The sequence below is a fragment of the Colletotrichum gloeosporioides genome, assembly GCF_011800055.1.
Source record: "Colletotrichum gloeosporioides strain Lc1 chromosome Unknown consensus_21, whole genome shotgun sequence".
Taxonomy (NCBI): domain Eukaryota; kingdom Fungi; phylum Ascomycota; class Sordariomycetes; order Glomerellales; family Glomerellaceae; genus Colletotrichum; species Colletotrichum gloeosporioides.
The window spans coordinates 176,129-312,657 of NW_025544666.1; the positions used below are offsets into that span (position 1 = coordinate 176,129).

The 136,529-nt window shown below is 52.6% G+C and overlaps 32 protein-coding genes and 1 pseudogene across 33 annotated transcripts in view; 17 read left to right on the forward strand and 16 right to left on the reverse strand.

Annotated features, from left to right (window-relative positions):
- Positions 1-1,118: 1,118 nt before the first annotated feature.
- On the reverse strand, positions 1,119-6,257 carry GCG54_00013015 (Nodulation protein G; the record flags this gene model as incomplete). The annotated part of the gene is made up of 10 exons (XM_045412878.1): positions 1,119-1,754; positions 1,804-2,361; positions 2,420-2,679; positions 2,738-3,786; positions 5,132-5,254; positions 5,277-5,365; positions 5,426-5,483; positions 5,565-5,959; positions 6,051-6,129; positions 6,187-6,257. The coding sequence occupies 10 exons, from the start codon at positions 6,255-6,257 to the stop codon at positions 1,119-1,121; spliced, it is 3,318 nt and encodes a 1,105-aa protein (XP_045267536.1).
- Positions 6,258-7,344: 1,087 nt separating this feature from the next.
- On the forward strand, positions 7,345-9,191 carry GCG54_00013016 (High-affinity glucose transporter; the record flags this gene model as incomplete). The annotated part of the gene is made up of 8 exons (XM_045412879.1): positions 7,345-7,447; positions 7,512-7,589; positions 7,643-7,879; positions 7,933-8,355; positions 8,406-8,548; positions 8,602-8,777; positions 8,826-8,901; positions 8,955-9,191. The coding sequence occupies 8 exons, from the start codon at positions 7,345-7,347 to the stop codon at positions 9,189-9,191; spliced, it is 1,473 nt and encodes a 490-aa protein (XP_045267537.1).
- Positions 9,192-9,687: 496 nt separating this feature from the next.
- On the forward strand, positions 9,688-10,739 carry GCG54_00013017 (uncharacterized protein; the record flags this gene model as incomplete). The annotated part of the gene is made up of 2 exons (XM_045412880.1): positions 9,688-10,382; positions 10,433-10,739. The coding sequence occupies 2 exons, from the start codon at positions 9,688-9,690 to the stop codon at positions 10,737-10,739; spliced, it is 1,002 nt and encodes a 333-aa protein (XP_045267538.1).
- Positions 10,740-11,287: 548 nt separating this feature from the next.
- Positions 11,288-13,546, forward strand: GCG54_00013018 (uncharacterized protein; the record flags this gene model as incomplete). The annotated part of the gene is made up of 3 exons (XM_045412881.1): positions 11,288-11,874; positions 11,929-12,464; positions 12,534-13,546. The coding sequence occupies 3 exons, from the start codon at positions 11,288-11,290 to the stop codon at positions 13,544-13,546; spliced, it is 2,136 nt and encodes a 711-aa protein (XP_045267539.1).
- Positions 13,547-13,694: 148 nt separating this feature from the next.
- GCG54_00013019 (uncharacterized protein) lies at positions 13,695-14,141 on the reverse strand (the record flags this gene model as incomplete). Its single annotated transcript, XM_045412882.1, has 1 exon — positions 13,695-14,141. One exon carries the CDS (start codon positions 14,139-14,141, stop codon positions 13,695-13,697), a length of 447 nt encoding a protein of 148 aa, XP_045267540.1.
- A 674-nt stretch (positions 14,142-14,815) lies between these two features.
- Positions 14,816-16,042, forward strand: GCG54_00013020 (AB hydrolase superfamily protein B1A11.02; the record flags this gene model as incomplete). Its single annotated transcript, XM_045412883.1, has 4 exons — positions 14,816-14,878; positions 14,929-15,287; positions 15,336-15,396; positions 15,455-16,042. The coding sequence occupies 4 exons, from the start codon at positions 14,816-14,818 to the stop codon at positions 16,040-16,042; spliced, it is 1,071 nt and encodes a 356-aa protein (XP_045267541.1).
- Positions 16,043-16,871: 829 nt separating this feature from the next.
- On the forward strand, positions 16,872-18,179 carry GCG54_00013021 (Alkaline protease 1; the record flags this gene model as incomplete). Its single annotated transcript, XM_045412884.1, has 2 exons — positions 16,872-17,561; positions 17,613-18,179. 2 exons carry the CDS (start codon positions 16,872-16,874, stop codon positions 18,177-18,179), a joined length of 1,257 nt encoding a protein of 418 aa, XP_045267542.1.
- Positions 18,180-19,080: 901 nt separating this feature from the next.
- GCG54_00013022 (uncharacterized protein) lies at positions 19,081-20,721 on the forward strand (the record flags this gene model as incomplete). Its single annotated transcript, XM_045412885.1, has 4 exons — positions 19,081-19,218; positions 19,271-20,236; positions 20,298-20,407; positions 20,466-20,721. The coding sequence occupies 4 exons, from the start codon at positions 19,081-19,083 to the stop codon at positions 20,719-20,721; spliced, it is 1,470 nt and encodes a 489-aa protein (XP_045267543.1).
- A 173-nt stretch (positions 20,722-20,894) lies between these two features.
- Positions 20,895-21,412, reverse strand: GCG54_00013023 (uncharacterized protein; the record flags this gene model as incomplete). Its single annotated transcript, XM_045412886.1, has 2 exons — positions 20,895-21,255; positions 21,315-21,412. 2 exons carry the CDS (start codon positions 21,410-21,412, stop codon positions 20,895-20,897), a joined length of 459 nt encoding a protein of 152 aa, XP_045267544.1.
- A 1,138-nt stretch (positions 21,413-22,550) lies between these two features.
- GCG54_00013024 (uncharacterized protein) lies at positions 22,551-22,880 on the forward strand (the record flags this gene model as incomplete). The annotated part of the gene is made up of 1 exon (XM_045412887.1): positions 22,551-22,880. The coding sequence occupies one exon, from the start codon at positions 22,551-22,553 to the stop codon at positions 22,878-22,880; it is 330 nt and encodes a 109-aa protein (XP_045267545.1).
- A 935-nt stretch (positions 22,881-23,815) lies between these two features.
- Positions 23,816-24,501, forward strand: GCG54_00013025 (uncharacterized protein; the record flags this gene model as incomplete). Its single annotated transcript, XM_045412888.1, has 3 exons — positions 23,816-24,004; positions 24,057-24,304; positions 24,360-24,501. The coding sequence occupies 3 exons, from the start codon at positions 23,816-23,818 to the stop codon at positions 24,499-24,501; spliced, it is 579 nt and encodes a 192-aa protein (XP_045267546.1).
- Positions 24,502-26,553: 2,052 nt separating this feature from the next.
- Positions 26,554-27,461, reverse strand: GCG54_00013026 (uncharacterized protein; the record flags this gene model as incomplete). Its single annotated transcript, XM_045412889.1, has 2 exons — positions 26,554-26,658; positions 26,790-27,461. 2 exons carry the CDS (start codon positions 27,459-27,461, stop codon positions 26,554-26,556), a joined length of 777 nt encoding a protein of 258 aa, XP_045267547.1.
- Positions 27,462-29,999: 2,538 nt separating this feature from the next.
- On the forward strand, positions 30,000-31,418 carry GCG54_00013027 (uncharacterized protein; the record flags this gene model as incomplete). The annotated part of the gene is made up of 1 exon (XM_045412890.1): positions 30,000-31,418. The coding sequence occupies one exon, from the start codon at positions 30,000-30,002 to the stop codon at positions 31,416-31,418; it is 1,419 nt and encodes a 472-aa protein (XP_045267548.1).
- Positions 31,419-33,565: 2,147 nt separating this feature from the next.
- Positions 33,566-35,590, reverse strand: GCG54_00013028 (putative transporter; the record flags this gene model as incomplete). The annotated part of the gene is made up of 7 exons (XM_045412891.1): positions 33,566-33,793; positions 33,846-33,946; positions 33,998-34,397; positions 34,451-34,800; positions 34,851-35,172; positions 35,236-35,485; positions 35,580-35,590. The coding sequence occupies 7 exons, from the start codon at positions 35,588-35,590 to the stop codon at positions 33,566-33,568; spliced, it is 1,662 nt and encodes a 553-aa protein (XP_045267549.1).
- Positions 35,591-36,890: 1,300 nt separating this feature from the next.
- On the reverse strand, positions 36,891-37,953 carry GCG54_00013029 (uncharacterized protein; the record flags this gene model as incomplete). Its single annotated transcript, XM_045412892.1, has 2 exons — positions 36,891-37,234; positions 37,356-37,953. 2 exons carry the CDS (start codon positions 37,951-37,953, stop codon positions 36,891-36,893), a joined length of 942 nt encoding a protein of 313 aa, XP_045267550.1.
- Positions 37,954-40,219: 2,266 nt separating this feature from the next.
- GCG54_00013030 (Tryprostatin B 6-hydroxylase) lies at positions 40,220-41,861 on the reverse strand (the record flags this gene model as incomplete). The annotated part of the gene is made up of 2 exons (XM_045412893.1): positions 40,220-41,694; positions 41,744-41,861. The coding sequence occupies 2 exons, from the start codon at positions 41,859-41,861 to the stop codon at positions 40,220-40,222; spliced, it is 1,593 nt and encodes a 530-aa protein (XP_045267551.1).
- Positions 41,862-43,040: 1,179 nt separating this feature from the next.
- On the forward strand, positions 43,041-45,231 carry GCG54_00013031 (NADPH--cytochrome P450 reductase; the record flags this gene model as incomplete). Its single annotated transcript, XM_045412894.1, has 2 exons — positions 43,041-43,286; positions 43,342-45,231. The coding sequence occupies 2 exons, from the start codon at positions 43,041-43,043 to the stop codon at positions 45,229-45,231; spliced, it is 2,136 nt and encodes a 711-aa protein (XP_045267552.1).
- Positions 45,232-47,535: 2,304 nt separating this feature from the next.
- On the forward strand, positions 47,536-49,374 carry GCG54_00013032 (Myo-inositol transporter 1; the record flags this gene model as incomplete). The annotated part of the gene is made up of 5 exons (XM_045412895.1): positions 47,536-47,743; positions 47,825-48,120; positions 48,176-48,611; positions 48,661-48,851; positions 48,904-49,374. The coding sequence occupies 5 exons, from the start codon at positions 47,536-47,538 to the stop codon at positions 49,372-49,374; spliced, it is 1,602 nt and encodes a 533-aa protein (XP_045267553.1).
- Positions 49,375-49,505: 131 nt separating this feature from the next.
- On the reverse strand, positions 49,506-52,663 carry GCG54_00013033 (uncharacterized protein; the record flags this gene model as incomplete). Its single annotated transcript, XM_045412896.1, has 6 exons — positions 49,506-51,134; positions 51,189-51,254; positions 51,307-51,461; positions 51,520-51,913; positions 51,963-52,173; positions 52,221-52,663. 6 exons carry the CDS (start codon positions 52,661-52,663, stop codon positions 49,506-49,508), a joined length of 2,898 nt encoding a protein of 965 aa, XP_045267554.1.
- A 761-nt stretch (positions 52,664-53,424) lies between these two features.
- GCG54_00013034 (putative transporter) lies at positions 53,425-55,265 on the forward strand (the record flags this gene model as incomplete). The annotated part of the gene is made up of 7 exons (XM_045412897.1): positions 53,425-53,712; positions 53,761-53,814; positions 53,866-54,089; positions 54,142-54,440; positions 54,488-54,567; positions 54,621-55,178; positions 55,236-55,265. 7 exons carry the CDS (start codon positions 53,425-53,427, stop codon positions 55,263-55,265), a joined length of 1,533 nt encoding a protein of 510 aa, XP_045267555.1.
- An 876-nt stretch (positions 55,266-56,141) lies between these two features.
- On the forward strand, positions 56,142-59,767 carry GCG54_00013035 (Alpha-mannosidase; the record flags this gene model as incomplete). Its single annotated transcript, XM_045412898.1, has 7 exons — positions 56,142-56,305; positions 56,363-57,248; positions 57,300-57,628; positions 57,690-57,828; positions 57,893-58,315; positions 58,363-59,099; positions 59,158-59,767. The coding sequence occupies 7 exons, from the start codon at positions 56,142-56,144 to the stop codon at positions 59,765-59,767; spliced, it is 3,288 nt and encodes a 1,095-aa protein (XP_045267556.1).
- A 175-nt stretch (positions 59,768-59,942) lies between these two features.
- GCG54_00013036 (Pantothenate transporter liz1) lies at positions 59,943-63,658 on the reverse strand (the record flags this gene model as incomplete). Its single annotated transcript, XM_045412899.1, has 7 exons — positions 59,943-60,236; positions 60,293-60,681; positions 60,738-60,914; positions 60,970-61,181; positions 61,242-61,453; positions 61,510-61,829; positions 62,602-63,658. The coding sequence occupies 7 exons, from the start codon at positions 63,656-63,658 to the stop codon at positions 59,943-59,945; spliced, it is 2,661 nt and encodes an 886-aa protein (XP_045267557.1).
- Positions 63,659-64,115: 457 nt separating this feature from the next.
- Positions 64,116-66,158, reverse strand: GCG54_00013037 (annotated as a pseudogene). Its single transcript has 9 exons — positions 66,132-66,158; positions 65,649-66,059; positions 65,427-65,480; positions 65,266-65,368; positions 64,937-65,137; positions 64,865-64,887; positions 64,777-64,814; positions 64,593-64,730; positions 64,116-64,539 (listed from the first exon to the last, which is right to left on the reverse strand). Coding segments are annotated over exons 1-9 (1,419 nt in total).
- A 14,627-nt stretch (positions 66,159-80,785) lies between these two features.
- Positions 80,786-81,268, forward strand: GCG54_00013038 (uncharacterized protein; the record flags this gene model as incomplete). The annotated part of the gene is made up of 2 exons (XM_045412900.1): positions 80,786-81,041; positions 81,150-81,268. The coding sequence occupies 2 exons, from the start codon at positions 80,786-80,788 to the stop codon at positions 81,266-81,268; spliced, it is 375 nt and encodes a 124-aa protein (XP_045267558.1).
- Positions 81,269-93,429: 12,161 nt separating this feature from the next.
- GCG54_00013039 (putative DNA primase large subunit) lies at positions 93,430-95,100 on the reverse strand (the record flags this gene model as incomplete). Its single annotated transcript, XM_045412901.1, has 4 exons — positions 93,430-93,592; positions 93,664-94,271; positions 94,319-94,863; positions 94,911-95,100. 4 exons carry the CDS (start codon positions 95,098-95,100, stop codon positions 93,430-93,432), a joined length of 1,506 nt encoding a protein of 501 aa, XP_045267559.1.
- A 927-nt stretch (positions 95,101-96,027) lies between these two features.
- On the forward strand, positions 96,028-99,229 carry GCG54_00013040 (uncharacterized protein; the record flags this gene model as incomplete). Its single annotated transcript, XM_045412902.1, has 5 exons — positions 96,028-96,206; positions 96,480-98,000; positions 98,074-98,591; positions 98,642-98,906; positions 98,965-99,229. 5 exons carry the CDS (start codon positions 96,028-96,030, stop codon positions 99,227-99,229), a joined length of 2,748 nt encoding a protein of 915 aa, XP_045267560.1.
- Positions 99,230-99,891: 662 nt separating this feature from the next.
- On the reverse strand, positions 99,892-100,641 carry GCG54_00013041 (uncharacterized protein; the record flags this gene model as incomplete). The annotated part of the gene is made up of 1 exon (XM_045412903.1): positions 99,892-100,641. One exon carries the CDS (start codon positions 100,639-100,641, stop codon positions 99,892-99,894), a length of 750 nt encoding a protein of 249 aa, XP_045267561.1.
- Positions 100,642-102,033: 1,392 nt separating this feature from the next.
- Positions 102,034-102,958, reverse strand: GCG54_00013042 (uncharacterized protein; the record flags this gene model as incomplete). The annotated part of the gene is made up of 2 exons (XM_045412904.1): positions 102,034-102,054; positions 102,149-102,958. The coding sequence occupies 2 exons, from the start codon at positions 102,956-102,958 to the stop codon at positions 102,034-102,036; spliced, it is 831 nt and encodes a 276-aa protein (XP_045267562.1).
- Positions 102,959-104,186: 1,228 nt separating this feature from the next.
- GCG54_00013043 (uncharacterized protein) lies at positions 104,187-104,624 on the reverse strand (the record flags this gene model as incomplete). Its single annotated transcript, XM_045412905.1, has 1 exon — positions 104,187-104,624. The coding sequence occupies one exon, from the start codon at positions 104,622-104,624 to the stop codon at positions 104,187-104,189; it is 438 nt and encodes a 145-aa protein (XP_045267563.1).
- A 1,589-nt stretch (positions 104,625-106,213) lies between these two features.
- GCG54_00013044 (uncharacterized protein) lies at positions 106,214-107,473 on the forward strand (the record flags this gene model as incomplete). Its single annotated transcript, XM_045412906.1, has 3 exons — positions 106,214-106,263; positions 106,315-106,978; positions 107,063-107,473. 3 exons carry the CDS (start codon positions 106,214-106,216, stop codon positions 107,471-107,473), a joined length of 1,125 nt encoding a protein of 374 aa, XP_045267564.1.
- Positions 107,474-113,755: 6,282 nt separating this feature from the next.
- On the reverse strand, positions 113,756-116,572 carry GCG54_00013045 (uncharacterized protein; the record flags this gene model as incomplete). The annotated part of the gene is made up of 3 exons (XM_045412907.1): positions 113,756-115,028; positions 115,077-115,297; positions 115,346-116,572. The coding sequence occupies 3 exons, from the start codon at positions 116,570-116,572 to the stop codon at positions 113,756-113,758; spliced, it is 2,721 nt and encodes a 906-aa protein (XP_045267565.1).
- Positions 116,573-124,973: 8,401 nt separating this feature from the next.
- On the forward strand, positions 124,974-126,774 carry GCG54_00013046 (putative sterol O-acyltransferase 2; the record flags this gene model as incomplete). The annotated part of the gene is made up of 3 exons (XM_045412908.1): positions 124,974-125,146; positions 125,206-126,694; positions 126,748-126,774. The coding sequence occupies 3 exons, from the start codon at positions 124,974-124,976 to the stop codon at positions 126,772-126,774; spliced, it is 1,689 nt and encodes a 562-aa protein (XP_045267566.1).
- An 8,690-nt stretch (positions 126,775-135,464) lies between these two features.
- The window catches only part of GCG54_00013047 (uncharacterized protein), a gene marked incomplete at both ends in the record, with an annotated part of 1,700 nt that continues 635 nt past the window's right edge, over positions 135,465-136,529 (reverse strand). The window contains one exon of the mRNA XM_045412909.1: positions 135,465-136,529. This exon is cut by the window's right edge and continues 453 nt beyond it. Within this exon, the coding sequence (XP_045267567.1) occupies positions 135,465-136,529 (1,065 nt within the window).

Sequence of the window (136,529 nt, forward strand, 5' to 3'; positions counted from 1 at the left end):
ACGACAGAGAGAAAGTCCCCCTTTCACATCTTTTTTCTTCAGACATAGATTAAGCCCACGACGAAAAACTTAGACCTGGCCAGCGAAGGTGTTGCTATTATTTTTGGAGATGGGATTTGTTTCATTTTTAGTTGTACAGCTATTGGGGCCGTTGGTTTGCCCGTTATATCTTTTCCCATCATGATTGTGTGTCTTCCAAGATACGTCGATCATGGTTATGTTTCGAATACCCAAAACAACCTTTGACTTCTCGGAATTTTGTCTCCGGATGCTGTGTGTCGCTGAGTCTTGTCCCGTTCTGGCGTCGCGTGTCACAGGTCAGTCATCCTTTTTGGCAAATGCTTTTGCGTGGCGCCGTTTGTGAGGTGCCGTCGATCCGGTCCATGCGGCTCATGACCGTGGGTGAGGTACAGGTTTTTGGAGGAGACCGGATCCAGAAGGAGAAACGGGCAAAAAAAGATCAAGAAGGCCAAGTCTGGAATGGGAATGAGAAGGAGAAAGGCAAAGGGGGAAGAAAGCCACATGGGACAGGACGGGTTCCTGGGTTTAGACCGTTTCTGGCGGGGAGGAAACACGCGTTACGTGTAAGTGGCCGTTTCCCCGTTCTTTGTCCGGCCGGTTTAGGGGAATGCTGTTTCTTTCCGTTTTTCTTGGTCGGGGATGTCCGTGAAAGGAGGGGGTCTCTGGGCTGGCTGGAGGGCGAGCGAGCTAGGCGTTTGTGGGGTTGGTTCAGGTCGGGTTTCTATATTTGAATTGCGGCGTTGGCTGTTTCTCTACGGTGAAAGAGGGCGGGGGTCAAAGGATGAGGGTGACGGGGAGAGAGAGTGTGTGTGATGTCCGGCGATGGTCGGGGGATTTGGCCGGCTCGGTGCCCGGGGGGCTCCGGGCCGGGTGCCGGTGGGATTTGTTCATGCATGTTTGATGACGGCATTGGGGGCGGATGGGACGTTCATGTAAGTGGGAGACTTTCAGTTTTCTTGAATTACGATTAAATGGAGGTACATTGCAAGATGTGGATGGACTGTCGGCCGTGTCTTGACGTTTCCCGGCCGAGTGTGTGAACTTTTCCATGCCCCCTTAAACTCCTGACCAACCTTCCCCTTCCTGTCCTTAGAGTACTAGAAAACAACGTCGTTCCCGGGCCAGAGGACATCGTACGCCGCCCCCTCGTCGAGACTGATGTTGCCGACGACGTGTAACCCCGTGGGGTCGGCGAAGGCCATGTCGGCGGGGGGCCCGATGAACTGGCCGAGGTCGTCGAGGTCGCGCCACGAGAAGCCGCGGCAGAGGAGTTCTGTCTGGCTTAGGGGCAGCGAGGTCATGCCCATGCCGCTGGCGCCAGCGTGGTGCATCCCGGAGGCGTGGTCGTGGCCTAGCAGCATGGACGGGTGCGGGTCGTGGTAGGACGGGGAGGGGTTGGAGAGTTCTGTGGAGGGGAGGATGGATGTTGCTGTGTGGTGGTGGGAGGGCGCGGTGTGGGAGGACGGGTGGTGGCCTGGACGCGAGGAGGAGGAGGCGGTTGGTGTTGTCTGGGATGGGTGGTTGCCGGCGGCGGCGGCGGTGGATGTGGTTGCTTTGGGAGACGTGGAGGAGGAGGCTGATTTGGAGCGCCAGAGGAGGGAGAGGAGGGAGGCGTAGCGGTGGCCGAGGGAGTGGGGGGAGATGGAGGAGCGCTGGAGGCAGGTTATTGTCACGGAGATGGAGCGGCGGACGGAGTCGGATGCTTCTGCGCCGAGGGCGCCTGCGAGGCGGGCCTGTTGGGGTTGTCAGTGATGGGTTCATCTTGAGAAAGGGGGGACAGACCTTGAAGAGGAAGACGGCCGCGTAGATGACGTAGAGGTAGTACTTCAGCGGCATGTATCTCAGCCCCGTGACGGGGTCGACGGAGGTGTTGAGGATGTTGAGGAGGGAGTTTGCGGCGTCCATGGACTCGTAGATGAAACGGGCGTCGGGGGTGCTTGCGAGGTCGCCGAAGAGGGGGGTGTTTATCGCCGTTGTCGTGCGTGCGGTCGTTGCGCTGGTGGGCTGTGCTTGTTGCTGTTGTGGTTGTTGTTGTGGTTGCTGCTGAGGCTGTGATGATGATGATGATGCTGATGCTGTTGTCTGGGACTGCTGCTGCAGCTGTTGCTGTTGCTGGCGGGCGCGGGTGATGGCGCGGTTGATTGTCGCCTGGAAGGCGAAGGCGTTGATGTAGAGGCGGAGGAACTCGTATGAGAGGTTGAGGGCGGCTTTGATCAGGGGTGTGACTGGGAAGTTCTTGTTAGTGTGAAGTTTATGAGGTTGAGATTTGAGATTGATGGGATTACAGCTTAGACTTCCCCAGACGAGTTTCCACTTTCTGAGGACCGCGAAGGAGTCGTCCTGGCTTTTTGTTAGGGAGATTTCATATCAAGATGGTGAAGGTAGGTGAGAAGCATACGATATAGCGGACATATTCGCCGCCGAGGTATAGCTGCGCCCGGTGGCCCGCGGACGAGTACAGGATGTCGTGGGCGTTGCTGAAGAGCTGGATGAGCTCGAGCTGGGCCTGGAAGAGCTGGCCGAGGTTATCCGGCCCGGCCTGCTGGACGCGCAGCGACGGAAAATCGGCGGAGCGGGGGATCGTCGACGGGCCCGGGCCGCGGGACCAGAAGCCCTTGCCGACGCGGATGGACACCTCGCGGTCGCTCATGTAGCAGGCTGCATTTGTTAGTTATCTCAGGGAAAATGGGGGCAATGAGACAGTTTGCGGACATACCAGCCCATACAAGCCGTTTCCTGCGGAACTGCTCCGACAGGGCGCTCTGCTTGTCGACGAGGAGTCCCGTCTGCTCGAGGCTCTGGAGGTAGCCGAGGCGGATGGCGACGCCGATCTGCATCCAGGCGCCCTCGTCCTCCTCGCCGCGGCCGACGGTGGGTTTCTCCTGCAGGCGCTGGGGCGCCCACTGGGCCAGGATGAGGAGGGCCTCAACGGCGCCGACGGTCGTTGAGCCCTTGTAGATGAGCTTGGAGATGAGGGTCTCCATGTGCCGCGAGCAGGCCTCGTGGACGGCCGAGAGGGAGGGCTCGTCCTTGGAGACGACGGTGAAGATGGCCGTGACGAGGTGCGGCTCCGAGTCGGTGAGGAAGGGGATCGAGGGGGGCGAGAGGATGCAGTTGTGGGCTACGGGGAAGAAGGGGTGGTAGTGTTCGTAGTACGTTGCGAGCAGGCGGGAGGCAACGGACAGAGAGAGAACACCGTCCGAGATGGGAGGGTAATGATACGTCGCGAGCATCTTCGAGGAGGGGTGGTCGCGGGGGGTCCCGTCTTCGTGCGTGGTGCTTCCGCTCGGCTTGCGGTTCCTCTCCGTCCCGCCGTCGCCGTCCAGATCGGCTACCTGCGCCAACAGGTTCAACGCGTCAGACGGGTTCAGGAGGTCGCTCGACGTGATGTGCCCCTCTATATCCCCCGCGCTCTGGAGGGACCGCCCGCCGGGGCTGTTTGGCTGGGACCCGGACCCGGGCCAGCTTGCGGCGCGGCCCGGTGTTTCTGCTTCCGGGGAGCATGACCATGGACGGGTTGTCTCTGAGGGCTTTTGGTCGGTGCTTGGTGGTTGCTCGCTTGAGGCGGCGCCCTCGGCGGGGACGGAGTCGAAGGTGGATGTGGTGCCCGGGGGAAACGGGGCCGCGCCGGTGGAGTCCGAGTCCGGCAGGCGGACGCATTTGCGGGGACGCCGGCCGCCGCGGCGGGAGGTTGCCAAGACGCACTCCTTCTGCTCGCGGACGCAGCGACGGCAGGGCGGGATGCCCGGGTTCCCGCCGTAGTCTCTGTTGATGGTCAGCGGTCTTTGATTCATGACATGGATCGGCTCGACGGCACCGTGGGGTACGACTGGAACACGCGGTACGGGCGGGGTCGGGGGGTTTGGGGGGCTGGGGGCTGGGGGCTGGGTGTTTGCGCCGCGGCTATGCATGAAGCGAACGGGGTCGGTCGGTCGGGTGACTTACAGGTCGCATCGTGTCTTCCTAAGCCGGCAGGACACGCAGGCCCGCGATACCCGTCTCTCTTTTCCATTTGCCGTGGTACGAGAGACTCGGTGTTGCGAGGATTGGCCGACGAGAGCCGGCGATGGTCGTGGGCCGGCTTCAACAGACATATCGGATTTGGGGGAACGGAACAGGCGGGATACTAATTCGGCCCGAGCTTCTCCTTCTCTTTCGCCTTTTGAAAGCAGAGGGGGACCGACAGGTGACACCGGGCTAAGACGCGGAGCAATCCGACCGATGCCAAGACGAGACAAGCACCGACCTGCAGTGCTTGGGTGCGGATCTACTTCAGCGTTACCGTTGTTTCTTTTGCGGGATTGGGGAGTGGAGAATGAAAGGGGGGAAATGGACGGGGACCGCAGATGGAGGAGAGAGGTAAAGGGGAATTGAATTGGGCGACGCGGAGTGCGAAGAAGCGTCGGCAATTCAGGAGGGCATAGTACAGGGGCGGCAATGTGGCTCTTTGTATCGGCGATAGTTGGGGTTTTAAATGTCTAGTTTCCTTTTCACACTCGTCCTGCCGTACAGACACATGCTGCCGCCGCGCAAAAGACTGTCTGATAGTCTTTCTTGGTTAGTTGGTTGGGCGAGACCGCCAGGAGGTCATGACGCAGTTGAGAGACGGGCAAGGTTTATGAAGGTTTGCGTTGGAGTACTTGAACCACCGTCCATCCTTGCTTGCTGCCCACCCTGCCGAGAGCTTGAACCCTTCCCCTCCCTTTTCTGCCTCCCCCGACACTGAAGATTGGGGACAGATCGTAAGCATTACCGATCGAGAGCTAGCTCTTCGCGGGCAGCAGAATCGCGAGCGGGAGGTTACTGAGATGGCGCAACCCTGCAGGCAAGGTTTGGTGATGCGAGCACGTATACTGACAGCTGCCGTTCATTGGACGGGATCTTGGAAGGATAGATGGATGTAAAAAAACTGTTTTTCTTTTTGTATCTTTTCAATTCATGTTTGCCCTATGCCGGCTCTTGATTCAATTCAATCGGCTGCCGGCAATCATTTCAAACCTCCCGTGAGAAGGATTTCCTGCCCGGTTAGATATCCCGTTTTGGCGAACCTGCATCGGTGATTTAGTCGAGATCTTCGGGCATCTGGCCGCGACGCATGGAAATGACTTACATCGTGACGACGTTGGCTACTTCTTCGGGTGCACCCAAACGGTGGACTGGAACGCTTGCTGCGATCGCGAGGCCGGGGTCGGTGGCTCTCAGAGCCTCAAGGTCGTCTCTGCTGTCCCAGGTTCTGCTTCATGTCAGTTGCCGACATTGGGGCTGGGGAAGGAAGAAGGAGGAGGACTTGCGTTGATTTGGGTGTTGCGATCATGCCTGTTGCGCCGATCATCGCGGGGAGAACCTGTTGCAGGATGAGTTGAGTTGTTCCCTCTCACGAAAGCTGTGTGGCGTCCGGACTTACAATGTTGACTGTGACTCCCTCTGGCGCCAAGAGCGTTGCCAAGTTGAGCCCCATGGAGCTTTGTCTGTGTCAGTCACGCCTTACAGAGCCAAGTGCCTCCGTCAACGACAACTCAAGACTATGAGATCACTCAACTCACCAGAGCGCACCCTTGGTCGCAGCATAATGGCACCCGTTGATACCACCTCCACGGCTCGCAATGCTTCCAACCAGCACAACGCGCCCCCAGCCCTGCGCCCTCATCCCTGGCAGACACGCCTTCGTCACGACAAACTGGCTGCGCGCGTTGACCTCCATCATCTCATCCCAGTCATCCTCGCCAATGTCGGCGGGATCACGGATCCGGCGCCCGAGCCCGGCGTTGGCGACCAGGATCGAAATGGCCTTGTGCTTCTGCGTGAACTCATTGCTGGCGAAGATGCTGGGCACCAGGTTGCGTGTCGACTCCCGCGATGAGAGGTCCGCCTGGAAGGGCACGAAGAGTTGTGAAGGGTACTTTGCGCGCAGTTCCTGGGCCAGTGCCTCGGCTTTACCCTGCGTGAGAGAAAGAGTTGTTGGTTATTTGTGTGCAAGTTGGGAGTTGTGAAGTGAAGGGAGGGGGTCCGTGTTGTGGGTTGTGAATTACTTGACTTGAGGAGTAGTGCAGCGCAACATCGCACCCTTCTGCCGCGAGGGCGTGTGCAACTGATGACCCGATACCACCACTGGAACATGAGTTAGCCAAGGTAGGTATCGTGTCTTGAAAAGTGAATCAGAATCACCTTGCTCCCGTCACCAAGGCCAGGCGACCTTGTGTGCGGTTGTCCGTGTTCTGAATTGTATGCTGAACCATTTTGGAAATCTATCAAACCCCTTGTCTAGAGCTCTTGTTCGTATGCAAGTCGTCGAAAGGAGCACGGGCTATTGTCTTAAAGGGTAGTTAGTCGACTTGCTGCTGTAGTCTACCAAAGCCAGGGTATCTTCACTTGCCGTCTGTTTATGTGAGATGGTCTTCAATGTTGAACATGAGAGCAACGGCTAATGAGGGGTTGGAGGCAGCGCGGGACAAACACCGAGGGCCGAATTGCCGACGGTGCAATTGCCGCCGCTATCGGGGTGGATTTTGATGGAGTACCTCACCTGCAGGAGCTTGAGTCGTCATGCCATAATTACTGGTTGGTTCGTAAAAGTCATAGCTGCACGCGACAGATCCTCAAACTTGCCGGATTCAACCAAAATGAGCGATGAAGAGCGTTGTCTGGTGCCATTGCGGGCGCCTTCGCGAGAATCGTCGGCGTTTGTGGGTTCATTGTGCCCATGGGGACGCATCACTCGTCTCCTGACCTCGCAGACCTTGGAGCTGCAATCAATTGCGGAGGGTCCAAACATGTCACGATTGCTGCATCATCGCGACTGACGTGGAAAACCAATCAAAACCACTGACTCAATTGCCGCAGCCTCTTGTCCTCTTTCAGACTTTCAGTAGCCGAGCCCTGGCAGAGGACGTCCCTCTGTCGGTTATTGCCGCCTCGGGCTCGCCGTCTGATGGTTTGGATAACCTAGTAATTCAATTGCCAGCAGTAACGCGTTTCAATCTATGCCGTCCCCAGGCCAGATCAGTCACCCCAGACCCCGCAGATATGCTTTTGTTGGTGCTGCGAGTGGATTCCCGGGGAAGTGGTTCTGCCGTCTGGCTCGTCGATCCAAGACGATGGCTCTCGGTGCAACAAAATCTGGCATCACTGCTGCGCGTCGCCATATCTTTCCATCCACACACTCACACCTTCCACATATAAGCGTTCGGCTCCAGGCGTTCGGACGAGGGTTTCCGGCAGGTGCCAGAAGCATCAGACATCTGCTCCCCGGAACTGTGAGCGGCGTGCTGGACAACACTGAATCGCGAACGCTTCATCGACACAGACGACTACGACGACAACAACATGGGAGAACTTCGTGGACAGGCGCTGGTTTTGACCGTGAGCGTGTTGACCTCGTTGGGGTTCATGCTCATTGGTTACGACAATGGACTGATGGGAGGACTGGGTGAGGATAGCTGCCCTATGTTGTCTTGTAAAAAGATGTCTTGGCTGACTGGTGATCTGTCTAGTAACGGCTCCGGCCTTCAACAAGACCTTTGACTCTCCTGACCCGACGATGACCGGCCTCATCGTTGCTATCTACGAAAGTATGACGCTCTTCGCGGTTTCCTCGGGCTCATCACACTAACTGCTGCAATAGTTGGCTGCTTCCTCGGTTGTGTTGCCACCGCTTTCTTCGGCGAGAAATTCGGTCGTCGCAGGACGATCGGAGCCGGTGCCGCAGTCATGATCGTCGGTGCCATCGTCCAGGCTGCATCTTACGGTCGCACTCAGATGATTGTCGGAAGAATCGTCTCTGGTATCGGCATGGGCATCGTCAACTCGACCGTCCCAGTGTTGCAAGCCGAGTTCAGTCCAAAGTCTAGTCGCGGAATTTGTAAGTTTTCAAAACCCCATCGCCGGCGACCACTCTAACGAAAAATTGCGCAGACGTCTGCGCTCAGTTGTCAACACTCAACTTCGGTATCTTCCTCATCTACTGGATCGACTACGCCTTCTCCTCTCACGTTGAGAGTTACGCCTGGAGAGTCCCCGTTGCCCTGCAATGCGTCTGCATTCTTCCCATGTTCGCGATTCTCAAGATCATCCCTGAGACGCCCCGCTGGTTGGCTTCCCACGACCGCCCGGATGAGTGCCTCGCTGTTCTGAGACGGCTCAAGTGGGACGAAGACGAAGAGTCGATCAGGGTGCTTCACAACTCGATCATGCAGACGGTGGCGTACGAGCAGTCGGTGAGCGCTGGGTCTTGGAGGGACCTGTTTGTGAACGATCGCATCAAGAGTCAGAGGAGATTCTTGATTGCTTGCGCAATCCAAGGATTCCAGCAGCTTGGTGGAATCAACGCCATCATCTGTAAGTGTTTTGGGTTTCGGGAGTGATCATTGCTAATACTCGGCGGTTAGACTATAGCAGCACCCTCTTCGAGAAGAGCATTGGTTTCGATAACCACATGTCGAGTCTCATGTCTGGATTCCTGCAGACGTGGTTCTTTGTGGCCTCGTTCATTCCCTGGCTGTTGATTGACAGGATCGGTAGAAGACCACTGGTGTGTCATCATCAACGACTCTGATATTGTCCAGTAACTAACGAAGCCCACAGTTGTTGTCCATGATCAGCGTGATGGCTGCGGTGATGGCAGTGCAAGCTGGCCTCATCTACCAGGTTCAGAACGCCACAGCTATTGCGAAGGCGGCAGGTATTGGTGCAGCCGCAATGCTGTTTGTGTTCCAGGGAGCTTTCACCATTGGATTCCAGGCAACCGTCTGGGTTTACCCGTGAGTAATGTGTTGATTTGAAAAGAAAACCTAGCTGACATCTCTCAGATCCGAAATCCTGCCTCTTCGGATTCGCCAACTTGGCTCTTCAGTTTCCAGTGGAGTCAATTGGATCTTCAATTACGTGAGTTGCAGACCTTGTTCAAGGACTAAGCGCAAGCCACTAACAAGTACTAGATGGTCGTCCAAATCACCCCAATTGCAATCTCCAACATTGGTTGGAGAACCTACATCATTTTTGCTGTGCTTAACGCTACTTGGGTTCCGATCATCTATCTGTTCTTCCCAGAAACCAAGGGTTTGGAGCTGGAAGATGTAGACCGCCTCTTCTCAGGAGACAGCTTCGTTGACTTGAACCGTCACGACACTAGCGAGAAGCACGAGGTGTGGGACGTTGAGGAGGTTAGGGCATGAGTAGCCAGCGAGACAGATTGAAGAAGCACGAGTCATGTATCTAAAGCCAGATTGCTGTACGAAAGAAAGAGATAGCGTCCGTAGAGTTTGGCTGCCATTAAAAAGATCTATCCCTTCGTTTCACCTCGGTAGATGCACATCGCACAGATGACTGCGTGATCGATCAGCTTAGACTTTGCATACGTTTCGACGCCCACCAGCAGCAAAAGCCCGAGTCATCCCACACTAAGAAACCCCCTGCTTCTGAGCCATTTGTTTGCTGGCCCGGACCCATAAAGTGTAAACCTGTGACATCGACAGCTGAGGTGGCCACTGGCACGTACATGCCCCGCATTAGCTCCAACCCGGGGCAACGTGCCTTGATATCCGAGCTCCCCTCATTCCTCCTGTTGTCAGGCAGGTCTCCCTTAGTTCGTCCATTCGTTCGTCCTCAATCCTTGGCATACTTTTTCATAGTCTGCTTACTACTCGTTTGACGATTACGCTATCTTGAACCATGACGAACGCGTCCGCTTTTGCCGTCTACGACGACTCCGTGAAGAAGCTGTTCGGCGCGGACCCGACGCTGGAGCTCCTGCACGAAAACCAGGACTATCCCTTCGCGCACGAGGCGGGCGTCTTCATCGAGCGCGACAACACCCTCTTCATCACGAGCAACCAGTTCCCCGACGACAAGGGCGGCAAGAAGATCCAGGTATGTCGCATCACGCTGCCCGCGGACTTCGCGGCTGCCAAGGTCAAGGTAGAGGAGATCGCGCCTGAGGGCGTGTACATGGCGAACGGCGGCGTCAACTACCTCGACGGCGTCATCTTCTGCTCGCAGGGGTCGCTGGACTCGCCGGGCGGGATTGTCTTCATGGAGGCGCAGCCGCCGTATCAGACGCGGTTGCTGGTGAGCTCGTTCCACGGCCGGGAGTTCAACTCGGTCAACGATGTGGTGGTGCACAGTGACGGGTCCATCTGGTTCACCGACCCGATCTATGGGTATGAGCAGGGCATCAGGCCGCGGCCGAAATTGCCCAACCAGGTGTACAGGTTTGACCCGATCAGGGGGTCGATTAGGGCCATGGCCGATGGGTTCGGAAGGCCGAATGGAATTTGCTTCAGCCCTGATGAGAAGACTGTGTATGTGACGGATACCGACTGGATTCATGGAGATGGAACGACGGATCTCACGAGACCTTCGACGATGTGAGCTCATTTGAATCATTGTGAAAGAATGCTGCTGATTGTTGAAATAGCTACGCTTTTGACCTCGTGTCATACTCTGGACAGCCGTTCCTGGCCAACAGACGGTTGTTCGCCATGGCTGACACTGGAATCCCGGATGGCATCAAGTGCGACGTTCACGGAAATGTGTACAGCGGGTGCGGTGATGGTATCAACATTTGGTCGGCAGGCGGTGTCCTGCTAGGCAAAATTCTCATTCAGGGGGGCGCTGCTAATTTCTGCTTCGGGCGAAATGGAGAGGTGTTCATTCTTAATGAGAATAGACTGTGGAGGGCTAAGCTTGCCGATGAAACGAAGGGAGCTCTCCTATGTATTTAAACAATCACCGCAAATGTCGCAGGCTTCAAGCCAAAAGATCAAAAGTACAGCAGCTTTAAGTGTCAGCCTGATCCACGAACGACTGTAACCTACAAGAATGCCAAGGACAGCGTATGTCGGGATGAAATGTAGGATGGGCCTGATGGAAGCTGATGTTCCCAGCACAACCACAAGGATATGTATGACAGGCTGCAGATTAGCTGAAGGCGTGAAGTAACGGTGTCGCCAATCATGTCATTTGAACACACCAAAATAGAACTCCAGTGGGTCATGTCTTCGTCGTAAAATTGAGAACGGGAACTGTGCAAGTGGTTGGGGTAATCACACCAGGCAACAAATGATGATTCAAGCCATCACTGCTGACTGCAGGTGGCGCTCTCAGCGCAGCCGGTGTGTAACCCTACATGATGTGTCAACATCTCAGCCTGATATCTGGTGGATATTTGAAAAATCAATGCCCTAACAATCTGTCCGTTTCCTTTTGTCTATATACACTCAGTGCTTACACCGAACAAAACTGACATAAAATTCAAAGGCACTGGGACACGATGGAAATGTCCGAAATCCCTCGTCGTCCGTCTGATAAGACCGAGCCTTACCACACGCGACCTTCATCGCCAAGCACGACGAATGACGTCGATATCACCGAAATAAGAGACAATTTTGGGTCGCATGAGCGTTTGGTTTCTCCAAAGCAAGATTCGAACCCAGTTTTCATTCAACACGTCTCGCACAGCACAGAGCTTCCGAAGGCCAACTGGTGGGAGAGACTCCTCCTAACCCGCGATCTCTGGAGCCCAACTTGGAACATTTATCTCTTTTGCATCATTGGAATTGGTTTTGCTATCGGCCATCACGTCTTCTACGCGTCGCTTGAAGGCAAGATTGTATATGGCGATGACCAGTTACTCATGCTCCGCTACGGCACGGCTCTTGCGTTCGCCGCAAAAGCTAGTCTTGTGGCTTCAGTCCTGACAGCCTTTCGAGAGCAAATGTGGGCTACTGCCAGATCGAGAATGATATCGATTTCTACCTTGGATGATATGTTCGCAGCACCAGAAACGCCGCTTTCACTTTTGAATTTAGAATTCATTAGCAAGGCCAAAACAGTCGCGGTTTTGGCGTTGTATGAATGGTAAGCACAACATGAATAACAGGCATTGACGAATATTGAGCTGAAAGAGTTTAGGCTGTCTCCATTGATAGTGATTCTAACGACGAACACACTTCTCGCGAAGCCTGCCCTAGAGGTTCAGCAGACCAGTTGCCCTGGCGTTCGAACCCTCAACTTCTCTCGGGAGGCAACAAACGAGTTCCGAGACGGGCTGAAGATCGATGGCTATTATCGGCTTTCAGTCAATCTTTGGAACACCACGAGTGTCAATGTGACCGACCCTTCATTCTTTGATTATTGGGCAGGACCCAGCGACCAAGGCAAGGAGGTGTTCCAGGCAGCGACGACCTTGAAGCGCCCATTCACCAATATAGACGATACTTTTGCGGTCTGTGAAAAGGGGTGGAACTGCACTGCTGAGGTTCAGTTCGCCGGGCCTGCGTACAAGTGTCAAGAGATGGCAAGAGGGGTAGGTGCGACAGTTCGCAGTCTTGAGCAGGAATCAGGCGTAACAAAACCCCCCTTTCCGTTCAAAAGACTTGCGCCCATGGGAAATTATACTTGGCATGTCCATGCAACGCTAGGAGACTATACGAACCCGCAACTCAACGATACCTGGCCAGGAGGGGTGCCCGTAATGGACCCGCCTTTTCCAAAACATCTGGGAACTTTTCGAATGGAGCCTGTAGTATGGGTGGGATATTCGGAATATCTCAATACGTCTCTTTCGAGCAACGACACCTCTAACATCGAGGCGTGGGACCCTGTTTTGATAGCATGCGAGCATTATGAGGCTGCGTATACTGCAGAGCTCAGGTTCATAGACGGAGCACAGGTTCATCGGATCAAGAGCCGTAAACTTCTAGCTCCTCTTATCAACACCACCTTGGTAGAAGGTAAAGATGCTAATGACGGTACAACCGACAACACTACCGCAACCCCAGAGACCAACTATATATTACCAACAGACACGGAAATATACCGCAAAACTGCGGCATATCACACTATCGGCTGTTTCTTTCGTCACCAGGTGAATGGCTCCATTTATCAGCCGTGGACTGTTGTCGATACTCGTGCAATTTACACAAGTTTGATAGACAACAGGTACTATACCGCTGTTCCGAATCTTCGAGAACGTTTGGAAGAATATTATGAGACATTGATCTTGTCACTCTTTGGCGATCCAAGATTTATAGCCGTGGGGTGGGCCGCAAATCCAAGCATGATGGCGACGTCAACAACTGGAACCAACTATACATATCCATGTACGCGTTCGCGACCCGCCATCGCGTATTACTATCGCGCTCGAATACTGGCACTTGTTTATGGTATGGCTGTATTCCTCGCAATCATGGGAGTGGCGGCTGGGACAATTGCGCTGCGGAAGAATGGTGGAGTCTCGAGGAACACGCGGTTCTCCAGCATTATGGCGGCGACCAGGGCAAAATCTTTGAACCATATAGACTGGAATGGGCCACAGAGGGATCGCGGACACATTTCCAACGACGTAATGCGACAGAAGCTTGGATATGGAAAATTGAGAAGCTACATAAGCGACGAAGTACATCGAGATGGCTCTCACGAGTCGAAGACGGCGGAAGCTCATTATGGGTTTGGGTTTGAAGGGGAAGTGGATCAGACACCAGCAGTGAGATCACGACGGGTCTTTCTCACAAATACAGTAGACGGTTAGGCAATCGATGGAATGATGCGATAGTTTTCATTGAATCGTCTCGTCATAAGCCTTTATACTCGGCCTCCTTCGTCCGTTTCCGTCCTTCGCCGTCCTTTATCTCCCTCCTTCTTCCTTCGTCCCTATCATCTGTCTCCTCAGCCAGCTCTCAGAGAATCCTGGTCTGCTGGGGCCAGGGGTACTTCTCTGCGATAGAAGCCGGCAATCTGACGCGGCCACGGGGGTGTATCTTCATTCCATGCTCATCTCTCATCTGGGGCCACGTGATACCCTGGCCGTCTGGGGTGTTGATCTGGTAGACGGAGTTGATGCGGTAGGCGAAGTCGTAGCCATTCCAGTCCGAGTGTCTGTCATTGAATTCTTCATTGCCCAGGCCGTTCTCGGGGATGGGCTGGTCGCCGGGGTTGCGGGTTGCGGCGGGAGACACCTCGCAGACGTGGGTGATGGCGGAGTGAGGGGCGGTTCTGTAGAACCAGATTCTCTTGATGCCTTTCATGTTGTACTTACGGAACTCGTAAGTCTTGGTGCCGTTGATGATTTGCTGCATGTAGGGGTCTTGCATGGCAAGTATCATGTCGGTGTTTGGCGTCGCCATCTTTCGTCGTCGTCAGGGTTGGTCTTTGGGTCTGGTTTGGGTCTGGTTTGGGTTGGATTGTAGTCTGGAAGAGGTAGAAGCTGCTGCTGAGAAATACTTGTGATATATGCTCCTTCCTCACTTTAGGTGTGATATAGCGATCTTTTGGGGGCTGAAGAGATCGGATTGAAACATCATCTAGGGCCGTCCACTAACTGGACTGGTTCATCCTCATCAGCAACCTGTGCAAAAACCCTCCTTGGTCATGTGCCACATTCAGAGTGATTCAGCTACACGCTGAAAAATTACGCTCATCAAGTTGGAGACTCATCCAGGTGCATCGAAACTGAAGCTATCTCCGAATACCCTGCCCAAGCTTTCTGCAACCTACTAAATTAAGATGAACTTGCATATTCGCCCCAAACCGAGTCTCCACTGAACCGGCAGCTCAAGCTTCATTTTCATTTCAATCGTCTAATATCTACATTTACCTGTCTCACGTCAGCTGATCTTGACGTTTGATTTAATGAAGCGCATGTGTGATTAGATAATCGCTACTGGGCAGCTAACGTCATCAGTCGGGAGGAACAAAGACGCCGCTTTCTCCGATCACAACCCCGCACCCCTTGTTGTTCATCCTTCTATGGACAATCTCAATCATATTGCCTGACCAATCAATTCTACTGAATCACAATATGGCGCCCCGAACCCGTGAAGAGTTACTTGCATACGGCGTGCCTGATCCGGACTTTGAGGCTGTAAGCTGCTGCCTTGCATGACCCGTACGGTGCTAACCATACATGATCAGGAGCTCGCGGCACGTCCGGTACGCGGACCACAGCCGAGTGATCCGTACTTTGGCCGAGCAGATTTCTTCGCATTGCGAGAACACAGAGCCACGCATCTGCGGGAGAAGCACCACTTGCGCTACCTTCCTGGCCCCATTCCCGAACAGGTGCGTGAAGAGGATCGCAAGATCAGGGTCAGGGATGACCATGAGATTACGGTTCGCATCTACACGCCGGTGAAGACCCCCGCGGAAGGAAGCCCTCTCATTGTCATGTACCATGAGGGAGGCTGGTCTCAGGGTGACTTGACGGATGAGGAAGTCAACTGTCGCCTATTCAGTCGCGACCTTGGGGCTGTCTGTGTCAACGTTGAATACAGGTAAGCTCTCTGGTAACTTTGGAAGAATCAAAGACTCATGAAACTTAGACTTGCACCCGAGTTTGTGTTTCCCACGGGCATCAACGATTCCTGGGATGCCCTCCAGTGGGTTAGTCAGACCATATCCCTCGTTTCCTTTGCCGCCCATTGACACATGTGGAATGTAGGCCGCGAAGAATGCATCAGAACTCGGAGCAGACCCTTCTCGTGGGTTCATCATCGGTGGAGGCTCCGCTGGCGGCAACATCGCAGCTGTTCTCGCCCATCTGGCTCGCGACAACAAGCTTTCGCCACCCGTAACTGGCCAATACCTTTGCGTCCCAGCAATTATGTGCTTCCTACCACCCGAAGACGTTCCGGAGAAGTATCGCGCCGAGTATCTCAGCCACCCTGCTGTGACACCGAGCAAAGACCCCATCATTGGCGATGCCAAAGACGCGGCCGCCGGCCTCCAACTTGTTCTTAAGCCAGACATGGAGAGTCCCCTTTTCGTCCCCTTTCACAATGGGAAGATTGGTGAAGGCCACAAGGGTTTGCCGCCTGCCTATTTCCAGGTTGCCGGCCTGGACCCCTTGAGAGATGAAGGTCTCATTTATGAGCGGGTGCTGAGGGAAGAGGCTGGTGTGAAGACCAAGCTGGACATCTACACTGGTGTTCCGCACTATTTCTGGACGAATTTTCCGCACCTTGAGAAGAGCAAGCAGTTTGTCGAGGACACGGTCAAGGGCGTGAAGTGGCTGTTGGAGCAAAAATAGGTTTGAAGAATCATTGCCTTGGCTTGTATTTTATCATCCTGCCATGGTCGTATGCGCAGGCTTTGGTCTACATGGATACGGTGATAAAGCCCAGTCCAAACGCACGGTTTGTCAGCAGTTGTCGTGAGCCTTCTCGTGGATCGCAACATCCGGACTCGTTCTCGGTTCCGACCCAGAGTGGTGCGTCAAAAGCATTGACAGGGGTTCATTCGTGGTTCTGTTGCCTCGTATCTTGAATGGAATACGGATGAGAGTCGCCTGATTAAGCTTGATGTCAAGCTATGCATAATGGCAGTCTCGGCAGTGGCCGATTACGCAGGAACCATGAAGCTTGGCGGGGGAGCGCTTTGGAAGAATGGGGAAGGTGGTTCAATGCCAGGGTTCCATCGCGACCCATGCCTCATTTCGGGGCGAGGTCTTGGCTGCCGGGAGGGCTCTGACCTTGGTCGCAATACGAGGTCTTTAGGAGCGTTGCTCGAAATGCTTATCAAAGTTCTCAATAACGAGCTCAGATATCAAGCTGCGGAGTTGATCGGCGACCGGCCTTTCAGTCAATTGGCAATGAACGAGCCTGACGAGGCCGTTCCCGCCGGTGAGAGGAGCCGGCCGGGGGTCGGATCTACCCGCTACAGGCGGCATCGCGAGCTTCCTGAATAGGGCATCGTCCCCGTGTCACGCCATGCAGGCATTCTCTCCTGTCCGATTCAAGAACAGGAGTCTCCGCGACGATGCATGGGTTGACGGCGACGGTTAAAAGCCCGCCCAAGGACCGTCCCATGAGGATGAATGTCATCGTCATCGACGCAGTGCCACCGCCCGACCGATCACCATGAAGGCAACCCTAGTCTCCCTCCTCAGCGCCATCGTGCCCGCTTTGGCGGCGCCGAACGGCATCAATCGCCGCGCCGAACCGGGCCTCATGGCCGGCAAGTACATCATCCAGCTCAAGCCCGGCACCAGCCCCGAGGCCGTCACGGCGCACCACAACGCCGTGCGAAGCCTGCTGCGCCGCCGTGACGGTTCCGCCGGCGAGGTCGAGAAGACGTTCCAGATTGGCGACTTCAACGCGTACAGCGGCTCCTTTGACGACGCGACTCTGGCTTCGATCTCGGAGCTCGACGAGGTTCTGATCGTCGAGCCCGACACGCTCATCTACCTTGAGCCGACCGAGGCCCCCGCGACCTCGAAGCGCGATCTGACCACGCAGACGAGCAGCATCTGGAGTCTCGGCGACCTGTCCCACCTGGAGGCTGATGCGACGGAGTACGTCTACGACGAGAGCGCTGGCGAGGGCACCACAGCCTACGTTTGCGACACCGGCATCCGCTTGTCGCACGAGGAGTTTGAGGGACGCGCCCGCTTCGGCATCAACGGCGTTACTGGCTCTACGGAGCAGACCAGCTCGAACTCGGACACCGACGGCCACGGCACTCATGTGGCCGCCACCATTGTCGGAAAGACGTACGGCGTTGCCAAGAAGGCCAGCGTTGTCGACATCAAGGTTTTTGACGGTGACACGGTATGTTTGGATGGCTGGAACCATTTCCGTCCGGTTACTTACTTTCTCTAGGGCTCGACTTCCGCGATACTCACCGGCATCACCTGGGCTGTCAACGACGCCATCAGCAGGGGCGCTCAGAACACCTCCGTCCTTAACCTCTCACTCAGCAGCACCGGCGGCACTTCTGCTCTCGACAATGCCGTCCTCGCGGCCTACCAGCAGGGCATTCTCTCCGTCGTCGCAGCCGGTAACAGCAACCAGCCGACGACCGACGTGTCCCCGGCGAGGCTCCCCCAGTCCTTCACCGTCGGCATGACCCAGCCCGACCGCGGCCGCGTCAACATCATCGAGGACATCTACGGCAGCAACTACGGCCCGGAGCTGGACGTCTTCGCGCCCGGTCGGGACATCATCAGCGCGAGCCACACCTCCGACACCGGCACGGCCACGAAGACGGGCACCAGCATGGCGGCGCCGCTCGTTGCGGGGTTGGTGTGCTACCTCAGGGGCCTGGAGTCGGGCTTGGGAACCCCGGACGCGGTCACGAACCGGATCCTGGAGCTGGCGATCCCCGATGTCGTTGGAGACCCCAAGGGATCTCCCAATTTGTTGGTGAACAACGGCAGCGGCCGCTAAGATGGGACGATCAGCTTTGCGAAGGGAGGAGAAAACCTGGAGTGTGTGAGACTTTTGTACTGACCGCCGGATCTTGTTGTGCTATGTAGACGAATGAGAATGATTATGGCATCGCCCAGACGCAGCGACATGTGGTTTAAGGTTTGTTGACGTCACTTTGCTCCATTGCATAGACATGATCGACATATGAGGTGCTGGCTGTACTCCGCGAGCTGTTCGCACAAATCTTGATGCTGTTGAGATCTGTTGAACAAGTAAACAATGGCACCATGGATGGACTGGATGAAGGTGCCAACGCTGTGCAAAAAGCTGCTAATTGAATGGCTTACTTCGACCCCAGATCTTGCCGGGTAGCGAGCGAAACTAGAATCGACGGGAGTGTCAAATTTGTCATTCAAGGGCGACACCTTTCCCCAACTCTTGAGACCATGTTCTAAAAAAGAAACCATGCTTATGATGGGCATGCACGCGAGAATTGGCCAAAGGCTTCCCCCTCACCAACACACATCCAGTCTAGTACATGTGAACCGTGGCTCCATGTTTGCCCCCTTCCCCCTCACAAGTCATTTTTTGAAATAAAGGACTATGGGCTCGCTGCCCGCGAATTCCGGTGGCACCATCCCTCCGCCAAAGTTCTACCAAGTGAGATACTGGCACCGTCCCATTGGATCGCGAGCGCCAGACCCTGCAGCGCTAGTCCAAGGGGTTTCGGTAGTGCTACTACTTAGGGTCTTTTGGCCCACAACATGCGTCGTTGAAGTTCTTTGCCTTGGATGACTGTCTTGATCAACAACCTCAGCTGGACCGCGGACGTAGACACGTGCGTCTAAGAAAACGACGAGCAACAATGCTTCTGTGCACACCCGACATCGGAAAGGCAATCACCGTATCATAACAGCTCATGTCGACCAATCTGCGTCCCATCCGCCCTCGTGGGCATTCCGATGATAAGCCCCTCCCCACATCGCCCCCAAGTCCAGCTTCCAAGGGACCCAAAGGGCGTATAGCGTGCGGGTCATGCCGAAAGTTACGGCAAAAGGTACGTCTCATGCAGAACGTCTTGTGATCCGTTACTGATAAATCAACCTCAGTGTGATGGCCAACGACCGTCGTGTGGCCGGTGTGCGGCGACTAATCATGATTGCGTTTACGAGGTCGATCATGGCGAGACGAGGATGCAGGGTATCCGCAGGGCAAACCGCCAATTGGTTGGTCAGGTCGACACGTTCAAGTCTCTTTTCGAACTGTTGAAGTCGGCCGACAACGCCATGAAAGCCGATATCATGGCCCAGCTGGCTGCGGACGAATTGCCGGAAACGATTCTCCGACGACTCAAGCAGGGCAAACAGAAGCCTCGAAAACCAAGCAACGAGAGTTCTAGTGATGGGTCAAGCACTGTGTTCGACCGAAAGCCTTCGCAAAGTTCCTCGGCCAGTGTCAAGGTCGAGCAGGACGACAGCGTCGTGCTTCCGACAGGCGCGGTCCCGTGGCATGTTGACAAGATGCACTACCTGCTTGGCCAGGTCGATTCGATAGACCTCAGCAAAGACTCGCCACCAGCAGGAACAGCGTCCGTGCCCCCCGAGGAAGAGGACCAGAAATGTTCCGAGTTTCTCAAAGTCATAATCAAGGCGGACCAAGAAAATCGGTCGTGTCATATTCTCCCACCCGGCGCTGTCGAAGGCTTCGGAAACCTGCCTCTTTCGAGCGCCATAAAAGCGAACCATTACCCCCCAGCAGTGCAAGCACGGCAACTGATGAACATGCGAACCGAAGAGTACCGCCTACCCTCATTCATGACATCCGACGGCAGCCCACTATCGAACATATTTTACAGTTATAGGGATGCTGCAATGGAAATGCTATCGAACGGTGTGCCTTCGTACCAGGTCCTTGGGCCCCAGGATCAGATTGATCTCGAGCTCTTCTTCCGAGATCGAGAGCCTGGGGACGCATACGACGTTCACTCCTGGGCTTGTGAGTTAGTGAAGAATGTTGAGGGATACGATGTTTTCGTTCAGCTGGCGAGCTGTGCCCTTTACACTACGTACATGAGGGTATGTAAACTGCCGCAACCGACGTAGAGAGCTTTGTGCACGTAGTTCTAACCGATCGAAGTGGAACATTCTCCCTACGGCAACAAATTACGCACTAATGCCTGAGATGATCCGCCCGACGAAGCACCAGCGATTCATGCCACATCGTATGAACATTGACCTCGTACCACAGTAAGTCCTCGGTGTCTTGGTGATACGCACGATACTCATGCTCTGACCACCTTGATAGTCCTGCTATCCGCGATGCGCTGATCGACAAATTCCGAGACTGGCTCTCTCCAGGTACGACGGACACCGGAGGTACCAGTGTTGGGTGGCCGTACAGTATTGAGGCTGCCGTAGACATTTGTCCTCTGACAGGGCGGAGGATGTTGAGTCGGGCATTTTTCGAACACGCTACTAATGGGGCAAATTGGAGCTTAGACAAGTCGATACGAGCCTTGTTTCCGGAGATTGAGAGTATGGGCTTCAACATCAGAGACTAATGATGCTGTTTGGTGAGGGAAGAGGACTGGGCACAAGGTCGCCAAGGTCCTGCTCGTAATGGGTGAGAGGTGACAAATCCGTGTAATGAGTCAATATGAGTTGAAAAGAATTCTATTCTCGAGGCCCTCAGGGTCAATCTCAAGGTGATATTTCCACATAAACTTAATTCGTGCTACGCGGTGAATCTCCGACAGCGACCTTTTGTTGTACCATCTGGCTGTTTGTTGCCTGGTGGTTTATTGTCTGGCGACTTGTTGTTGTCTGGCGGTTTGTTGCGAAGGTCGCAATCCTTTTCGGAGATGATCCTCGGATAGCTAGTGGGCGCCATGTCAGAGAATAAGGTGTGGCTGACAAGATTGCCCATCGACTCGGAATTCTCAGGCACCGAAGTTTTTGAGCCCTGACTGATATCGTTGCTTGAACTTCCCTCTGGTGGCTCAAAAGTCCGAGGATCAAAGTTGAGCTGAAGTTTGCCCTCGGCAATGGCATCCTGCCCGTCTTGCACCGACAAGGACGAACATGATCGAGTCTCCCTGAAAGTATATCGTTAGCAAGTAGAGACTGGCATGAAATAGCCACAAAGAGAACTTACCCCTTTGAGGTCAAGTTGGAAGCGGGCACCTTCTTCTCAAGCTCACAGGGAGCCGAGTCCCTGTTTGGGCCTTGTGGTTGTGGGTTTTGCTCGGTCATGATGACTGATGAATGGGTGGACAACCAAATTTAGACGAGAGAAAGGAAGGAAAGAAGTCGTCACGCGATGACTGGATGCTCTCTGAGCGCTGGAAGTAGCCCAGCGCTACTAACCGATCAAATCAATCAAATTCAAATATTCTACTTGAAAGGTTCTAAGTAGTATAACACCTATAATATATAACCTTCAGAGTAAATTATATTATATTTAGATTCTAAGAGCTTAAAGCTCTCTAAATATTTAATAATTATTAAAATAATATAAATATTTCTCTTATAAATCCTAATTAAATCTATCAAATATCAAGAATACCCTCGATTTGTTTGATTGGGTAGTAGCGCTGAAGTAGCCTGACGGTCTTTCTACGGGAATTTCAGATACGTTGGTGACGATTCTCAGATGGATGTGGGAGAAGAGGGAGAAAAGAGGAATCTTGCCGACATTGGGAGTCACAACTATATAAGAACATTCTTTTGAGCTTTGAAGAAACTATCAAGTAACTTGGGAACGAAAAGTTCTAACAGGATGCGTCCTCGTCACCGTAGCTTTTTGAAACTCTCTTCACGACGTATACGGATCACCAGCAACATTAAGTCACCGACCGACCTCTGTGGCCTGGCAATATCGGAGATACACCCAGATCGACCAAAAGCTTCACACACGATGCTTTGAAATCAACACAAGATAGAATCTCCGGAAGTTGAGTAGCTATCAATGTTCTCATCAAAAGACTATAAGTACGGCCCTAAGCTTCTCTAATCTGGGCTCAATCTTCCTTCCTATCCATCCTCTTCACACACTAAAATCTACTACTCACTACAACTACCACACACAACAACTACCACTCTACACTCTACCACCTACCACACGCAAGTAAGTCATGCCCTTGTAATCATCTTTACAACCTAAAGACAGATCGAAAGTTCTATTCGGACCATCTATCTTGCCATCCATCATACCATTTGTCTTACTATCTGCCTACTATTTATCTTTCATCTACCCTCAGAATCTAACTTCATCAAGACGCCAGCTACTAGCCTCTGAGCTTATACTTATCAACAACCATCCACTACAATCTACAACCTATCCATCCGCACAATCAAACCTTTCTACAACCCCAGACAAACATCAATTGAAATGGGCAACTCTCAGTCCAGCGGTAGCACTTGGAATGAGTGGGAATCTTCCCAGAAGGATGAGTGGCGAACCCTCGTCGACAGGGAAATCACAGAGACCCAGTGGGTTTCTGGCAACGACTACCTCATCATGGTCAAGCGCGAGGAGTTCCTTTGCAAGAAGGAAGAGTTAATGAAGCGGTTCAAGGACGAGTGGATCGGCTGGACTGGTGGTCCAAAGAGTGACTACTTTTGGGGCGACCAAGTTTTCCAAGGTCGTCGGCGCCGTCAGTGGGGCAGCAACTTTTATGCTGATGGCCACGATCACGGTCGCACCCGCTACCGCTATTGATCGAGGCCAACCCAGGTGATGAAGTCAGGGGGTCTTGTGCAAATGGAGGGAATTGCGCAATACTGGAACGCCCGAGACATCTCTGCAGCGGCCTCCAGAGGTCTGAGGAAAGAATCCCTGGAGGTCTCGTCGCCTGCCGAGCCCGTGTCTCGTGATGTCTCGGGCCAGTAATAGTTATTAGTCCAGGAAAAAGAGATTTAATTTTCTCACATGAATAAGTGCTCCGTGATGTATGATATGCCTTGTCTTCACGACGAATTTTGACATCAACTATCCGGAAACGCTGCCAGCATGAATAAGGTTCACCATTTGGATGGTCGGAGACTCCATTGCCGGCCGGAACCATCGCAAGCTTTCCATAACTCGTACTGAGTCCCTTTTTCGTCCACCTCTTGGGCCTTTTCTACTAGGGTTGCTCGATAAGCTGTCAATCAAGGTGCTCATCGCCCACACTTTATCAAATTCTGTGTGTGATGAGATGAACCTGGTTAAGCGGCATCCGTGTCCCGATCGTCCGGATCGCCAAGGCGTATCGCAACTAGGGATGATCCTTGACTACGTTGACCATGAGCCTCCGGCACACCTCCAAGCATTGATTAGTATAGGAGTACTTGGGCTGAGTCAGTCGGGCCAAGAAACCGAGAGGTCTTGGTCGCAGCTGCGCCATTGCGCAGCAGACTTGGTAGGGACGCTAAGCTGACGCGAATGGCTGTTGTGAGTTTGTCGCGCCGAGCTGACGAGGCGATCAGTTCCACGTTTATATCCACCCGGCGCTTGGCGTATCGAGATTCATGTGTTTGGTCGTATTGAAGCGAAGTATTTAGAGAAAGCGCTTTCTACTTCGAATTCGCTAATCAATTGATGTTCACGTTCTTCCTCAGCATTGCCAACTTGATTATTTTCCTAGAGCCTTCTCATATTCTTCAACACCCATCATGGCTTTGAGGACATTATTCAGATTTTCCATGTACTCTGTGCGGCTATTTCAGATTTGCGCATTGGCTCTCACCATGTTTGGCGTGTACTATTCATCATGGCTGCGGAAGAGTCACGACTTGGCCACCAGCATTCAGGGAGATGGACTCGAGTATCCTACCCTCAACGAGACTCTGTTCATATTTACGGTAAGTAAGCGACTGATCTTTTCACAAGTAATTTGAGCCAACGACATCCCAGGCAATTTTTCTCGCAGTCGAGATAGGAGTCAACTCAAGTATTCATCGCGGCTCAGATCCTCGGATATCGGTACTGAGTCTTGCGGTGTTTACCCTCGGCTTTTGTATCTACATTGCCGTCCCAGAAACTCAGCGACAAATGAGCTTGATCGGGATGAATCCAGACCGCCGTCTCTGCGAGACTTCACCAGAGCTTCGCAAAAGAGGCGCAGTGGGCCGTGCTACCATAGGAGCTGGCATCGTGACCTGGTATGCCGCCTAGAGTCTTGATAGTGCTGGTTTTCGACTGACTGTAATGATACAGGACAATGAATGTGGTCTATGTTCTGTTTGCTGTGATTGATTACGCAGAAACCGTCAAAGGCATTGAGACGGAACTGAGTCGTGACGGAAAAAGGTCGTTCTGGCAATCCGAGAAGCCGACAGCAGATCACATTTCAGTGTAGAATTTACCTTTACAAGGTATCAAGTGGGTAGTGATGATGTTTGAAAATGCCCATCACAAAGGTAGAAATCAAGAAATAATGATCCACGTGTATGAATTCTGGAGAAATTGCGGGCGCGTCCGATGCGTCGTCATTGAATTTACATTCATTTGATGGTCGGCATGAACAAAGTCAAAGGCTAGCCCAGCCATCCTTGCGTAATTGCTCCCAAACTCTCCTCAATGGAGCCCATGCTCCGTGTCAGTCGAACCCGCTCAACTTCATCCACCCAAGAACTGCCAGGATTCCCTGAGCAACATCCTAGCCATTGCAGTCGTTTACGGCCCCTTCTGACTTGTTGTATCTGCCCAGGCAGATAATCGTCAATTGGACCTGGATCTATGCTCCAAGTCGCTCGAATGATGGGAAAATCCTGCCTGTCATCCGCAAGCTTCCGAGCAAGACAGAAGGTCACGGAGTTGTAAGGTCTCCAGTGAGGGACGGCAATGCGGACTCGTCCAATTTGATGTACTTATGTCGATTTCAGGTCTGCTCTGGTCAAAGCACTCTTTCTAGATATATTTATGGCCTCGAAAGCAGTGGCTAGCCGAGTTCAGCACAGTAGGTAGGCATGCTGTGGCCACGGCCACAACCACCCACGATTTCGTGATGATGCTGCAGATTATATGTGCAGGCACATCCCCTGGTTTGGTGCAGAAGTTTGGGGAAAGGATAAGCGTTCCGCTGTCAGTTGTCGGCTGTTGCATACTTACTACCTCGCCAAGCGATGTTAAGGATATACCCACGATTCTGACGACGGAGGCCGGAGAATCTGTGACTGTGGAAATCGAGCTGTAGAAATCGAGCTGAGCCTGGTGCTGATAATTGATGAGATAGTTGGCTTGGTTTGGTCGGTGTCGAGTCGAATTTAGATTGTCAGTTGACTGCTTAGATCCTGCCGACAAGGTGGGGGAGCGTCCACGACCACCACAAGTCTGAGTCAAGTCCCCAGGACAAGGACTGTTACACTTGTGCTATGGACGTAGAATTGACACGGAGCTGGATACAAAGTCTCCGAAATAGCAGTCGGCCTCGAAAGCGCCGGTGAACCTAGATCCGTTGAAGGCAGCGACGCAGACTTTGACATCATTATCATCACCCTGTCGCACGAGAGCAAATGAACGCAGAGGCCTACCGCGTCGATCAAAAGAACTCAAATAATAAAGGTTCCGACCAATGGGTATGTGGGTGTAGGCAAGGTCTGGAGGCTCACGGATGAATCGCTGGGCCTCAAAGCTGCCGGGTTTCGTCAAATTCTTCCAAAGCTTGGGGTATGGCTTATTACTCGACTCTATTGCCGGATTTAAGCGCTGAATCTGGTCAAAAGCCGCCCGGCGCTCAGCATACTCTCCGTGATCGCGCTTGCTGTCATGTGCGAGGATTGAATAGATTTCTATCGACAATTCCATGACACTCCTTCCTCGGCGAAACACAACACGTTCTATATGAAGTCGAAGACACAAAACCCCTGAAATTTTCTTTCCCAGCTGATACGTAAGAGGATCCATTCAAATAGTTGACCTTCACATGAACTTTTGTTGCCTCAGTTGTGCAAATCCCAGTGTCATTCTGTGGCTTGCGGAAACGTCGGGTCTCTCAGTGTCTGCGTTACTGATCGAGACTGGCTGTAGAATCTTTAAGGCGACGACCAAGCAACGGGACTGATGGGTGGCCAGGTGGCATTGTTGTTTTAGAAATTAAAATGGCCTTCAAGTTTCAACTTCATTTGTGAATTTTATGGGCTCTTAAGGCATAAAAGGTTATTTGTAACTACGTCAACTTCTCAGAGTAAACGTCTTCTGGGATAGTAATCTTCCTACTGCCATTTCATTTGCTTCTAATATCTCTGGGACGTGTGTGGGCATCAAGTCATTCTAGTTCTATAATGATGAGCCTAGATGAGTTGCATTGTCCGATCCTGCGATGCTTCCTATCCATGCGAATGATGTTCTGTCGCTGCCTGGTCTAGTATCCAATAGTCGGACGAAAATACCTTGGCGCAACTAACATTTCCTACTTGTTGTGTATTTCATTCTTTTGGTCGGCCACTCCACCGTTCATCTGGCCTTGAACGACAACCATTGCCTGGTCATTGTTGAAAGTCATTCGCATATCGTTCTGTACGGAAAGCGTGAGCTGACATAAATCACATATCAAGATGTTCAGTATTGTGATCATCCAAGAAAGGATGTTGGAGAGCTTGAGCTTGCCTTTTGGTCCAAAATACATCCAATTGCCGACCCAAGTACTTTGTCACGGCCCTTGATAGCATTGCCCAAAGACTCTAGCACAGAGAGCAGTTGGCTCATCTCGTATTTCGTCTGTCGATCTTGCTTCTCCAGAGTTTCAGCATCGTCAGAGAGTGGGAAGATCTGATATAAGGTGTCAATGTGGTCGTTGATATCCTTCAGTAGGTCTCGGAGGTGTTTTTCATCGTAAATTGCAAACTTGACTTTCCGAAGCGGCGAAATCTTGTTCTTCCGACCCTCGGAAATCTTACGCATGGTGTCGTGTAGATACTTGTTCATTGGCAACCAGGGTGCCCCCGAAAGTGGTGTTTCCACCTCCTTGACCTTCGGATCATCCTCCCTCCTGCCGCCCCTGAAGCCCAGACAAGCTTTCTGGCATTCGTCAAATCTAGAACATATGACGGTAAAGATGGCGACTGCCCTGCGTTCCTCCTCCTCGTTGAGCATGAAAGAACCGGTGAACCGAATTGATTCGTCGTCAACGATGTTGGCGTCACTCAGGCCCGCAGCCTCACCCCAGCGCGTCAACCTCAACTGGGCATTGTCAAGTTGCAGAAAAAGCGACTGGAGTCGGGGCCAGCTATGCCTGGCGACATATACATAGTCGAAACAGGTGACAGCGGTATTGAAAAGAGTGGCCGCGCCACTAACTGCTCCTACGGCTTCAACCATCTTGGGGGAGAGCGGACGGAAGAACAGTATACTACCACTGTGGGTTCAGTAAAAAAAAGTGATGAGCGTCTGTTCCCCTATTAGAGACTCGGTATGGCAAATTCTTGCGTGTGACTTGATCTTTATCAATGGCGTGAAACGCGGGCGGAGAGAATCATACATATATCTGCATTTCATGTATCCTTACGCTGGATGGAAAGACTCAGCCAAACAGGATTGGAAGGCGTCTCAGGATGAAGCTGGTATAGGTTCACGGAGATCAGCCCATGACCCCGCCTTCTGCACACTCCGAATTGGCATTGGCATTGACACGCATGCTTACTACTAGGGTAGGTATGTATAATTGAGAACATGGAACATGGGAACTGCGCGAAATCTGTGAGTGAGATTCAAAGGTGGGTCATCCTCATTGCTGACTTGTTAAGAACGACACGCACGCCATGGGCTGTAGATGCACAATGTAGTGTTATCATTCGAATCATGGCGGCCATCGAGTAAACACCATCGCCGGGTGGTTCAGTGGCTCCTCAGCTGCATAAGTGAGGCAGCACGCCTGCACTGGGCACCCGACCCCGCGTTAAATTGCTCATGACTTTCAAGAGTTGAATGGCTACCTTCTCCCATGTCACCACCATCGGCTGCAGACTTGAGAGCTGGTAATCTTACGTGCATGGAGTCGGAAGATGGGGGTTGGCTGACAACGGTCACCTGGCGAGGTTCTTGCAGGAACAGGATTAAACGAGGGAAGACATCTAATTGGCACCTTTCTCTCATGGTCGAAAGACAGAAATTCGCCCCGCAGCTGTCAGATTTTCCAGTCTCGCAACAAGGTAATCGCAAACATCAATCGCGCCAGAGAGGGAAAGCTGCCATCGACGTCATCATGGGCGACAAGACTTATCAGTTCGACAATCACAAATCCACGATTGTAGCTCAGGGATCAGTCAATAATTCGTGAGACTCACAGCGTAATTGTTTGTATCTTTACCGGAGCACTCTCAGGCTAACAAAATATATAGGACTCTGACACAAAATGTGCACGTTCAGAATATCATCGCATCATTTGAGGGTAAGGAAAGACAGCCCATCGAATACCTCCATTCAAGACTTTCCGAGAGGTTAAAGACAGAAGCTAATGCGATGATATAGCCGAAAATGAGAGGCAGCCGCGATATTACGTAGAAGAATCGTGCGTGCCAAACTTTGTAGGCAGAGAAGACGTCTTGTTAGCTGTCGAGACTCATCTAATCCCCGGCTCCAAATGTGAGCACAAAATCGACCAAAACAGAAAAGTTTTCGTGATTCAGGGTATTGGCGGCACGGGAAAGACGCAAATTTCTCTCAAGTTCGCAGAAACACATCGCACACGGTACGTCTGTGACATTTATGCTGGATTGCGCGAAAAAGCTGAAAGACAGCAGGTTCTGGGCTGTGGCTATGATAGATGCTCGAAGCTATGCTTCAATCAATCAAAGCTTCCAAGAAATCGGCAGAAGAGCTAACATACTGTCAATTGCGGACAATGATAAGACCTCTCAGAAGATTGTCAAGAATTGGCTGGCAAATTTATCGGCTGATCGACATTGGCTTCTCGTATTTGACGGAGCTAACAATCCTGAAATAGATCTGAGAGATTGCTTTCCATCAGGAGGCCGTGGTGCCATCCTGATCACCACGATATGCACGACTCTTCTCCCAGTCACCGACAATGACCAACGCTCCTTATCAAAGCAACAGAGCATTCATGGACTGGACTTGAAGAATGCGACAACACTCCTTGTTCAAACATCTCAGGAGACAGCTAGTGAGAGTTGTCTCGTTAAAGCCAAGAAAATATGCGAAAGGCTCGAAGCCTTGCCTCTCGCAATCATCCATGCGGGAACAATGATCCGAAATGGGCACTGGACATTTCACAACTTTCTGAGCGACTTTGGAGAGTACCAGCGAGGGTTGTTCTCGACAGCGACAGGTAAAGAAGCGACACCTGGCTATCAATGGCTTTACGGAACGACGATTGCGTGCCGTGATATGATTCAAGCACGAAGCCAAGAGGACAAGGCACCCGAAGCAGCAGATGCCTTAGATATTCTCATGGCTTGCTCTTTGTTAGATTATAGATCTATCCCATTGGAGGTGTTTGAGAGGTTGCCTCGAAGATTTCAACCAAAGAGAGGACTTTTGGGAGGCCTTTCTTCTGTTTTCGCTACAGCCACTGATAGCAACTCGCTCCCGAAATGGGACCGCAGCCGTTTGAGAACAGCTGTCATCATGTTGGCCAACTATTCGCTTGCCACATACAATCGAACGACCCAAGAATTCTCTATTCACAGGTCGGTTCATCAGTGGATCTGTCTAGATCTGAAGTACATCTGCGGGGCTCATTTGCGCAGGTGGGCTAGATCGGCAGTGTCATTTGGGTTGTCAACGATGATCAATTCCGACTTCCGAGACCAGAAACATCACGCAACAAGGTCCATGCTAGTACCTCATTTGACGGCTTTTCTGGAGCAAGATGTTGCAATATTTGCAATCTCGAACATGAATGACGAGGAAATGGCCGAGAAGTATGCCTTTCTCTATTTCGAGACCGGCCATTACGACTTGGCTGAGCGATGGTATCGGAATTGCATGTCCTTTTGTGAGAGATTACAAAAACGCGGTATTTCGCGGTATCTGAAGGCTCTCACTTGTTTATCACAAGTTTTGGAACGAAAAGGAGACTTCGTTGAAGCGTCGCAATTAAGCCAGAAAGCTAAAGATGGCTGGATGAAACTCGATCCTACTTCGAGTTCGGCAATAAGATCTCGGCAAGCTTTGGCTCTATCTTTTAAGGGACTTGGGAAGATTACCGCTGCCAAAGAAGAGCTTCTTGACCTATTGGAGATACCTGTACCTGCATCGGAGCTGATGGCTGAGTCAAGTCTGGAGACTACAGCAATCCTCGTCGATGTTCTTCGCCGCGAAGGTGATATCACCGGTGCTATCGAAAGGTCCGAACAAAACTTCGAAAACCGAAAGCGTCTATTAGGCTTCGAACACCAGGACACATTGGAGAGCGCCAGAAGCTTAGCGATGGCTCTTCTCCAGCATGGAGGTAGGCTGAGCTACGCTAATGGTATCATGGAACGCGTTTGTCGGTCTAGAGAAAAGAATCTCGGGCCGAATCACCCAGACACCATCCTGAGCCTCAGCTCTCTCGCAAAGCTTTTGAAGAAACAGGGTAAATACAAGGAGGCCGAAGAAGAGCAGACGAAAGCCTTGAACCGATTGATAAGCGTTGTTGGGCCAGGCCACCCGAATGCCCTGTCCATGATGACCAGTCTTGGGGATCTCTGTCTGCAGAAAAACCACGTCTCTGAGGCTGAAGGATTATTTCGTACGGCATACCACGGATATCTGGAAAACAGGAACTTTGGCCCCAGGCACTCCCATACTCTCACTGCCCAAATGAACGTGGCACTTGTTCTCCAGATCCGTGGGCAACTAGACGATGCTAATGAGGTCTACACCGAGATGATGGAAATATTCAAAGCCAACGGTACGGAAAGAAGCCCTGATGCTCTTCATTGCATGACAAATCGAAGTGATCTTTGTGCAATGCGGGGTGAATACGCAGAGGCAGAGGCGCTTGCACTCAAAGTTGCCGGGGAATATCGGAATCTTCACGGAGACAAGAGCATGGGTTACTACTCGGCTTTGCTCCTTGCTTCGAGGGCGATTCTTAGCCAAGAGAAATTTGCTGAAGCTGAAAGGATGTCGAGAATAGCGCGAAACGGCTTTGCTGACGTTTGTGGCCCACGAAGCCCAAAAGCACTCGACGCACTAGCTATGCTCGGACTTTCTATTTTGTATCAAGATCGGAACGAAGAGTCTTTAGCCATGTTTCGAGAAGCTAGCAACGGGTTCAAGATATTGGGTGATCACCAACATTGGTGCCACGAGGAGGTTCGTGATTAATAAATAGGTTTCTGCCGCCAACTCTGCAACAACAATTGAAGCGAGGGACCAAACGAAACCGGAATGCCGCTGTGAAGCACTTCTACCATGAAAAACGACCCAAAAGCCCTGATTGATTGCTCCGTAGCTGTGTTATAAGGAGCTTTCGAAATATCTGCATTCTCACTTTGGACGTGGCCGCGGCGCCCTCGTATGTTCTACTCTCTCGGGGCTCTCGTGATGTTGGACTGTTGCATTATTGATCCGACCATGTCTTCCGCCCGGTGGGGGTCTCCGTAGAGGTCCCTGTCGCTGTAAAGGTCTCTGTGAAAGTCTCTGCGTTCTCCGCGGGCCATGCACCTTTACCTCCCAATGACTATGTTCATTAACAATAAATGCCGGTCTCGCAGACGCAGGCGGCGGACCTGGGGTATGTTCTGGATACCTAGGATAAGGCATTGATGTTCTTCGAGGTCTTTTTGGCGGTCTGCGGTTCCATGGAAAGAACGCCGGGGCTGGCGGGCGCGGTGGTGGTGTTTTGACTACGGTTTCGTCAGCGCTTCTTCCGTTTACAAGATACTACTTAAGCCATCATTGTTCACTCGCCTGAATGTTCATAGTAAGTTGTTATTGTTTCATCATCATACATGCCTGTGTAGGATGAGATTCGTCGTCTTCTCCGCGATGAGCAGAGCCGGAGCAGTCGGTGCCATGGCCGAGGTCCACAGAACAGTCCGTATATTATTATTAGAAGACCAACACAGAGAATGGAGGTTATGAGCGCAATGATCCCGTGGTTGGTCATTTTGAGAATAATCTCGAGGTTGGTGTGAGCCAAAGATCGGTGCAGGCGTGCAACTTGCAACGGAGTAGTTGTTTTATCAATTGACCGTCAGATTTGGACATATCAGGCTGGGACAGATCATGCCACAGACGCGGGGCTTTCGTTGCCTTTAATACGTTGGGGGATGATTACCCCCGCAACAGATTGTCCTGCGAAGTGCTTACGACAAGGGCACTTTGCAGCGTGTCCTAGGCGTGTCTGGAGCATTTTGGCGCGCCAACAAACGACGAAAGCTCAATCCAGCAATTGGAATTTCTGATCTTTTGAAGCGACCAACTGCCTATTTTTGATTATATGACCTCGGAGACCTTATCAGTATCGTCCCGCCCCGCAACGCTGTGACAGCAGCCCAGCGGGCTGAGTGGTCTTAGACTCTGAGTAGGCACCATATGCGAGCTCCGGAGTATTTATTCTGACAGGGCTTCGCCACAATATCCTCGGTAGCATCAGCTCAAAGATCATGCTGGACGTAAGCGCCGGTGATGTGAGGGTAAGGTATCTTGCCATGGCCAAAGGCAAGACTTTCCGAGGCGTCAAAAGCAGCCCTTCACATCGCGTTTGCACGACCTGAGTTTCGACAAACCTGGAGTTAAAGCAGGAAACAAAAGATTGTAGCAGAGAGTAAGGTGGAAAGTCGGCTGCTGAGTGACATGGAGATATTGTGGTATTGTAGGGCAAAATTGTTGGTTACAGTATGAAAAGAATGATCAAAATTCAAGCGGAAGCTTTCTTAGGATCATTCAAGACGAAACTACGGCCTAGCGTCTGGTGAACTACGCCTTTAAAGAGCTAGGTAGGACGAAATAGAATGTTAGGGCGATGGTAGGAGAGAACCTACCTTACTGGAAGTCTGGTTCAAAAGAGTTTGTCTGGTCATACCCCCAAACTAGCTTTTTATGTTCAAACCTTGACTTCAAGGCCTGTGCAAAAGACTAACACGATTATTATCGACAGGAGTCGATGGAATTTAATAGAAAGTTGTTCATCATTTGTTTCCTATACACAAGGTCACAACCTTGTAGAACCATCGAAAATCACTCAGAGCCAAGGCATATATGATTACCAAGAGTCGGACTTTTCCTCATTGCATTTCCTCCTATAAAATTATAAACTCCGCACGTTATACCGAAGAGAAAGAATTGATGTTGATATTCCAGGAACTGAGGCGGCCTCATCCCAGTATCTTATCGTACGTTTCATGTGAAAAGGGTCCCAAAAAGGGTCCCGTTGTCTAAATTCAAAGACGTCGCATTACAAATTTTCGCTGCAAAGGTTCTCATTTTGTTTTTACTTGTTTGAAAGCATCATTTCCTTTCATTGCCCTCTAATGAGCAAATCGGAAATCCAATCGTTTGCTTCCCTCGTCCTTCGTTGTTGCCAAGTAATTGTCCTTCTCCTGTTGACTCATGTTCTTCCAAATATCATCACGCTTCTTATTTCTCCACATGTAGTAGCCTTTGATCATCCAGGCAAACACGGCGTTCCAGGCAGTGATAGCAAGTAAGACCTTGTTTCCACGGCGGTACAAGGGTGCGTCATCGGTACGGTAAATCTGCTGAATGTCAATCCTGCTTTCTGCTTTTGGGTGGGAGATCATGACTCACGTTGGAAGCAATGATACTGCTCGCTTGCACTGTCATGTTGTACACTGCGCTTCCGACGGTACGTGTGCGTACGGTGCCCGCATTGCGAGATGTCAGGGCAACTGTTTGTGCGTTAGTCCAAAATCAAGACTTTCGGTCCAAGACACACATACCCAAAATAGAGTGAACATAGGGGTATCCGATTGTCAAAGCAGTCACCGCATACCAACTCCAGGGGCTTGCTGTGCTTGGGAGCAACTCCAGTGCCAGCAGAAGTGGGAATACCCAAACGGAGTAAATGAAAACGGTGAAGAAACGGTTGTTGAAGCGCTCCGAGAACTGAGTCCAGCCTATCAATTGGATGAAGAAGAGGACATATGCCGGGACAGTCAGTAGGTTGGTTTGGAATGTGTCGAACCCAAGCGCTCGCAGGTTGAGCGTCATGTACGCTGTGACCGGCTGAACTGGGATGAGAAGCGTGAAGCCGTAGAGATAAATCGGCCAAAGGTCCCAATCGCAGAGAGCGGACCACAGCAGCTTCAAAGTCAAGCCTTGTCGGTTGTGCATTCCACCCTTTGGGAAAGGTTAGCAATCAGAAGTATGAGACTCATGTAGTGTGAGCGCACCTTGCTTGGGTCATCTCTCAGGATGCGATTGACCATGATAATCTCTTCCCGCTCAGAGAACCAGCCATCTTTGCCCCGCAGTCCACCAGCGCTCTGAGTCGGACTTGGTGGGAGATAGAACCAAGAGAGGATGCCGATCACTGCTGTCAAACCACCTTCAAGGGCGAACAACCACCGCCAACCCTCCCAGCCTCCCGTACCTCGCAAGTGAAGAATACCAAATGCAAGAAAAGCTGCAATCGTCTGAGTGAACGCGTTGCTCGTGACGTAGAACCAACTGAGACGGACGGGCAGTTCCTTGCTCGTGTAAAAGTACGAGAGATAGAGGATGGCATCCGGAATGAAGCCGCCTGTTGAAGGTCAGTACCTGGGGCTCGGGGAGGAAAGGATTCAGGCCTACCTTCAATCAGACCGAGCAGCGCCCGGGTCACGTAGAAGCCTGTCTGGTCCTTGATGGCACATTGGCAGATGGCGACAGTACTCCACAGGACCATTTGAATGGGGATCCATACATCCGGGCCGAGCTTCTTCGAGAGCATCTGCGAGGGCAGTTCGGCACAGAGAAAGCAGAGATAGAAGATTGTCATGCCGTAGTTGTACTGGTTCGTTGAGAGACCAAGATCAGCGAGCATGTTGTCAGAGTTCGCCTGCGTAATGTTGCCGCGGTCAAGTTGCAATGCGAAAAACATCAAACAGACCCAGCTGCAAATTCTGTAGTCAAGCTGCGTAAAGTCAGAAAACCATGGTTCCGCAACGACTCAAGCCACCGCCTCTGAGGGCCTCACCTTTTTAACCAGCTTCTTTTCCTCCTTCTCGGACCATTCTGCCTTCGGGTCGTAGCGATGTCGACCCTCGTACTCTGGAATCGGCTCGTATAATTCCGCTGAGCCTCCAACTGCCCAGACCTCTGCCGAGGCAGCCTGCTTTGAGCTAGAAGCTGCAGACTTGTCGTCGACGTTGAGACGTTCGCCCTTCTGCTCAATGGCAGAGTTGACGCTTGGCGTGCCAGACATGGTAAAGCGCCAAGACAGTTGGCTAGTCTTGGGGGTACCAATGAGAACAAGACGGTGGTGCGAAAGAGCGAGGCTCCTCGTAAACTTAATTTATGCCTAGAATATTTATTGCGAACGCAAATAGCATGTTTGACTAGCATCGCATGCAAAGTCTGCCATCACAACTTCGCGATCCACGATGGTGCAATTCGGAGCTTCGTCATGGAACCCCACTGGACATCAAGTGGGCTCAAATACTTCCGCGGAGAGGACGGCTTTCAGACCAACGAAAAACCGGCAACTTTATGCCGAAGGCCTACAGGTTGGAGAGATGAGACAGGAGACCTGGAGCTGCTTCGGGGCAAGATTAGGGTGGATGCCGTTCATGGGGGCCGGCTGTCTGGGGGCCTCGACATTGCAGTGGTAGAAGGAGGCGATAGCGGAGCCCCTATGAAATAGAGAGGAGAAAGTATTTCAGCAGTGAGATCGCATGAAAATTGATTGGTAGCAGAGTAGTATCAGACACAAAGCTACTTGCAACGTTGTGGTTGGGTTGATTGGCTCCGTGCATCGTACCGGGGATGGTGGAGTGGGGGATGAGATCACGTCAACGCGGGCTCAAATGTGGTGATCTGAAATGCCGGTTCGTGCAGCACCGGCCCGATGTCCGTAATTCTCCGCGCAAGACGAACCGAATAGATGCTGTGAAGCATGGTTGAATCACCGGGCAAGGTTGTTTCTCACCCTTGAACTGCATACGTCAGTAGGTATCTGTGACAATGCCGTTTCTTGCTCCCCACAGAACAAGATCGTTGGTCCCCAAATCCAATATTCATTGCTAGTTGTCAAACCTCAACCTTTAAGTGACGTCCAGAAGTCGAATATCATGAAGCTCTCTTAGAATAACAACACAAGGCTCAATTGATTGCAGAAGGTAGTCTCAGATTTTGTCTGCATGAAAAAGACTACACAGGGTGCAGTTCAGAGTTCTCGCAAGCCTTCTGCAACTACAATTCTGACCCTTTCGGGACTTGACTTTTAACAGTCAACTTTTAGGCCGGCAATTCGTATTGATTAGCGCTTTGATATTGCTAAACTCCACGAACTTGTCGTTCTCATAGCCATCGTCGTCGTCGCTCATCGTCTCCGCCTGCCGCCTGCAAAGTGAGCATCGACGCATGTACGTTCAGAAACCTTTTCAGAGTAGGACTCCAACTGAAGAATCATGACAAGTTCCTCTCAAAGACTATGAGGGAGTGATCTGAAATGAATCAACGGAGCTGGTGCGACGAGATGGCCGCCTGGCTTCAACTTTGTCACCAATATTGAGCATTTTGGGACCCACCTCATCCACAAAATTTGAGCGCATACCCGAAGATATTCACGCGCAATTGAGCTGCAATACAAGAGGCTTTCTGCGATGGTTTTAAGACAATTATCTCCTTATCTCAGATTTCTCTGCTGCTAATACGTGACGGAATAGAGGCCCCGTTGATTCTTCCCATGATTGTGTCGATGTGTTCGGGCAATACCTGCAACTCTCTTTTGAGGATGCACTTTTCCTTTGCGTTACAATCATGTCCTTTAAAACTCTTTGTCTTGTGGATTCGAATATTGATGTCGGAAATGCTGCACGCCGGAAAGTCTGTTATAGAAGGCCACAGGCCACACTCTCGTAGCGCCAGAAAATAATCCGCCACTCTGACCTCATTCCCACAGTACGAAATAACATAACCATTGCAGCATTGTCGGCCGCTGATGGAGTAGGATGTATCGTTTCTCACAGTCTTCTCTACGGCGAATAATTTCTGTTGTACATGGGCCAATGTAGTTAGTAGTTGCTTTTCAATCGCATCTATACCAGAATTGTGTTAGATTCTCCGTAACAAAGACGAAAGAGGTGTGTTTCTTACTCTTGGTTTCCCAGGATAACCGTTCAGTTATCTTCTCTTTGGACCAGGCAATTAGGAAGTCGGCCGGCATGTATCTTACCGCGGTGGCTGAGATGATCTTGAACCATTCCGGCAAGTCGAGCAGATAGGCTGCCGTCAACAAACATCCATAATCTTCTGGCCTCGCAAGCTTTCCCACGCCTTTGAACCACAGGCCTGCCCATGGGAGCAGAGCGCGGCCACAGTCGTATTTGTCGCTTTGCTGCGCAAGCAATGCAATTGTCCTTGGTTCCATCGCCTGGTAGCGGCCGAGGCGATGAAAGTGGAGGATGCACAGGAGTTTCTCCATTGCCTTGGGTTCATCTTCTTCGAGACTAATTTCGGGGCATTTTACCTGTCGGACTTCAGACCCTTCCTTGAAATCGGGACCAAAAAGCGTTCTGAAGTATGGCGAGACCAAACAGAGAGTGGCAGAAGAAACCAAGAAGCGACCGTGGGCTTTGTTGTTGGGATCCAAGATTACGATGATGGCATCTCCAGACGGGTGCAGCTTGACAATCTCCGGGTCCTCGGTGGCTGACTCCATGGATTGAGTGCTAGAAGCAGGCGTAACGTTCATTCTGCGTGTGGTTGGATCTTAGACAATTATGGGAAGAGATGAATCCTGGAAGGTGTGGGTGCTACAGGTTTCCTCATGCATGATATAGTCGGTAGGAGCGGGAATGTGAAATATGCTTACTGAATCTTTAGAGTTCGGCCTCTTTCAAAGTTCGACGTCGGAGGCCTTCTATTGCTTTAAGCATTGGAATTCGCGAGCCCATTACGATTGTACAAGCGTCGTGGTTGGGCCTGCAGTCGAGAAGTCAAAGGCGAAGGCATAATCGTGACATCGGAAGGGCTTATACTTTCTGGACTGCCCAATATCTGTCGAAGTAGAAACAGACATGTGACAGGAGTTGGTTTAGACCGTCAACCATCGCGTCTGTTGACGGGTGGTTACTGTAACCTGGTCACTTCCTGCGTTTAACTTCAGAGTAATGCAGCCTTGAGTCTACCAATATTTTCGAAGTGCGTTCGCGTGTACAAATTTGAATGATCATGTGGCAACCGGAGTCAAAGTATCGACAGATTCACATTCCATACTGTTGATAACTATATTGCAAATGTCGATGATCAGTAATCGTATGAAACTGTAGACTGGGCGTTTCACTCCTTCTCGCAAATCGACTTGATCGAGATCCCTTCAAGACTCTTAACAATAATGTCGATCTTCCCTGGTACCTCGCGCAACTCCCTTTTCAGGTCACAGACTCGCTCGCCACTGCATTCATGCCATTTATACTCGCTTAGACGGTTGACTCTTTCCGCAATCTCTGAGATACGTAGACGAGAAGGAGGCCATAGGTTCTCTTGTCGTAGTGCTTTGAAGTGAGCCGCGACCCGCGCCTCCGCTGTGCAATTGGCTTGTAGTCTTCTCCCGCGCATAGTGTAGACATCATTTGTCCTGTTCTGCAGTGACCGTTCAACTACATAGATGGCATCGTACATTTTTCTGAGGGTGTCGATTGACAGCTGCTCGACCTTATCTATACAATATTTTTATCTGATTCCTGAACTAGAGATACGGGTGAATGCTCTTCATTTGCTGCGGAAGTCGATCAATAAGTTCATTGTTTTCCCAGGCAGCACGAAAGTCGGGTGTCATATGCTGGATGGCTGTGTCCAAAACTGCTCTGAAAACGTCATCCGAATCCAGCAAGTAGACCGCCGTGAGAAGGTACCCATAATCCTCGTCGTCAAGTTGTCCAAGTCCATGGAACCATTTGAAGCCCCATGGAACGAGCGCGCTGGCAAAGTTGTATTTGTCACTTTGGTAAGCTATTAGAGCGACTGTTCTTGGATCCAAGTACCGGTAGTCATGAAGGTTATGGAAATGAAGTATCGAGAGAAGGATTTCCGTTTCCTCGGGCCAGTCCTCCTCGAGGGTAATCTCAGGACACATGCTCTTTCGAATGTCTGCGCCTTCCTCAAAATTGGGCCCAAAAACTTTTTTGAAGTACGAAGAAGCCAGGCTTAATGTAGCAAAAGATACAAGAAACCGACCGTGACATTCAGCCCCACCAGGGCCGACAATGACGTTGATAGCATCTCCAGATGGGTGCAGCTCCACAACTTTCGGTTTTCCTGCATCTGCATCGGCAGGATCTAGGGTGATCGTTGGAGAGATACCCGTCTTGGTAATTATGCGGTTGTGGAGAAAGAAGTAAATCGCCTGATGGAGACTGAGGCTGGTTGTTGCGTGCCTGCCGATAATAAATGTTTTTTGATTTCTACTCCTCACAATGGCGGGGTGGTCGTGGTGCTCACGCAAGCCTTCCTCAAAATTGCTCGGTGTTTGCCGAGACTCAAAGTTTACGTCGGAGGCCAACTGCCATCACGACGAATGATATCGCAAGGCTTTCGTATTTGACTTGCATCTGGGAAGTCAAATTCCAGTCGTAACAACATCATCTAAGCAAAAGAAAAGCCTCGTCCGTTTTGTAGTGATGATGACGTTAGAGTTACTAAAGATACTTTGGCATGAGCCGTGACGGACTTGCTTGTGAAATTTACGGGACTTCCTACCTACTTTTCGGGCAAACTGTTGACTTGTGGGAGACTTAAGACGTCATGATCCTAGGTCTGTCTGTCCATACAGATGGCCTGATTGATGAAGCTACTATTCGTGCAGCTCTTCTGCTCGAAAGTCTTCATGATTATTTCAAGCATAAGACAACGAAAAAGGTCACAGGATCAGAAAAATTCTAGCACTTAATCAATTTGATGTTCAACTCTCCAACGCCAAGTCCATTACCATAAATCGTTAGTCTATATACCCTGGGAATCTAGTTTGCCTCACCCTCCAACTGCCGCCTCCAGATCTTGACAGGCATCTCACCCAAAAGCCAGTTCATCGTCTCCTCGCGCTGAAGCTCAAAGTCCCTCGGCAACGCGAACTCATATCTGTGGACAACCGAAGCCAACAGCACGGCTTGCTCCAGGTATGAGATGTTGCGACCGATGCAGCCTCTCGCGCCAGCAGAGAAGGCGAGGAAGTAGGGCTGAAGCTCCTTGCCCTTCTCTCCAAGCCACCTGTCAGGATCGTACTTGTGCGCATCAGGGAAAATAGTCTCATCACGGTGGGCAACGACACCGGACATGCTGACGGTAGTGTTGCCGGGCACCCACTCGCCCATGATGTACATGCCCTCGGGAGGGGTCTTGCGCATCAGGCCTTGAGGAGTTGGAGGAAATAGGCGGAGGGATTCATCGAGGCAGGCACGCAGGTAGGGAAGGTGCTTGACCTTATCGTAAGGAGCGATGACTTCGTCGGCATCAAGTACACTGTCGACTTCCTCGCGGAGGCGCTGCAGGTACTTGGGGTTCTTGAGGAGCTGGTAGAGGACGTTGGTAACGGCGATGGCGGTGGTGACGCTGCCGGCGTTCATCATGATGTTGATCTCAGCGACGATCTCACCCCACTCAAGGTTGTTGGGCTCGCCGTTCTTGCTTTCCATGAGAGCCTGGAAGAAGTCATCGAGCTTCTCGCCGGCGTTGTAGCGCTTGAGTCGGTTTGAGGAGATTTGGAGCACAATGCCGTCCCAGCCCTTGGAGGCTTCGGTCATCTTGCGGTAGTAGGGGATGATGTTGGAGAGCTTGTCGATGAGCTTGTAGTTCTCGTAGGACCAGAGGAGCAGGGATTGCTTGCGGGCGGTGGGGTAGAGAGAGTCGCGAAGGCCAACCTCCCATGTGCTTCCATCCTTGTGCTGGGCGAGAACCCTGTCGTGGCCCCTGTCAAGAAGACCCAAGCGTTCAGAAGCACCAATATCGGCGATAGCGTCAAGGGTGAAGAAGTTGGACCACTTGCGATAGTCGACAGTCAGGTCCTCAGGAGCAGGGAACATCTGGCCCTTAGGGAGAGGGCCGGTGCAGCGCTCGTCAAGTTGCTTGAAGAGTCTCTCGACCTTATCAGCGACCTTGTGTTCCCATCCCTCGAGGTTCTTCAGAGCATAAGCCGAAGAGAGGACCTTGCGCTTCCTGGCGTGGTCGTGTTTGTCAATGACATCGGCGAGGTGGAAGTGAGAGCCGGCAGTCAAGTCGTAGGACTCATCCTTGATACAAGGAGTTCCGTGACCGTAGATGTCCTTGATAGCGCGGACATCGCTGAAGGAGAGGGAGTTGGGGCCGGTGCGGAGAATGGGACCCTTCTCCTTGTGAAGTTCCACGAGATGTGTCGATCGGGCGCCGGTGCGGGCCAGGATCATGAAGGGAATGTTGGAAGCGCCGGAAAATGTGCTGAAGTTTTCGAACTTGCGCATACCTGTTTTGTTAGTGTTCGTTCATCCGATGTCCGAGGCGACGAGGCTTACCCTTTGAGTCCTTAAAGTACACGACGAGAGGGTAAATGATAAAATAAGACAAGGCAACGAAGAAGAAGCCCGCCGCATAGGGGGCATGCGAAAATGTTGAAATCGTTTCCAGCGCCATGTCTGTTGCTAGATCCCAAAAGATCTGAAGTAGACGAGACAAGTGGTTGAAGTTGGAGTGGTGGTGTTTGGTGTTTGCTTCTTTCTCGGCTCAGGGCTGGACCATCTCTTGAACTAAATAAGCAGCCACCATGGGGACACTCAAGACATGAAAGTCACGAGAATGGCAAAACATAGACCGGCGAGATGATGCCCACTTTGGAAAGGCGGCTGTTGCGGAAGAGGAAAGACTGCCCGCTTGGCCTCGCCTCCACTCGTTACGACACGTTCTCCGCATTATGCACGTCACAAGTGCCCAATATCTCCCTCCTTCATCTGCGCTGTCAAGAATAGCTGAAGTGTCTTGCCCCCAAAGATGTACAAGCGGGGCGGAAAAGATGGGATGCAAGGCAAGCGAAGACCAAATCCGCGGGGGCACCGATGCGCCAAGACACACGGTAGTAGATGGCAATAGTGTGGTGCCGCATTAGAGTGACAGATCGTGGGGATATCTCGGGGACCGTCACACCCCTTTTTCGCCGCAAAGGACGCGGGGGTCGACTTCATCACACGGCGAAGATCCACGGCCCGGCGAGTCCTCTAGCTCAACAAGGCAACTTGCGCCGCGGGATGACCACTTTAAACTTGAGAGGTGGGTATTCCCGACCAGGCCGGCGGGATCGGTGTTCCAGCCGTAGACGGAAAAAGACTCAGAAAGTTGGGGAACTTGGGATCCACGAGGGAGTTGTTGGCACGCAAAGGCTTGTTGGCCAATGCTACACTGCCTTACACAACCCTGCGCTATCTCGATCCCGCGGGATACCTCGCCTATCTTAGTCTAGATCATTGCATCCTCCAACTCGCTTTCGTTTCCCCCGCGGGGAAGTGGATTGGTTCCCCAACTTTTGAGCCTGCAGTCTGACTCAATGGGGCAATGCTTCCCCGCAACTTGCCTATGTGAAATCATTTAGGAAATTCTTTCGGCGAAAGTTGGCGTTGCTGGACCCGCTGCGGTCATGGTTCACATGCTGTTCGTATTTGGAAATTCTCACGATGATTATCTTGGAGCTGTTCGCACTTATTATCTCGACATCTCGGGCGCATGGTCACTTACTGCGCGAACACGGCAAACCCATTGACTTTTCTTTCATCTGAACAAATCGTCTTCATAGCTGTTGTCATCCGCTTTGTTGCAGACATCATGTCAATCCCAGGGCCTCTTCCAGAGAGCACTCTGAAGCTGCTCAGCCAGCTGGCACCCAACACCTTCGCAGACACTGCAGCTCTCGCAGCTGCCGGGCTCCTGTCCGCTGCCTATGTCTTGCGGGGATACACATGGGATAAGCCCGATCCGTATAACTACATTTGGTACGAGAAGCCCCAGCAGGGAGCTGGCGGCAACGCTGCAAAGAAATCCAAGAACATCGCTGAGAGGCTGGAAGAGCTTGTAAGCACATCTGATCATCTCATGTCACCAACGTCGCTGATAAATCCATCCACAGGGCAAAGATGTAGTCGTCTTCTGGGGCTCACAGTCTGGCACCGCTGAGGGCTTCGCCAACCGTTTGGCGAGAGAGCTGCACCAGCGATTCCACCTCGAGACCATGTCCGCCGACCTCTCGGACTATGACGCCGACACGATCGCACAAATTCCCCAGACCAAACTTGCCATCTTCATTCTTTCAACATATGGCGAGGGAGACCCCAGTGATAACGCTGGCATGTTTTGGGATTGGATCACCAAGCTTCAGGATAAGCCGTTGACGTCCCTCCGATACGCAGCCTTTGGCCTAGGAAACAGCAACTACAGATACTACAACAGAGTCGTCGACGTTGTCGACAAGGCTCTCGAGGATACAGGTGCATCGCGCCTGGCGCCGGTTGGACGTGCCGACGACGCTGAGGGCGCCACCGAGGAAGACTTCCTCTCATGGAAGGACGATCTCTACAAGGTTTTCCGTGAGACCCTCAACCTAACGGAACACGAGGTGAAGCACGAGCCTTCACTAGCAGTTGTCGAGGATGAGTCGCTGGAAATTCAGGATCTGCACATTGGCGAACCAGTGCATCTTATTGAAGGCTCCGGCAAGTCTACGGCAAACTCTGCGATTAAAGCTCTCAAGATCAAGAACGCCTACGATCTGTTCTCCTCTCCGGGACGCAGCTGTCTTCACTTGGACCTTGAGCTTGACAGCGGCTCACAACTCACCTACAAGACTGGCGATCATCTCGCTGTCTGGCCCATCAACCCCGACCAAGAAGTTGACCGCCTTCTCAACGTCCTCGGCCTCTCAGAACGCCGCAGTGTCCCCATCAGCATCAATGCTCTGGACGCTGCCGTCAAAGTCAGAATTCCCACTCCTACCAACGTCGAGACGCTGTTCAGGTACTACCTCGAGATTTGCGCTGCTGTTCCAAGAGACACTGTCTGCGGCCTTGCCCAGTTCGCACCTTCGTCTGCTGCCAAGGAGTTCCTTCTGAACCTCGGCAGGGACAAGGACAACTACGCCGGATTCCTTGCTTCCAATCACCTCACCATCGGCAAGCTGCTTGAGCTCGCCCTCAAATCGGATGAGTCCCAGGCCTCAGCCACGTGGTCTGGTATCCCTTTGTCATACCTCATCGAGAACCTACCCCGATCTCAGCCCCGCTACTACTCCATTTCTTCCTCTAGCATTGTTTCTCCCAAAGCTCCTAGCATCACTGTTGCTGTTTCTGATACCCCACTTTCTGCATCTCCAACCACTGCCATTCCTGGCTTGACAACAAACTATCTCCAAGCACTATCAACTTCACTCCAAGAGTCCCAAGCAACTCAGCAGACAGAGGGTCTCAGCTATGCTCTCACTGGTCCTTCAAATGCTCTCGAAGGCGGCCTGGTGTACGCACACATCCGCCGTTCCAAGTTCAAGCTTCCCATGCTGTCATCACACCCTTTGATCATGGTTGCTGCTGGTACTGGTCTCGCTCCCTTCCGCGGTTTCATCGCCGAGCGCCTCCGTCTACAGTCCATTGGTAAGGATGTTGGCCAAATGCTGCTCTTCTTCGGCTGCCACAAGCCTGATGAGGACTACATCTACCGCGAGGAGCTTGAGCAGATGGAGAAGGACCTCGGTGGCAAGTTGAAGATCGTCACCGCCTTCTCAAGACAGCAGGGCACCAAGAAGACCTACGTCCAGGACAAGGTCCGGGACATGGGCAAGGATGTCTCCGAGTTGTTGGCAGATGGCGCCAGCTTGTACATGTGCGGCAGGGCAAGCATGGCGAGAGAGGTTGGCAAGACGCTTGGTGATGTGATGAAAGCAGACAAGGGCTGGGATGATTCTCAGGTCAAGGACTGGAGCGAGGCATTGAAGCGCAACCGCAAGTGGCAAGAGGATGTCTGGGGATAGATGGAATGGCATTAGCATGAGTCTACGACAGTGAGATATAGGATCTGATTTGGTTGGATAGGTTAGCGTCTGTATGGTTTATGGAATAGATTTCAAGCGTTTTTCCAAAAGTCGTATTTCCCTGAGTGATTTTTCTGCTAAATTCTGCGCTTATCATATAGGCTGTTCATAAGCCTGCACCATGCGTTTAGGCTTTCTCTGTACCCAAGTGATTGGTGTGCCGAAGATCTCGGAGATTTGGATTGATTTCTTTGGTAGCAGGTGGTCTGTTCCTGCATGACTCCAAGCAACCCCAAGCGCGATAACACGCCCGATTGTTTGGTTTCTCAGCCTAGAATAGCTATAGTACGTCGGCTCCTGGCTCCCACTTTCTCGAATTGGAAATTACCTCCTGCGGCTAGGCCATGAAGAGCTTGCATAGCTTCTTCGGGAAGTCTCAGGCTCCGCGTTCTTCAGACCGGGAGGGTCTGAAGGATCTGAATATCCGATCTCGTGACGCTTGCCAATCATTCTTGAGTACCGGTTCTGTGGAAGAGTCGGCCTTGAATGGGCATTCTCTATGTCCAGTTTCCAGGAACGGAGTTGCGGCAAGGCGTGGTGTTTCACTACTACCCGGATCCAGTCCCCTTCAAGTGGACACACCAACATCGCAAGAACGTCAACATGCAGAATAAGATGGAGACGGAAAAGCATCAATTACACACATCTTCATAACCCGCGGGTTTCTGCTACTGTCTAGCCCGGGCTCGTCCCGAAACATGACAGGGCCTAGATCGGACTGTGAGAAGACCCCTTGTGCGTGCATCATGATGCCTCGCATATGCATTTTGACAGAGCCGCAGATTCCCATCAACTGTCAAGTTGAACAGTGACCATTCCCAGTCATCTCGTTGGTCGCATGGGTGGCCGCGTGGAAGGAAATGGGGCTGATTTGGTGTGGGCGAATAAGCTTTATCCTTGTTCTAATCTGAGTCCCGCGGGTTATTCTACCCCTTTTGGTAGGTAATCCCACATGCAAGTCCCTGACTCGTCGAAGCCTCCTCGTTTGTGGCCAGGGTCTCCAGTTCACTCCGCTCACTTTCTTGGGGAGAGACTCATCTGCCGTCGCCTCTGATCCGCGGGCTAAACAAAATCCCTTCTGTCCACGGCAGTCACAAGACTGCGGGCTCCAATCGGAGCCGCTAAATTGATAATGTCAGTGGAAGATACATAGTATATCCTCCCCCAGTGTGGGGGACTATCCGGGGCAAACTCTGATGCATGCAAAATCTGGGGCAGGCGGATGCCATCCCAACCGCTTGGCCCACCGTGCTGTCTATTCTCGTGTCTAGTGTATTCAGCGTTGTTCCCATCGGCTGCCCAGTTGCGTATCGTTTCCTTCATTGTTTGCGATGACATCATTCTTATCTGAAGTTGCCGAGACCCATGTACGGGCCCATAGGGCGCGTTCTGTGCTGTAACCGATGGAAAGTCTTCGAAACCTCTCGCAATGATTCCGCGTCGTCGTTGGAATTCCTTATATCGTCTTGCAATTCAAGGGACAAACGTACGGAAACATGCCGACACAACATCGCTGATACTGACGGGCTGGCCTCCCCTTCACCCGGAAATCAGTGCCATGTTTTCGACATCTCCACGCTGGTCACAGTAAGGCGCTTGCTGAGAGACGAATGTGCCAAGGCGTTGCGTCTCAGACGAACGAATAACAGATACGGCGGGCTTTTTTTACTACTTTAGGCATGGCTTAGTATGGATTCCCCCGCGTATCCCGCACGCGGAAGCACCCCAGACAACCCACCCCCGCATTTAATTCAGCTACGCTACTCAGCAACGCTCAGGTATCGGGGAAAGGAGATGAGGGGGCTACTGGCTGTGTTGCGCATTGCTTTATGGAACCAAGGTATCTTTGCCCGGACTTTCAGTAGAACCCTGCTCCAACATGCCGGATGTAACGAGCATTCCATCTGGTTCTGTAAAGGCACGGATGAGGGGATTCAAGCTGGCAGGGCGCGTGTTCGTTGTCTACCCATACAACGAACTCATTCGAGTAATAAAACCCCGCGACCCACCTTGGCGCGCTCTTGATGGGCTAGGGGTGTAGTAGTTTCTTGGGGAGAGAGGCATTGACTCAAATTCTATATAAGCATGTGTGTGGTCGCCTTCGTCCGATGGTGGTTCGAGCTTCTGATCTAGCAACCGGCCTCAGCCTCAATAGCCGATTACCACGACACCAACCTCTCTTTCTACAACCGCTGCTTTGCAATACCTTTCTTGTGAGGTTGGCCAGCACACTCCTTAGACAAGATGTCGCAAACAACGCCCGACGCCGACAGCAAGAACCTGTCGAGAGAAGCGTCTCTCGATAAGGTCAAAGTTGATGGAGTTGCGAAGCACGTCGAGCAATCTGACGGCGTCCAAGTCCCCAGCTATGATGATTCCATCGAGGATACTGAGCCTTCCAGAGCTGTATGGCTTATCACCTTCACGGTGGCGATGGGCGGTTTTCTGTTCGGTAAGTTCTGGCTCCCACGCTGCTGATACGCGGCGCGGAAGTTTCCATGGAACGCGCGGACCCTAATCTTGACTTTAACAGGATACGATACCGGTGTAATTTCGGCCGTCCTGGTCAGTCTCAAGTCGGACCTCGGACACGAACTATCGACCTCGGAGCAAGAACTTGTGACATCCATCACCTCCGGCGGCGCTCTGATCGGAGCCATCATCGCCGGTCTCCCTGCCGACAGATACGGACGCAAGCTCGGCATCTACATTGGATGCATTCTCTTCCTTATCGGCTCAATCATCCAAGCCGCGGCTTTCTCGCTGGCTCAGATGACAGTCGGCCGTTTCATCGTTGGATTGGGTGTTGGGTCTGCCGCCATGATCATCGTAGGTTTCCTGAACCCCGTACCTGACACATTTGATACTGAGGCCTCGAGACTAGCCTCTTTATATCGGCGAGCTGGCCCCTGCCAGACACCGCGGCCGCATGATTGCTTTCGATAATATGAGTGTGACTCTTGGTCAGCTTATCTCTTACGCTCTCGGAGCCGGGTTCACTGAGGTTGCCCACGGATGGCGCTACATGGTTGCCGTTGGTGGTCTGCCGCCCATCGCCCTGGCTTTGCTGCTACCGTGGTGCCCCGAATCCCCCCGACAGCTCATCTCCCACGGCAAGGTTGAGGAGGCTACCCGCGTCATCAGACGCGTCTATCCCCACGCCACCGACGAACAGGTTCAGGCAAAGATGGGACACATGACCTGGGCTGTTGAGGTTGAAGCACAGGCTACGTCTACTTCCTTGTGGCACCGCTTCAAGGAGCTCCACACTGTTCCCTCCAACCTGCGCGCTCTGATTTGCGCCTGCGCTATCATGGCCAGTAAGACTACCCGTATCAGAGCTGAGGGGATGAAACTGACAGTTGACAGTCTCTCAACTCGGCGGCTTCAACACTTTGATGTACTACAGTGGCGTTCTCTTCGGACTCGTTGGTTTCGATAAGCCAGTCGCCGTCTCCATCGTCGTTGGCGCAACCAACTTTGTCTTTTCCTTGGTGAACTTGTTGGTTATCGATCGACTTGGCAGACGCCGTATTCTCATTTTCACTGTCATGGGAATGGTGGGTTTCCTGAGTGCACTAATTCTTTTGACACCATACTGACTGATTCTAGTCCATCAGCATGGCCGTCGCTGCGATCGCATTCCACTGGATCCCAGTCTCACCCGATCTCAAGTTGCAAGCCACCTCGGTAAACTGGGCGGGTATCCTCGTCCTCGTCACGATCATCGTATACGTCGCTTGCTTTGCCGGTGGAGTTGCCACCATCGCCTGGGTCGGCACTGAGCTGTTGCCTCTTGAGGTCCGCGCTCTCGGCACCATGATGAACACCGTCACCTGCTGGGGCTGCAACATTATCATCGCTTCGACATTCTTGTCTATGATGAAGGGTCTGACGCCAAGCGGTGCTTTCGGCTTCTACGCAGGTATCTGCTTCTTTGGCTGGGTCTTTGTCATCTTCTGTTACCCTGAGGCAAACGGCTTGCCGCTTGAGGAGGTTCGCCAGATTTTCTCCACTGGATTTGGCGTCAAGAAGGCGAATGAGTTGCAGAAGATGCGCAAGATGACTGGGGGATCGGCTTGAAGCCATGGAGAGGCCGATTTGTCTCTGTAGGTAGCACTTTCTAGCGTTGATAAATCAAGAAGCATTATCAAATTGCAATTCAGGTCTCTAGGCGACTAAATCGGAGATGTCGTATTATTGAAGTAGACCTGTCACTTGCCCACGTACGAGCTTACGGGGGGTCCCAGATAGCTTTCCTTGACTCCTCCCAAGTCAATCACTACCTTCTCCAAGATCAAATTCGAATGTCTCAACTGGATCTTGATGGTGTGTTCTCCAGGGCCCAAGTTAAACTTACTTAACTTGTGAGTTCGTAACCAATTACAATCCTGAACTGCGTGGAACCATCCTTCGGGTAGATCTGCGCGCTTTTTCTGTTTCAGTAGCGGCCATAATCCCCCGGACTCCTCATCAACTTGGAATCCGTACACCATCGTGTCTTTAGGATCCAAATCCAACGTCATGTTGAAATACAACTTCAGAGTCGGTGTCGTGGTTTGTGAGAAGACATAAAAGGTATAGCTGAGAAGCTCGTCAGGAATCTCGTAAATATCAACAACAGAGACTCCTCCATTTCCTGTTCTACCGCAGTCCGGCAGCAGTCTGTACTCAGGTGGATGACAATGCGAAGCTGGGATGGAAACGCATCCGTCGCTTTCGATGAATCCGCCACTGAATGTCTCCGGAACTCGTCTGCCAGTGATTGGAAGGTGAACCTGTTCGAAGTCGCCTTCTTGGGATTGAATGTCGATCAGAACTTCCTGGTCGAAATCGTCCGGCACCTTTTCCCAGTCAACGGCAATCGAGATGCGTGCATCGTCACCGTCAGGATCAAGCGTGCCCTCCGTAGTAGAGAGCTGAACCCACGGAACCGGGGAGGACGTTTTCCAATGAATGACTTGGTTTCCTCTTGTGAAGATATCAAACCACCTCTTTGGTGGCCCGTATCGGCTCATGGGACCAAAAGTGACACCAGGTACCAGGTCTCGTCGGCTGGGATGCGTTCGATCAGATTCTTCGTTCGTTCTTCCTGGGCGAACGCCTGCATGGCCCTCGACGGCAACTCCCATTTGGCCGACGATTGGATTGGAGTTCTGCCGACGCTGGACATAACACAAACCACTGATCATATCACGCGACGGCGCGTGCCAGGTATCGCCGAAGCCGTAATGTGTCTGGCTCATGATGTGGTTCCACTTCCCGCCAAGCAAGGAATGGAACTCCTCACTGAGTGTGTAGTCATCGTCGAAGAGGTCGAGGACCTCACGAGCCAGCTTGTTGGCAGTGTTTCGTCTTTGACGGGCGTACAGCTGGTTTCTGCCCAGAGTGATCTGCAGCTTGGTGAAGATTTGGGACGCTTTGACAGGGTGCAGGACTGTCTCGAATATTGCCGCCTTCTGGTGTTCCGGTGCGCGGTCGTGAATTGCTTGGGCCGAGTCGAGAAGCGAGTCATATCGGTTCACGACACTTTCTGCCTCGCCATAGTGCAGCAGGGAGAATGTGGTCGGCTCGATGTGTTCATGCCTTCGTAGTGCGGCTAGTCTATCATACCGATGCCACGCATCTGCGATCTCGGTCGCCAGATCTGCACCAAAGTTGGCTTCAGCCATAGAAGAGTAGAATTTGACGAAGTTCTGTGCTTCGATGGACTTGATGTCCCAAGCCAGTGCCATTGCAAAGGTGAGTGGGACTTCCATGGGTTTAATGTCGCCTACGTTGAAGACCCAAATCTGCTTTGCGTTGCGCCGATGCGCTTCTTGTAGTTGGTGCCATGTTTTCCCCTGTTTTCCTGCGTCAAACTACGTTGTTACTTTTTACAGACCAGATTTTCTCACCAGGGAGTTACTGTTGATCCACTTGTAGCTGCGTGGAGTCCCCACGTACTCAAAGTGGTAGTATATCTATGCCTGGTAAGTGACTTATCATAGTAAAGATTACGGTCTTTTGACTTACACCTGCGCCTCCCATTCTACTCATCTCTTTCTCCTTCGGAAGACGTCTTATGCTTCCAAAGTTGTCGTCCGCAAACAGGAGAGTCACATCATCAGGTACATCAATCGTCGCACTTTCATACTGGTCTTGTACTTCCTTGTACAAAGCCAGAAGCTCTATACGAAATCTTCGAGTCAGCTCTCGTCCCGATATTTGATTTTACTTTTAACGTACGTGGAACCGCATCCTCCCTGCCATGAACCTCCTTGATTACGGCTCTCTGGGTCTTAATCACGTCACGGACCACAGCCGCTGGGTCATCTGTCTTCATGCCTTTGTCGTACTCTCCACGCATTCCAATCGTAAAGTAAGACTCGACACCTTTCGCTCTTTTGACTCCTTCCTCGAAGAACTCGGTAATCTTCTCCTTGTTTGTCAGCCAGTTCCAGCTTCCGTCTGGGTTGTCCGCAAACCACTCGTTTGTTGCCCGCTGCATTGGCTCATGATGCGAGGTTGACACGGCGATACCATAGTCGTTGGCAACTTTGGCATTCTCTAAGTCGTCTGTGAAGAAACTAGCCCCAGGATTTGGATATCCGGGCCACATTGCCGGCCACATGAAGTTCGCCTGTGAGTGTTAGCAGTTGAGCATACCTCGTTTAACAGTGTTTATGAACCTTCAGTCTCAGCAGCAGTTCAAATACGTTCTTGTAGAATTCCGAGTTGTAACCTCCAAAGTTGTCTCTGGCCCATCCTGTGAGTGCCGGAGCTTCATCGTTGATAAAAATGCCTCGAAACCGCACGCAGGGCTCTCCATTGTACGTAGGCTCAGGCAGGGCATATATCTCCTCGTGATGTTTAGGAGGTACATCTGCCCAGAAGTACCAGCTATCATCTTGTCAGTAAATGGTTGAGTATTCTTACACTCAACTTACGGCGACACCCCGATCTGCTCAGACAACGTGTACGATCCAAATATTGCTCCGCGCTTGTCGCTCCCTGCGATCACAAGCGCCTTTCTGCACCCCGGAAAGGGGTCGGTGACAGGGGCCGTCAGGAATGACTCCCACTTTCCGCGAATATGGCCGAAGTCGAGCTTTCCGTCCTTCTCCAACCGTTGGAGCAGACGACTCGACTCGATGCATCCAATGAGAATGCCAACGTCCGCGCCAGTGTCAGCATCGACCTCGTGTTCTTTGGACACAAGCAAAGGCTTCGGCTCAGACTTTGTGACGCGGCCAAAGTCGTTGGCAAGATTCTGTGCTGCAATGTGAATGCCGATCGGGTCTGATTCGTCAACCACGATGGTTGCACCGACCAGATTGAAGAGCTCGTCGCCCTCTGAGCGCGAGAACGCTACGATGGGCTGTTCGAACATGATGATGTTGACTCACACGCTGCTCATACTGAGAATACAGCTTTCTGGTCACAACGGCTACAACGACAGATGGTTCCCCTCAAAATACCTGGGCGCCGGTGTCTCCCGGCCCGAAGTCGGTAGCCCGCCAAGGCCGATCTCTGTTCAGGCGCTTCAGCCGGAGTGAAAACCGGGTCTCACGACAGGAGGATCAGCTAACTGACTTGAGTTCCCCAATGGGGACGACAGAAGCTTCTCCGCACGACAGGCCACACTCAAGGGGTGACCTGGTTGGCCAAGACTGGCATCCCGATAGCCGGCCCGGACTCCTCCCCCGCACATCACCCCGGTCCATCCCCGCCTCCGCATCAGCACGCTCAGGCCTCTCTCCCCAGCTTTGTTGACGGCAAATATGACCGGCCGGCCAAACATAGCCGAGGCGCCTGGGTTCGTTTGGCGAGATGTCGCAGCGTTGACGGGAGCTGGCCTGGTTTAGGTGTAGCGGTCGGTGCAATGGCTGCAAATGGCCGCGTGTGCTTGTATGGTCGCGTGGATAGCTCTAGTGTTTGCTGTGCTGAAAGACACCCCGGTGCTCACAAGCTTTCGGGACGTATGTCTCTGTTGATCTGAGCCAATGTTTGTGCCGGCTGACTTAAAAGCTTGGGGTGCGCCTCAAATCTTCTTCCGACCTCTTGACGATGCCCGGTCCCTCTGCCTTGTTGTAAGGGCAGACTCTCCCTCACCCACCTTTCGAGAAATATTCCTACACGGTCCAGTCTATGATGGGCAACAAGGACGATGTCAACGAGGCGCCTGAGGTGGTGGAAGACGCAGGCCACACGAAGCAGCAGACCAACTACGCCTTGGTCGACCGAGAAGTTGCCCAATATGCCAGCGAAGGCATCGTCGAGATCGACGAAGCGACCAACAAAAGGTTGAAGAGGATGATTGACAAGAGGGTCTTGGCTGTAATGATCTTCACATACTTCATGCAGTCTTTGGATAAGGGAACGATGTCGTTCGCGTCCATCATGGGCATCATCGACGACACAAACTTGAAGGGGCAAGAGGTATGTCAATAACCTGTTTGTGATTAGTGCTCTGCTAATGGACCTCAGTACGCCTGGTTGACAACAATCATCTACATCGTCATCCTTTGTGTAGAATACCCGGTATGGATGAAAATAAAAATCATTGGTGAATTTGAAACTGAGAATGGACAGGAAAACTACATCATTCAAAAGATTCCGATTGCAAAGTGGCTTGCTTTCAACATCATCATGTGGGGAGTAACTCTCAGTCTACACGCAGCCTGTCACAATTTCGTCGGTCTTGTGATCGTCCGCGGCTTTTTGGGCGCGTTTGAGGCCGTCTGTCAACCCAGTTTCGTGCTGTTGACGTCCATGTGGTACAAGCGTGAAGAGCAGGCTACCACCGCAATCCTTTGGTGCGTACGGATGCGCCATATCGGGTTGTCTTGTACACTAACACAAGAACAGGTACATGATGAACGGTCTTCAACAAATCATTGGCGGACTTCTGGCTTTCGCCTTCTCCTTCATCTCACACTCCTCGCCGATCAAGTCGTGGCAAGCGCTGTTCATGAGTTATGGTATCATCACTGTTTTCTGGGGCCTCTTTGTCCTGTGGTGGATGCCTGACTCGCCCATGAAGGCGCACTGCTTCAGCGAGGAGGATAAGAAGCTCATGGTAGAGCGGGTTCGTTCTAACCGGACCGGTCTTCAGAACCGCAAATACCGCAAGGAGCAGGTCTGGGAGGCTTTCAAGGATCCCCAAGGTCAGTCAGCGCGCGATATCTCGCCTGCCACAAGCTGACACTCGTAGTCTATGGATTCGCTTTGATTCAGCTGCTCACCACTCTTCCCTCCGGCGGATTGGGTGCGTTTGCCAACATTATCATCAAGGTAAACTACCTCTAACCGACATCTCCCTGTTGCGGTAACTAATCGTGGATCAGAGCTTCGGCTACACGACCTGGCAGACTCAGCTTCTCCAGAGCGTAACGGGCATCCTGCAGATCATCACGATGGTAACGGCCGCTTGGATCGACCGACGCTACAAGCAGACAATCCTCGCCATGATGGCCGCCGTTGCCCCCACCATCGCCGGCACTGTCGTCCTCCTCACGGTCCCGTTCGAACCCAGCAAGAAGGTCGGCCTGCTGTTCGCCTACTACATCATGATCTCCTTCTGGGCCTGTAGCGGTCTGGCTCTTTCGCTCGTAACGCGTAACGTCGCCGGCCAAACCAAGAAGGGCGTCGTCATTACGAGTAACTTCGTTTTCTGGGCTGCTGGCAACTCAATCGGGCCTCAGGTCTTCCGCTCGCAAGATGCGCCTCGCTACTTTCTGGCCCTGGCTATTATCATTGGCTGCTTTTCTCTGCTAGAAGTCACGTTGTTTGCCTTGCGTACGTACTACGTATGGCAGAATAAGTCTCGCGAGGCCAAGATCGCGCGAGGAGAGGCTGTTGCAGATATTTCCCATGCGCATGCTTTTGAGGATATCACCGACAAGGTACGATGTCATCTATGCTTTTTCTCATCGTGGTAATACAATGCTAACTCGGCCCAGGAAAACGTCAACTTCAGATACAACTACTAGAGAGAGTCTTTGCCAGTCTCGATGGATGAACGCTACGCTTGTCTGCAAGGAGTGCGCCTGGGGGATGCCAGGCCACTAGTAACCATTGCGTGTGAACCCGGTGGGATATGTAAACATTGCAGCGTGGAGTGGATATGAGAGGTTGATACCCAATGAGCACCTGTGTTCATGCATGACCCAGGATCTCAAATCGAGCCACAGCGAGCAGACCAGTCTCGTGCACTGCTATGCCTCTACTTATGACCCAACATCGCTTAACACCATCACATGATAATAATGGCAAGAGTACGACCTTCAGAGTGGACCCTAAAGCCACTGGCCGCAACGTTGCAATTTGCCAGACCCAGGTTTCCCCTCACCAGCCCCAGACGACGTTTCTAGTACCCCAGACCCCACGAAATCCACTCCCCTAACGGGCGGGATTTGTGGTTTCGCCTTGTTCGCGTTAAGAGAGGGGCATATGCGAGGATCTCGCACCCAAGCCGTTAGTGACGGTGGAGGAACCATGCTGGACTAGTCGTTTCCGGAGGATGACGCGTGTTGCATGTTTGCTCACAGTGCTCAGCTGGCCGCCTATCCTAGTAAGCACATCTCGGCCATTAGGAGCAAGATATGCCATGGGCTTGACACGATGTATTGCGTGGGGGTGCGTCGGCACCGAACTCCCCAGCCAGTCGGGGTTGACACCCGGTGATTGCCGGCCGTATATCGGTTGTTGGTGCGGAGAAGAGGCCGATGGAGGGGTTCACTACGACCAAAGGCACAGATATCGTGAACGTTCAGGCGTCGATAGTATACATTCTCAAGTTTTGTGCATACAGTTTCGTCAAAGTCGCCGTTGAAACCCAAAGGTGTCTTACTTCGCGACCACTAAACATGTGCGGACACGGGACTTCCTGTGGCCATCAGCATGCCTCATCGACAAGATCATACCCTTTGAGGGCACCAGCTCCAGTAGGCAAGAGAGTAAATAAGCTTTACAGAGACAGAACCGCCAACTTTTATTCTCCGGGACAATGGGAGAAGGCCAATCTGCTTTCGTATGACACCTGACGCGACCTCGACTCTGGCCGATCCAACTAACAAGATTTCCGTAGAATGCTGCATCTGGCAGTATGCTCTGAGCCGCCAAACCTCCGACTCTCGGTTTGGGACAGCCCTGGAACAAGTCGGCCGTCATTCTCAGAAGCCACAGCTCAGACGAATGAGTTCCGCAAGACCCAGATTGGGGAATCTTTCGGCCCTTCATGGTCGACCCACTGGTTCCGTGTTGAGATCACGATCCCCGAAGGGATGCGCCAGATGGAGCACCTCGAGCTGCACTGGGACTGCAGCAACGAGGCCACCGTCTGGACGGCGCAGGGCGAGCCCCTCCAGGGGCTGACTGGCCGTGGCGAACGCATCGAGTGGATCATCCCGGAGGCGTTCAAAGACGGCGAGATGCACACCGTGTTCATCGAGATGGCATGCAACGGCATGTTTGGAAACGCCAACGGCGATCCCATCTTCAAGAACAACGCCAACGGCGACGCGATCCAGCCGCCGGACGCGAACAAGTACTTTGTCCTCTCCAAGGCGGAGATCGTCGCCGTTGATGTGCAGGCGCGGAAGCTGCATACGGATATCGAGGTGATCCACCAGGCTGCGCAGGAGTTTCCCGAGGACTCGTGGGAGCAGCGTGAGGCTTTGAACATTGCAACGAGGATTATCAACACTTTCAGAGTCGGTGATCGGGAGTCGATTGTGCAGAGTCGGAAGATTGCTGAAGAGTACCTTGGCCCTGACACCAATTCGGACAAGGTGTTTTCTGTGCGCAGCGAAAAGGTCTCTGATGTCTTTGCTGTTGGACATTGTCACATCGATACCTGCTGGTTGTGGCCGTGGGAAGAGACGAAGCGCAAAGTCGTTCGGTCGTGGTCTAACCAGTGCGATTTGATGGATCGGTATCCTGAACTGAAGTTTGCTTGCTCTCAAGCTCAGCAAGTGAGTCATTAGTTCCTTGACTCTCGGGAGTCACTGCTAATGCCGCGCAAGTTCAAATGGCTGAAGGAGGGATACCCGTATGCTTGGGAACGGGTGAAAGCCAAAGTCAAGGAGGGCCAGTTTCTTCCTATCGGAGGCTGCTGGATTGAACATGACACGAATATGCCGAGCGGGGAATCCCTTGTTCGACAGTTCCTCTACGGTCAAAGGTTCTTTGAGAGCAACTTCGGGTTCCGATCAACTACTTGCTGGCTGCCCGACACATTCGGCCAGTCGAGTCAGATCCCTCAACTTTGTCGGCAAGCAGGGATGAACAGGTTCCTAACACAGAAGATTTGCTTCAATAACATGAATGAGTTTCCTCATACTTCCTTCAACTGGTATGTGTTTCGCACTCTGATCAAATAGTCTAATGGCGCGTTCTGATGATGAATGATACAGGGTCGCTCTTGATGGAAGTCAAGTCATTTGTCACATGCCGCCCGCCAAGACTTACTGTGCCGACGCAACGTTTGACAACATCAAGAAGAGTGTGACGCAGCACAGGACGCTAGATCAAGATCACACTTCTCTCCTTGCAGTGAGTTCCCTGTCAAGTCTAAAGCTAAACATTGTTCGTTGGTCGCCGATTGACAATCTTCCAGTTTGGAAAAGGCGATGGCGGCGGCGGTCCTACTTGGCAGCAGATTGAGCGACTTCGGAGACTTAGAGGCCTCGCCGACACCACCGGGCTTCTCCCCCGAGTTCATCTCGGAGGCACCCCTGACGATTTCTTCGATAAGCTGGAAGAAAAAGCTCACACGCTTCCAACCTGGCATGGGGAGCTGTACTTTGAGCTTCATCGTGGCACTTACACGACTCAAGCTGCTACGAAGAACAATAACAGACGGGCTGAGTTCCTTCTAAGAGATCTTGAGCTGCTCGCCACAATTGCCTCCATCCATGATCCCTTTTATAAGTATCCTAAGAAGGAACTTGATGAGATGTGGGAGGGCGTGTTACTCTGCCAATTCCACGACTGTCTTCCTGGAACCGCGATTGGGATGTGCTATGATGATTCAGATAAGGTATGTCCCATGCTTTCAGACGTTTGAGTTCAACTGACACTCTCAAGATCTACTCAAACGTTTTCCAAATCCGCGATACCCTTATTCAAGGAGTATACAGCACTCTGGGTGTATCTGAGAAACATGAGACAAGCTTTAGCGATGACGATCAACTTGCTCTCAACACTCTGGCGTGGCCCCGCAAAGAGGTACTTTTCAACAGCAACGGAGCGAGTGTCATCGCTGAAGGTAATGGAACCTTCATCTCCATTCAACATGCCACACCAGCCACGGCCGATAAATTAGTGACCGTGGAGGAGATCTCCGCAGGCGTCTTCAAGATGCAGAACGCCCGCTTCTCGGTGACCGTCGAGCGAGGGTGCATAACTTCCTTGTACGATTACAGCACCAAGCGACAGGTTCTTGCAGGAAAGGCGAACCAGTTCGTAATTTTCGATGACAAGCCCATCTACTGGCAAGCCTGGGACGTGGAGGTTTTCCATCTCGAAACTCGGGAGGAGTTGCATGGCTCCACCACTTCGATTCTTGAAGACGGCCCTCTGAGGGTCAGCGTTGTCACGGAGACGAATATCAGCGACGTCAGCTCTATCAAGACCACTATCAGCCTCGGCGCTGCCTTTGATGAGGAAGGCAGTCCGTCGTATGTGGAGTGCACTGTGGAAGTTGACTGGCATGAGACGATGAAGTTCCTGAAGGTCGAGTTCCCGGTAGATATTCGGCACCATGAGGCATCGTATGACACCCAGTATGGTGTCATCCGGCGGCCGACTCATTACAACACCTCGTAAGTATCACTCATCTCGAACCCTTTCTTCCTTACTAGCTGACACTCTGGGACTCAGCTGGGACATGGCCAAGTTTGAGGTGTGCAGCCACAAGTACGCCGATCTCTCGGAGTACGGCTACGGCGTCTCGATTCTAAATGACAGCAAGTACGGCTTTGCCACAGTCGGCAACACCATGCGGCTCTCGCTCCTGCGCTCCGCTAAGGCCCCTGATGACCAGGCCGACATGGGCAAACACACCATCCGATGGGCCATCCTGCCTCACCAGGGCCCTCTTGGACCGGATACGGTCAGGGCCGCGTTCAACTTCAACAACCCCTTGAAGCTGATGTGGATGTCCACAGACTCGCCGTTGAGGGAGTTTCCAGTCGTCTTGGATGGGGATAAGAACCTTGTCCTCGACACCGTCAAGCGTGGAGAAGATGATGAGGACGTCAGCAACGGCGAATTGCCGGTGCGGTCGGGTAAGAGCGTCATTGTTCGAATCTATGAGAGCCTTGGTGGGCGCGGGCGGGCGACGGCGCAGACGAGGTGGAACTTGCAGAGTGTGCACAAGACGAATCTTCTGGAGGACGACGAGGCAGATGTTCCCTTGGTTGATGGCAAGTTTGAGGTTGACCTTGGTCCCTTCCAGCTGCAGACATTCAGATTGGCATTGGCCGGATAGGATAGCGGAGAGTTCTTGAAGCGCGGGAATGGGCTTTTGAATCCTCTTAGAATCAAGTAGATCGAATGACTATGAATTTCGCAGCGACAGTGAAGGAATGCTCCCGTTCAAAAAGTGTGCCAACTTCAGTGATGAATTATGCTGCCATCGAGGTACTCTACGTAAAGCAATCTAATTACCTGCGCGACACATCTGTCGCTATCTCGGCGCCCTTTGCCGTGTTTGCATCTTCGTCGGTGTTGGTGCGCTCGTTGGCATTGGTGTGTTCAACGGTGTTAGTGTATTCGTCTGAATAGGAACCATCATTGATATTGCCAGCAATAGTTCCGTTTCGCGTTCCTCTCCTTTCGAGAAAAGCAATCAACAAGATCACTGGCACGGTCAGCGCCCCCGTCACCAAGCTGGCAATGTACCCCTTTCGGTAGTTTGGCGCATCGGTCACGGGATAAAAGATCAGAGGCCACCATGTCTAACTTCAGTCAGTGAATGAAACAAAACATCACTCCGTTCTCAAGACGAACGTACCACAAAGGCAAAGTCGAAGGAGTTCATGAATCCCGTCGTGATCGCTCGGAGTTGCAGATCGTGGGCCGTGAGATCGGCCATCCATGAGTACCAGAGCGCTTGCGGCGCGTACGTCGTGCCCATCAGGTAGAAGGCGAAAAAGTAGCCCGCGTCTGGCGGATCTGAGATCAAGATGGCGCTGCTGACGATGAATGTGAAGCCTATGCACAGAGACGCCTGCCAGCGAGAGCGGAGCTTGTCGGATACGGCGCAGTAGATGAACGTTGCGACAATGCCTGTTGCGTAGATTGCTGTCGGGTAGTTGTTCTGTTGAATGACGCTGTAGCCGCGAGAAGCCATCCAGAGGGGCATGACGTTGTTTTGTATCGCTTGAACGCTGAGAGAGTAGACTGTCGTCACTTATTAGTATCAGATCAGGGTACTATGGTATTCAAAGGAGGCATACGCATGAACACGGTTGGAAGGAGCCAGAATTGCCAGCTGAGGAGAACACGCCGAAATATGCTCAAATCCCATTCTTTGGCCTTCGTCCGGCCGAGGCGGGTGACTGCGAGTTCCCTCTCTTCGGGAGTAAGGAACCTGGCGGAGCGGTGCTCTGGCAGATCGGGAATCGCGAACCATCCTATCGTCGCATCAATCTTCCGTCTGTCTGTCGCTATGGAGGAGGGGTCACTCACCAAATACGGCGAAAGGGATTGTAACACATGAAACCACCACAAAAATGAGTCGCCATGGAGCGATCGGGCCATTGGAGAGAGAGGCCAGAAGACCGGCCTGGATCCAGCCTCCCGCCATGTTGCCGAGGTTACCAAATGCGCAGAAGACGGCTGCGCGGGTAGCAAGTTCGGATTGCTTATACCACGATCCATAGATGAAATGTGCACCCACGCTAAGAAGTTGTGTGAGTATATGCCGAGACTCATTCCACAGGCGTCAAAAGCGGACTTACTATGCAATGGCCGAAAAGGCACCTTCGAATCCGTTGAGAATGAAGACTTGATAGACGTGGGTCGCACGGAAAGTGACCAGCGTGAGCACGCTCCAAACGGTGTTTGCGGCGACAAACACGTATCGCGGTTTGACGATGGTCAAGATTGAGGTTGAGGGGATCTGGAACACGGCGTACGTAACGAGATAAATCGTGTGCATGTAGTTGAAGTCCTGAGACGGAGTCAGATGGAACCCGGATGTTTGATGTTTCATAAGAGACAACTCACTTTCCCTTGGAAGTTCAGATCTTCCTTCATGCCGCTGATGTAGGCGGTGCTGTAGCTGGCGCGGTTGATGCCGAACAGGAACCACACTACGGAGAAGTAGATGAGCACGGTGAAGTCGAGCTTGATGAGCAGCGAGCGCTCGACCGACGGCGGGCCCCAGAGGGCCGTTTTGATTCTGGACGCCATATCGGAGGCTGCTGCCGGATGTCGTGGTGGCAGTGATGATGAGGAGGAGGAGGCGGCGGGAAGCAGAGGCGACGCCTCTGAGACTGTGATATCTGCCATTCTGGTTTTGTACTGCGCTTGCGCACCACCCTTGCCTGCAGTGCAAGGTTCCACAGGCACGCGATGTCGTCTTGAAGGGTTGCAGATTTCGCCATCGAGAGATGAGCAATGAGTGCCGCGGCGGGCTGGCGGGCGGGCGGGAATCGGGATTTAGGTCGGCTAAGCACTAAAACACGCTGCGGAGTCGTTGCGACAGCTCACCTAAGCAACTGGAATCGTGCCGGTTACCCCGAATTGCGCGAGCTTATGGCGGCGCGGGGTTTGGCCACATTCGGTAGGTAGCACGACATAAGGCCCTTTGTTGGCGTTGATAAAGAAAATCTGACCAGTCGTTGGTTTCCAGTCTGCGAGACTCGGTCTTCTCTGTTCTTATCAGTGACTGAGGTATTGTTATAAGTTGACTGCTTTTCAGAGGGGTCCCGATCCATCAAAATAATGAGTACGTAACTGAGTCCTTCATGGATTTATTTCCGTGTAAGCATGAAACTGTTGATAATTCTGTGTCTTTCCAAAAAGAAATTCTTCCGCCCATGAAATGCTTATATTTTGCTGATCAGTTTATCTTCATTTCTAATAATTCCAATTCCTCGCAAAATACCTGACGTCACAATTCGTCTTGGTGTGCGGTCTGATCAACCCTTGGCACAATAGTATCATTCCCATGACACAAAATCTCTCCCTCTCTCTTCCCCAAGTCACAGCGAATCCATGCTCGTCGTTGATGAAGCCAGTCTGTGAACTGAAGCGGCTCGCCCCAGTCCCGCTCCCAATCCCCCGCAAAGAATTTCACCTGCTCCAGAGACTGACCGCCATGATCTTGCAAGAAACGCGCCAGCTCTTGCGCAGTCGTAGAGTTGAGCAAAGGCTGCGCAAACTCCTCGATGGCCTCTCCCCGGCCGTCCCAGTCAAAGTCGTTCTTCTGCCTCCGATATTCGCTCGCCATCTCAAAGTAGATTGTCAGGTTTGAAAGGGTGCCTGGAATGCTCTTCATAAGAGTCGCCATATCATCCAAGGGCCAACTTGTGTTGTGGCGGTTCAAGTCTATGGTGAGAGCTTTCAGACGCGGTGCGAGGTTTCCGATGTCTCGCAAGATCGGCATTGGTAAGAGAGGACGAGGGCGGTAGAGAGTTTCTGCGCTCCTCCATTCCAGCCCGGTGAGACTGCTTCCGTGGTGCTCGAGGATCAGTCTCAACGTCTCTTCAGAATATTGAGGCTTGATCCAGGTGAACTGGCAGAGTGAGCCAGCCGGTATGGACAGGATGAAGTCGAGCATCTCCGGTCCGTTGACAGACAACGATCGTAAGCTTGGTAATTTGGGGGCCAGGAGCTTCGCGATCAAGTCGACAGAGCTATCCCGGCATGAATCGCACCTAATTGACAGGCTCTGAAGTTGAGAAAAGTCCATGGCCTCTAGCCACAGCTCCAGATTCGTCTTTGCCCTCTGGTCTCGCGGAAGGAGACGCCACTTTAGGAACTTGAAGGCATTTCCCGACGTGATCCATTGTAGCGTGTGGTCCCATCCGTGGAGTGAGATATAGTTCGATTCAAAGTCGCCAAAGTTGTAGCCATCGAGGGAGAGATCTCGTATTGCTGACAGATACTTTGTGTTACCTGCTGGGTTCAAGGGCAAACTCCATCGTTCCGGAAAACCGACGCAGCCGATCAGTGCGAATCGCAGGTCAAGGGTCGTGACTTCTGGGCAGGTCTCGAGGATGGAATGAATCTGGTGTATGCTTCTCGATCTGCGGTCGGATACCCAGTGGCCGTCTGATTCCGGGATCGTGGCGTGAATTTCTGAGGGACATGTTGATGCGAAGAAGCCGGATGTGAGTGGGAGCGCGTGCCACAAGTTCTTCAGATTCATGACGTGAAAGTGGGATGTGTTCGGGCGGCAGTGCGGTGGAAAGCATTGCAGTTCTCCAATTCGAGGTGCTTTTGTTATGAAGACAGCGTGGCCACGTGGTACTTTACTGTGCCACCCCATAGCGTTGCTGTTGCCTGGCGGTTGAGGATCCAGATGAAACACATCGCATTACGAAGAACGGATGGTGAAATTAGTGTGGCGTTGTCATTTCATGATTTATGTTGTGACTTTGACCTAATCTTCCAATCCCAAACGCCTTCGCCCATGCAAACGAGGTGCCTCCCATATGTCCTGCTCGAGGAAATGGGTGATATGCGGCCCAGCCTTTTGACTAATTACTCCACAGTTCACCTACGCATAGTACGGTTTCCTACCGCAAACGCTAAATCTGTAAAAGCAAGTGAGTGGATGCCCTGATCGTTGACACACAACATTCCATCACCAAGGATTTATCGACTTACACCTCCCAATACGCATGAACCGATCGATTCAGCAGCTCCTCTCTCACCTCCTCGCAAAAGTCTTTCGTATCTGTCTCCGTCCAGCCCAGCACGCGCGTGAAGACGGCCAGCGTAGACGCCTCGAGGCCCGCCAAGCTCCCCGCCTGAACCCACCAGCCCGCCTCTCGCAGCTTCTTCTTCGCGGGCCACGGGCTGACGGGCCAGATCCTCTTGTGCTCGACGACGGCCTCGAAGCCTGCTTCCTCAAGCAGCTGTTTGAACCGTGTCGGCACGTCGATGGAGCTTCCGATCTTGTTGCAGCCTTCGACTAGCAACGAGGACCACCTGGCGATGGCGCTGGTCTCGGGCATGGAGTCGTCTGGGCACAAGATCGGCCACGCGTTGTCCTGGAGCTCGATGTAGCCGCCAGGCTCGAGGTGCCTGCAACCAGTCAGATTGGGTTCTCGGTGCGTTCGGGGCGGGTGTGTAGCCACTCGAATGCTTGCGCCAGCATCTTCTCCCAGCTTTTGAAGCATGAGTTCATGTGCCGCACAAAGATGAAGTCAAATGGGATCGTCCATCTCCAGTCCTTGTCTACGTCGTCGATCTCAAACATGCAGTTTGGGGGCACACTGCCAAGTCAGCCCCCGTGTACGTCAGTGGGCTGGAGGGACATACTAGTCAGGCTGGATGGGACTGAGGTCGACCCCGGTGACCTTGATCACATTAGCATCTCACAGGATATATGGTCCAGAAGTCATCAAACCATGGTCTCGGGATGAAGGTCCGCTGCGACATGTTAGATGCGACCTAGCATGGCTTCGCTCAGAGTGCTCACCATATTCCATAGCCCAAATACCCGTACCGGTGCCAATATCAAGGACTCGCTTTGCGTTGTCCTGCATCGGGCTCATGCAGAGTTTGTCGTCCCATGTCAATAACCACAGCTGGTGCTGTAAGTCTATGATGGAGTGAGTGGGAATAGCTTCATGGTCTCCAACGGGTGGCATTACATAATCGATCTTGCTCCAGCTATTGACTGGTCAGAGACAGTTCACCAATGGTTGTAGGTTGAAGAGAGACATACGACATCGTTGGGCAAGATGTATTCTTCGGGTGTCATGGAGGTTGGTCAGCTGTCTCGGCCATGTCATGCGTCGTACTCACTGCCTTCACTGAGTTTGTGATACGTGCGGCCGTTCTCTTTGCAGTATTCACGGATGCTAGGTCGCACGGAAATTAAAGACGGAGGCAGCGCCTCGTCCAAGGACTGGAACGAGTCTTAGCTAAGCCGCAAACAGATGAGGGTACGAGAGGACTGGACGCACCTCGGCATCGATGGAGATGCGATCAAAGTCGGCATCGTCGTCGCGGTGGGTATCCTGCACGTGCAGCACGTCAGCAGAGTCGTGTACCCAGCGCACTGCCGCCCGCCGAGCGCCGATCGGAGCGGAAGATGGGCGGGCTTTCGGCGCGCAAAGGAGGGGCACATGGGACTGAATGAGTAAGGCGGAAGAGAGCGCGAAGGAATCAAAGGCAGGTCAACTCACGTCGTCCCCGTTTCTCGAATCAGACATGTTACCGGCGGCCTGGGTTTGCAAATCGCAAGTTCGTCCGGCCGCAAGGGGAGATGGACCGAGAAAAAGCGAATCGGCGGCACCAGCAGCACGGGTCACACAAACGAAAGCGTGTGAAATGGAGGGGGGAGGGGGGAGGGAGAGAGGGGACGAGGATTTTAGGGGTGTCTCCGAAACCGTGCTTCTTGGCCCAGATCTCCCTCAGGCACCTCCTCTCTCTCTTCTCCTAGGCCCCCTTCCGATCACCTCCACATCTGATGGTGCGCGTTGGTTCTGCGACGGCCGAACGTGAGGGTGTGATTGGTGCTGTGCCGCATGCATGGTCTCACCTGTGGCACCGTCGTGGGCGCGATTTCCTGGTCGCTGGGATGGGATGAAGAGGTGCTGCCGTCAGCGTCGGTTACAGAAGCTGGCGGCGGATGTGATTGGGGGCTTTTCGACGCATGTGTTGCGCACCACCCTGGACCCTGTAATCATCCACATCGTGGCCTGATGAGCAGTTCAGTTGTCAAGACTTGACTTGTGCGACCGTCTAGCATTCCAATTGTCACTATGAAATGTGTGAGACTGGACTCGCTTCGTTATTGTCTTTTCCAACATTCGTCGTAACATGAAGCAACGTGCTCGATTTATAAACGAAATACGAGAAATTCTCACTCCTTCGCTGCTACGTACAATTACACTCAGAATTGAAGGCGCTGTTTCAATTGCAGCCTCGTGCTTCCCAAAGTCTTGAATAGCATTATTTCAAAACTCAATATCCTCGAAAACTAAATAGTCGGTCAGTCTCTGGAAAGTACAAGTCCGAAAGAGACTAAGAGTGCGATCCAGAGAGCCAGGCCACAAGACATGTAGGATATACACACGTGGATTGCTCAGATTTATTTGAGAGATGACAACGGCAGAAATCCGATGAAAAGAAATGGCACGACTCTTACGTCTTGATTCTGATCTTCTGGCATTCCAGTCGCTTTCTGAGAGCTTGGCTGTATGCCTATCCACAAATTACAGATCATATGTGCCACTCAACTCAACTGCCTCAACTCGGGCTGGCATTTAAATTACAGCTACTGAGGCATTTTGCAGCGCTGCTGCCGGAGACTTGTTATGCGTATGCGCCGCTGCAATCGTTGATGCAGTCTTGTCTGGGTCGAGGTTCGCTACACCCTGAAGGGGGTACAGCTGTGCACTTAATCTATTAATAGTTAACTAGCAGCATTTTAGCCCTCGTTCGATCTTATTAAAGCAGAAAGGTGTCTAATAGAAGTATTTTTCTGACTGGATGTAGAGATGATAGACGAGGAAGGTAATATTTATCTAACTCAGCAGAATAGGTGCTTACAGTTCAACCACGTGGATAAAACGAATCCAGATAATCGAGGTAAGTACGTTAGGAAAACCGTAGAAGAATAAACATGGGACCGCCTACTTCTCCTGTGCTATACTGACTACTTTTCCTGTGGCCATACTCTTAGAGACCTTACCATCATCATTTCTATCATCGTCATTTCTATCATTGTCGCTTCTTATCGTCGCCGTCGTTATCGTCGTCGTCGTCGTCATTGTTGTTGTCGTTGTCGTCGTCGTCGTCGTCGTCGTCACTATTATCGTCTCCGAAAGGAGTACTTAAGTACACAGGAAATAGCCGCGCAGACATAAGAAATTCAGGCGGTCTCATAAACATAACAAATCTGCAGAAGAAATTGAAGTAGATTTCACGACAAAAAGCAAAAGAAACTCCTCGACGGGGAATTGAACCCCGGTCCCCGGCGCATTGTGTTCAATGACAAGCCGATATCCTCACCACTAGACTATCGAGGATTGAGATCTCTGAATTGAGATGTGTTGCTGGACCCCAATCGTGACTCATTCAGCTGGGGTCCATTGTGAAGTGGATGTTGCTTGAATCGGTGGGTCTCGGATGGGGCCTCTATGAATTTGTCGCTGTAAAGTCTCCCATTTCTAATTATCGGTTGCTGTCTGCCCGGAGAACTTTGGACTTGTTTGCGTCGTGGCTAATGCTCCGTGATTATGCCGGAAGCCGGTGTCCGAGATACTCTGGGCCGGCCGATGGAAACGCGGAAGGCGGGGCTCCTGCAGAGCCGGACGAGGGCGGAACTGATGTCACCAGAAGCCGGGCAACGGACTTCGTCTCGGGTCGTTTGGGCCCTTTGATGTGGTTATAGTGTTATTGTTACGGATGAGAGCTTTCGGGAAGCTGAATTGCTTAATGATGTCGCCTCTCAGCAGTCTCTTGTTACTGAATCCAGGGGAGAAGAAAACTTCCTTGTGCTAACTGTGTGGACATGTTCTGTCCGCAAACAGCTTACTCTAGCATACCGCATGTATCCTCGATGCATTTGCTGACTCTCAGGTCATACTGTTTGCCCACGATCGAAGGTTTGGTTCCTAGCCGATTCTAGTCTATTGATGTGTTATCATGTGTAGATGGAGTTGGTATTCGCATGGCAAGCGATTCGAGTCTCGCGGGTTATTAGGGGCACGTCGAAACTACCCGTCAACCCATTCAATTATATCTCAAGTTGGCAAACTTACATATGTACTTGTAGCGTCATTTTTCCGAGTGCAAATCACGTTATAGTCAACGAGAGGCAAGGCGTTGCTATGATACCGTTGGAAATGTAGCGAGAATGATGTTTCTGAGACACGCATCTCAGACCATGCTGCTGAGTATGTTGGTGCAGTAAAGGACATCACTGTCTTTGAAACACAAGTAGTGCTGTGCGTCTGTTTCATTGTTTTCCTGGTCGGCTGATATATGGGAACAAGATTGCGTACGTAAGAAGTCACTGTTGCCTGCCACCAGCCCGATGCGGTTCTACGAATAGGTTGATAAGACTTTCTTTCAATCCTCTAGATAGGTATTCTTCACCGTTGCATCTATCGGGGACGAGACCAGTTCATAGGTAAACACCAACCGCCGCTGCATACATGTCGGCTGACTTGCGACGACCACGTCTAAAGTAGGATATTTGTTTCCGCACGCTTCCACACAGAAGAGCGGAGAAGCAACACCCAAAGGGCCATCGTGATACGTAAATTCTCATTCGTCTTAGAAAGTATACATACAGCACTGAAAATGATTCGGAGGTTGGTTCCGCGGTTGGCATACCCGATGTGGAACATGCTCAAGCAACAGAATGCTGCCTTGTCCACACATATGCCTATCCTCAATTCTATCTACTTCCGTACATGAGGGAGTGGACATCACCCTGAACGTTACCTTTCAGCTGGACACCTTCAAACCCTGCGTGAACCATCTCAGCCCTGCATGAGGCGCCCGCAAATAAAGTCTCATCTGCCGATCGAGATGATCGGAGGCCGATACGACGACGGACGACCTCGTTACTCAGAAAGTATCAAATCATAACCCAGCAGTCGTTCGTTACGCAAGCACCAGGCATAAAGCCGAGCCAATCCCGCTTCTCCCGACGTCTGCTGGAAGCTTCCCCCACCGGAGCAAACTCTCCGAGACATGGACGCACCCCGCGGCCCCGCAATGGACGGAGCGGGGCACCTCGGATGCGGCATCATGAGCCTCAGCCTTCGGGCCTTCATCTTGTATGGAAGCAACTGGACGAACGGCAGAAATGGCGCCATGGCCGAAATACCCGATCATGCGGTGAGGTCTTGGCGACGCCCGTCGGTCTCTTGGGACGGAAACTGACAGCCTGGCACCCCTTCTCAGGGGGCGTCGTTGTCGTCACGGTGTACGTACGGCCGACCACCGTTTTCCCCAAGCGAAGTTACGCTGTACTTTATCCGGTATGTCATCTCGCATACAGGGACTTCACACTACGGCGGGCGTGCTTTAGCCCAAGGGTCTCAGCCAGCCTTAGCGACGCCGTATGCCGAGCCGTAGTATAGCCTCAACGGCGCGACGACGTCTCTCGCACGCCGTGAGAAGGTCAACCATAGGATTGACGTCGAGCAACACACCATCATCGCATCTCATCTGTATCTACTGAAGGATTGACAAAGTCCCACTCGCCATGTTTCTCCGCACGCCGAGGGCTGATCCGACTCGCATGCCATCGCACGACAACTCCTGCTGTTGAGACGCACCTTGGCGATGCGCGTCTGTGATGGCCTACACCCCCATCGTCATCCCTGGAGACGACAACGACCACCCAAAATCCAGATTCACAAGGATCAAACCAAGGTCATCGATCGGGAGACGCCTAATTCCATTCCCTGGCGGTCAATCATGCAGGCCCTTTCATCATCGCACATTGGCGTCGCATGCCATCCCGTCGACGGCGCTTCTAGACCCCGAACGTCACTTCCGGTCCCCCCAATCGAACCCCCGGTCGTGCTCGGCGGACAGTTTTAGCGTTCCTCCCTTTTGGGATGGCATGTCCGTGATGCCAGCTGGAGATCACGGGGGTGGAGGAGGGAGAAAAGGAACAACATTCCGAGGCATCGTGAGTCGATGGCAGTTGCTGGACAAGGAACAGGAATGGGGTAACGGTAAATGAGGGCCTCTCTCTGGAGGTCGGTATTGCTTTATCGAGGTGGACGATCAGGCGCGACTAGCGCGCTGTGTTGTTAAAGGCAGGACGGCATGAAATTGCGTTGCATGAAGATATTGGCACACCCCAAGGGAAAAGAGGCATATGCCGCATAGTAAGAGGGGCTCTCGACGAGACATGGTTTCTTTTCTGAAAAAGCCTCAAAATTTCGGCGTGCCTTCGGGCGTGCCGTGAACTCTGCCGTCATCAGCCATTCAGAGACTCTGAACAACACGAGAAGTAACATTCCCTTTGACTAAGGCAGCGAGACCTTCGGGACACGGCAAACTCTGCCTTCAGATGGCAGAAGAGCATTGAGACGACGGGACAGGCACCCTCGACTGCCTCTCACGATGATTGGAAAAGAGTCGAGTCAGCTGAGGAAACAGAGTGTGGTCTAACCATTTAACTCACGGCTTCTTTTTGCCCTCATGGCCTGTCACGTCCAGCCAAGAACCGAGTAATGGCACCATATCAAACGGAAGGAGCGACTGGCTCGACACTTTTCGTATGGTTACACTACGACTGGAAACAAGGAATAAAGAGTGTGTGCGTCGGTTGAACTGCCAACTGAACGCTGAGCATGCCCCCCAGCAAGACGACTTTGTTGGTTCCACTCAGCCTAATACTGAAGGAGCAGGCAACAGAGAGTGTGAATGAGAGAGGGGAGAAACCCACGAGAGCCGCAGGGCAGACAGTCTGCATCTGCACCCATAAACCTTCGCTCCTCGACACAATGAAATGCGGAGAACGGTTTGGGGGAGAGTACCCAATGGCCAGGAACCTGACAGCCTGCCCCCCAGATCCCAGCGCGGTTCGACGACGGTCTAGACTCGGTGAGGTGGCATTTCCAGCGGAACCATCAGCGATGACTCCTCACCCAGGGCAATACTGATCAGCACGGGTGTCCCCAGCGCGAAATGCCCACTGGGTCCCTCCGAGCAGAAGCTTGGCTCTGGTGAACCAGCTGCTGCTCCTCCCCGAGACTGCACCCCCCTCTCCCTGTAAGGATCCTGCGCCGGGCGAGCTGACGGCCTTTTGCTGAACTGAGGGCAGGATCGGCGATGTCAAAATGGAGCTCACGGCACGGCCCCAGAGTGCTGGAGAACGCCTCGGGGGTAAAACTGTGGGTAGGGAGGCGAGAGTCGAATCTTCGATGGCGAGAAAAAAGGTCCTTCGCCGAAGAGGATCCCCGAGGGACGCGGCGCAGGCTGCGAACGAGGGGAAAAGGTGGCTCGGTATCCAGTTGGAATCTGAGCCGAGTGGAATGAATGCTGCTGCCATCGACCCTAAGAAAAAACAGCTTTGCTCATCGACGATGAAGAATCGAGAGACACTCATCATCGGGACGCCTGACAGCCGGGCCCGCAGCGCCGGTGCGGACAGACTGACGGACGCATCAAAACATGAGACGGTGAGCCGTTGAAAGAAAGATTATTGGGTGAAGATAGTACGGCAGCAGTGCGCACCGTTGGCCAATAGCGGGCACTAATATCGATGCCTAGCATCGGCGTCCATGATCGCGATCGCAAACTAACCGGATCAATGTCAGGTGCACGGTTGGAAGCGCAACGCGATGTACGCGATAGTTGCATGCGAATCGGGGAAGGGCACGATACCCTCCTCCAAGGGATGCAATGGAATCATGAGCTTAGCGCCGGCCGAGGGCTAGCAGAAAATAGACAAGCCGAGGAGAGGGAATTGTGCGTGGTTGAACGACAAGGGTGGCCGATGGAGCAGCACGGAGATGGGAACCGAAGAAAAACTTTTGCCAATGGGATTCTGAAATCGATCGAGACGACGAAGGAGAAGAAAATTGGAAACATTGGCATGTCATCGAGATCCGGAGTGTTGGGAACAAGGCACCAAGGGCACATGGCACGCGCAAGCGAGCACAAGCGGCGGATGGAACAGGTACGGCACGCCACCAGCAGCGTTTCGATCGCGTTTCGTTTCGATGACAAGCATGGAAAGGGCTTTGCTTGCCGCGGACGATGAACCCGAGGGAAGGGGGAGTGTAGATTGTGGAAACCAGATGATGAAGAGATTGCGCTGAGACGCTGTTCGTGAGACTCACCGGACGCCGCTTGTCGAATTGTGCGATTGTCGATGTCGGCCGTCGATGCTGGTGTCGATTGTCGATGTGCAAAAGAAGAAACGCGGGCGGGGCCTGTCAGTTAGCCAGCTCCGGGGACGAGAATCTGCGTGCTGCCGCATTCCCGCGACGGCGCCGGAGGAGGCTTGTCTCGGTATTACAGACCCTGCACGACGACGACACGACACGCCTGCAGTCTCCCAAGTGCCTTGTGCAGAGACAGACAGACCCTTGGCGTCTCTCATCATCGTGATGTCGCGAGACAGCATTGCGACCGACCAGAAGTCTTGGTAGAGAGACTGCTGGACATCATCAGCCCAGGGATGAGTCAAATAACGCGTTGGAGAATGCAGATGGGGAGAGCCTTGGCTTGCAGTAAGGTGATTCGCTAGTTGGGATTATTCTCACGGTCGTCTCCTCACGAAGACATCGCCAAACAGCCCTTTGAACCATGCCACAACATGGAGATTCAGTCTGAGACGAACACCATGCCTTGGCAGCCGTCTATGCGGATCATCAACTGTTTGTGCATACGTGCGCCAGGGTCACCTGCTGCCGCGTCGACACCTCATGATGCACGGCTGATGTTGCTCTTTTCGTCTTCCCGAGCGGCGTGCACAATGCATAGGCGAGCATCACCAAATCGTGGACAGTGACACGGTATGTCGATGGCCGCTCGGGATACCTGAAGCTGAACGATGGGCAAATCATCCCCACACGGTTACCTAGCTGCTGGGAGCGGATGTGCGACCGATGGGGGCTTGCAACGGGTAAGGCTTGATAATGCCGATCAAGTTGGCGTGATTGGCAGCTGTCTTTGTAAGAACTGATGGAAATGTTCGATGCGGGCAGCAGTCAACGATTACGGCAATGTGGGATGCCAATCACTATTGCCCATCCCATCCAATAGTCGCGTCCGTGGGTTGATGTGGCGATGTGAGAGTGTCGCGTCTCTGTATAATTCGCCCCCTCATCGGCGATGTATTTATTTACATCGACGATGCGAGTGCGCTCGCAACGAGCCGAGTGGTGTGCTGTACTGTCCGGCATCCATCTGGAGACGCAAGACAGCGCTCGAGGGCCAAGACAACAGTCCGACGGACCGGTGAAAAAGATGTCTAGTTGCCCACCGGTCGTTACTGAAGGGAAACAGAAGCCTTGCCCTAGATCTGGTTTTGGTCCCGAGGGAGGACATCGATAACGATATCAACATTCGATGGTGAATCGCGGTGGGAGAATTAGGGTGTTCAGTTGGCTGGCGGGATGGGATTCTTCGTCTGATCACGATGCCTCGGCGAAATGGTCGATACCTGACAGGGAACTCGATGGGCAGCGTGAGTCTGCCCCTCCACCCCTCATCCACCCCCCATTCCCGCTCGACGATGGCTTTCGCAGTGGCGTCTCTCCAGTCTACTCACACACACAACACACGCACTAAGACGCGGCAGAGGCAGCCCAAGACCCCGTGGCCGCTTAGACAAAAAGGAAGAAAAGGCGAGACACTGACACGCCTTGACACACGGATTATCTGATAATTGTATAATTTTACCTTCCCGCAAGGGTCCTTCCTCTTCTTTACTAATGAGTAAAAATTATTGACGAGTCCGTCAGCCCGTGCCGAGCCCGAACGCTCGATCCGCTCTGATGATTGGCTGGGCTGTCTCAAGTCGCTGCCAATGTCAGTTCCTCTGCGCAAAACAGTTGGGCATGAGACGACACCCGAGGGGTCCAAGCCTTTGCCTTATGAGAGGGGGTGTGTGGGATCTGGAGGACACAGAGACACGGGGAGAGGTCTGGTGTCTACTGTAATCTAGTTGAGTTATTGGGACTGACGGGGAACGTGGAGGTCGCGGGGTTATGCACGTAGTAGAATGCCCGGTTGACCGAATGCGAGCAAGGAGGACGAGGAGGTTCGGGGCCGCAGCTCTGCACCACACGGAACGGCATCCTCGGCGCGGGCGGACTTGATGGGGCACACACCAAGACGGGCACCTCGCACTTGAACGGGTATCCGGGTGCGAGTATTGGGGGAGATGGGAGATAGGAGATAAACCTCACACTTCAACGCCGACGGTGCCGTATTCGCACCACACACGCGACACTCCGCTCCATTTGAGGGGAAGCACGGAGTTGGAGATTCATAACCCTGAGGAATTGAGCTTCTGTCTTGCGCATCCGTCGTTAATTCCGGCGGACGAAACCCTCGAACGCTGACAAAACAGCCTGCCTGCCGAGAAGGCGTGACTGTTTCGATGCAGCCTGGTGCTGTATTAGCGAGCAAAACAGTAACACTGGCGTTCCGCCCGCACCGCATTCTGCAGCCTGCGCGTTGTTCCCGCTGCCGTGCTTATCATATCATGTCCACATCAGCAACTTGGGCACGGCAGGATCAGAAGGGGCAGGCTGAGGTTTTGCGCTAGACAGCTGCTAGTGCTAACGATTATGTGTGTACGCGCAACGGGGGTGAGTGAGCGAGTTACAAGGGCCAAGGGCCAAGGGCCGGGCATGGCTTGCTGCAGCCACAGCCACGGGCGCGTTTCTGATGGTGAGATTATCTGGAGAATGGACGAGGTTTGGTGCATTGCGCAAGGGTTATCATCACTGTTTGATACGGATACACGTAAAAAGTCTGGAGGCGAGGGCGTTCGGCAGCGCGACAGGGCTTGCGTGGTCTTGTGTTGTATCCTTTTCTGCATGGCATTTCAATTTGGGCAATTTTTCTGCCTGTCCCCCAGACGGGATTGCGGACAAGCGGGTGTTTGATTAGACCACCACAGAGCCGGCCCCATGTCTCTCGTGAGTATCAGTTGATAACGGGACGGGCGAACGGGGGGAATTAGTGGTCGACGTGAGGGGTTGGGAAGTAGCATCGATGCGTGATGTTCCCGTCGCGAACACGACGATGCCATGCGAGATGGCCGATGGAAACACCTGATGAACGATGCCGAGTTGCGCTGTCCTGTCTGTTTCTAGTCCCTTGCGCATTCTTTCCGGTAACACGTCGCGCATAGTGCATAACTTATAGCTTTGCGTTGTGCACAAGAGCTAGAGGGGCACGAACGAGAGAATGCTCGGCGCCAGGAAAGGCTCCTCGGGTGTGGTTACGTGGTGGTGGTTGGCTAAGCTTCTTGGTAGCTTCTTGGAAGCGAGGCATGCACGTATCAGTCAAGAACGCGAAGACGCGAGGCGACACCTCTTTACTCGCATAGACACATACGAATACACTCACACCGTCAACACTAAGTGGAATATCCGCCGTTCCCCTCCCGCGCTAGTCTCTGCCCTATGGAAGTCACTCAAACTGACAAGACGGCTTGCATAATTCAATTGGATACATGTCGAAAAGAGAGTTGGGACGGTAGGAAACATCAGGCCCTTACGGAGGACACGCGACCACTCAGGGACGTCCGCCGTACACCACCATCCACAAAACGTAGAGCTGAAGAAAACGGGATCCTGGGTTTGGAAATCGACAAAGAGGTGGCGGGATCGACCAGGGTGGGTCGCGCGACGCAGCGCAAAGATCGAGAGTTTGCGGGAGTCATCAGAGGCTTTACCGTATTCGGACAGTTTTCCGTTACGCCCCTACGGCAGCTCCTGGTCGCCATGTGGTTGACTCCGTAACAGCCGGTAATCCCGCCTCTGCTCTCGCTCTCCGCCGTCGTCGCTGCCGAGGCCGCTTTACTATGACGGCTAGTTGCATAGACGGTGGGTGAGGTGAGCTGAGGTGGTGAGCCACTGCTGCAGCCACCTTTTCGCCGTGGCCGGGTAAACTGCAAAACCAGAGGCGAGCTTTTGAAGAGAAGGGTTTGGAGCAGTGCTGCATTGACCAACCACGAGACACTGTGGCTTGCAGCTCTTGAGGGGGGGAACTGCCGTCTCAAGATTGTGTGGTGTATATGTTGATGGATAGTATAACCTAAGGTATAGGCGCACAGATGGCTTCACCTGCAGCACCTGCCGAGATTAATAATTCGCCGGGAAAAGGCAAAAGCAGACGACCCTGAGTCGAGATGTTTACCTGCAAGAGGACAAGAAAGAAAGAAAGAGCAGACGGCGAGGGAAGGCCGAGGAAGGGTGCTAGAAGAGGGGTAATAGAGTTCGTGCCTCTAGCTGGTGCGCCATCGCGAGAAGGCCGCTTTGTTGACATGCGGAAAGACGAGGGGTTTTGGGGGGCTGATTGGAAATCGGAGAATGCCATGCGCGGCACATCTGGGATGGGAAACGAGAAAAAGTCACGATGCGAGACAGAATCGCATCCCGTGGTCTTTTGACGGATAGTGCGGGCTGGCAGGGGGCTTTGCCTTGCCTTCCAATCGAATGACTTGTTCGCTGGATGTCACACAAAGTATGTTGGTCGTTTGTGTCTGCTGTCTCGAAGGCACTGCTGGGCGGAGGTTTGTGTCTGTTCAATCTGTTGTCTGCCTGGACAACCATGGTGGTCTAGACGTTCACGTTGAGTTCTTGGCTTGATAGAGTTCCCATTTTTAGGGTTTTGGAAATTTCGAAGTTGATGGGTGCGCCGCGGCGCGCGAGCGCGAAGCGCCCTTCTCCCCGCGCCCCCGAACCCGAGTCGAGTCCAATCTCGGCGGAATCCTACCGCCGGCCGTGTCTCTGGGCGCCGCCGCCGTTCCTTCTCACGATGGATCAGAAATTGCCATGCAGTCTCAGGCTGAGAACTCTCGCGGGGTCGTCGCCAAACTCTCTGCATCGAAATGAAATGTTTCTCTTACTCCCTCACGCAGATTAATCCCTCTCAGCCCTGTGCCGCGCCTCCCCCAGCATTGGCAATGGCATGGCATGATATGGGGGGAAAATAGCCACGGAAACAAAACGACGAGAGGAGAAAATAGCTCTGAGGCAAACGCAGATTGATGAAGAGTTGGCCCATGCTCTCGTCGTCTTCTCCATCCCCATTGACACTTCACGCAGCTGCGGTCCTGCCCTATCTTTGGTGTTGGTCTCTGCTTCCATCATTGGGGGCCACGGCTCTCTCGTTGGCCCGTCGGTCCCCAGTTCGAATATACAAGAGACAGCACCGCCTGTACGCCAAACAAATTCCCCGACCCCGGGTCCCTCTCGCACGCGCAGCGACAGCGATGGTGCCGTCGGTTCGCCGAGAGGCAGACCCTCCCCTCCCCGGAAGGCCGGGATATGGAGTCGGTGGAAAGCTCTAGGACCCCGAATCGAACACTCTTCTCATCCTTCAACATAGCCTTCGGGATGAGGGGGGGGGGGCCTCGTTGATTGGGGAAAGGATGGCGGCAGTAAGGAATAGAGGCACAATGCGTGGCGCAACCCTTATTTCTTTCCGCTGCGGTTGGTGGTGCTCGTCCGCAGCAGCTCTTGTCAAACCATGTCCCGGAAGGATAGTCCCAGCTGATATCAACCACGGGGACAGGTATCAAATCTCGATGGCCCCCCTCCAATGCCTTTCCGTCTTTCCAATGGAGGCCGACGTCTCCTTTGACCGGTCAACCCAGGACCCTTACAGCGGTGGTTTACAGCAACATGCAACTCCCTCCCAGAGTCGCATGGTTCGGGCCCTCCGTCCGTCCCAAGGCCACTCAGAGTTTGAGGACGTTCCCGTCCTGTGGATGCGCAATAGTGTCCACGCACGGGGTTTCGAAAAAGGCCAACGTTTTGGGCGTGGTGCGTGCGTGGACTCTCACTCTGCAATGCAGCCTGCGCGCGTTTTTTCTCCATATCCCGTACCCCATTGTAATTTACCCTCCGTCAGAAAGTTTCCCATCTTTCTGAGGTTGATATGCCGTATTATCCACGACGGTCCCCAGTAGTAATGGGCACATCAATCCCAGACGTCCATGTCGGCGCGGCCCCAATTCTGTCAGTCGCAGGTTATTCTGATCAAAGGATTGCGAACGTCTCCAGAGGTCTGAGGGGAGTCGAGACGGTAGTCCACAAGGGGGGATCCGTCGGCGATCCGGGGTGCTCCCCGTCAGGGGACTTGGCTTCCTCCTCCCACCATCTTGTGCCTCATTGCGACTTCTAAGCTCTCTTCTAAGCGTGATGGTGTGCGTACGCATGTCTTTCTGCAGACTGTGACCATTCATATCGCGTGTTTGGTGGCGAGTCGTTGGTGACTTGGATTTCACCAGATTCCCATTCCGACCCCAGGCAGCCGTGGAATTGGCCAAGGGCCTGCATATTGGCATACACGGTCAACGTGAAACCTTCAACCTCGTGCTCTATTTTCAACATGCCTCGAGTGAAGAGGCTCGTATGTACCGTATGCCGTTCTATCCTATCCCCTCCCTTGCTTGGTCAAAGGTAAAGCGAAAAAGCAATCCAACCCAAAGAAACCCACTTCTCCCCGCGCGGCCTCCCTGTGAGACGCCAACATTCCACGTAAGACGGCCGGCGTCGACATCGCTTCGCGGCCGTGTGGCTCCCCTCCCCGTCTTGATGAATGAGAAGCCGAAAGATGGAGGGAACCAGCTGGTTAACCCAGCGCCACAGGTTCCTCTTGCTAGCTCCGCCGTTTTGTGTCTGTATTGTACGCTATGCTTGAAGCTCCATCAAATCCCCTCTCTTGAGGCTTCGCCTCGTCTCGCCTCGGTCCCCCAGAAGTCCTGTAATCGAGATGCGCAATCAAGCCACTGTCTACCAGCGTCTCGGACTGATGAGCTGTGTGCATGTGTCTTGGGTTGACCCCCTGGGCATCCTGGCATCGGCGATGGATTCAGCCTCCATGGATGTGATCAAGCGTTGCGACGCAAATATGGGAATGGACATCAGAAATAGGTCTAGAAGTCTGATTGATCATATTATCGTCCGTTTGGACCCTGAATCCGCCCATGTATTAAAACTCCCCGAAGCCCCGTCCCCCATCACCCCATCGTCCATCTGCCGTGACACCCCGTTCTAGGAAACGCATCCTTTGTTGAGCCCGTCGAAACATTTCTTTTCTTCTTCTTCGCCGTCCGCGACTGGCTCGTTTGCTTGAAATAAGCTCCCCACTGGCTGGAACGTAAACACACCGAGTGTCCGCTTGAAGACCAACCTCAGCAAGGGACCGGACCTCCAGAAAGAACCTAACCCATCACACCCGTCCTCGAAGGATACACGCTTGCGCAGTGCGGAAGCGAGCAGGCCTCAGAAAACGAGCACACACATAAGCGAAAGTACGAAGAGCAGGCCTCAAAAAGCTATCGAAACCCAAAGAGCCGGCCAAATTACCTTGGGATTGAGCACCGTATCAACCTGCCATCCGCAGCGCTGCCCAAGGCTAGTCCGACCAAGAAGCTCTTGAGTCGAAATCGTCCCGACCAACCAACATCAACCTCCTCTTCCCGTCGTCGTCCTCTTGCTTCGACACTGCCGTCACAACTGTGCTGAAGCCAAGCTGCACACGCCCCCCCTATCCAGCTGAACTTGTATTCGCGCCCCGGTAGAGCAAATTCACTTATCGTACGAGGCCTCCTCCCCCTTTTGTGCATGCGCGCACACCCCTTCATTTTGTGCATATGCAGCGGCATGCATATACCGTAATAAATGCAGCATGGACTAACGCGAGGCCCCCAGGAACCTTAACCCACGTCAACTTTACGGTGCGCACCCCTCCGTTACCACACCACCGCCGTCTCCACCCTCGGCGTCGACCGTCTCGCCCATCCCCGACCGTCCGTCTGCTCGTCGACCGTCGTCGTCCTCCCCACCCACACCATCTCGCTACGGTAGAGAGCAGAACACCGTCTGCCTCTGCACAAACTCGCTCACGCCCTCTGCATCTGCACCGCACACCCCTCTCCACGCCCCTTCCCTCGGCTTGGCTGGGCTTGGCTTCTGCCCTCTGCGCAGTCTTGTGCCTGACGTTGCACACTCCCCCGGTTCCCTGTCCTGTCTTCTGACTGAGGCTGGGCTGGACAGCAGAGACACCTACGCACCCTTGTCAAGCTGGGCGTCTGCACCATCTCCCCCCCAAGCACGGGCTTGCACAAAAAACACTCTCTCTCTCTGGAAGACTCGGCAACAGACAGACAGCGGTCGGTCAGTTACCTCCGTCTCCGAACAGACAGCAGTCGGTCAGTTACCTCCGTCTCCGAACAGACAGAAGAGTCTCCGCGGTTCTTGCACAATTTTGACGCTTGCCCTTCATCCATCTGGTCTTCTGTCGATCCCACACACCCCGAGGGAGAGCAACTCGCACGCCCTCTGACAGACCAGACACCTCACCCTGGTCCTCATTTTCACTCCTTTTTTCTTCTTAAGCTACCCTCCCCCCTGCCTTCCCACCCCCCTCTTGGGTTGTGCACCACACTTCTTCTTATCCTCCCAGGCTACTCTACCTATATATCATCAAGCCTTCCCACAACCACTTATACCGGCCTCACTTCCCACCCAACTTTGGACTTTGACACCAAGCCAACTCCAACATACAACTTCACCAACGGTACACTGAACGTGCCAACCACCAAGGACATCTACCACAACACTTACCAACAAACACAAACAACACAAATATGCCTTCCAGCTCAAGACCTGCCAAGATCCACTACAGCTCCTCGTCCTCCTCCGACTCCGACCTCTCTTCCGCGTCCTCGTCTTACAGACAAAGCATGGACTCCGTCGCCAGACCGATTGCCTCCGTCGAGGTCCTCCGCTGCCTGCGCTGCGCGAGGTCCGTCGAGGCCACCTCCACCGACGACTCCAGCTCAACCGGCATGGTCCGCATCGCACACAACCTCTACTACTGCGAACGTTGTGCCAAGATGGTCGGTTACAAATGAGTGAAGCCGCCATGGCTGGGTGAACGGGTGACGGAACGACAACGACGAATTTCAACAAACAACACATCAACAACACCAACCACCGACGATGGCCTAGGCCTCAACTGCCCCAGACGCAAGACGGGCCAGACCATCACACGCACCACCACCGACCAGGGACGCCATGCGAAGGCTGTCTCGACGACGATCGGTGGTCACGACTCGGCTCGGGTATGACTTCAGTCTTACTCAGCTTGACTCTGCAACAGCCCTCTCCTCTACCTCAGAAAAGGGAGCAACAGAGCGAGACTTACTCCGGGACCCCAGGATCAGCAGTCGGCCGGCGATCCCAGGCCGCATTTGAGTTTGCACTAAGGCTCCGCGGGATGCCCGTCCTCTGAGGGCCGCCGATCACCTGCACGGCGGCACGTTGCGGCACTCGGGGCTTGCGTCAGGGTCCTATCATCCAGCCGACTCATCAATCATTCGATTCTTCCGCATTCAGGGCGGGCAATTGGCAACGGCTAGAGAAGCACAAGAGAAAAAGAAGATGCATTCCAATACAACCAGTCAGGTGGGGTCTTTGACCCGCTTGTCTGTGTTCGCCTTTGGATTCTTCTCGACCTCGCTTCGGATACCGTCACAGGGTCAACCCGTCCACGATGAAACAAACCCACCACGGGCCCCACGAACACGAACCCCAAGACAGGCACAGCACTTTGCGCAGTCAAGCAGCAGCCAGCAAACACCTGCCACGGCAATTGAATTGCATCACATTGCCTACCAACCAACAACAGGTGTCAACAACGGCAAGTCAACAACCAACCAACAGCACAATGCAGTCATGTGCCTGGCGGTTCTTTTGTCATCTGTGTCCGCCCTCTGCCCCGGGCATCTCCAGATGAACAAGACCCACTTTCGACGCCGACTCGGCGCCGACAGGACTCCCGGTGGGACACTTGGCTCTCTCTCCCACTACCCGTGGACGACAGCCAATCAAGCCGCCCAGCAGACGACGCTGTCATGGCCTGACATGATCTGGCTCCACTGCAGATGACTCTCGCCTTTCAATCTCGCATGAGATGTTTGGCTGAGAAGACATCTCGTCGCCCGTCGGGCGGTTGGCTCACCTGCCCAACCGTGGCTGAGCTTGGGTTTGCATCCTGGCCAAACGCCCAAACGCCCTATGGAATATTTTTTCTCTTCTCTTCATCGGCAGAGCCAGCTTCACTTCTACTTCTTCTCTGCCCAATGGGTTAGTCATCCCCGGTCCGGGATCTCCCATTGGGCACGGCGGGGATCCACCAGATCTCCTTTTCTCGGCACCTCATTGGCCGCACCCGGTCTCCGCACACAAGGGATCGCCAGCCATTGGGCAAAACCCCCAAGCACCAACCCATCCGTGCCCAGGGCCCAGGCAGCAGTCTCAGCGCAGCTGGGCATTCCATTCCGAACCAACGCACGCACTGCGCCTGCCTCGGCTGCTGTCCACAATCAGTCAGAAACGGGGGGACCCGACCTCGTCTTTCATCCCAAGATACGAGCCTCGCCTTTTCCCTCGCCAACGACAGGCATTGGCATTCAGTCCATTTGCCGACTTTCGCGCGGTACGAGATTGAATTCTCTGTTCCCCAGGGGTCCCTTCATTCCACACTCGCTACAACGAAAAGGCGTTGGCACCATCATGCTAGCGCCTTATGCGACGGGAGCAAGACATCATCGTGCATCATGTCTTTCACCCCCAAGGGATCCCCCTCCTTCAGGTTCCCCTGATTCCCCTCACTGCTGCAACAGTCGAGGGATTGGAGGGGGGGGAGCCACAAACGCACATGTCGACGATGCGGACGTCATTGGGGAATCATAGGGGTCCTGTTCCCGCCCGACAACGTCTCTAGCGGCACACGCAGGAGTCCCATTGGGCGACCGCCAGAAGCCGCTGACGTCGACGCGCATGAGCGCTATTTTTTTCTCACCACTGTTTTGACAACAACCAATATTCCTGTACCTTTTTTTTTGCTGCAGTTTTTCCACGGCGGGGCACAAGGGAATGGGGGAGCGGTATGGGAATGGCATCATGAGCGCTTACGGGGCGGACGGGGCACAATCCTCGTGTCCTCTTTTGGGTTTTATTGGCTTGTGTCTTACTCCCGCGCAAAAAAGTTCTGCAACTGGCGTTACAAACGGACGAAGATATCGAGACGGATCACTGTATCACAATACCCTCTGGGCAGCATTCAAAAAGCGGTGGAGCATTGGGAATTCAGGAATTGCATTGCAGATACCAGTCGAGACACTGTAGTGATAATGCGACTATGAACAAGAAACCAAATGAGGCAATTCAGTCAAACTCGTCTCTATCCTTTGTGAACACGCATCTCCTGCCTTATCCGGGCGCACGACAAACCCTACTCTCTCTCTCGCACCTGGCAATAAAACGAACTGACTCTTGGCCCTTCCGTGCTTTCCGCCTTTGCACCGGAAACCTTCCGAGCAAAAAGGGCCCTGAGCGCGCTACCTATCTCTCGCGGCGCTACTTTGCAATCTCCCGCGATTAACCTCGCGATTTGGCCATCTTGGCGTGGGGCCGTGATTACTGATTAGACGTTATCCGTATTCCTCATTCAGCCTTCCATGGGTTTTGGTTTTATCGATTTCTCCGAGGGGCCTTTTTGGGTGAGTTAGTAGACAGGGCGGAGAACTTAGACGAGGGCGCCATAGCGAGCCGCCCAAGGTTACGCCCGCGCCGGTGAATTGCCAACGTTCCTAGACGAGCTGAAACCCCGTGACTGCGCTCGAGGGCGCTTGCATTTTGCAAGAATGGTCCGCGGTAAGTGTGTTTGGCCCGAGGGGTATTTCTTGGGACACCTTGATGGGGTTGCGAGTATTACTGGAAGAGAACGTTCGGGCGTGCGACCTCCGCGAGGTCTGAATTGACATCTTGGCGTGTCCTGTTACGTGCTGCGATGATGATGATGTTTTCTTTCGCATGAAGAGGAGGCGCTGTGGGTGCATTGCGCATCGCATCCTGTGCTGTCACGTTGCGAGAGAACACAACCGTACAAGAGAAACGAAAGCCAAGTCTCGGTTGCGAGATCTATTGTTTCTAATTATTTCTCCTCGCATGCAGATGTTACATTCGACAGCTGTAGAAAAATGCTGCAAAACATACATCCAAGATGCGAGAGAATCTTGATTTTGGGTGAGGTGTGGTCCTGTACACTCCCCCCCCCCCCTCAGCAAACGGTTGGTTGGCTGCTTTGGTGTTTTGGCGGTGGCTGTGGCCGTTGCATGCAGCAAACCCGCCAACTGACGGCAAGCAACACCACCCTTCCACGCCTTCTTTCATCATCCGTGCAGGAAGGCAAGACGGGTATGTCAACGTCAAGCAGAGACCGGATGGCAGCCGACGACAGACAGGCACAGCCGCAACACCATGACCACCACCACCGCCCCAGAAAAAGGCATTTACGGAACGGCAGCTGGATACTGATCGTCGGCCCTGCGGCCGTCGCACACTGGTGGGTTTAGCTTAGCCAGCTACCCGCAGAACAAGAGGTTCGTCTCGCGCATGTCCGGCCAGCGAGCGCAGTGATGATCTCCAAAGGGGGAAGCCACCTCAGCCCTGCCTCGCTTAACCGCGAAACCGCCGGGATGGCGGTCGCAAGAAAGACGTGTATCAGAAACCGCGCTGGCGCGGGTGTGTCTCTTTTGCGTGCTTTGGTTTGTCCGTGGAGTGGTTATGCGCCGGAACGTAGCGAGACCGGCGCGGCTGAAGGACCCCTTGGACGGCGTCGTGTCATGTCGGTATGCTTAATGGGCTGCTCGGGTGGCATGAACTGGGCGCTTGAGACATGGTCTGCCCAGAGAGAGAGAGAGAGAGGCTTTGGTCGTATTCTACGGAGGTCACATCGTGGGCGCGCATGTGGTCGATGCGTTCTTGTCAGCTGCTGCTTCGGATGGGATGCGTGCCGGAGAAGACTCCGGGCAGGCGGCTGCGTGTCGTCGCACGGCGTATTTCTCGCTGTCTGCGGTTGTTTGGGCCTCTGCATGGCGCCCTGCCCATATCAAGAGCGCCCATGTCGGTTATGATATGGGAAGCACAGTCTACAATAGTACCAAGCAGGAGGGCGTACTGAGATTTGTCTGGTCGCAGTGTTCGTGGGGAAAACCGCGTGAAAGGGTTCCATCCATGCCACCGTTGTGTAGCTACCACGCGGCGCGACGAGTCGGGACATCAGCTCGGAGGGAGCCAGATGGGAATTTCATGGGATTGCGACGGCTGATTAGGGACGCCATGATGCAGCGTCGCGCGCCAAGTGGGAAAGATGAAAGGGATGAAGATGTGTGAATCGTGGGTTGAGACGGATGGGATGGCGGGGGCTGTCTTGTTTCAAGAGGTGAACATCACCATTATCCGCAGAGGCCGTCGCGTTGGATCATCGTGGGAGCGTCTGTGGGGTTGGTGTTGATGGCGGGGGAGGCTTTGCAGCTTGCAAGGCTGGCCATCACGACATCGACGGCGCCAGGGGGATCTACCTTACCCCGAACGCAGTCGAGCGCAGCAGCTGAAAATTGTGCAACAAATGTCACGGTAGGGGGACGGTTTTGGGATGACGGGGCGCGCTCGCGGCTGAACAGTTATTTCTAGGAGTATCCGTACCTCAGCCCACGAACGTTACGGAAGGGGCACGACAACAAAATGCACGGTTCAAGATGGTGAGCGTGCCGGTTTGGCGTAGAATACGACGCTCCCATTTTAGGGACAACGTTTTCTCTTTGACTCGCGGTTATGAATTTTGATTGATTACCCACTAGACAGCCTCTATCTTTTCTGGAGTACGGTTGTTACAGATTTATGGGCACACGATCTACGGTCCCTTAATGTGAGAGGTGAGGGTTCGCCGTGAGAGGGCAGGGCGGTTGCTAATTTTGGGGCTACATGTCTTTTCTGTTCCTTTTTCCTTGGTGAAGGACCTGGTTGATGCCGGTGATTCGGGGGACCGACCCAGCGCGCTGGAGCCTCACTTTTTCTTGGTGGCTATACTGAGCAATGATCTTCACTTGCTGCTCAGATTCGGGTGGGGAGGAGGGGGTCAACCTTGGAAATTTTGTGAAGAGAGCAGCTGGAGTCGTGATGGTGTCTTCTGATTGCTCAATTGAGATGTGCAAATCTTGAATTTTTTCGGCCCGGGGTCCTGGGTTGCCTCACTTGCTGCTATACGACTTGGTGTTGTTGCTTATCGCGTGCAGACACGAGATGGTGATAACCGTGTTCTTGTGCATCTCTACAGTCCTGTCTACACTAGGTTCACCCTGTTGACGCTATCTCGTGCAGCTGTTGTGTGTACATAGCAATCTTGCTGGACCCCTCAGATCTGCTAAATTTCAGGACAAGACAATCTTGGAGTGTGTTTCTGTAGATTGCCAGAGAGCGAGGCTCACGTGAAGGGTCCTCCTTCATGAACTGCTTTCCACTGCATGCCATGCCCCGCACCGGCGTCGACGACAGGGCGGGTTGAGAGACACTGAGGCTGTGGGCGTTTTGTTTCTCGACCACTTTTTCAGTTTTCCCAGAAACGAGGCTGCGCTGTGGAAGTATCTATGCAAAGCGAGACAAGAACAGAAAAAGACGGACGCTGACCCCGGAGGCCCTCCCCGGTGTAGATCCGGGTCTCGCAGATGCCGTGATGTTGTGGTCCGGGGGTGAGGTGAGCGTCTTCTGCCTTCGGGGGGGCCTTGAGACGGTGCTGGGTCTGCCGGCCTTTGCTGTCGGACGCTGCGGCCCACGGAATAACTGCAGATCTACTGCGGTAAACTGGCCTCTGCGTCGATGTGATTCGCTGGCGGCCTGCATTTTCGGTGGCTGGCTGAGCTTGGCTGTGCCTTGCGGCCTGCCAGACGAAACATTCTGGCTTCAAGGGAGAGCCCATCATCATTGCAGGAATCATCCCGCGGCGTTGAGAGGTGCGTGTGGCAGAGGCGGACGTCGCTTGCTCGGCTCACCCACCCGTTCGTTGCCAGCCTGTCCCCCGCAGAACCGTCTTCGCCCTTGGAATTTCCTCACGGCACGCCCTTAACGCCGTACGGGCGACGGAGAGATGGTCTCATCAACCCGAGGGACGGACGGAGCTGTGCTACCGTTTCTCGGTGCGGCACGGGGCAGCAGCATCACCGTTCGTGATAATCGGGGCAAAGCACCGATATGCAAAATGCAACAATGAGAGCATGAACGACGGCGGGGCGTTTGCGAGCTCTGGGCAGATGTTACGGATATTGACCATCCATCAGCTCACACGGTATCTTACTCTTTTACACGGAAAGGCTGGATTGGGAGTGACGCGCAGCCGTGCGTTCCTTTCGTGAGGCATACCAAGACGATACCAAGCCCCGAGGTGTTCCTCGTACTCTTTTCCCCCCTGGTTACCGAGCTTCTGGTACGATGAAGGGCAGTGCACCGCCGTTGGGGGAAGGGGGCAGAAAAACTCGTCTGATGTGAGACATGATCAAGCTTTCCCGCCGTGCCGCAACCCTCGTTCGTTTCCGATGGCAGCAGAAAGAGGCCATGGTGATGTCAAAAACGAGGCATAGTTCGCGAGACAAACCGGCTCCGCGAATCCCCCACGGAGCGAGCGGACGGCAGCGGGCATTACGGGGGGCGGGCGCGCGGCACAGATTAAGCATGCAGACAGACAGGCGCCGATGTACGTTTGACAGGTTTATGGCCTGATTGATCCTGCATCGTACCATGGGGCATCATCTTTCGATAGCTGCTGCATCTCATCTCGATTGTGGACTCGGCGTGTGGGCATTGCGGGTTAGGTTGTCTTCACATTGGGGGCATTGGCAAGCTGTCAGATCAGAAAACCTGGGACGTGCCTGTCGGCGAATTCTTCCCAGTGCAGAAGCTGCCTTGGTCGTTGGCGGTTGTTCACTTCCTTGGCTGAGATGATGCTATTCGGAACCACATCGGAACCCACTTGCCGCGCACCAATTTTTTCTACAGGTGTCAAAGATGCGTGCGTTTACCCACATGCCACGCAAGTTGATGGAGTTCAGTTTAATTCTCTCTCTCCTCCCCGCCGTGTCGCACGAGTCGCGGCAACGGTCCGCGGGAATTGGCGGGAGGTGCATGGCGGGTAAAGTTGTAACTTGACGTTGCAGACACTGCAGATTGAATCTTGGTTTTTGCGCGACGGCATCAAGGGGGAGGTCCAGGGGAGGGAAACGGTAGACCGGCCTGGACCCTTTCTTCGTCCTCCTCCCCGACGTCACGGCCGCGATCTCGCTGCAACCGCATGGCTCGTGCCAGAAATCCCACGAGAGCATCACCAAAACCCTCGACAAGGGCCAACTTGGACCTGTTCACGCGAGCTTCTAGACCTCTCATGGACCGTAGGAAGCGACTTTGAAGGGAAGTTAGAGTTCCGACTCGCATCGCGGGTTGTTCGGGGTCCCTGTTTCTGCGCCTACGGCGTGCCATCTCGGGGGGAGGGGGGCTGTTTGGAAATGTCACTGTCTAGGCTCAGTTTGGCGGGAGAGAGAGAGGAACACCCCCAACCCATTCTCACCGTCGCAACGCAACGCAGCGAAACGTCGCAGCCGAAACGGTCTGGACTCGGCCGGCGGGGTCTGCGATGACATCAAACCGACGCACCTCTGAACACGCGCCGCGGCGCTCACGGGTTGGGTAACGGGTTGATTAGCGGGCAAAGATGGCGCGGAAATGATCGGCTCCGGGGGTGGTCGTCTTTGCTGCCCCCTTCGTCCCGAGTTCTTTTAGAGTGTGGTCTTACCACGATGGGATCTCCGAGTCTTCCACGACCTCCTGCTAGTGTCGTCTTGGAAGAGTCTGTACTCCTTGCCGTCGGGGAGGGGGTGTATATTTTACGAACCGCAATCTTTAGTGTTTGGCTCACCGTCTGGCTCTTGCAAAGTCCGGGAGTCCGGGGCAGATGCGATCTCCTGGTAGCACAGCTATCCGTAAGCAGTCCGGCGCCGCAGGAATCTCGGCGTCTTGGATCTGTGGTCCCATACGTTTCTCGCGGGATCGGTGCGTTTCAACGGAGAAGGGGCAGAATGCCTCGGCAGCCTCGGCATGTTTGGTGTTCAGCGACGCTTAGACGGACGGGTTGAGGCTCAAGAGCGACGGCGTGAAATGCCGGTGCCCTTTCTTGCCGTCATGACGGCGGAGGAGCGAAGGAATTCGGGCTACGTATGCCAAATACGCACGCACGCTCTGTATGACGAGGCCGAGTATGTGTAATAGTTGACCCGGTGAGCTGGTCAGGCTAACACGGGAGCCAAAGACGGCGCGAGTACGAGAGACCGGCCGTGAATGGCTTCACTGACGCAACGCATGTCCCGCTGTCGTCGTCGACCACAGCCCGTCCGATCGACCGTCTGTCTGTCTGTCTCATAGTTTTCATGTCCATCGGCCTGAAAAAAGCCACCGTTTGTGCCCGAGTCAAAAACCCAACCCGTGGATTCGGGTTCGCGGCACCCAGCGACTGGTGATCTACACTGACGTCTCCCGAGGCCCCATCTCCGCGCTGCGTGGGAAAACTTTGAGATTGATCTTCGCTGCAGGCAATATAGATTGATTGGGCCGGAGGCGCCAATGGACCGGCTCCCAACCAACGCCCAAGGCAGAGCCAAGCGACGCCTTACTCGCACATCGGCAGATAACGCGCATCTGCTGATTGCTGATGGAACGTTTGGGTGAGCGATTAGAAAAATGCCACTATTCAGAGCCATGTATCCACGCCCGATCTCGAATCCCGGTCCCGGCGGAGGTCTCAGTCGCACAGCAGATGGCTGACTGACTGACGCCGACAAATGAGAGAGGCAGAGAGCCACCGAATAACCTAGGGCGTGAGAAGCCGCTAGGGACACGGCATTTCGTCACCCGGGGTCCGGTCTGGCGTCATAACCAATTCATCCATCCGCAACACAGACGTCCGAAACATCCCCCAAGCCTGGCTTTTCCTGGTCCAAGACACACGTGCTTGATGGCTGCCCCAATGGACGCTGCAGTGGATTCAGGTTTAGGTCGGCTTTTCGAAGGGTTCAAGATAGTGAGATGGAGACGGGGGCTGGACAAGTTGAAGGGTAGGGAGTGTGCATGTTGTCGCGGGATGGTTTTCCCCAGAGGAGCTTGGCTCGTGTCTTCGCGCGTTCAATGAGGTACAGGGAACCATCACCACCCCCAAAACGAGTCCCCTATCTTGTTCTTTTCTGGTGTATTATCCGGCCCCAGGGTCCTTGATGACGCTGGGTTGGGGACCCTGAGCCCTGATTGCTCTTGGTGTTGAGGGCCTTGGTTCGCGTGCGTCAGGACTGGCAAGCGTCGTCGTCGCGTCCAAGGACGTTTGACGCACCCTGCCTCTCCGAGGCTAAGCTGAGCTACGGCAGGCTTACCGTACATCTCTAGCGTTGCGTCCATGTTGCTATTTGAGAAATTCTGACGATGCGACCAACCCACGTCTGTACGGCGGGCGGGGGAAACACAGCAGCAGCATCTGTAAGGTCCTGCAACCCATCCCCCAAAGGAGGAAAGCGAAAAGGGCGTGTGCATCTATCTCCTGCTTCTCACCCGAATGTGCTTCTCTCATCTCGGTATGGGGTGGTGGTGGTCTGGCCCCCGTCAAACCTGTCGGTGGGTGAGGTGAGTCGAGGCCAAGCTGGTGCGGTCCCCCCCTGGGGTGAGGTCATTGTGCATAATCCGGCGAACCGTTCATGGCGCCCATCCTCCGTTTTTCCCGGAACCAGGCGTGCAGCAGCACGCCCGTTTCTGGATTCAGTAATTACCTTAGTTTCCTTGGACGTTCTCGCGGCGCGGCGTAGCGAAGTTGCGTAGGCCTGGCTGGGCCCCCGTCACCCTTTTTTCGAACCGTGTTTCCATTCACTACGGTAATGACGGAAACGGAGGGGAGGGGAAGGGGATCCAAAAACAGGGTCACGATGGTATGAACTGGTTTTCTCCGACAGGCGTGTGTTTGGTTGCTGCATATTCGACATATCGTGAATAGCTGCTCGAGAACCCCCCAGATGGATACAGGTACACCACCAGGTTCTAGATCCTCCAGCATTTCCACCTGCCTTGCCCCCTCGGTTCCTTTCGACTGCCAGGGCACGCTTCGGAATCGTGGCATGGAGCAAATCATGGGGCAACGGGGGTTCAAGACCATAGACCAGACCAGACCAGACCGGCCTCAAGACAGAGCCTCAGCTTTCTTGAGCTCCACAGCAAAAAAGCTAGTCGCAACCGCAGGGACAATTCCATACGTTCCGATCGGCGACCCTCGGCACAGTGGACGACGACGTCCATCGCGACCCTCTCTCTCATTCTCGCTTTTTGCCTTCCCGCTGCAACGCCTCATCTCAGGCACAGGGACCCCGGGCGGTTCAAGATTCAATCAAGGCCCAGCCCGCGCCCGCACCCGTCCATCGCGAGAGCACAACGGCCGACCAGGGGCCCGGAGGAACACCAAGGCCCATGCAAAGGGTCTAGACCACCCCTGGCCCGCGTTCCCTCCAAAACCTGGCCTGGAGAGGTTTTGACGGTGGTCTAGACCGGCCGATGACCGCGGCAGACAACGCCCTGGCTGGGGAACTGGGGAAAGTGATGGAACCTTAGGGCACCGCTCATCGTAGGTTTGCCTTCCAGCGGGCTGGATTTTTTCGATTTTCCGAAATTGCCCTAAGCTGGTTGAGGTTCTAGAGAGGCCTGCGACGGGGAGTGAGAGACACGTGCTTGCTGTTCGCGGCATGTTGCAGGACACTCGCTGTTCACCACGCGCAACACCAACACTCAGACCTGAGCCCACATACCGCAACATGCGAATGCCCTCTCTTCAGCCGTGCCCTTCTGCATAAGAGGCGTGTAATTAGGCGCAGCCCTCATCTCCGCCGTCCAACAAACCCATCGTCCCATCACCTCACTTACACCAAATGCCCAGCGCACGGGTGATCGCAGCCTCCCATTCCAGCCCTCCGCCATCGCAGACACGGCTTCAAAGCCGTCCAATGCGAAAAACTTCACAATCTCCCCACATGATTTCCCCCTTCCGCAGCCCGAGAGCGCACGCGCGCAACACGCGCCAGTCGCAAAAGCGCCATGCGAGCCAACAGATTCCACCGCAATCGCTCGATTCGAGCGCCAGGGACAAAAATCAGTCTTCAACCGCGCCTCAACGTTTCTTCGGATGAAAAAGTGCCGCAGAGGCACGGCACGGGAGAAGCAGGAAGGAAGGCAGGCCACAGACGGGAAAGACTCCCGTGATACGCATCGCCTGCCCAAAGCCGAGACCTTCCGTCTGCAGAGCTGCTGTTGATGCTCTCCCTTGCCGTCTTGAAAGTCCGTGTAACTCAAAACCGTGTGCAGTCCTGCCGTATCCTTCTCGGTGTTTCCAGCGAACGAGCAGCATGCCGCCTCAAACACACAACTCCAAGTAACCTCCCTCACCCATCCGAGGTCCTTGGCTGCCTCCGCCCAGACGGCAAAGACAAAGTCCTCTCTCAACAGAAACGGCCCGTCTCTAGCCTCCCCATCCCTTCCCTCCTCTCCCCCAAAAAGGGCCGCGGCTCAGTCCGTCCGTCCGTTTCGCCTTCACCGTCCGCGGAACGAAACTCCCAAACTGCCGCCCGCCGAAGCCGAGGTTTTGAAAAGGTTCAGAACGATGGGAACAAAATAAGGACAAGCCTCCCGAGGTACGAAACCGAACGAAACGGACCCCGATCGATGTACGGCGGATCCCACCTTGGCACTCCCCATTGTGTGTCTGTCTGTTTCTCTCCCTCCGCGGCCGACGGAAAGTCCAGATCTCCTGCGACGTGCCGGTTCCGAAGAGGGCCATGCGGGAAACGATTGGCAGCTTGGCGCTTTCCTTTCCTTTCTTCTTCCTTCAAATTTTGAGGTGAAACAAGACACGAGCACGTGGAAAATGTCAAATGCCCGCAAGGAACATGCCTCGTGAGAAACTCATTAAAACAACTCAAAGTACGCACAGTCGACTTTGTCCTTGCTCTGTCAGAAAAGGAAAACATGTTGCTGCATATACACCCCTCCAAATCCTGAACGCCGAATTATACTCATGGTCCGTGAGAGAGACGGAACCAAGCTGCTGGCTGGCTCTTGTATGTTCATAAGTGTAATCCTGCGAGACATTTGCCCAGTGTTTTATCCAACGCCTCCCAAAAAGGTCCAGACCGTCGTGGAACCCGCCCTTTCATCAAGCCACCCTTCATTAGTCAGGTCCAAATGTCCAAATGCAAGCTTGCCGTTCCTCCCCCACGGAGCCAGACTGAGCTTAATCAAAGCTTCTGCAAAGCTTGAGGAACCAGGAGCTTCTGGCATTTTGGGCCGTCTCGTGACCCTTGCTCTGCATGCCTTGCTCCCTTCACTCCTCCATCTTAACGTCCGCCTGCTTGTCGAGGTTCTTGAGCAGGTAGCTGCGCTTAAAGTATTCGTTAGGGTGCACAATGGTCTCGAGTTGTGCCGAAGTGAAGACGCCCTCGTCCTTTGCCTTTTTGAGTTCTTGCTTGTGCAGGTGCTCGAACACGCTAGGGATGTGTTAGTCAGGGTGAATAGAGCGGCTGATCGGGCATAGGGCTGGCTGAGCGGAGACACGTACCGATTACACGCCATATGAAACTTCTGATTCTCTTTATCCTCCTTGACTCCATTCAACGTGGCCCGGTCGCTCACGCCCATGGCTTGTACCAGCGTCGTGAGGTTCTCGAGGTTAAAGTGGCGGTAGGGGCAGCCGTGGGCCTCGCCTGGGCCGGGAGGGTGCTCGGTCAGGATCTTTTGGCAGCTGAATGGGCTGTAGCCGCCGCCGCGGCGGTTCGAGTCGCCTCCGACGTCGCCGTAGACGTGGCGCACGTTGTAGCGGTATTCCTTGTTGAAGGTGTCGTCGGTGATGTTGCGGAAGCCCTGGCGCCAGAAGACCAGGCACTCCTCGAGGTTCAGGCCGATGCCCTTGAGGAACAGAGTGTACTGCAGACGGCCGTAGTGTTTGAGGTGGGCATCGCGGCGGAGGGAACGGTGCAGGTGGGACATGCAGGCCGGGAAGTGTTGCGCGAGGTTGTCGATGTTGCGGGCGGTGATCTCGGCGCCGACGGGCGCTCCCGTATTGGAGCTGTAGGAGCTGTCGGGGGTGATGAAGTTCTTGGAGAGGTGGTCGAGGATCGGGGTGAGGCGGTCGTCCTCGTCGAGACGGGGGAGCGCGCGGGCCGTGAGCTGTTGACGTTAGTCTTCGTCTCCCGCCTGATGTCGGTGATGCATACCTCCAGCTGCCTCTCCAGCCTAGAGACGAATTCGCCAACAACCATGCTGGCCTGTTCTCTCCCCGGGACGAATGCCTTGCCCTTCTTCAAAAACACCTTGCGCTGCTCCACAAGTTCTGGTACACGGTCCCAGTCGACCTTGAACCAGTCGTCGTCATCCATGGCGTTGGCGCCCCGCGTGCGTGACATGGACTTTAGCTCTTGAGCGTACATTGTCTTCTCCTCTTCCGTGACAGTCTCCCACCAGTCGAGACTCAGGCTCTTTACGAAGGCAGTACGCTCTCTCAGGTCGTCGCTGTTAAGCCGCAGGCGGAAGAGCATGGTCTCTACGCGGACGAAACGGCGGCGGAGGTCTTCTGTTCTTGAGAAGGCCAGGCGGAGAATAAAGTGACTGTAATGGTCTTTTTGGCGTTGGGAGAAGAGCTTCGGCGAGTGTGACATGTTCGATTCGAGGGGGAGGTACTTGTCGAGCAGCGGCTTCATGTGATTCGCGACTTCTTGGGGAGACTTGTTGCGGAAGGCGCAGGCTTCGAGCTCGGCGAGGACTAGACATGTCAGCGGGCGATGGGGATTGTTCAAGAGCACAACGCACTCCTTAGGCGGTCAATCGCCCATTGTTCAAACTGCTCGAGGGTGATGTCTGCCGTGGGCGCATCGGCGTAGAAGTTGAGGCGGTGGGGGTATTCGGCCTCCTTGTACGTGGGCGACGCGAACTGCTTCTTGCGATGGTCGAGGACATTGCGCCGCTTGGGGTCGATCCGGTTGTAGTCTTGTTTCAACATCTTGAGGTTATCTAGGCATGCGGGTTGGCGAGGATGACGATGGTTCTGGTGGTGGTGAGAAGAGAAATGCTGCGTCTGGCTGGGGTGTCGGCGTCGCAGGGGACGCGTCGAGCGCGTCGTGGGGACAATTCAATTAAGAGGCGTCGGCCAATGGGAGCGGGCCGAATTCAATGGTGGAGACGTGCACCCGAGATGTGTCAGCATGTCATCGGTACGTACCTGCTCCTCCAGATGAACCAGTGTTGATGCTGATTCTTTCCATGTGAATATCATCATGTCTCCCTCTCCCTACCATATCTTTGCAGGTCATTCTCTTTTCATGAAACTCCCGATGCCATGGTAAACAAACCAATTCAGATCAATGGATCGCCGCATCAAACAATCACCTGAACAGAGATGCATGCCGACACGCTCCATCAATGTTCCTAATCTCGGTGTGAACATGCTTAAACTCCAGGCAACCAAGGGCGCCCATCCCGAGAAATCCAGCTGCTGTATCCGGAACGAGCTCGTGTAGGTCCGCCAGCAACAAGCCAGCCATCGGTCCCCTTCGTTGCGAATATGCAGGACATCACGTTTCTCTCCCAGTGCATACCGACGCATACCGAGCGAACCCCAGACGGCCCAACCAGAGCCCCAGGCCCCTAAGCCGGTGCCCCGCGTGACCTGCCCGCCGATTCCTAAATCTCGTGGCCCCACCACACCTCCGGGGGCCCCTTTCAGTCAGCCTCAGCGCCGGAACGCTCCAGGCAGCCTTCATCAACCCCGTCTGTCGGCTTCTTGACACACATTTCACGGCACCGAACCTGATCCTGTTCTATCATTTTGTGATATGCACTCATCCTCCGTCCACTAATTTGACGTGAACCTTACCGTCGTCGTCCTTGGAACCCCTTCAATACGCCAATGTCGCCTTAGGCTTTCGAGATGGCTTCCCTGTTATCTCTCGGCCTCAACCTGCGTCTTGCCGACATTGATGAGGACCTGAAATCGCACTCAGGTGCTCTATCATGGCCTATTAACGGGATCGGAGGGAGTGCCCCTCGACGGACCCACGACTTCATTGATGACGTCCCCTGTTTCGCTTATAATGAAGTCTTCGAAAGGTACGCAAATAGTTCTTCATACTTGCGATCTTATATCGGAGGGTTTGATGCCCACGGCGGCTTCTCTTTGCGAATACACTATGGATTGGTTCGGGAAATGGGAACAGCATGAAAGGGCCTGTTACACCTACCTTCAAACTGCCTGCTTTGGGATCTGCAAGTGCCGAGGTCGAGACCTCACCTCCAACATCTTGCGCTGTTGCAGCGTCACCAATGCACAGTCCGACTCGACGGCTCGGCATCCCAGCCACAAAACTGACAGCTTGGCAACAGCGGCGAAATCTTTCAAGCCGTCTCACCCGGCTCAGGCATCTACCTGCCTCTCCACTCCTCCCCTTGCCCTCAACCGGCCTTCACTCTCTCCAAGTCTCGGCCGGCCAAGACCATAGAGCTGGATGTTCACAGCCTATCCCTCTTGCAGTCGCTCGCCATCGCCATCCCCTCCCCTTTCGACTTTGCTTCTCTCTTGGCAAACTACAACACCCTCAAGTCTCATTTAGAACATCTTGAGACCATCTCGCCAACCCACCCCACCACTGTCGAACTACGCCTTCTCATCCGGGATCTCCTCTTAGACAGAGCCCTCTATGCCGGTGTTGGCGTTCAACTCCACCCGTCACAAGGGCTGTTATCCATCAACCAGCTTCATGATATGCACCAGAGGAGCGTCGACGCAGGCCTGGATGACCTAGACTCCTGCTTTTCTCTCGGGCTCATACCTGACATAGTCACCGACCACTACCTCGAAGGCCTGTGTGCTCGATTTACCGAAACCGCCCTTGCTGGTGATCTCGCATCATTGCATGAGCTGTGTGAGCCATTCGTGCGCTCCGGCGAGATTGAATGGCAGACAAGTCCGGATCTGCTTCTGAAGCTACTGGACTGTGGCCGTCTAGACATTTACCGCTACGTCCTTGATCTCGCCTCACGGACCAAAGACAAACATGACACCCAACAAGGGCCATGTCTGTCGGATATAACCCACGATGCCCTGCATGTGGCAATTCGGCTCGGTCATTCAGAGCACGTCCGAGGACTTCTCCAACAAGGGGCCACTTTCTTGGGTGTCTACCAGGGCGAGGAGGCCGGCAGCGGTGTTGTTCTCACTCCCCTTTCGGCTGCTGCCTTCTGGGGCCAGGCCGACATGGTGCGCTTGATTCTAAGCCACAACATCATGGCTGATGGTGCCCAAGAGGCTGCTGCGATTGCGCTTTTCAACGACGACACGGAGATCATGCAGATTCTCTTGTCATCCGGTGTCACCAACCCACCAGCAGAACTCCTACCGGAGGACACTGTCAACTCGTTCGCAGAGCTTAGTCTCATGGATCATTATGCTGGCTTCACGGTGAGCAAGCCAGACGCCGTTGAGCCCATTGTAGGGTTCGCTTCTGCGGACGAGGTTCTCTCGCCGTACCCGTTGGTCAACCAGAGCATGTCGACATCAACCGAGAGGCCCCTCCGGCGACCGATATCAAATCTACCAAACGTACCCGTGCAGCTCAAAGGCTCGCGGCGTCAGAGACACTTGCTTGGTCGCGATCTTGTCACGAACATGCACGAATTGTGCTCTAAGCTGCGAGACGTATGCAGCCGCTCGACTTACGACGAGTTGCAAGACATGGAAGACGAATACATGGATGGCGACGGCGTTTGGTATCGTGGCATCGATGTCTTCCGCGGCCTAATGCAAGACAGCCCGCCATCGGCTTTGGGCGAAGTTGTCGACTCTCTATTGGTGGGAAACGCCATTTGCCTCACGTTTTTCAAGAACGACGGGGTCATCTTCAACCAGTACGTTAACGACACCGAGAATGGCTCGCTGAAGTGGGGAAACCTCCAAGTGATGATGCTAACATGAATTTAGGTTCTGCAACGATCTTAACAAGTGGCGCTCAGTTCTTCCCATCTCGTCTGTCCTACCATTTGATGAGGTTGCACACGAATTGTGGGAGTTCACTCCAGCAGACGAACCATCAAGTGACCTTGATCTCGGAAACCTACACCACTTTCAAGGACTCGTACAAGGCCTTCTCGCGCTTGAAAGACGAAGAGAAGCTGCCCCATCGCGAAGCTCGGCTTCCGGAAGCAGACTTGCTGCCATCCAGAGGGCTTTTGAGACGCATGAAAGCCGGCAAGGGGTCGCCCAAGGTCAGGCCATCCCAGGTCGGTCTCCACCGCGGTCTGTAGCTCATTCGACCTCATCGACGCAACAAGACGATTTCACGTGGGCAGACTTCCTCCATATGGACCGCTTTGAGGAGATGGCGAGAGGGGGTTCGAGAACGCCGCCTGCACTCCCGAACAGCTGGGAAGATGCGCTCTCCTCGACCATGATGTTGTTGGCCTCGGTCGCATTCTCTGTTGTTCTCTCTTTGGTGATCGGTGAGCGAAACTCAACTTTCTTGATAGCCACAGAGCTAACAACATCGCAGGTCTTCACGGCTCGACAACCCGCATTCTCCAAACCATCTCCGGGACCCTTCCCGGATACGCCCGTTCATATACCCTGCTGGCAGAGTACCTCGCGATGCACAATGTCCTGGTCACACCCAAGCCAGACCCTTTCCAATCAGCCACTCCATCCATCGTTCCACAATCACCTGCATACGGGTCAGAAGCCGGCATCACCCCGAACAGCAGTTTCTCTTCCTTGAACACGCTAGGCACGCGCCGCAACGTCTCGTCATCCAGCATCAGGTATGTCCCTATGGTCGAGACTGGTACCCAGACCGAACAGCGCTGACCGCCTCTGCAGTAGCATCGCCTCAACAGCCTCCAGGCAGTCGTCGCGCGACCACATGATACGCGGCACCAGGCTGCCGTGCCCGACGCCGCAGTGCACCAAGACGTTTTCCAGCGTCAGCAACCGCAACAAGCACATCCGCGAGGGGTGTGCGTTCACGCGCGAGAAGAGACAGCCTTACCAGTGCAGGAACTTTCCTTGCACGAAACAGTTAACCACAAAATGGTACAGAGATACTCATGAGAGAGAGCGGTGCCGGTTTAGGCAAGCGGAGTAACATCGGGATGGAGTTTGCATCGGCGTTGGGGTGGAGCGATTGGCATTCGGCTGGCGACAAAGACTGTGCATTCACAAGGAGAATGATTGCTTCCCTTTAGAGGCTTGAAGCACTTAATGAAATGAGACCGCCTATTTTTCTTGTGCTATACTGACTACTCTTGCTGTGGTTATACTCTACCTTACCGTCGTCACTTCTATCATTGTCGCTTCTATCGTTGTCGTCGTTTCTATCGTTGTCGTTGTCGTTGTCGTCGTCATCGCTATTATCGTTTCCGAAAGGAGTAGTTAAATACACAGAAAATATAGCCGCGCAGACACAGGAATTTTAGGCGGTCTCAATGAAATTACTGAATACAATTGGAAGGCGCCTACGACTAATGACCGCGTTGGTGGTTGTGGACATTCGGCCGACATGAGCGCCCCACCTCTACGTGCGGGGTACATGATCTGCAAACTTTGCGTCATTTCCATCAGCACATCCTCGATAGTCTAGTGGTGAGGATATCGGCTTTTCATTGAACACAATGCGCCGGGGACCGGGGGTCAATTCCCCGTCGAGGAGTTTCTTTTGCCTTTTTGTCGCACATTGATTGATCATTTCTTTTTAGTTCCACTTTGTCCTCATCTTCTTTTTCTGCATTGCTAGCATTACATGGACCCTCACGGATTGTCAACCGCCCCTAACCTGTACTTGTCCGAAAACATCGGCGCCCACATCCTCTCCATGAAGAACCCAATCTCAGGATTGCTCGAGTTTGCCTTCTCAAACTCATCCAGCGCTTTCTGATAAACGACCTTGGGAAGCCTTTGAATCGTCTCCCGCCTCACGGAAAACGTGCCGCCGTGCATCGCCCGGATCGCAGGCGGGTGCCGGCTGCCGACCACCCTGGTCCAGAACTGCCCGGGCGTGTACGGCGCCAGCGCCAGCGTCTTCTTCTGGCTCTCCGTGATCCAGAGCGCCTGCTTGGAGCTGTTCCAGTCGATCTTGGTCCAGTCCGCGACGTCGTGGAACAAGGTCGGGTTGAAGGGCGTGACGTCGTCGGCGGGGACCTGCAGCGCCATCTCGATCATCTGGTCCGGGGTCGTGGCGGCAGGCGCGAGGAGGTCGAAGGGGTCCGCCTGGGTGAAGATCATGACGTCGTCGAGGGTGTCGTAGTTTGTGGCGATGTGGAAGAGGTGCGTGTGGCCCTCGCGGCCGATGTTGGGGAGCGGGACGTAGGAGCGGAAGGAGGAGTGCTGGATTGTGTCGTTTTCCTGCGGGACGTTGCCTTTGGCGTAGATTGTGGTGAGGTTGGAATGGGGCGCCCAGGGGTCGAGGGGTTCTTTGAAGCGGGCGACGACGACGCCGAGTTTCCCTGGCGCGGCCGCGACGAAGGTCGCGAGGAGAAGGGTGAGGATGAGCGCGACCATCGTGAACGACGTTGGTAATGTTGGGATTGAGGTTGGGTTGAGTTGGGAAAAGGAGGAGAGGGGAGAGGGAGTTGGGGTGGGCATTAATGTGATGAACTCCGTGAACTCTAATCTGTGGTAGTTGTTGCAAGGGGGTTTGAAAGAGTTCATCCCACCGGTAAACCTTCACAGGCGGTAATGTTACGATCCGAAGCTTGAGCCATGGGACAATCTCGGTCAACCAGGTTTGTAAGATCGCATCGAGGGCTTCGGATATAATCGTCCTTTGAAAAAGCCACCACCTTGAGTTTCTTGTGAATAACGAAGTATTTCGGATAAAAGCTTGCCACAAACTCCATGCAGGTAGGCGCTGTCGAGGACAAAGGAGGACGTCAATCAAGTCCTCTTTTTGCAGAACCAACCACGGCAATCAAAGCAATATCATCTATGCAGAGATCTAGAGACAAGATTTCAAATCACCCGGCAAGCATGAGAACATCCATAGTGGCTTTCCTTGCGAGATTAGCCATCCGGGCGAATAGAAGGCACAGACGATGTCATGGACAACGGCGGAAATAGGGATGACAATAACACGAAGAGCGAGAGTAAGCGCTTTAGAGAAGGAAGCAAGAACAAACTATTGACAATAGAAAAATGACTATTGGAGATCACATGGGCAGTTATTCTCCCGACTAGACAGAAGTATCTGCCCGGATGGCAAAACTCTTACTTGTTCCTTGAGTCCGTGTTCTTACAAGGGTATAATCACTGATTATACCTCAAGATGAACACCAGTATCGACCAGTGCCTTAATGTCCTCACCCGGAATTGGATCTTTCTCCGCATCTATTTCGTCCATTCGTTTGTTCCACCATTTCCAGAAATCACGAAAGGACTGAGGCCTATCCCGTAGCTTTGACTTGAATTCGATCATGAGTTCCTCCAAAGCTCTTACTAAATATCGGTCCTCCTCTTGAATTTCCTTGACTTCCATAGGATCCATTAATGTGACAAGGGGAGCTCGTGACTCTAGCCTCTCAAATGGACATGGAAACAAGACATGTGTACAGCAGGTATGACGCATTCCCAGCCTATCGAAAGTGCACACTCGAACAAAGGCTGCCTGAACATTGTATTCCTGCTTAGAGAAGAGGTCAAGTATCATGTTCAAGTCTTCCAATGGCGTCCCAATTCTAGGTGGCAGTTTAAATTGAGGCCCGTACCATGTCTTCGTATACAAAGAGGTTGAGCAGCAGCCCCCAGGCGCACAGTAGCATTGGCAGGGGTCTCGACACACCTCCGAGAGTACTGTTCGCAGTAGTAGAGTGTACTGGGACTGAATTGAAGAAACAGCCATATCTTTGTGCTGTCTGAATGCTGTGTGATCTCCCAAAATGCTCGCGACGCGATGTACTACGCGAAATTCGAGATACTCTGGAGGAGGAATTGTCGACGACGATGGTGAAATATTAGGGATGACTGCAAGCAAACTGGCTTGTTTTTGACAGAACCAGTTGATAAGTCTTACGTAACGGCGAAAACTGAAATTGTCGACAATCATGAGCGGTGTATACCCATTCCAGAAGGAATCGATGTTGTCGAAACCGGCGTTGAACAAAGCTTCTGCCAGGATGTCGTCCATATAGCGCGCATGATACAAGGAACCAGGCCTTATGTTCTTGAAAATTGCTGGCGGGCGGACTAGGTTGCGCTTGAAAGACCCCACAACTTCAAATGCGGTGTCTCTAAGGAACGTCATGTTGCGCAGGTTGAGACGAACCAGTTCTGATTCGGGAAGGTGTTCGAGAGCGTACCGAAGCATTTCTGTTCTGCGGTCCACAAGCACCCTCGTCAGAAGGTCGTAAGTCTCCCTTCGCTTTGATCTGGTGCGCTCGACGTCGAGAAAGGGAACATAGACAGACGTGTCCTCCAAACTCACCGTCGCATTCTGCTCGAGCAAAAGCGCAACTGATTCGGCATTGGCCCAGTAGATGGCATGTTGCAGCGGTGTGTGACCCGCTGAGTCTGTCGCGTCAATGATCGACACACATGTATCATTGGCCAATTCGAACAGAATTCTCAAGCCCAAAGGCCAACAAACGGATAGATGCAGTGGAGTATGTCTATGATGGCCCCGTTCAAGGACATGATCTCTTGACTGGCTTAATAGCCGACGAACATCTGCTTCCGACCTTCGAATCAAAGCTGATGATAATTCGCCGTAATCGAAGCCTTTGAGAATGTGAGTCAAGACATCCAAAGTGTGTAAGGAAAACGTATCATGCACGCACAATGGAGGGTGTCTCCAAGAGATGGAAACAGGCCTGGGAGAATCCATGATGAAACCCAACCATCATCGTCTTCCCCTTCGTAGACCGCGTCTCGCAAGATTAGTTCTCGGGCAATGAAACCCGAACCTACAACATAGTCATCAACATAATCGCTTTTTTGTGAACGATACGACAAGAACCACCACAAAGGGGTACTTTGGAGCATGCCAGTCAGTTATTTCGTGACGATTTAGATAAATTTTCGGCATGCTTACGCGATTCTTGCCCTTCCATTGATGGGAACACCCATTGACACCAACGTTGCCACAAGCTGGATGAAAAGATGAGCTCTATTATTAGGCCAACGACAGGACGTAAAGACGGAGCAAGCCCTCTGGGACACACTTAATGAAATGGAATTAGATGCGATACTAGGGTTCACTTACGTGTAGAACATTCTGCTCTTTTTCCGTGATGTCTGTTGGCCAAGCTTTGTGATCCAAAAAAAGTTGGCGCAACCCATGAGCTATCATTGATAATTTCGCTCCCGCCTCACTTTCTGTCACTGTCCAGTCTATATCTCTCAAAGATTCTATGAGTTGGAAGGCAGGACTGTAATCACCAACAACCGCTGTCAGTGTGAAATTGGGTTGTACCTGAAAATCCCTCATAAAGAATTGGGAATAGCGGACGCTGACTTTCCAACGAAAAAGAGTGCTGAAAGCCCTGATCTCGCCACATATCGTTCGACTTCTCTTGTTGAGGAAGGAAACGGGACAGCCTTCTTCGTGCTTCAGTATTTCGGGTCTTCGAGAGCCAGGGCGGACGTTTCGAATGCTATATCTGCATTTGCAAACGAAGTTTGAAAGCGTTGGTGTATTGCTTTCTCCGACCTGCTGATGTTTCTGGGAGTACGATCCCATTGTAAGATCGGCCTCAGATAAAGAGTATTTGGTTGACTGTGTACTGCGATCAAATGTCTTGCCATTGTTGCTCAAATTGTGCGGGTTTTCCGCTCGAACTGTTGCGTCTTGTCCTTGGACAAGACGGCAAGTCGTCTGTAATTCCTTGTCGGGGCGCGCTAAAACCAATCGTTCCAATCGGCTCAATCTATTGTCTATGCTCTTATCTATCTGGGGTAGCAAGAAAGATATTTGGTCTGTCGTTCTTTGTCCCTGTAAGATGATAGCAGATGAAATCTTGGCAGCCTCTGAGACTGTAGAGTGAAAAACTTCCGTCGTGCGGTCACTACTAAGCTGTTAAGATGACTCCACGCCCATTTAGTGTTGAGACATACTAGTTCAGCAAAAGCAAGTAGGTAGAGAGAGCGTTTTGGAATTCGAGCATCTGGGACTTGATACTATCGAATTTGTCTTTTTGAAATGGAAATTGAAGTTGTCGTACGAATGCCTTTCCCTGTTGTCTGAGACCGGAAGGAGCTTTCGGGCGAGAGTACTTAGTATTCAGCGCTGTGAATTCCTGCAGGCATATGGTGCATGTGACATGGCAATCTTCGAATGTCGCTGCTAGAGGTTGGTCGACCTGCGACTTTTCCTTCATACGGCCTTCGATCATGTGAAGAAAAGCTTCCAATCTTTTTGCATGTTGACTGAGGGCCAGGATCTCGCTGCCTTTGCTCCGATATTCCCGACAGTACGCGTTCAGACCTTTGCAAACCTCGATGCCCAAGGATATAAGGCCAGCTATGCCGGTGGCTGCTGAGAAGGGATCCATGGCCCGTAGATCGGCTACAATAATTCGGGCCGCACTCGATGACTGTAGTGTCTCGCAATCGATAGTAGCCGTTGGTGGACCGTGGACGTAGGAAACATTCAAAGAACTTTCGCAAAGCAAACTGCGACAGGACCATGAGAGTAAACCTGTGAGTACCTTAGATGAGCGTTGGAAGCAAGATGCTAAGTGCCTTCTATGAGGGGTCGGCGTCATTATGCATGTCAGCCAAAAGAAGCGCGTAGCTAACGTTGCCTGCAGCACAGCCTGCTTCCAAAAGCCACACACATCCGCATGAAAGATGCAGAAGACCATGAAGATTGGCTGCCTGATTCGTCGTAGTGACAACACCCCCCAGCAACCCCCAATGTCGAAGATATCAGGCCACTTGGCGACAGCTAGACGATTACCGGTCAGGCCTGTATCTTCCCAACCCAGCCCGATAGCCCACGAGACCGGAAAACCCCTAACTTGGTGTTTTCCTCTATTGTCTTATAGAATCTTTCCTGGGAGAACACGCTCAAAACTGGAGCTTGGGCCTCATGATCAGCGACTACCTTAGGAGGGAAACCATCTGTGCGAAAAGGCGAATCTAAACCGTCAATCCCCACAACAACGACTCACCCCAGGCATGACAAGATGGTCTCCGCCAGAGTCGTTACCCACCACGTCCACAACGACAGAACATCATCACAGCGCCGATGGTTTAGTGGTAAAATTCTCCGTTGCCATCAAGCAGCGTCGGGGAGCCGGGGGTTCGATTCCCCCTCGGCGCATCTTTTTGTTTTCTAACTCTCACAACTCTCGCTTCGTGACGTCGAACTTTTGTGAGGCCTAACGACTCAAAACCTGAAGGTTGGTTCTAAAGACCCGGAAAAATTGTGTGTGATGGTTTGAAATATGTGGAATGGCATGCTTTCAAGTGGCCTGAATAAAGTGAGAGCGCCTCGAGGTTTCCCAGTGCTGCGGCACGCATCCGCGCTGCGCCGCTTGCCAGCCGCCCGGCCTCATTGGCCGGCGATACATCATGCTACAGTTGCAGGCCTCCCAAGAGTTAGTAGGCTTACGGCAAGGCTCACTCACTGTCACACAGATACCCCGCGAGGAATGGTCTCACACGCCCTGGCTCACCACGAGAATACCTCGTACTGCATTTATGTCAAGTGTCACATACCCATCTCACGACTTCTTCACCACTGCGACTTCCTAGGATATCATGGATCCTCTATCGTTGATCGCAAGCATAGCTGGGATATCCCAAGCTGGAGCCTCGCTCTCCAAGGCGATCTACGAACTCATTACCTCCACTCGTGGCGCGCCGAAGGAGGTAGCTGACATCGCCCGGGGAATCGCCGATCTTTCGATCATTCTGAGCGAGCTGCGACGAGTACTTCGCGAAGGCACTTCTCTTTATCGACGAAAACTGCTAAGAAACATTCGCTCGGCAATGAAGAGAATCAAAAAGGGTTCATGGCTCCATCAGCGATCTGATAGACATCGGAAGCGGGGTCGGACGTCTCAAATGGGCTTTTCGTCGGTCGACCAGCGTTCAGCTATTGTATCAGATTGAAGCACACAAGAGTGCAATCAACATGGTCCTGCAGACTATGATGCTCGCCGTTCAGATTCGCCTAGCAGATGGGTAAGTTGAGGTCATCGACATCACGCCGGATAAGCAGCTGACCAAAGGAAGGTTTAACCTCTTGGATAGTAGCCAAGGAAATGTGGCGGAGGAAGAGATCAAAGTCGACCGAGATCTCGCCCGTCATCAGGCTGAGAATACCGTCGAATCCTCGTTCCAGTCTCTCCGGGAGCTCGCAACAGCCGCGACCATTTCTATAGAAGAAACCGGCTTTAGCTCGGAAGATGAAAACCAGCATCAGTCAACTTCAACAGAAAAAGCGCAGAACCAAATGGTTTTGTGGAATGGCGGGCAAAACGACACGGCGGCATGGCTGTATCGCACTGTTTTCTCGCCCTATGCAGAATCCTTGGAAGCAGACAGTGGCCTTGGATCTGACTCTCAAGACGACTCTGAAGCCGGGGAATTGAAGAATTCCGGTGCTTCAACAGATTTTCAGCTCGCAAGTCTCGGCACAACCCTCCAGAAGCCTGCAGGGTGTAAGGCCGTTGTCAACGAGCTTCTGGCTGAATGGACGAACCTCACAGAGGACGAGATTCAAGGTATACAAAGTAGAACAAAAGACGACATCCAAGGTGTACAAAGTAAGGAGCAGGCCAAGGGAGCTGCTCCTCTCGTACCAGCTATGCCAGAAAACGAGGAGAAGAGCGTACTTTTGAAAGATGCTGTGGGAAGAAGGTTTACATTTCCATATAACAAAGCTAAGACTTGGGAGGTACGTCGCAGTTCTTATTCAAGTTCTTCGCCAGCTACTGCTTGTCGCATGACGTCTACTGACTCTGTCAATCTTGCATCATAGGGTGTACACAATCTGCTCAAAGAGGCATTCTTGCATGTGGATGTCATTGGACCGCATGTACTGAAGGGGCACTTTGATCTATGTTTGGTGAACAGAAATGGGACCATCGCGTTACCTAGCCTGTGGAGTGACCTTGTCAAACCAGGCTTCGTCATTGAGATGCGAATGTGGCCGATGGAGAAATTGATGCCCCCGCCACCACCAAGACCCCCGTTACCACCGACGCTACTGTTTCCGTCAGGGGTGAAGCCTCCTCCTCCGCCTCCTCCTTCTTCAACAGGTCAGCCTCCTGTGATTAATTTGGAGCGCCGAACGTCTCCGGCCCCAACAAAATCACCAGAGCCTCAGCCAGACGCATCAAAGACCAAGCACAGAAGGAGGAACAACACTCCAAACTCCCAGGCACCTTGAAGCAAAGGCTGCCATTAGAATTAGAAGAGAAATCCCCGGTGACGACATAGCTGTGTAAACGACATGGTCGTCAATAATCGGTGTTATAGGCTCGTTCAAAGTAACGGGCGCCTCACTGGTGGAAATCCGACCAAAAAAGCTCCAGTCGGGGGCTTAAAGGCGAGAAGACTTTTGATGGGCAGAGTTATCTGAGGATAGTTGAAAGCTGAGGGACATGGTAGAAACACGCGTCAAGCTGCCATGCTCAGCGTTTGCAATGGAACTGATATTTCGTAGTAAACTTGGTTGCCTTCTGAGAGGGGCCTAGTTAGATCGTAAGAATTCATGCTTTCTTATTCAATAGATTAGCATCGCCAAAGAGCATGTTCAGTGTTGGCATATAAAGTGTATTTCTAAGCTGAGTTTTATGTCAAATTCACGAAGGGCATGCTACGTTGGAAAGTCAAGGTCCCTTATCTTTCTAATAGACCTGTTGATATTCTGTTATCTCCTATGAACTGAATTTATTTGAAACCATAATTTGATTAAGGACGGGAACTTGTAGTGGTTACGACGGTAGTAGTGTAGATGAAGATAGCAATTGGAAGACAACAATAATGTTAGGAATGAGAGTGACAGGCGACGGCGCCAATGACTACAATTGCCGTGCCGACACAGGAATCTCGGCCTGGACAATATTGGAAAATGGTAAACCGGATATTGTAAAATGTCGCATTATTAACGTAACCGCCAACGCCTCAAACTTACCAAAGATCGCAATGTCCCAGCGCCCCGGGACGTTCAACCACACCAAACCCCTCGGACCGGCCTCGTCCCCACATCGGCATCCCCCCCGTCCGCTTCTCAGCCCAAACAAAGCCACCACCACCACCACCCCAAATCGACCGGCAAACCCCGTAGCAATTCTCGCTCAATCAGTAATTGAATCACCCAAACCGCCCGCAGATCAATGCCCCCTTTGCCAGTTGAAGAAAAGGTCCAGCCCAAGCCGATCGATCTCCCAGGACAACGACGCACACAACTCACTAATTACTCACGAGTCACAAGTCACAAACTAACTCAGCCCAGCTAACAGCGCCAAGCGTGACCCAGCCCGCCGCCGGTGGTTGCCGGCGGGCGAAACTCCCCCGGAAGCAGCTGATGTCTAGGTGCTAGGTGCTTGGCCACTCGCTCCACGGTACGCAAAATTTCAGACGGGCGGCCGGCAGTCGAGAGTCAGGAATCAGGGGGAGACGGGACGTGCGATTTGCCCGCGGAGATGGTTCCGTTAGATCCTGACTGGGTGAAGGGAGCTTTAGAGTTATGGATAGTTTGCAATTAGGATGGTCTCAGAGTGGTTGGAGGAATCAGGAATTTCCGCGGGCTTTGGGAGAGAAAGTTTGTAAGTTCATCTCATATCAAATCTGCGCACGATTGTTTTTTGCAGTGAAGGTATCTGCCAGAGCCTGGATGAACCCTCGTAAGTGACCCACGTCACATGTGCACAGACAGATAGACGAAGAGAAGGGAAAAAAGAGGATTTGGCCGAGGTCTAGACGTCAAAAGATGAGATAGAGAATTGAGTGCAATTGACAACAAAAAAGGAATCAATATGGACGGGGATCATCCTTTACAAAAAGTGATGGGAAGGAAAAGGCTCGATCCCCGAAATGACAGAACAACGCTGAACATCTCGGTACCAAACATGCGCGCCAACTCGCGAGTCGCGGTTTCGCCCATGTTGCCTTGCATCTCGTCATCCCGGGCGCATCTCACGCCAGCTGCTAATTTTCATTTTTATTTTGGCTCGTGCTGTAACACCCCTGCCATGCGAGGCGGTCGCGAATCAGCGCAATTCAATGCGTAAGAGGAATCGACGTCAAGCGTGGGAGCGCGTGGGAGAGAAGAGACAAAGAGGAAGGAGGACAATTGTTAGCATTTAGACGTCAATGTTGGAAGCGCACGTCAACTGGGAGGCAACATCGAGCCCCGGCTGTGCCCGGGATTTCCGGTCGGCAGGCTGGGAATTGATCAGTTTCCATTGTTTTGTTTCCTAGCACTGGAGGTGGTGTCTAGACTCTGCTCAACTCCGTCAACGTGGACCCCTCAGTGGAGAGAAAGAAAGGCGCGCTGGGGCTGAACCCCTCCATCAGCATTTTTTGGAAGCGATGCCCTGCAAAGGGGGCCCAGTTTCGCGCTCCAACTTGGGCCGACGGCACTCCCGTTCCCCGCCTTGGCGACCGAACTGGCGGAAAAGACAGCATTGAGTCGGGATAGTTGACTTTTCCGACAATACCGCCGCCATGAGCTTCTGATGATGTTGTCAAGAAGCCTTGACGAGAACTGTTACCTGCGGAACATGGCACCGAAAGACTGAGAAACCGAAAGCGACCTGACACCCTAAAGCCAAGGGCCACGGTAATTGGCGCACCCCTCCTACTAGCCAGCGCACCCCATCTGTAGCTTGATTTTGCCCAGACTCCAACACTAGCCTTCTACCCTACTTACCACTAAATTTTTAGTATTATTATCTACTGCCTATTAATCCTACTGCTGCTAACCACTTTTTGAGGCTATTATGATGTTTTCATAAGAAGAGATTAAGTTTAAGAAGGAGGGCTCTGTAGAGGCTGTTAGTAGCAGCAGTAGTAGCACTACTACTAACCCCATCATTCTTAATGACTTCTCTACTGAGAGCAACATTAATAATACGCCTACCCCTGCTAACGTTAACCTAAGGCTTACCTATAGCTATACTGTTAACTATAACGACTGCCCTCTTACCTCTTAGCAGTGCCCTATACTAAGCAAAAGATTCCCTTAAAAAGCTGCTACAGAAGAAGCCTTATTTACTACCTGCCTTACTACTAGCTTCTAAGTGTGTATTACCTATTATAGCAGCCTTAAGACCTTCTACTAGTGTGCTTATACGCCTTACTATAATAGGGTTAAAGTATAGTAAGCATGAGAGTACGTCTATATGTTGAAGTAGCAGAAGGGTTCCTCTTGCATAACTACTTACTTATAGTAGGTTGTTATTTAATATAATTAACGCCTTAACGACTACTTTATATACAAAGTACTGCGTGAGGGCTGTAACTATTATAACTATAAGTTTTTTAGTGCTACGTACTACGCTTATGCATGCTGACCCCTCCTTTAAGAAAAATCTGCCTAAATTGTTGATCTCTAGAACTGTAGCAACTGACCTATCTAAATACTTAATACTATACGCTTTAAGGGCCCTGATTTTACCTCTATTACCTACTAAGACCTTGTTAACCTATTTGTGCGCTACTGCTGCTAAGAGCTTGCTAGGTGTATACTAATTAAGTGGCTTTTTAATTAACTATAAGATGCTGATAAGTATTGGTTTAAGTTTAAGAAGGATGAGGAGGGCTATATTACTGCCCTCTTTATGGCCTCTTGTATAGTAGTTAGCTACCTTAAGTGCTACCTAGATGTTCTGTTGATGGATTTGACCTATAAGACTAACCGCTTTAATATGCCACTTTTTAATGTATATAGCGCTACTAATGATAGTAAGGCCTTCTAAGTTGCCTTCTGTTTTTTATCTAGTGAGAAGGAGTGCAACTATAAGTGGGTGGTGAGTGCCCTTACTAGCCTACTTGATGAGTTTGATATTAAATACCTATATGTTATTTGTATGGATTGTGAACTTACCCTTATTAAAGCATTTAACGCTAGCCCTACTTTCTATAATGTGCTATACCTTCTCTGCTACTAGTATGTTAATATAAACGTTCTTACTAAAACTAGGTGCTACTTCTCTCCTGCTACAAAGAATGATGATGGTAGCGTTACTTGGTACCTTTAATTTCAGTGGTTTATTAATGACTGGAACTAGCTTTTGCGTGCTGATACTATTAATATATATAACTAACGAAAAGTAGCGTTTGAGAATAGCGACTACCTTAATGCTATAGTTAACTACATCCTCTCTACCTAGGTTATGCCCTAGTATAAGAAGCTTATGGCGTACTAGACTAATTAGATTACTTACTTTAGCTATATTACTATGTTAATTATTAAGTTATCTTATGCTGCCCTTAAGCTATATATCTGTTGCTATACTAGTAACCTTAAGAATATATTCTAGAAACTTATGCTTTTCTGGTAGGCGTAGGATTAAGAGATTAGTAACTATATACTCACCTAAAAAGGTAAGGCACCTAGCGACTTATATAACAACTTATTTAATAGGATTTAGCGCTATCTCTGTTATAAGGCATTTTGACACTTATGTAACAAGCTGGCTAAGGTGCTAGCTAAGGGCTAAAATAGCTTATGGCTTAAGCTTAAGGGTAACTATAAGCCTTACCTAATTAATAAGACCTTTAGACTGCTCTGCTGCTACATCCTCTAGCTTTATAAGGTAGAGGGCTGTAAGGTCCTGCCTAAGAAGATTTACCTATATTAGTTCTAGCTATAAGGCCCTTATGAGGCTACTAGTAAGCCTATCCTATTTAACCTCCTTGAAGTTAGGGCTAAAGGTTAGTGCTATATTATTAAGAAGGTTGCTGATCTACTAACTAATATATCTACTAAGCGTAATACTAGCTATTTTGAATTTGAGGCTGCTATTAAGGTAGCAGAAGCCTTACCTACACTACTATTAACTACGCTACCTACCCTCAGTAGGGCTACAGCTACCTAAGAAGGCCTTAAAGCTATTAAACACAACAATATATATAAATCTAACACCTAGTACTACTACTACTTAGGCTGCGCTATTACTGCGCTTAAGTATAACTTTATTAAGCCTACTAGCATTAAAGTGATCAATCTAACTACTAATATACTGCTAGGCTTACTATAACACCTGCTCACGCTAACTAAGCCTATTTCACAGGTTAAGGGTGAATTTATATAGTTAGATATATAGTGGGATATATATAACTTACTGCTGTTTAGGTATGATATTAATATTAACTTTAAATTTGAGGGTAAGTTAGATTAACTTATTAACGAGGTAGAAGCTACCTAGGCTTAAGAGTAGGAGGAGGAGGCTGAACTATAAGTAATTAAGTAGTGCTAAGGCTAGTTAGGCTATTAATTTAAATACTATACTTATTTGCAGCTGTTAGATCATATGATATAATAGCTTTTTAATTAAAATCAAAAAAACTAGCTATAAAGCCTTAAATTATTTAAATCTAAGGAGTTTTTAAACTATTTAATAACTTAGTGAAACCCTAGCTAATCCTCTAGCTGATCTAGGCTAATCAGAGGCCTCCATTTTAACTACTTGAGTCAGCGTTTTGCTGGTTTTGCTAGTTATTAGAGGCATGCGCCTTATACGCCACAGATGGGGTGCACTGGCTAGTGGGAGGGGTGCGCCGATTACTACGCCCTAAAGCCAAGAGCCAGGCGAAGGAGAGCTAAGGAGCATAAGCAGCTGAACATGGGACCGTTCAGTTGTGGCATCAACTGAAAACCCACCACCCTTCCACTGCATCTGCATGTTGCTGGCTGCTGCATGCATACGGCCCAGGGACCGTCCGGAGTAGCCATACGATTAGACGAAATAGACGAGAGGAATTGCTTGGGTAGAGTGGGAATCCCCTTATCGCGCCGCGGACAGGGCAATCGGAAATGTTCCCCTCACCTCCGTGTCCGGGCCTGAAGGTGTGCAGATCAGCCTGATCAGGGCACTCGGTTCGGTTGGTTGGTCTCTTATCGCGTCAGATCCGGTTTGGCGTTGCTCATCCTCCCCACATAATCCTCGGTCTTTCAATCTCACTTCATCGCCAAATCTGTCGGCATCACCACTGAATGATCCTTCACGTCGGGGGAATATCGTCTTTTCCAAAATTTGGTCGTTTCATCTCTCTCCGCTCATCTCATACCTCCCCCTTCTCTCGTATCGTGGTATCGCGTCATCTTCCTCCTTCGCTGATCGATGCTATTGTACAGTGTCATTCCAGAAATGCGTGTGCTCGCTGCTGTGTTGGAATCGGAAAACCCCAGACGCCGGCCATGATATACATTCATGACGTTATGCCCTGACCCAAATACTCCAAATATTTCCAATCCCTTCTCGCCCGCTTCTTGAGGTATCATTGATCCCATCCTGACAACCCGGGTAATCGCCTGCGCCTGTCGAAGTGGCGGTTGCTTTTTTTTGCGGCCGTCGCATCGTAGCATCTCTTGTCGTATTAATAAAATGAAATAATAAAAATAAAATAAAATGCCACTTGTCCGTGACTCGTCGGGGGTATATGTGTCGCTCGTTTTGTCGCCTTCGAAAATGGGAAAATAATACTTGCATGGCAGACGCCATTAGATGAGCGAGAACTTGGAGGGCGCCATGTGCCCCAAGGCTGCTGCCAAGGCAGAATGCGAATCGGGAGCGTGCTCCGTGTAATGCATATCCTCCTCGAAATACGGCAATACTTTGATGCCGCAATGTTGCTGGAAAAATTGCACACCAACATCATATCGGTCTCTGCATCGTCTGTCCCACGGATCAACCTTCAACGGACTGTGAAAGCAGAATGTGTTGTGCTCCGCGCCGCGAACCGGGAAGACGAGACCGGCGTCCTTCATCGCGTTCCACAGATCTAATGCCTCCAGTCGAGTCGTATCGCCGTTGGGCCACGCTGCTTGCAACAACTGCACCACAGCGTATCGAAGAGACAGATCCTCGGCGCTACCCTGTCCGTATCGCCCAGCTATTTGTCGACGCATCGGCTGAAGCTCGGCGAGAAGCTTCTCGAGTCTTTCGGGGTTGGCGTGGTTGTAAAAGATCGCAAGGTCGATCCACGTGCGGGCCACGTAGGGGTGGCGTCTACCATAGATAGCTTCGAGTTCTTCGGCAATGGTTGGGATGCAACCCCAAATGAGTTCGGAAAGCGTGATCGGGCCGTGCTTCTGCTGGACTTCGTAGAGAGTGGAGAACGTCTGTCGGAGGGGATGAGATCGCTCAAAGTTTGTCGTCGAATAGGCCGCGAGATACTTGCAAAGCGCAGTCATCATGCCGGCGTCACGGTGCACCATACCAAGGAGTAACTCCTTGATGCCCTGTGGCGACAATTGCTTGAGATCCATCTCTAAGCGCTTGAATGCCCTCATCAGCAAGTGTCCGCCGGCATCGTGCTCGCCCATCTCGAATTTCTTGTTCGCATCAGTAAACATGTCGCTCGACCCGGCGCCCCAAAGCATGATTGACGTCCACCCAATCTGCCGATCCGTCTCCACCTCGAACTGGCGACAGTGCAAGAAGGCCTTCCTCATGTTCGCAACAACTGTCTCCTGCGCTCTGACTAGATCTGGTGACTGCAGATAACCCGGAGCGGGCGGCGGTGTCGGGGTACGACATCGCACGTACGACGGAAGTTGAGCAGGCGTTTCGAAGTCGACAAGATCGTACTCCGTCACTCCCTTGCGCTTGAGATACGTGCCCAGGTTGACCACTCTGCCGTTGCGTACGAATTCGGATACCTTGCCCTCGGCGTCGCGCTGAAATTTCATCGATAAAAGTCTTTTGACCTCGTCCTCGGTGTTGTTCTTGACAAATCCCCATTGCGAAAACCGTGTCTTGTACATCTTGGGCCTGCGATTGTGAGCGTGAATTACAACATATAGGAGCCGAGTGACGTACGTCGCTTGGAAGCCATACTGGTCAGCCATGATTTGCATGACTTCCTTCAGAGGCCGTCTTTCTTCCAAGTACAGTTGTTTGATGGTTAGTTTAAAAGATTCCCATGCCTCGGCAGGCACCTGCTCGCGAGATGGTCGACTGCCGGCGCCCGTCGATGGCTTGGGTGTAGGCGCGACACTTGGGGCAACACTGGGTGCGACGCTTGGTTGTCGAGCTTGGCCCTGCATGACGTTAGAAAATAAGCTTTTGGCTGCCGTGTTGGCACATACCCGGAACGATGTGGGAGGTGGAGGGCCGAATGGTGTCTGCATTCCACTCGGGGTCGGGGGCACAAAGGTCGGGGCGGGCGTAGGTGCTGGGCTGAAGCTTGATGTCGCCGGGCTGAACGGCGTGGGTGCCGGGCTGAACGGGCCTGGACTGAAAGGTTGAGGGGGCGGACTGAAGGCATTCAGAGCATTCGGAGGGGGGCTAAATGTATTTTGCGGCGGACTAAAGGCATTTTGTGTCGAATTAAAGTTGTTCTGTTGTGAGCCGAACGGATTTAACGAGTCAAAGTCGCTTGATTGTGAGCTAAATGTATTTGACGATGAAGTCAGGTTGTTCTGCTGTGAGCTAAAGGCGTTCGCTGTTGAAGTCAGGTTGTTCTGCCGTGAGCTGAAAACGACTGGCTGAGGTTGAGCGGGTGGTGGAGGGGCAGGTTGAGACTGAGGTTGCGACTGCAAATGCATTTGCTGTTGATGTTGAATTTGCTGTCGAGGTTGAGGTTGTAGTTGAGGTTGCGCGGCGGAGTTTGGAGGACCTGAACGATTGTTCCCATCACCGAATTGTTGGTCCGGCGTGAATAATGGAATGTTAGACGGTGCGCGACCCAACACAGGCTTGGTACTTCGTGGCACTGGTGGACGAAATGACTCTGGGGCACGAAAATAATTGGGCGTTGCTGGGCTGTTGACGACAGGACTCGTGATTCTACTCATGCCAGAAGAACCCATGTTTGTTGAGCTATGCATGCTGCCGTTCATGCTGCCAAAATGTGCCGATGAAGGGCTCGTGACTGTCGGGCTTGCCACAGAACCCATCGGACTCATGGCCTTGCTACTGCTAGGCGGTGCGGCGCGAATCCCCTCAAAACGAGCGATCAAGTTCGAGACACCAGGCCCGGCCGGGCTAAGTTCGTCAAGCTCCATGCCATCGTTCTGCTGTTCCTGCTGTTGCTGCTGAGGTACGTGGCTCATCGAGGAGCCCATGTTGAAGCGCGTCTGCTGCTGCGCGCCCGGTGAAGTCCATTCCATGGTCGACGAGAAATCCCTCTGTGACTGTTGCTGATGCTGTTGCTGCTGAGGCGGACATGTCAAAGATGAGCCGGCCATGCCTTGCGGCATGCCGAACCTTGGCCATTGTTGGCCAGAGGTATTGAGAGTGAGGCCGTGTTGACTGCCCGCATATCCTGAACCAGAGGGAGCATCGCGGGGCCTGTCCCCAGAATGATTGAACATCTCGGCCGCGTCCCGTCCTCCGATGGAGCAGAGGACCGGACTGCGGGCTGATGAGTTCAAGACTCGGACGAGTCAAAGCTCCTCGGTAGGACAGGTGCCTCGTGTCGTCGAATGCGATTCATCCAAGAAGCCCAGCGCGTTGCCTGTGGCAAGGCAAGCATCAATTGCCGTGCGGTTGGAGGGGGTGCCACTGGACCTTCAAATGAAAGACGAGAGCGTGGGAGGAGACCAAACAAAAGTGCCCATGATCGTCGCCACATAAAAGAGAAGGTCTCTCTGGGTCTCTAGCTGCCAAGTTAAAAATAGAGCGGCAGAAGAGAAAGCGTCATGGTCCAGTGTGGTAACCGATGGGTTCGAAAAGATTAAAGAGTGAGTGAAGGGCCTGAGACGGTTGGACTGGCGCTGGTCGGGAAAGGTCAGGCTCTGGCTGCTCTGGCTTGACACGTCGGATTAGGACAAGGACAGGAACAAAACCACTGGAAGAAAGGCGGCAGGACCTGGGCTGGGCTGGACTGGACGGGTCAAAACAGGCGGACGGCAGGTAATGTTGTCTCTCCTGCGGTCTGCATCCACGGAGGAAGAGAGATATGGGGATCAGGGAGCCGTCAGTAGCTCGAGATGCGAAAAGGCAGACAGCAGCAAGCACACCAGGTCGTTTTGGTAGGGCTCTTCTCCGACACTCAACGAAGACCACTTTCCGCCGTTGCGCTGGTATTGGTCGGCGGTCGCCAAGTTCCCCCGTGTGGTGAAAGCTGCAGGCAAAAGTTCCTTCGCGTAATTTCCTCAACAAGGAAAGCGAGCGTGGCACATGGGTAGAACAAGCCCGTATCCCGTCCCCTCGGGGCTCTTTCCAGTGATAAGAGGGCCTCTCCAGCAACAGAGCAGCAGCTGGGTCCGTGGAGCTGCGCAAAGGGGGGGGGAAGAAGCGTTACATGGCCAATGAAGTTCTGGTAGTCTAGCCGTCCGGGCGTCTTCTAAACGAATGGGGAACCTTTCACGACCACTCTTTTTGCTTCGGAACGGGCGCTGGCTGGCAATTTGACCGAGGAGCAAGAGGAGATTGGGGGGACCTGAGCAGTTCGGATGGGGGGCAGGGTTGGGTTGGGCGTGGTGAGTGGGAGGGACGGGTTGCTATCGAAGACATGGACAAGGCTTCTGGCGAAGCTGGGGCAGCAGGTCGGTTGGTTCATCCTGTGGTTGGTTCAGTGGGTAAGAATCTCATCGCGGCGGACACTCTCCCTCGTTGTTCATCGCCGTTCCAGCGCGCCCTACTGCGTCCAGCCTCTTTCTCCAGGGCCTGCGCCGAGAAATCCAGGAGACCCCCGGGATTTCGTCCCATGTTTGTCCAATGGGCGGCGGGAAGCATGTCGACATTCTGCGGTAGGGCTGTGAGAATGTGATTGAAGCGCACAACAACCAGCAGCAATTCCAATTTCCAGAGTGGCCAGGAGGCGGGGAATTGTGACCATGGTGCCACCACTGTTCTGGATTAAGAAGGTGTGAAAGTGACCTGGCCGGCCTAAAAGACGCCAACGACCGAGTCCTGACTCAGACCACCAATCATCGTGCTTGTTTCCGAGGGTCCTATCGGCCTGGCCCTCCCCCTTTTCGGAAAGGCCGCGGTGAGAGTCGCAAACTCGCTGTGGCCCTGGGTCGCGACCGGGCAGTCTTCCGATGTCCCTCGGTCCACATCGCCCTCAGGTCAAAGGCTTCATCGTCCGCCATTGCGGATGCCCTCGTTGTTCCGTCATGGTTAGCCAAGCAACCAACGCCAGCTTGGCCAGCTGTGTGTGAGGCAACGAGCAAAGCTGGGGAGAGCTGTGCCGCGGGCGGAAGACTAACGCCGTAGAAGCATGGTGCATGTTCCAACGGCCTTCCACCAACCCGTGCTGGTGCCATCCGATAAGCCACTCGTTGAGCACGGCCAATGGCCGTGATGCTGTCAGAGACACGTCCGAATGAACGCCGCTTGAGGCTAACCCGTTGGGTGGGTTGAAAGTTGCGATCGCGGATGTGCCATTCAGCCACTTCCAATAGGCGACGGCGAACCTGGCCAAGCAAGGCGGCTTGGGGGCGAGCTCCCGCGGACTGGCCGCAAGACAAAGGGGATCTCTGTCTAAGGATGCGTCTAAGGACGCCACGATTCAGACCCAAAATGCCAGCCACTATGCGGAATTGCCCTTGTATTGGGTGGGCTTGCGGGGGCACTGTCCAAATGCTTTCGGCCGGTTGTACCACTGTCCGTGCTGGTCTGTTCAGGCCGAGGTGTGGCCAAATGCTGACTTCAAGCAGCCAGATAGTCTGCTCAAGGCTCTCTTTTCCTTCCATCAAGGCAGAATGTCACGAGCGTTTCGAGGTCTCAGCCTCTGCAGGCCCTCGAAGCCCGCAGGAAACAGCGGTATGTCTGCGCTCTGCAACATTTCAGCATGTAGCTGAATGCTCGCGGGAATACCACCTCGAAGCTGGACGCAGGATGCCGACATATCCCAATGCAGCTAAGTGCCAGGTGTCGACCGTACTTCTCGAATTTTCGACCCCAATGTCCGTCTGGCCAAGGAAATCCTTGCGGGGCGTCTCACGAGCACGATAACCGGCGACGGGCTCCTTGTCAACCTAAAATGAATTGAGCTGACATGAGTCCCTCTGTCAGAGTGTTCCAACGACCGATTGTGTTTCGTACCGCTTCGGAGGCCGGGGTAATGAAGAGCGTGAAGCCGGCGGGCAGTACAAAAATGCCCGGTCGAATGAGATAGCAGTCAGTACGGCGATTAATCTCCATCTCAGCGTGGGTCTCTGTACCGACCAGACCCCGAGTGATCCACGGCCAGAACCGCGATGCCGTCGGTTTGTCCCCAGCTGTCTCCAGCAAGCATGCAATTTCGATTGAGTAACACACCTCAAGCACGACTTCACGAGCATGAAGACGTGCTCACGTTGCGCTCCAGAAGCGATCGGCCCTGGAGATGTCGTCCCCGGATCCATTATTCAGGGCACGCGAGCCGAGTGGCTCTGGGCGCCTGTGATCGCCTGGAGAATACCCACTTCTCGGATGTTGATGGGTGTCTTCCGTGGAACGTAGACGTCTTCGCCAGCAGCCAATGCGATATCTTGCGCCAGCGTAAGGTTGTGTCCCAGATTACCGATGACGTCCGCGATGTCAATTTGGAGATGCATGTTGGGGTTGTGGTGTGGCAGCCACAACCCGAGAAGAGACATCCGGTTATCTTTGTGGAGGCATCGAATCAGCTCAGAGCCCACGAAAGGTTTTAGCTGGAAGCTTGCTGTGCCATGATAAGTCGAATCATGGTCGACTGCGATGCCGATTCCCCTTCCAAATACGTGGACTGAAGTGGCCCAGATGATAACGCCAGAGTTCCACCTTGTTTCCTTTGGGAAGGTAGGTAGGGTACTTTGGTCGAGTCCCCGTCATTGCCAAAGACCTATGCTAGCCGTTGGGACGGGGGTAATTACATATTCACCGAAGATGCCGGTGACATTGGCGCCGTGAGGAGGGAGTCTTCCCGCAACAGTTGAAAGGGCCGTCCTATCAACACTGACTGGTTTCGGTGAGGCTCGTGGCTGCGAAGCCCAGTGGGCCAATAGAGTTATCTGACTGAGCACCACACTCGGTCACTGTGTTGCTTCCTTGGCCGCGTTACTTGGGCGGTATCCGAACGGTCGTCCACGACGGGTATGCACGGATAGAGGTCACTGGACTGCCGATCCTAGCCTTTCCCCGGCCGCGAGCCATCCGTGGCGTTGGCTCGTTGTCAATGTCACCCGGCATATCGGCGAGAGGCATGACCCTTGGGCCCCTTAGGTAATGGAGGCATCCAAAGGGCATTTGCTTGGGCCTGGTGAATATTTCGAAATTAGCCTCTGTCACCGAGTGATGCTCGGTTCCGTGATAAAGGGCAAGACAAACCAACGAGATTGAGCTCGCGTCCTTTCCTTCTCGTCCACGTCGTGAACATCGAACGGATCTGGGCACATGTGCCTCATCGAGAATGACTATCTCCCAACCGACTCGCTCTGTCGTCAGATCATGCGCAGGGTGCGTGCTAGAGGTCTCCAGGCGACGGATCAGTTCATGGACGGCGATTGTCGTTGATCGCTCCCTTTCCAGAGAGAATCACGGTCTAAACCAGGCACAGAGCCCGTACGCCTTTGCCATGTCGAGGCACTTTAGCCAATGCGTAGGAGACATCCGATGACGACCGGTGCTTCAGCCGCGGGGGTCCGTTTTCCTGCAGTCAATTAGGGGGTGTCCTCGGAGGCTGCCTTGACGCCTGACGCGTCCGCGGCACTTTTGACACTCGCACTCTTAGCGAAGTATGTCAGATGTTGACGCACATTGATAGCTGATGTCAGGGTCAGCAGGCGCTCGGCTGACGTCCAGAAGCAATCGCAGTAGAAAACGGCAAGATAAGAACTCAGGTAGTGGTGTAGTGTGCTTCTGTCTTGAGTCCCGTTGATACGTGGTATGTATTGTTGGACATCGTGGATCTCTTCGCATTGAGGTGTCGTCAGCATCAAGCAGGGTCGTGATACGGACAATGGAGCGTTCGGGTTGGAAGCCACCAGTTGCTTCCAGAGGCGGCTCCGACGCGGTGTGAGGAAGGCTCAACCCACGGCCGCCTTCCCGGGTCAGTGGTTCCCTCAATCTCGTTCTTTCCAAAGCTCTTGCTCCAATGCCACAGAGGCAACTGCCAACCCCTAGGCATCCACCTCGTCCCTTCCCCTGAAAGAAGTAACATGTTACCTTGCCCCCCGGCGAGATCCTCACGCCTCCGGGCACATGCACCAAACCTATCTATATGTAAATGGGAAATAGGAGCCTTACAATGATGATCGTCATCGTCTCTAAAGTCTCCTGGCTTGCCTTGGTTTCTTGATTTTCGCAAGAGTTTAATTCGTGAACCAAGCAGTTGCCCGTGCAAAGCCCCTGGGCCCTATTCGGCAGGCTCTGTCCTGCGGGAGTACATCGACCTCCAACATCTGCAAATCGAGCCTCACGAAACTCCACAAGACATCTCATTTCTAATGTCAAAGGCCTTCAGACTACTTTTGTTAGCCTGTAACATTTGCCTTGCTCCGAGATCTCCGTGCTGCCGGCATCGCGCCCATCGATTGCAATCGCGGTGAGGGGTCAGTAACAGTTAAAGCTTCCTAGGCCAGCTGTGTTCCATTTGCTCAGCATCTCGTCATCATGCTACACTTTTGGCACTTTCTCTCGACGTATAAGCATCCCCATATCATACATCAATCCAACATTTTTGATTTCCCTGTGCTCCTCTGCCTACATAGTAGCTTGTGACACATGGTAGAGAGTAATTGACATGAATACAAGGTTGTGAAAGCGGCGAACCTATCACAGACATACCGTTCTTTTCTATAGCAACCAAATGCCAGACTTGAAGGGATATCCCCCTGCAGGTATTGCCACGACAGGGACCATCGGCGTCAGCCCATTCACAAAGCATCTGAATGTTCGTGCTAAAGACCCGTGATCCGGAAGATAATAGTGTCCTTCACCTGGTCATCTCTAATTCTAATTTTAATGAGCTTCATGCCATGTCAATCGTGGTCTCTGGTCCTTACGTGTCGGTCGAGGTGGCCTCGACATTAACAAAGAAAAACAATGACCGAGAACCAGAAAAGCATCACAGATGTCATGACCAACATAACTGGGATTCATGAGGCTGCTGAGAGGATCATAGAAACTCATAGATCGACACTCTGGCTGTCCAGGATTCCTGCAATGAACGAGGATACAAAGGTTCAAGCACCCAGCTTGCTATCTGGAAGTTTGACAACCACAGGCTCTGAAGACCTCGCCTGTATCATCTGGACTAGAACTCCTTGCGGAATGACGAAGGGGTACATTGAGTTCCCTATTGCGCATGCACTCAGGCACTCGTTATATTCTCATAAGGTTACATCCATACGCCTATCTCATATATACTGATGATTTCCAAATGAAGCTCGCGTGTTTAACAAGACTCCATTCTCGTGTCTACTGCGATTCTGAACTTGAAATTGCCGGGAATTTGCCATCGTCATTGTTGTTCTTATTATTAGGGTCATGTTGGAATCAGATTTCTCTCTCCGGGAAACAATATCCACTCCTCGTTCATACCGAGAGTTGCGGCCGCGGACATGCAACGCTGAACTACGTGATATCACCCTCTCTACCAGAGTGGGACTGTGACCAGCAGCTTGTATTGCATGTTGATCCACCGTCAGTCATCATCGCCTTTTAATTATTCACACGTACCACCACACTACGGTCGTTCCTCTACGCCATCACCTGGTTTGGTGTGGCGAGCATTGCATTGAAATCGGTAACTACTGACAAGTCGTCTCCTGATAGACGGCTAATTTGAGTCTACTTACACAAGGCGAGGGACATTTTAGGTGCTTAAAATTTGTCGTTGGGACAAATGTTTGTCCTTGTAAATCATTTCCAGCACGCTTCTGCGGCCGAGAGATATTATCAACCACATCTAACATGATCTTTGACCGACCGGTCGCATACTACCTACGTCAAGAGGAAATCAGGTTTAGGGTAGAATTCATGTTTCGCTAGGTTACATCTGTAATTGCGGACATTGGTGCAGAGAAGAGCCAAAGTCGACATGTTAGAGTTCAGCAATCGTCGTCTAGCTAAGAGTTGATGATAAGCACTGCTGATGGTCGGTGTTTTCGGTGTATTGGGCGTAGTTGTTGCTCACAATATCTGGAAACAATTGCACCTTCTATATGTCTGTCATTCAAATAAGTTATCGACCAGATAGCTTGAAGCTCACCCCTTCAATCTTAAGTGTATTCGTAGGATCATTTAGTGGCTCGATTTGCCTATGTGTGATGAAACTTTGATAGCCTATTATATACTACGGGAATTGTTAATTTGTTTTCATATGTAATACCTAAAGTTCTTTTCTTATTCTTATATCTGAATTACTTCCTGATCTTACCCTAGTATCGTGAACTCGCCTTTCAAGCAGTGATTTTGAACACTGAGCGGAAACCCAGCTTCGGTCAGACGGCTTTGAGTTTATGACCTTAGCGTACATGTCAAGTCCTTGCTGTTGAACATGAGCCGAGTTGGATGATTCACAGATGAAATAAGCCTAGGTAGAAGCCCTGTACCACGAGGGGCAGTACAACACCAGTGCTTATTGAATCATTCTTGTCTCATTACTGTCAGAAGTCCTAGGTGACAACTTTGAGGAATGATCGGGCCATGCCACGGCGTCAAAAGAAGATGACAGCGTTGCAGGCAGCTCGAAATTGGATGCTGACGGCGACGCTAAGCCGCACCGCCGGCGCCGATCGGGGTATCCTCCAGTGAGAGACCGGGCCGCAGCAGGCACCACCTTTAACAGGCGGTGATATTGCAGGTCGACTGCTCAGCGCCACATGTTTGTGCTCCCACATTGGCACGTTGTTGATCGCAGGTGTGGCTGTGCGGCCAACGCCACGTAAGGCAGTGCGCGTTAGCAGCAAGCAAATGCTCCGGTTGGACATGACGGAAGCTGAGCCGGCGAACGGCATCTCTCCAGGCCCAACGGAGCCGAAGAAAACAATGGTGACGGATTCCGGGAGCGAGCACCCCTGTCAAGATCGCCGGCGAGGCTCTCTGCTCCGGGCACTAATGAGCATCTAGAAGCACTCTGATTGGGTGCATACCTGGTTTTGCCCCCACCCTGGCCCGTGATCCCATGCATCACGTGGGGGTGACGTAAACGTGGCCCAAAGGACCCCAAAGACCGGAAAGTGCTGTGCAGTCTGCAGGTGAGAGACAGAAACAGGCAGTGGCTGCTCCTTCCGGTAATTGTGGTGGGCGGCGCTGACCTCAATGCGACGCGGACCCCAACGGCGCCAACGACGTGCAGCAGCAGCAACAAGTGGAGGAGGGGCATCACTTACCCACGCCTTGCCTTGGTATCCAGCATCAACCACACGCGGGTCCCGTCTGCACAGCATAAGGTAGCCGGATACCTCGCCTCATATACGCGGACTCTACCCGAGGACATGGCAGCAACCCCTGAATCCCAATTCAAACTCACATTGCGACCCTGAGACCCTTCTTTAACTTCAGCTGTCTCCTTTTCGCGACGAACCTTAAAAAAAAAAGGAGCCGAGATCCCCGTTGCCGGTTGTCGTCGACCACCTCTCGCCGCTTGCATCATCACTCGCATTCCCCTCCTTCCGCTGCCGCCACGCTTGCGTACGCATTTTCGCCGAGGACCGACTGCACCTATCTACCTGGCCGTGTTCCATTGCATCTCACGATTCCGGCCGGGCGCCAGCAAGCTTCACGACTTTAAGCCTTCCGACTCGCGACCGGTCTGAGCTCCGTCAATAGCTCCAATCCACCCCGACCAAGCCGGACACGATGGCCTCAACTGCGACCGCGCCCAACGGTGCTACGCATGACCATGTACTGCGACCGAGGCCCAGGAAGCCGCAACACTCCCAGCTCACGAGGACCATCAGCAACACCTCTGTTGGCGAGCTCAATGGGATGACTCCTCTGTCCGAGACTGGCCAGACGAGCGGCACTACGAGGTATGCACACACCAGCGTTATTTCTACCGATAATTCCAGGGCTAACATCGTCGTCGCAGTGGCCGCTCGACACCCGTTCCCGCCGATGCTCTCCCCTCCGTCAAGTCCATGTCCTCCGCCCGAAAGCAAGCTCGCGCCGAACAACGCCGCCGAATCTTCCCCACGATCGAATTCGCCAGCCGCGTCTCCCACTTCGATCCGAACTCCGACTACCGCGATTTCCATGGGTTCTTCAACCTGTTTTGGATCGGTCTTGCCATCATGGCCATCACCACCATGCTGCGCAACATCAAGGATACTGGATACCCCATGCGCGTCCAGATCTGGACCCTGTTCACCATCAAGATCTGGCATCTGGCTATCGCCGACTTTCTCATGGTGGCCACCACCTTGGTGTCTCTGCCCCTCCACCGCGTATGGCGTGCTGCCCCTGCCAACAGCGCATTCACGTGGAAGAACGGCGGCATGGCCGTCCAGAGCATATACCAGGTCGTCTGGCTGGTGTTCTGGATTGCCGTGCCTTTCGTTCTTGACTGGACATGGACCGCGCAGGTGTTCCTGCTGTTGCACACCATGGTTCTGCTCATGAAGACGCACAGCTGGGCTTTCTACAATGGGCACTTGTGCGAGACGGAGAAGCGTCTGTACGATCTCGACAACCCTTCGACTGCCTCCAAGGACCCGGTGTACTTGTACCCGACCCCCGACAACCCGATGGGAACTGTCAGCAGCCCGAAGAGCCGCAACCCCGAGGCCACTTCGGACTCTGAGTCCACCTCCGATGAAATCGATCAGCTTCGCGAGGACCTCGCCCAGGAGCTTACTTCCCCGCTGGGCAACAATGCCTATCCTCGCAACCTGACCTGGTCCAACTACTTCGACTACCTCCTCTGCCCTACTCTGTGCTACGAACTGGAGTACCCTCGCACGGCGCGCATCGACTGGCAGAACCTCATCTCCAAGATCGTCGCTGTCTTTGGCTGCATCTCCTTGCTGACGGTCATTTCGGAAGAGTTCATCCTCCCTATCCTGACCGACGCCTCCGTGCGCCTCAACGCGACTCCCGCTCCGCCCGTCTCCGAGGCTCTCCTCATCCTTGCCGAGAGCATCTCCTGGCTTCTATTCCCTTTCATGCTGACCTTCCTGCTGGTCTTTTTGGTCATCTTTGAGTACGCACTCGGTGCTTTTGCAGAGCTCACCCACTTTGCCGATCGCCACTTCTACTCGGACTGGTGGAACTCGACCGACTGGATGGAATTCTCTCGCGAGTGGAACATTCCTGTCTACAGCTTTCTCCGTCGTCACGTATATAGCGCTAGCCGACCGCACATTGGCCGCTTCCCCGCCACTGTCATTACCTTCCTCATCTCCGCCATCGGGCATGAGATCGTCATGGCGTGTATCACGAAAAAGATTCGTGGCTATGGATTCGTTTGCCAGATGTTGCAGCTGCCTATCGTAGTGCTGCAGCGCACCAAGTGGGTCCGTGGGAAGAAGACTCTCAACAACGTTTGCTTTTGGTGTTCCATGGTCATGGGACTGAGCATGGTACGTTTTCCCTCTCACATTTCAAGCCAGCACACGAACTAACATGGCTCTAGATTTGCGCCCTCTACGTCTTGGTCTAAGTGCCACTGCATTGCATAGCATCACATGTTTGCCGCCAACTTTGCTTCATTGGGTCAAGGTCTGGCTCTTTTTTGGGGGTCGACCGGGCCGTGTACATATATCAACCCACTCTGTATCATTAGCACATCGATCGACAGGCGGCGATCCCGCGGCGGCTCTCATTTTCTGGCGTTTGTAGAAAGATCTTTATACCCCACAATCTCAGGCCCTTTGGGGCGATTTTCACCATACTGCTAATGGTTTTCTACTAATCTTGAAGAACATTGCAATAAGAACTCACATTTGATGTGTTCTGAGGGACACCGAGAACCACCAATACTGTCACAGTCAACTTCTCTCGTCTTCGGGCGAGATCCTACCCGGTCACTCCAGTGTCTCATTCGTGGCGGCGGCTGGAGCAACAGTAGTATTTGAGCTTGGCTAAGCTCACAATGCTTGCCGCCCGCCACACGATTCATCACCTTCCTCCATGGCGTGAAGAGCAAGCTGTGTTTTACATCGGCGAAAAGCTCTTATGCAACCAAGATCTGGCACTTGGTCTTGATCACGGACGATGATGATCATGTCGGTGTGCTTGTGGTCACGGGTTTGCTGCTTCAAGGCCTTCGACATGTGTTGATAGGTTCCTTCAAGTTGTTCTTCTTGGAAAAGTGGACCGTCACGGATGAATTGATTGGCGTTCATTCCTGTCAATGGATCTGGTGGTTTTATGAATGCTTGCAAAGCTTACTTTTGGCGGTTCTGGGATCATCGTAAAAGGCAGTCTGAGCATAAGTCTCAACATGGCAGCAACGAGAAATAGGATTGGCATGAGAAACTTGTTCATTCCGCATGCGAATGGCTATGAAACTGACGTTGTGCAGAGTCCAGGCTATGACTCAGATGTGCCGGGCACTGTTTGCTTTGAGCGCCATACCTCTAGGTTCAAGAATACCCAAACCGAATATCACTGGGAAAATTGCGGATGGAGGAGGAACAGAGGTGAGTGGTGGGGCCTCGGCGTAAGGTGTTTGATCGTGATGTGTGTATAGAGGGCATAGAGGGCATCGTGACCAGAGGACGTACTACGGTGAGTCGCTTGTCTATTGCCGAAATTGAACGAAAGACGAAGAGGACCAGTTTCATGCTGTGCTGTCCGAAATCCATAATTAGCATTACACTTGAATTTATAGTATTCAAGCCGTCTTGATTCCCCCAGCAGACATGTTTGGGGTAGTTTTTAAGCACGGCTCGAAGTTGGATAGCTGAGATCTTCAGCAGAAGGATGCGGTAAAGGGCATTGAATACTAGAAGGTTCTTTTCGATCATTTCCTGGAGGGGTACGCGTGTTCAGATATGGGAAAGGCGTTTGGCTGACTGAAAAGCTACGTGATGAGCGGGAATCAGGGAGGGGTCGAATACGCCCAGGATGAATCAGGATAGCGGTGCCAAGGAACGGCCGAGGACCGAAAGCTGGCGTGGGATCCTGTGATACAGCGCCTGCGTACAAACAGGAGATCTTGGTGAAGGGAGAAAGGTTATGCGGCTCGAGTTTTCAACAGCAGCTACAGTTGCAGCATTGGGCTTCTGTGGCTTCTCGTCAAACTTCGATTTTCCTCTTCTCTTTATGGTCAGCCCACGACTAAGATCGTCACAGAGCACTGAGAGTTTCTTGTACAAGCAGAGTCCCATCGCACGGCCCTGATTCCGGAAGCGCGAACGAAGCATTGCTTTGCCACTATCCTATGATGTGTAAAGATTGTTTGAGCGACGTCGTCTAGGTCTATCAGAAATGTTAGTTTAGTTGCCTGCTCCGGAGTCAACCCCAGAATCAAGAGACATGTCTTTATCCTTCTGAGATCTTGCGAGGGTCAATGTCTGGAGGGAAGCAACACATTCCCTGGCGGGACATGAGACTTGGTCCTGGAGTAGTTGAAAGGAATAAGCTGAGAAGAATGATGAAAGGTGATGTTCGCTTGTAAGGCAAGATTATGGGAAGATGGTGAGGGCTCCCAAGTATTGATCCATGCTGTAACTTCAGATCGTCTTCATAGGATGTTACTACTATCACATTCTTGGGGGAGCCGGTTTATCAAGCTAAAAGTCCGTATTTATAGACTGCCGGGCGTGCGCTAAGTCTGAATTAGTTGCTCTGTGGTAAAAACAAAAGAGAACAAGAATTTCTCTGTAGGCGTAAAAACCGGGCCGAAAATCATGTTCTTCTCATGTTTCGTGTATGCTTCACAAGAGCTTACTGGCCGAGGATTTTATCAGCTATAAATAGGCGGCACGATTCCCCTTACATCCAGCCAAGGAAATACTGGAAGACCGATACCGCAAAGAGTAGTGCCGCATCTCCAGGAAGACTGTTTTTGTTTGGCAGCTTTCCAGATGAACTCTCGTATGAAGCTGTCGAGATTGAATGTGTCTGCTGCGGTTGAGAACCTGTTTCCTGTCCCGACAAGTGTAGGTTCGGTGACCCAACTTATCCGATGCCTTTTGAATACTCGTAGTTAATACTTGTACGGGAAGGACGGGCGCTGCTGGATGACAGTCCGTGGCCTGTGGGTTTTTGTTGTGATGGTGGAGACGCTGCGTTGAAGTGATTCTCGCATCTGTGGATAATGTGCTTAAAATGATTCCATACCAGAAATCGGAACAGTCGATTCGTTCCGTCTTCCCTGTTTCCCATGGCATCGGCAGCAACTATTGTCACTTTTATATCAGGCAAGATGTCGACCGCTTCACTCAGAGGCGTGGTTCCTATTTAAACGCACCGTACGTCTCAAATAGCATTTAACCCAATGTCTGCTTCTCCGGGAACCATTCCAATGGCCATACCTGGTACTCTCTGTGCAATTTCTGGACTCAAAGGGCACGATGATTTTCAAAAGGGGCTCCGTGGTGATGGCCAGCGGTCCGTGTAGGTGGTGAGTCCATGGTCATCTACAGCTTCTCCTAGTGTCTATTGGAGAATATTAAACACTGAGAAGAGATGGAAGTGGGCGAACTTGATTCGAAGGCGCCCTGGGATCATGAAATGGATAAGGCTGGGATGGGACACCACGCTCCCGCCACTAAAACTATGTACCTTACTGACAGTTTGACGACATTTTATTCATAGTCGAAAATCGCTCGAAATTCGCCCCTTGTGTAGACTCGTTTGAATTACTTCTTCTTTTATGTCGAGGCGGGGAGTGAGATGATGGCGCGCGTCCCGCACATCTTGACCTGAGTTAAGAGGACATCTGGCGCTCTCTCCGAAGAGACAAACCAACAATGAAGTCCCTTCGATCCCTTTGACTTTTCGTGAAGAGGCCTGTACTGCCGACGATGACTTACTTGGCTAGCGGATCGTGCAAGTGACACATGTCCTAGGTAGCCAGCGAACTATACAGTGTGGGCTCAGGCCCTAGAATATTACGGCTGGAATAAAGTCAAAGAAGAGATCCAGGGAACGTAATATTATCATTGAAGTAAGATAGATAATCGATTTAACGCCGCGACAAAACGGCTACACCGAAGAAATCGACAAAGCCTGAGCACAGTGCATGCCCCCCCATTGCTTCATACCGTCTTGAAAATCGAGTCAAATCGTGGTGCCTGGTGATGTTCTTGGGTGTAGTACACGAGTTTTATAGAATTCAGCCGAAACATGTCGAAAAAAGTTCGCCCTTGGTCCTGGTAGTCTGAAGACCATTCGATTCATCAACTCTAACTCTGAAATGTCAGAGACACCTCAATAGAAAAAAGGCCATCCGCGCGAAGGCCGAGGTGCGTTGATGTAGGAAACCGATGACCTCCACGAGCCAAGTGACTCATTGAAACGAGACAAGATGACATTCCCGCTAGACGTGACGTCCCCGAATCCCGTCACTTATGAGTTGTTTTTCGAACTGGGAAAGACACCACCCGGCTGCGGCTCGGGCTGGTTCGGGCAGCACTTGGCAGTCCAGATGCAGGGGTGGCCATTTTTCTGGCCGTTGCAACTGTCGTCAGGCCCCATCACCTTAATGAACGAATAACCGGGGTGGCAAGTTTGAGGCGAACGAGGTGCTCTTCCGCAGATACTCTTTCCGTCTTGGATGCGGCATTTCGTGTGCCAGGATGTCAGTTTGCAATAGTCTAGTTCCTTTCCTGGGAGGGCGGAGGCGGCGGCGATGAGCAGCGACAAGGTCGCGACGAGGGAGGTGATCCGCATTGTAGGGGGTCGGAAAGAGAGAGTGAGTGTTTGGAGTGAGGTTGGTCGGTTGAAGGGGTTGTGGTAACGTAGATGGGTAGGTTAGATGTACGAGAAGTGTTTGATAGCAGTTTATAATTTCGCGAATTTTTGAAATACTGCCTTGTGGCCAGAAGTGCCGAAAAGGTGAGGGCTTGGTGCTTTGATAGAAATTTGAAAAGTGCTAACTGTAGCTGTCCATGTTCACTACTGAAGTTTCGATCAAGGTTCGCAAGTTGCGTCATCAGACTTGATAAGGAAGGTGACACGTGAATGAAGGAAGAAACCTCTATGGCCAGCCGACGGCGCTCACCATGAGGGTCCGACGTTAGCTTGGATTCACTACCAGTTGAGGAAAGCCACACTATGAGGTATCCGTGTCCAATCAAGCAGGTGGAAAACTTCTGGAAAGGCGATTTCGTCTTCGAGGCATCAAGGTTTGGGGATAAATAGGAGTCAATCAGCACGAACGCAAGTATATGAGATTCCCAACAATCCATACAGCCTAAGCGTTTCCACTTGATCGTGCAATGAAGGTGCAATGAAGCATGTCTTAGTTGCGATCTAGAGTTGCGGTTTTAATTTTCTAAGGAATGTAGTAGTATCTATTTCAGGGAAGTTTGAATTGTCCAGAGACAACGGGTAAATACACAGAAAGAGACGAAAGACAACACACGCTAGAACCCGAATATTTAGAGAACTGGAACCAAATCTCAAAGTTCTTTTGATGTCATGTATCCTGAGAAACAGACTACGAATTGACAAAGATCCAAACGCTAGGATTGCGTGGGTCTAGCTGAGGATTGGTTGAAAGATATGCTATTTATTAACTGGTCGACATCTTGATTTGAAGAAATATGGCGTTGCAGGACACTGGGAATTGCAGTCATAGAAATCTCAGAATCACCTATGAAGCTTGATAACGCCTACTACTACCTTTTCAATACTTGGTAGCAAGATTCATCTGTTATTCTACGGACTAGTTGCATATCTCAAGGATCTTGTTGGGATACCATTCACGTTCTGTTGCTGTTGAAACTAAGGTAAACTAAGCTCTAGCGTCTCCAACTGCTCCTGAATGGGAGCAAACGGGAATACCGCCCTCATAAGGATAGGATCGGATACGACAGAGATAACGGACGAAGAGGGAACGCAACGAAAGCTCTTCTCCGTCTGGTGTACAACATGTACCAGCAGCAAGATGATGACTGATCAGTCTCAGAGGTCTGAAGCACAAGTAGCATAGCCGATGATCATCGCCATTGTTGCCCCCGGAAAACAACTGCTGAGAAGATTTGTCTTCTCTTGCTATAGGTGATCTTTCAAATTGCCTTATACAACGTCATCAAAGCAGAAGGATGAATCCACCGGTTGAGCTGATCGTCGGGATGAGCCATTAACACAACAGATTGTCGACTACCATCCAGTGCCTAGCTCCGCTCTCTCGCCTGGAAGACCACGAGTATCAATCGCCCACTCGTACCTGCGGATTTCTCGTTAATAGTGGGTATAAAGTCTCAACTCTTAAGATCATAGAAAACAGACCCATCAATGATCAGAGGCGCACAAAAGGTTACGCATATACTACTCCAAAGTCGACACGAGACATCATTATATCGTATTAATAAGTATCCTACCTTTGGGAGCGACTACCTCAAGAAGACAAAATAATTCTACGCATACCTTAGTTTAAATACTTAGAAGATAACAGAGGCGCAGGAAGACGCCAGCAGCCAACAGGCACTGATCTAGGTGATGTTTGCAGCTCAGACGCAGTGTAACAATGTCACTCAGTCTCTCTCACTCAGATGGACACCGGCAAAATCGATATCCATTCCGAACTCTTGTAAAAGAAGACAACATTGTGCTATCTCGTTCTCAAGATGCGGGCCCATCTTACATACTCCGTCCTGCATCCCACGCTATAAAGAAGCGAACATGCCCCTGCTGCTCCTACATAAAACATTCGACTGTCACCTGAAAGCTTTTACATCCCACACAAATTGTTAGGGCATTGGAGTTTATAAACTTCGTCTTTGCGAAGTTCAACAGCAGCGAAGTAGCTAACGCCCCTGTCTCAGCCATCTCGCATCATCATCCCTAATGCTGTTCGTCTTCCATGTTCTTCACTCTTCCTAGTATATTCGCTCAGGTACAACCCAGCGTAACATCCTGTGGTCACTACAGACCGGTATACTTCGTCACGTCATAAAGACTTTAGCATCGCTATGTGGCATACCTCCAGCGGGCGTGCATTAAAGACTAGTCTCCTACAGATGTCCCGACTCGCTTCTGGTGATATTTGCCTGGCATGGTAACCGACACGTACCTGTCCCGTAAATTTATACCAACAAGACAATCCCCGTCCGAGTGAACGCAGTCAGACTAGCTCACTACCCCAACCTCAACTAAGCCGCGGTTCGCATTACGATATAAGAGGGCCATACTGGACAGGCAGGCTTCATCAGCTAATGAAATGCTGGGTAGAGGTCATTAGCTTCAGTTGTTCTATAGTGGTGCAGTTTTGATATCTAAGGCAAGATTGCTAACGTCATTAAGCCCGTCGCAACTCCTTTCACTCAGAGGCCAAATAATCTACAAGCGCCCTCATCGTCACACGTCATCTTCATACATCTATTCTGCCTGGGATACGCCCAAACCATTGCCCCAACCCCAGAACACAGGCAATAAAAGACAGCCTCTGATCTAAAGACGGAAAGATCGACTTGAAGGCACGCGTCCACGGTTCTTCTCGGAATCATCGGAGGCAAGCTTTCTGGACGACTACAATCTGTGCAGAAAGAACCGGTCATCTTCCACCCTCAGCGCATTTTATACACCGCCTCACACACACTCCCGCAAACTCTAGAACCGCGATCTACATATTCGCGATGAACACGGTATGTATGCACTACCTTATAAAAGCAAGACACTCGAGCACAAATCAGCCACCTTCCTCAAGACAATATGCTGGTTATATGCCTTGGCAAGGTGACGATGCGTGCTTCTCAGTTGTTTCGCGCACAGAGTACCCATGCCACAAAAACCGCACTACAGCTCATTGCCCCGCGAGCCCAGCGCATATACGCACCACACCTCCTTCTCCATCTTTCATCGTCATCCGCCTAATGCTGCAAATAAAACCAAACCAGCTATCTCACAATCAGGACCCTGCTAACCTCGATCTCCCCGCCAACAACCGACCGGGAGTTTCCCTGCGCATCGGAGGTAACTCAGGCTCGATCACCAAGTCGGTCACATAGTATGTCCCATTTGCCCTTCTCAACATCATCTTCCTGGCCATCCCCTTCTTCTATACCCATCCCCACTTCCATCGTCAACTTGCCTCAATCGGAGCAACAACACCTTCACAACCAAGCCGTAGGTAAACAACTTCCACCACACTATCAGTGCCCTCACCTCACGAAACTTCATCTCACAAAACGAAGCAAACTTGAATGGGATGGGTATCAATTATATACAACGTCCCTCAACACCTATCTCTCCAATCTCACACACTTTCCCCCCCTCGCTCCTCTCCCCCCTCCCCCCTCTTACAATCCCCCCTCCTACTCCCAATCTGCACTCTCCTCCTATCTCCTCATCTCCTCAACCTCGGCACGGCTCTCCTCCACCCCTCTCCCCTAGAAGAAAACACCTCCAATCTCAACGCCCATCCCCAAACTGATAACAAGGCAAAAACGCCAGACATGAACACAATCCCCCTCATCCCCCTCTCACTAACAAGCTCAAAAGAATAACACAGCAGCAGGACACTCAAAGACCAAAAAAGAAACCTTATTTTTTTCGAAACAAAAAAAGAATCGCTACGATTATACATTTTATAATCGGGGTCAGACAGACAACCTCAAAGAAGCTGGTGTGTCCTGTCGTTGGGGGTGATGGTGGTGTGTGATACGGCTCAACCGTCTGTTCAGGGTGTGGTGGTAATATTCAACTTTCGAAGATAACAAAGGGGGTGACACCACTCTGGCTCTCTCTTTTTTCCCCTCTCCCGCTTCCAACAGCATCAGCATCTTCAGAAACACGTTCTCCATTCCATCCAGCCCCGTCGTCCATCGCCACAAGCCATCCTCCTCTTGAATCGAAAAGTGGCACACGCGTCGACTGGGAATGGGAACATCCTTCTCTTTCTTCTCGCATACGCTGACCCTTGTGATGCTGTCGCTGTGGAGCCTCGTCGGCCTTCTTCTCTTCGGTGGCGTAGGGTTACAAAGGAAAATAAAGCTTGAACCGTGGTGCTTCTCTAGAGGTGTGTGATCGTCTCGCCGTGGGACGATGTCGGAAGAAAAAATTTCGGGTTGGGAATATGGTCGATAAATACATGTGAACGTTCGGGCCGAATGCTGCGAAAAGGAATTAGGAGAGTCGTAACGTCGTTGGAGGCTCGCCTCGCAGGTGGTGGTGGTTGGGTATGTCGGTAAGGTAAACGTAGGCACGGATATATGACAAGTTGAAAGGGTGAGTCCATCACATGACGATGCAGCAGCCGCAGCCGCCGCTCTTCTTCTTTGACTTCTCGCCGCCCATCGACATCTCGGCGGCCGAAGGTTGGTCGGGCACGCGGATGACGGTCTGCGTCTGCGGGGGTTGCTCGGGCTGCATCATCGGGCTGCGGGGACTGCGGGGGCTCGGCAGCGGGCTGTTCTGCGGCTTGTCGTTGAGTTTCGGCATGGTCGAGTAGGAGGCGCTCTGCTTGATGCTCGGGGACGTGGGGCTCTTGGGAGCGTCGCCCTTGAGCGGCCACTCGTCGTGGGGTTGTTGTTCTTCATCGTCGTCCGGAGGGGTGGACGTGCTTGGGCCGGCTTCGGGCGGCATCAGCAGTCCCTCGGCAGTCAGGGGACGGAACTCCTTGTCGTAGATACTACCAGACTTGCCTTCGCGTTCCCACTGCTCTTGTTGTAATCGTCTCGCCACGGTCGGGAGCAGTTGCTGCTCGGGGGGAAGACGGGGGTCGGGCTTGAAGGATCCAACCATCCATGGCGGGTCGCCCTCGGGCTTCTTGACACCGGGAGACAGCTCGCCGGATCTCGTCGTGGGCCGGGTCGTGCTGGTAGAGTCCTTGCCACCTCTTGTCTTTGGCTTGCCCGACTTGGCTTGCGTCGACGCCTTGCGCGCCGCCGGCGTGGTATTCGAGGCGCCGCCGCTGCCTTTGCGGGGTGAGGTGTCGGTGCCAGTGCGCTTCGCAGGTTGCAAGTTCGGGGTAGCACCAAGGGTATTTGCGCTGCCGCTCCTCGGGCGTTGCTTCGGGTAGGCTATCGTCTCCAGTTCGTTGGGTCCGCCGCTCAATCTCCGCGCAGAGGGCGCGTGCCGCTCAATGTACGATTCCGGGATAGGAGCCGGGCTGGCCTTGGCGACGGGAATCTTGGACTGCCCCTTCCTCTCGCCATTGGACATCCAGTAGTTACCGTCCCCTTCCAAGGCAATCTCTTCGGGCCGCCGCAAGTCCCAGCTGGACGAAGGCTCCAAGTCGGGCATCTTTTCCGTCGGGACTCTGTTTTCCGGAGAGATGGAGGTTTTCCTAGACCTCGGGCG